This window comes from Strix aluco, chromosome 4 (assembly GCF_031877795.1).
Source record: "Strix aluco isolate bStrAlu1 chromosome 4, bStrAlu1.hap1, whole genome shotgun sequence".
Taxonomy (NCBI): Eukaryota; Metazoa; Chordata; class Aves; order Strigiformes; family Strigidae; genus Strix; species Strix aluco.
Genome location: NC_133934.1, coordinates 106744307 through 106887116, shown reverse-complemented (window position 1 = coordinate 106887116; position 142810 = coordinate 106744307). Strand labels below are relative to the sequence as shown.

Below are 142810 nucleotides of genomic sequence, written 5' to 3'. Positions count from 1 at the left end.
GCAATCGTAATTTCCACATGAGAAGCTGATGGTTGAAGAAGCTATTTTCTTTCATAGATAAAATGAAAGTACCCACATCAAAATAAGAAAGGCAGGGTTTTCCTTTTCCATGAGTTCTTCATGCATTAGAGAAATGTCCTCTGTTCTCAAGAAAGGAAACAAAAGTTAATATTTATTTTGAAAACTGGAACACATTTTGCGGTAGGAATAAAAGATAGTACAGGACTGGTTTGCTCCAACCCTTGATTTACAGAGCAGTCCAAGGAGCTTATTGCTTTCACTCTCTGAAGGGGGTCGAGCAGGTGCAGGTTGCAATGCTGTGGTGGTGAATAGATGGGTCCTTAGCTGAGGCCCTAGACTGACTTCTGGAGGATCTCACTCCTCCAGACAGAGAGAAGTGCTGTGGCACATTGCCAGGCTATGTGAACCCATCGAAGGTAAAGGGACTTGACTCTATGCCTGTGTGTGACTGATTCGCAACATCTCCAGAAAAAATCAAGCCCCTTTAGTGAGAGTCATTGGGCTGCTCTAATTTACATCAGAGAACCCAGCACCCTGTGACTGGTGACACCAAAGGTGGTTTAAGGCCACCTCTGTCCTTGGACTTAATACATACATAGAGTATAGCAAAGGCTAAGGGTCTGTCTCTCTCTGTGATAAATATCCACTTTTATGGGACTGTGGCCATGAGTCCAATTTAACATTATAAAATAATTTTCTGTGACAATTCAGATCCCAACTCCATCACTCTCATCTTTCTCTCTATCATCTGATATATTTTAGTGTTTGGTCTTATGCCTAATATGGAGAGATTGCAATGAACTGGATGAGGCATTTAATAAAAGAGATGTCTGGAAAGTGAGAAGGTTTTTATCTCTGAAAAAGTCTTCCAGTGATTGGTTGAAACATCCTATTTCAAAATGGGTTTGCCATAGAAGGGCTACATTTGTGTGATTTGTCCTCAACAGAAATTAGAGCCTCTCAGTATTTTTATGCGGCTGAATGATGATTTTTGAGTTATTCATTATAGACTTCTGAACCACTCAGGAGTCCATGAGGTCTTTATGAACCATATAAAAGGATGCAGACTCACTAGCAGAACAGTGAAAGTCCCAGGAGGAAAGAGATTTGTAACTAAACTGAGATGGACAGAAAGAGATGGAGAAGGTAAACTTCAGAAGGGCTGGAATAAAAGCAAATTCTTTAACAGCCTAACAACGATCTAGACTCCTGCAAGTCAGGAGCAAAGCAGGCTATACTGACGATGTTTAGAAGAAAGCACAGGACTATCCTGCAAAATTTTATTTCATATCTAGTTTGGCAGCAGGAGAAAGATAGAAGGTTTGTTTTCTAGGGCTTTCTCAAAACAGTGACCCTAAAAGAAACATGCCCGCTATCTTCAGAGGACCCACTCATGTTATTGACATGCAGGATACGCTCCAAAAGAAGAGTCATTTGCTCAAAATAGTCTGTTTACAATCAGCAGGGCATACAAGTCAAAGTGAAAGAGAGCAAAATCACTATTTCCGAGAAGCTACAAACCAAAGAATTTAAAGAAGATGCACAGACAGAAGTTGTACATACTGTAAATGCCTAGGCCTCTTAATAAACACCTTGGGATTCCCAGACTGGTTAGGAAAACATTGCTCGCTCTTACAAAGAGACAGTTAGATAAATGCCACCTGCTGATTGCAAAACTGGCTAAAACTTAGTGGGATCCATGCGTTTTACAAGATCCAGCTTATTTTCCTACCTGGGAGCAAAGTCTGATAGAGCTGCATATTAAATGGAGTGGGACAGAGCCAAAGTTGGCTAAATAATGGAAATGTATTTGTGAATATTTATTCAGTGAAAATATTGCCAAAATTCACAATATTATTGATAATGAATTATTTAATCGGCTCCAGACAAAACTCCAACAAAATCCCTGGCTGTACTGTTCTGCCAACAAGTATTATGCATGCATAGCACTCCCTCCGCAGTGACTGCAGAAATGTGCTCTGATTGCCAGACTCCAAGAAAGGATTCGACTCTGCTGCTATCAGCTGAGTCAAAGTTTCACAGTACTGATAGAGCTTCTCAGTCAGTGATGGACTGAGTCAGGCCCGTGGGCAGAGCTTGGGACAGAGATACACCACATCAGTATGCCCATACAGAAGCCCCATGTACAAATAAATGGGTGCATTTGGGATATCTGTTAGCACGTGGCAGTGTTTCTCCCTCCACATAGATGTGTGCTCTGTAGAAGCGTGCATGGGCTTATGCAGCTGTGGTGCAGTGAGGGGACATACATGTTTTTGGCAGCTGCGCGTTGGGGTAGACGTGTGTGTGCTGTGTGGGTTGTCCTACCTGTGCGTTTTGGGGCACTGTTCTCCATGAACTGTCTGGGGAAAAAGGAATTCCACAGGGCCCTGTCTTTTGTCTCTTCCTCTACTTTCTCTGTCTCTCATTTTCGGGTAACCTTTTCCACAACGAGGTCCTTATGTTGCCAGCGTGTGGGACGCCTGTTGCACGACTGTGTAGAACTCCACGTTGCTGCCTGGAGTGGCTGCAGGTGTCTGTCCTCCTGCCTGCGGCATCAGCCCAGGGATGTCTGTGCCTCTTCCCGTGTCATCTGCAGTTCACTGGCAGCAGTTGCTCACTTTCGCCAGAGGACTCTCACGCCCAGATCTTGCTGTTTAAGCAGAGGGCAGAGGCAGTGTTCAGTGAGAAAGTCCTGCATATTTCTGGCAGGTTTAGGGACATTTGTTCCAGGCAGCGCCTAGTTTGTTGAGCTCGCTTGTCTTTATCCCACGAAACACACATAATTCAGGTCAGCCCTTTCCTCTCTGCCCTGGCCTGCTCAAGCACATGCTGTTTCCAGATCGGGTCACACGTTCCCCTCTCTTTCCTACCACTGTTGAGCCTGTTCTTTCCATTAGGGTTTAATAAGAGGCCCACCAGCCATGGCAATCCCAGCCCTCCAGTCACTGCTGCAGCCAAGGTCAAGCCCGGGGCAGGAATTGTCCACAAATACAGACACTGGAGTGAAGGGAAGGAAAGAACAATAAGAGCCATTTACTTCCCAATGCACTTGAGTGCTTGAGAGAAACTGTCCTCCCAGATTGCTGAGTCAGCAGCGGCTGACAAATTAGTCAACAGGATGACTGGGCCTCAGCTCCTGGCAATTAGCATCGACAAAGCTTTGTGTGTGCCTGTGTGTTTTCCCATTAGCTGTGGCTTGCGCGCCTGTGGAGGGAGGAGGGACTGGGGAAGGAAATAGCTTGCTTTGACTTCGCAAACACATGGAATTTGCATTCCCAAGGTCGCACAGCAGTCATTCGGCTTCCTGTTTCAGCATCTTTGCAGGCTGTAGCCGTTATGAATAAAGTATGCTGAGAGAGAGTGTCTTAGGAGGGAGGTGCATCAACACAGCTGGAGGAAGGGTGAGCCCTGAATTGCAGTAGCAGAGGCACTTTAGATTGGGAGGGGTGTAGTTTAAGCAACCAGTGTGGCTAACAAAACCAGGTATTGTCAGGGTAGAGGAGTGTTGGCAATGGCCAGACAGAGGAGTTTACTGGTGAGAATGGTATTGCTAATACTAAAATTCAGTATTGTAATAAGAAGGGTGTCACAGATCCAGAGTGAGAGTCTTTGGCAGAGCTCAGAGTGATGAAATGATAGATGGAGACAGAGGGGGATAAGGACTGGAATAAAAGAGGATTCTGTAGGTCAGGAGTTCAGTGTCTTGTCAAAGCGATTTGGGAAGCCAGGGGCTAAAAGGTGGAGCTGCAGGTCAGGATTAATCTGAACCTAAGAGCTCAGTTCTGTCACCGTTTGGCAGAGGTCACTGCCTCCAAAGCAGGCTGCAGGGGTCATGGCCCATGCTGTGAACAATGACATTTCCTGGATTCAGCTCTAGTGGAACTACAAACACACTTTGTTGTTAAAATCCCATGCATCTCCTCTTGCCTTCCCATCTTCGAGGCCAGGTCACCAGTGCTCTCAGACAGGGTGTGAGTTGAAAGTCCGCAGAGGACCCTGGAAGAGAGGTCAAGTACAGTTGCTGTTTTAGCCTCACCTTCATCCACTGCATATCCATCTCCCTGATAAGTCAGACACTACCATATTATCATCCTCATTCACGATGAGCTGGTCAGTCTGATTTATCTAAAGTTCAGTGGTGCCCCCTGCTCTGAAAGGCCTAGCTGTGACCCGTGAAGGTTTAGTGGGCTTTGTTCTGGGTGCTCGGAGACCCGTCTCTGCTTACAGGCTTTCACAAAAGTTAAGCTCAACTAAGAGCCGCAGAAGAGTTCAAGCTATCAGTCCTGTTTGCAAGGGTGGGGGTGAGAGACATGGTCTTTGTATCCAGGGCACCACAACACGCTCCTTTGCTGAGCCTAACTGGAATCCCTGGACTTCAAATCCTGCTACTGAGAGCCTAGCAACAAGTGAATGTATCTACTTAAGCTTTTAAGGAACGAGTAGGTTAATGGAGGTGAAAGTAGGTCAGAATGTTTTATTTTCTGAGTTAGTTGGATTTCTTTCTAGGAACTGTAATGCTCTGCTTGTAAGTCGTCTTTGTGTCCAGAGACTAGCAGCGCCATAGCCATTTACACTCCTTTATGCCACACTAAACTTGAGACAGTTCATTCCCCTTCTGTTGACGGACAAGCTGCCTCACACTATCTCACGCTTACCAAAGGAGAGGAGCGTGCACTGAGGTGCTTTTTGTGGAGCAGCTGACACCCAGCAGCTTGCTGTTCCCACAGTGACCTCTCCTCATCTTCGCCCCTTGTGATTTTCTGCTTGGTTGTAGGCTGATTTAGGGCAGATTTTTCCTGATCTCTTAGCTACCAAACAGTGTTTTCTGAAAATACCAGCTGGCATCTATCTGCATCATTAGGTGTCTAAATAGCTTTTGAATCTGGGCGTCTCTTCCTCCATGCTTCAATTCTTCGTCTAATAAAAGGGTCTAACTGTAGTTTGGGTTTGGGTCAGGGTTATATGCCTGCATGTGAATATGGCTGTGGAGGAGCTGTGGCCATCCAGGTGCTCCTGTGCTCCTGCTGAGGAACGTGACTGGGGCCTTCCTTCTGCCCCTTCTGACATGGCAGTGATTAGACAGCACTGTGGTTATGCCTGACTATTGCTGCTGTGCCTGAGTTTCAAAACTTTAACCTGTGAATTTTGCCATCCTGTCAGCCTACAAGGAGTAAATCCATTTAATCCAGGACTCAAACCACTACAGATGCAAGGAAATAGTGAGTCCTGAATTGCTTGGCTTTAAACTTCTGCAATACCGAGAAAATTCAGAGAGGCCTTGCTGCTGTGGTCTTACACCTTGCAGAAAAAAACAAGGCTGTCTAACCCATGTAACACACATAATTTATCAGATATGGATCCCATAAGGAACTGTGGACAAAGATCAGTTGAATTCTCTCTCTGTTCACTCATTTAACCTTCCTAGTGAATATCGTAAAGTGGATTATCACTTCATTACAAGTGATAAAGTTCAGGACAGTTTCACTGCAAATGCAGGCCCTTGGTTTTAGTTCCATCATTTTGCAGCACTTACCTCTGTTCTCTTTCAGTAACAAATCTCAGTGATTCCCTTGTCTGACGGCAGGATGAAACAGGAGGAGAAAGTGGCCAGACCATGTGCTTGTGGGACATGCCACTATTCGAATTCTTGGTTCACCTTTTCTCAGGGTTATGCTTTGGATCTAGCTGCCAGAGCCAATTCCACCTTTGGGAGAGAAGTATCCAATCTGTTTTTGAGTGATACCAGCAATACGGCTTCATCTCACTGTTCTGAGCTGGTCATGCATTCCCATCAGAAATAGAAGAAGTGACATACCCTATGATAACTGTTGTTCTTTGAGATATTATACTTCACATGGGCCTTGTGACTGCATTGACACAACTGCAAGCTAACGCAGCCGTCAGACTATGAGGGAACAGAAAGTTTTAGCTGCTCTGCTTTTTCTCCCCTACTTCAGAGTACCAGAATGACACGGTTCACGCATGGCCATGCCGAACACAGTTGTTTAAAAAATCCAGACTTGTTCTTATGAAGTAGATGTGCAACTGCAGCATCTGAAAGAACACCTGAAGGAGCACCTCATCAGGTATCATAAGGAAAATATGTGAAGTTCAAGGTGCCCAGGTGTCACAGGGAGGACCCAAGGGTGTCTAAAATACTGTAACTTTGAGAGTTAGCTTCCTCTGTCTAGTCATATTTTATTCCAAATGAGCTATGCTTTGTACAGCAAACTAGGGGTGGATACAGTGCTGGGGTGCAGAAGTATTTTAGTAACCCCGAGTTATGACAGATTGTTACTAGCTGTAATTCCCATTTATTTCCTGAGGCACACTCCTAAAAGCAGGTACTTTCAGGAAACTGCTGCAAATAACACTCTTCCTGTCTGGCTGATACCCACTGCTCTTTAAAGTGGGTATTTTTCTGATGGAAGGCACTCAGTTAATTTTGGAGTCTAAAAGGTACATGCAGGACAGGGCAAGTTTCTTTAACATGGCCCTGACATTATTCCTCCTGCCCTTCTGGAAGTAATGTGACTGAGGAATGCAATGGCCTCTTTTCTGAGCTGGCAAGCAGTGCCATTTGTAGTGTTGATACTTGTCCCAGTGGGACTCAGGCTGAGATTTTTCCATCCTTCCCTTGCCCAGTTCATTTTGTCCAGAGTGCCAAAAAGCTGTCAAATGGCATTTTTGCAACTATCAATCTGGACTGGGCTGGACCTGGTGACATGAAGGTGAAAGGATCTGGAGTCTGTTTTCCTGTCCTGCTAAGCTAGCCAATATCTCCTTGTGCTTATTCAGGGTGTTAGTTCTGATAATATCAGTATGAATATTTTGCTGCCATTTAGCTAACAGCTACGTTTCCCATTGCAAACTCCCGTAAAGAGAAATAAAGGAAAAAGAACGGCTGTGACAGGAGACAAAGGCAGAATTCAGTGGCTGGTTTAAGGTGTGCTTGTGCCATAGCCCGATCCGACGTAACGTTGTTCAACCGCATTGAGCAAATATCCCTGAAAAGATGTTTTTACAAATTGAATCGTTGAGATTATAATTTCACCATTTCTCTACAGCTGTTCTTCGGTCTCAGATGCAGAGCAGATCCAACTCAAAAAGAATGAAAGGACTATAGTATCTCAATAAGAAGCAGTTAACCCCCCCTAATATCAATGGTAAAAATAATTAAGTCTTTCTACTTCTCTAGTGTGTTCCATCTGAGGGTCTCAAAGCATTTTACAAGCATTAATTAATTAAACTTTTCATCTCCTCCCTGAGGCTTTTTCTGTGCTGGAGGTGGTTCAGTCCAGTTTGGTAGATGTGGCTGTGGAAATCACAGCTGATTCTCAAACCAGCGGTTAAAAACTGCCTCCAGAAATCTTCAGTTCTTACAACTGCTGCCCTTTCATCCCACAACTGTGCTTCCCAGTCTTAGTTTGGTGGATGATTTCTCTTCCTCTGGCCCATGCAGGCTCAGATCTGCAGGTCCCATCTCCTAGCTCTGCCCTGTCCCGGGTGGGTGATGCCACTGGCACAGTGCCCAGGAGCTACATTGACCCTCCACTAGCCCCAGAATTACTGAAGTGTTTAAGTAGCCTAAAGCCACTTTTGGGTTCTATAACCTTCCCTCCCAGTTAGACCATGGGATCTGGACTAGAAAGAAATGAAAAGAGAAGGGATAAGGGTCACTAACTGCAAATATTTGAGAAGTATAATTTGAAATACAGCACGTGTTTACGAATAAAGTGTAGAAATTGCTTATCCCATTGCTGAAATCCAGTCATTCTTAGGGCTGAACATGACAGTTACTTAACAGTACAGATCAGCACTTGCATTGTCTTTTAAGGAAGGGAAGAATCAGATTATATCCAGCTGAAACTGGAGAGGAAGTGGGAGAAGGTAGAAATTAACTACCCAAACTGGGAGGTAGTCATTGGGATTCAGTTCCCATCCTAAAGGAAATATATCAGAGAATCTGTAATAATAATTAATATGTTGTATTATTTGACTTTTTAAAAAACAGTGATAATAAAAATAGTAAAAGTAATAAATAAACAACTATGCTAAGTATGCAGCAAGCCTTGGGGCTTTTGTTGGCGAGAGAAACTGTTGAAATACTTTTGCACTGGTATTTATGTAACATCTTTTGTCTTGGGGATCCCAAACTATATCACCAACTGCAGCATTGAAAAGCTTGTGAACAAGGCAAGCCATATGTTGTTTTGTTGACAATATCATTTTGGAAATCATCTGTAGCATTTCTAATTAGAAGTATGTAGTGTAAAGTATTTGATTTCATTAATTTGAGTTCAATACAGTGCATTCCTCACCTAGAAACCAAAGCAACTGGCACATTATAAATATGCTGGCATATAGAATAGTTAAATGAATTAATAATTTAATAATGTGTACTGCTAACTGTGTGTCATTGGTTTCGTTCCGAGCAATCGAAGTGCTTTACAAAGGCTGGTGGTAATAAAGAATGATTCTTTCAGTTAATTAGGAATGTATACTTTGTTTCTGAGATACACACTTATCCATTCATTGAACTCTACAGCTTCCTTGTGCTTAGTGCATTTTACTGCCTGCATTTTACAGGTAAAGTAATAGAAGGGATACATTAAACCCGACACAGTCAGTGGCAAGGCAGGAACAAATTCAAGTCTCTTGATCCTCTCTCTCAACATTGAAAACATTGTTCTTCTCTCAGTTTCACTGAGCAAGGAACACAGGACTAGAAGAAAGGCTTTTCTAGGATGACCTTCTGGGTCATCCTCTCCTGTCTCCTGCCATCAGGGGCAACACGTCCTTTCGTGGCTTTTGTGACTGTGACAAAGAAAGAATGAGTCACACTTCTCTGCTGGGCACCAGACTGCGCATTGATACAGTTCAGGTTGCCTTTCTGAAAAAAGGCAAGGGTGGTGTCTTAATGGAGTTTGCAGTGGGAAAAGGCTGGTCTGGTTTGTGCTCTGGGATTAGAGGAGAATGGCAGCCTTCCAGTTTCAGGTGCTGGGAATTGAAAATAAAGTTGCTGCTGAGTAGGGTTTTTCTCACAGACTTGGCTTCAGCTCTGCACTTCCCCAGCCATGTCAAACAGTACTTTCTTAAGGCTAGAAGACTCTCTTTAAAACACAAGAGAAATTAAATTCAGGAAGCATCTTGTAAGAGCATCCTGCAGACTACCTTTTAAACTGGTGCCTGAGTTTAGTTAGGTTGGTCACAGGATTGGAAGGTAGGATTAGAAGATCATTCCATTCATCCTCTTATTCCCAGCAGGATAGCATTCCTGGCCACTGTTAGCTGAACTGTTCCTGAGGCTTTTTGATGAGAGACTCCACATCCTTCTCTTGGGTCCTCTCTAGGCCTGTTCACCGTATTGTGAAGCTTATCATCTCCCTTGCCATGATTATGGGGCCATTTTGCCCCTTCTCCATGCTCTGTACAATCTAGCCCTGCCTGAAGAGGTGTACTAGATGGGTTGTTTGTCCGTAAGTCCCTGCATGTATTTGGTCCAATTTCCCTCACTTTTACTCATATCAGTGGATGTGCACAGGCATCAGCGCGGCCATTAGGGAGGAGTCCAGGGAACACAGCGGGAATGTCCTTGCTCTGAGAGCTGGGAAGTCTCATCTTGTGTGAACTTCCTGTGCAAAAACTGTTTTCCTCCATGACTGTACAGTGCTCAGCAGGCTGACAACACACGGGAAGTAGCCAATTCTGTAGCCAATTTTATTCTTTCTCATTTTACTGTCAAGGGGAGGGGAATTCACAAAAATTGTGAGGATCTCACCCACTTCCCCTCCTCATTGCAGAGCTGCTGATCTATTTTCATTTCGTAATATAAATAGTTACAGAAACAAAGCTCCCCAAATGTTAAAGTGAATCCTAGCATGTAGCACCATACATGGGAAATCTATGTAATAATGCTTCCCATCACTATTGGCTCCATCCTCCCCACCTTTGGTTCCTATCTTCAGCTCTCTCTACAAGGTTTCAGAGCATGAGAGGAGCAGCAGTTAGACGGCAGGGACAGAGAATAAGATGGTGTAGAAGATAGCAGGAGGGATGGGAAAGTAGGTGAGTGACAGCAGAAGGGTCACAGGAACACTGCTGAAGCTGGGAAAAGCATATGCAATCACAAAAGCACTCTTCTATGGAATCTGGATCAGAATTCATTTTATCTGCATGCTGACATTTCTCGCCTGTCAGCTTACAGCTGTGAAATTCGCTGGCAAGGTGTGTATCACTGTCTTTAGTAGTACATGCAGTTGAAAAAACATCAAACCTTCTAATGGTACTAAATTCCTTGCCCATAAACTCAGGCTATAGGAAGACTGGAGAGGGAAAATAGACATTGAAATCTGAGTTTGGTTCAATTCACCGGGCTGGAAGGAAGGTTGATGATGTCCTTGTTTGCTGAACACTTCATGATGCCTATACTGAATAGGCAGGGGTCTGAGGCAAGGGAAAGGAGAGTAGAGGACTGTATTGCTGCACATGCATTTCTTGCCTCTTTATTTTTATTTTTGAGTGCTGGCTTCTGCAATCTCTACACTGTTTAAATTAGTAGTACTACTGTCATTTCTCCAGCCACGTTAGAAACACCTGCCTCTGCTTTGTGTTTCTTACTCCTTCTTAATGCTCACGCAAGCTGGTGAGACTGTTACTCACACAAGTCATGGGTTAGGCCAATCAAAATATATCAAGCCTTTATCTTTCTTTTTATTTCCTTAGTTAGATCTTACCAAACGCCAGATGTTCAAGTCATGGTGCCTTGTAATCATTGCTTCATCCCTATATGCCATTCCGAATCAGACCTGGATGGATCCCCGAAGGGGTGACAGAGCTCACTGCTACTGTGTTCAAAGCGGAAGATGTCGAGAGCTGTGTCTGTCTGTTGGGTCTAAGGAGAATTTCCTATCTGAATATACTTGACTGAAATAGGCTGGAGGGGATAATCTGGCACTAACCTCTCCTTCTCCCACCCCACCCTGGTTGAAGAGTCGATGGGAACTAATAGGTCTTTTCCTGACTAACATCTCTAATTCACAAAACTTTCTGTGGCTGACATGGTGCCAGGAGGCAGAGGGGTTATTTTGGGGCAGATTCCTTTTCATTTGTTTTGTTTTCCTCTTTCTATAGCAGTGTGGCAATCCCCAGTCCTGGCAGCAGGGATGCCCTGAGGGAAGGGAGAGGAGCTGCTGCTGAAGACAGAGAGAATTCTTCATGGCTGCTTGTCCTCTGACTGTGGCATCAGCTGGGGACTGGGGGAGGAGAAGTGCCTCAGGCTCATTCAGAGTTGACCCATGGTTATTTTTAGCTCCTTAATGCTCTTTCCAAGCACACCCCCACCCCACCCCCATCCGGAGCTTATTTCTCTCCTCTTGGCAAATGACACTTTGTGAGCTACTCAGTCACAGGTTAGAAAGCACTGAAAAAAGTCAAAGGGCAGGCAACTGAGGTACTCCTCCGAGAGAGGCACTTGAAAGGTCAGGAAATGCCTGGGCTGTGGGTAGAAGCACCTCCTAGCCTAGCTCTGCTTATTAAGCAGGCTTGCCAGCCCATGCGGACAGGGCGATGGGACTCAGATCTGACACAGCATGTGAAGGAGGCAGAGGATGTAGGAGGAGAGGGTAAAGGAAGAGTAGGAAAAGAGATGGGGAGATAGGATAAGGAGACTTGTGGTATACAAAGGGGACTAAGTGAGGTGAAGGAGGATGTGCACTGTTGGAGCATGATTGAGAAAAAGAGGAAATGGGAATGGAGAGGAATTTTACTTCCCTCAGATTGAAAGCCTGGAGGATCTCTGGCTAAAGGACCCTAGGCTTCCTCTTCCCCTGGGGAGTCCCTACACATCAAAGCCAGGTCCACATCCTACAGGTCTTGGGAGAAGGCATGTAGGCAGCTCCACTTACTTTCCCATCGGATGGGGTTGCCAGTGAAGGGTGATCAGCTGGCCAACAGGAGGGTGCTGTGTCCTGGAGAAAGACGGGTCTTAGTCTTTATGGAGAGAATGGAGACAGCCACCGTGGAGAGGCTTTTCCTGTGCCTTGCAGAGCTCCTAGCAACCCACCCTGGCTCATGGCTGGTAAAGCATCAGGTGAGGTCTGAAGCTAGGCCTAAATCCTAGCACTTTGGTCAAAGCAGGATCTAAAACTCACCTGCACCTGGTGCCAGTAGAAAGTGATGCAGCTGTCACCCAGGCAATAAATAACGTACTAACTCCTGAGGTGCTTGGCTGTGGAGGACCTGAGCATGGGGCACTCCAAGGGCTCATAGCATCTCTGCCTGCATGTGCCAGTGTGTCTGTCCATCTGTTGATGGTTTTGGCCCTTAACATGTATAGGATTTGAGCTTTCCAAACAACACAGGATTTCTCTTCACCATGCCCCGCGGAGCCCGGTTGCAGTGCACTCTCCTTCTCTTCCCACAGAGCTGGGGAATGGCTCCTGCAAGAGGCAGGGCAAGCCTTTCCCCATCCTGGTCCTGTGGTAGGATGAACAAGCTGCTCCCTTTCCCTTCTCTCTGTGGGGACCTGGAAAGGAGCAGCAGGTTGGCTCCATTGGCTACTGTAGCTGGGTGCAGTGTCACGCTGATGCCAGGGCAGAAATAACCTGCTCAAAATAACATGGCTCCCCCCCCTGTAGCCTGCTCGATACAGTAGCTTCGTCTTAGTTTTCCAAAGTCCCAGCTGTGTGTGCTTGTCTCAGGCAGGGGAAGCGGGTTGCCTGGATACAGTCCCTTTGATGAACAGTGCAGTCCTCCTGGAAATCAGGCTGTAGTCCCTCCCCTTCCCCAGCATCACTGCTCAGCATGAAAGATGGATTTGGATCCCTGGAGGGCTTCTGAATGCCAAAAAGGGATGGGGGGAAAGACAGAGCATCACAAATGTCACCATTGCCCCCTCACCCCAAAGGAACAGCCAGGTGCAGGGATCGCAAAGACAGGCAGGGCCAGGAAACTATTCCACCCATTGCTGGAGGCCAGCATGAAGCTGGTCCCAACCTGATAAAAGAGGATCCGACACCTGAACTGAGCCAAGAAGCCACTCAGAAATGTGCATCACAAGCAACAAAAATTAGGACTAATTGATAAAGTCCAGCAAGGGCAAGCCTAAGTGAGTTTACGCAGCCATCAGGATAATCATCGCTCTGAAAATGAAATTGCACAGAATGGGGCAGGGTTGGGAGGGGATAAGACAATTCCCATTCCTCTTCGTGTGTGAAGGGATAAAACAATTCCCATTCCTCTTGGTGTGTCTTGCTTCACAGTTTCGCAATTACACAGCTTCCTTGGCACCAGACAGCTTCCTTTGGCTGATGCTACTAGAAAAATTGGCTAACGTGGAAAAACATCGTGATGTGCTTACAGGTGTCTAAACTATAAAGACCACAAGGAGATGTTCACATTGTTTCAAAAGGCTTTAACCAGGAAGAATATGAGAAAGATGAAAGAGCATACACTATCAATACCAGAAAAAATATTAAAATCAGTCTTTTTTGCTTTATTCCCTAATGTTCTCAATGCAAAAAGCCACACCTACTCCATTTCTAGATAACAAGTACATATACTGAAAATCCTTACAAAGGATAATTTCTCAGCAACATTACAAAGCCTCCACAAAACAAAATTCTGTAATTGAAAACTACTGTCTATATTACTGAAAGCATTCTCGTACTTAAGCCAACTGTCTTCAATGGTGTGTCTCCACCTTCCCCATAAGCCTCTGATGTGGGCCAATTTTAGAGAAAAAGTAACAGAATAATTGCACTAAACTGGATGGTTCCAGCAGGAGAGATCCTGCTCCAGAAGTCCAGTAAAGTAGGTGGCTTTTGTAGCAGACCCTAAAATACAACAGATGAAATGTAAAATACAAATATATTTCAGGACCAGAAAGAGAAAAAAGTCTCCCAGCTAAGACTCTTTTATAGGCGTTGCCCTGCCAAGGAGCACTCAGCCCCGTAAAGGCAGGGCATCATCGGAACTGCCTCTGCTGGCTACGGTGCTGCAGGATCTCGGTGGGAGGTAGGTATCTCTCAGTTACACAGGTCTCACTCAGGGCTCTATCATACCAAACAAACATTTCACATTCTGCAAGAAAAGCAATAGCCACCTACTGCAGTTTGGCAAGCACTGGCAGTTCCCAGTGAGAAAGTCTATTTAGCTGGCAGTCATCTGCATTCTGCAGTAGTTTCAGTTTCTTGGTGCATTTAGAGTACATCCCCTGATGCTGTGCTTTAGAGCGCATTCAGCATGACGTAATTCATAGATGACAGTAGGGATTTCTGCTCTGAGTGGAATAGTTGCAACCTTTTAGCCTCATTAAGATAGAAAAATGCAGTCTTGGACACTGGCACGTATGGTAATCTAAAATCATCCTCGGCTTTGATAGCTTCCTGTGGGGCAAACCAATGTGCCAGTGAAGACAGGCCCCAGCAATTAAAGAGACTCATGCCAGCCCTGTCATTCTTCATGATTGCTTCCTTCAACCTATCATCAGCACCTCAGTCATCTCTTGATGTAAAGTTGGAGAGTTACAGTCAGGCAACTGTGGGTTAAGCCGTTCAGCTGCATCACATGCAAGTAGAAAAAGACTAACCACAAAGCTGGGATTCATCCCTGTATACAGAATGCCACAAGTCATGCCTTCTTGCTGGCCCTTCTATTAATCCCATATGAATATCAAGTAATGAAAGTAGCAAGACAGAACTGCACAGCACCCAGCAAGTGAAAAGCCCTGGAGCAATTGCCACTAATATCATTCAGATGCTGCTAAAATAGGTGTGGAAGCTTCTCAGGGCAAACGTCCTGAGGGCAGGGCAGGGCAGAGAAAATAGAAGATAGTACAGATCTCTGGCAGGGGCAAAGAGGATACACAGATGGGGGGTTTCTTTCTTTAATCTCAGAAATTAGGATTAATCAGTGCGTAACAGGACAATATTGATGGGATTTTTTAACAATGATGGCTCCTCTGCTCCATTTTCTTCTGCATCAGACACACTGAAATCAAGAGACCAGGTAGAGATGTCATTGAGAATTGGGGTCTGACTGAGGAGAGAAGGAAAAAGGGAGAGAGAAGTCTAATCCCAGGTTCTTTTTTTACATTTTTTTTTCTCATTCCCATTTCAAAGACAGAGAAAAAGAGAAAGACATATAGAGAAAGAGAGCGTGAATCATTTAACATGAATTTTGCCTGAATGAGGACTGACATAAGTGTGTGAAACAGGAAGGAAATGTATGAATAATGCAGAGCAAGGCTCCTTGCAGACAGAAGACTGTTATTGTGTCCCTGTTCACAGCTTCTGAAAGCACAATCAAATAGATATGGGAAGAGTGCAAAAAGCCTGCATGGTCATCTCATGTTGAAAAGGTGTTAAAATACATTGTGGATCACAAAATAACACCTCTCAATCACTGCACCGAATTCACTCATCTGCTCACACCAAGACAAAGAAGAGGAGTTGGTGTTGCTTTAAATTAGAAGTGAGTGGAATTATTTCTGTGCAGGTTAGGCTTGGTCTAAGCTCTGCCCAAGCTGCAGTGGCTGCTGTGGTAGACAAAGGCAGAAACACAGGGGGAGGACATACCCTAAGCAGCTCTGCCATGCAGCCTTGACCATGCATGCCTGGGAGGAGGGTTTGTAGAACTACAGAAGACAGACTTTTTTATGACAGTGACCCCTGAAAGAATTAATACCTGCCCTTCTGCTTATTTACAGTTGGTGCATGCAAGAAGCTGAACTAATTTCTTATTCCTTTTATGGGAGAAAGTATGGCTAGAACTAGCACACTCTCCCAGGATGCTTGGGACAGCTGGTTTCCATTTGTGGTCCTGCCACTGGCTGGTTTTGGCCAAGCATCATTATTTTTGTGCCACTGATGAAGCACTTTGAAATCTTCTAACAAAAAGCAGCATGTAAGAGCTGGATATTAATTCTGATTATTCTAAGAAGCCCATCATCATACCGTGTGGTCTCTTGCATTCTGTAATTAAGGCACACTTCTGCCCTAAGGAGGGTATTCTATTCCTTCCCTTGCTTTATACCACTTCTGGATGGAATTTGCAATAATTTCTGAGGTAGCCTGTTGGATCCACTCCACATGTCTGGTCCTTTTCCAAATCACAGTCCATGAGTTCATCTGAGTAGTGATGGAAGACTCTGGCTGTATTGTATGCCTCAAGAATTCAGTAGCAGCAGAACTCACACAGTCATACATAGCTGCTGAAGATTTCTCAGAAAGCTTTAAGAAAAAAGGCTGACATACTGAATGACTCTTTCTCAAATTTATTGCTATATTAGACTAGCAAGAGATATAATACAACATTACATGGGTTTATGGAGGTGAGTGGAGAATGTTCATATTTTTTGGCAATATAGAGACGCTTACCTGGAGGTCTAAGGAAGGGCATCTTAAAGATTAAGACTTCAGGGAGAAATAGAAGGAAGGTGGGGGCGAAGTCAAGACACTAGGGCATAAAGCAAGGCAGATTCAGAAACACTGATGTTAAATTTTGGATCAAAAAGCAGCAAAGAGAGAAGAGGCAGGGTCTTTGAGGACAAGAGTGTAGGAGACATGAGAGCCTTGGAAGAGAAGGAAATTCTTTGCAATAGAAATACTCTTTGCGTGCAAATAGGAATTTTCACATTCAGCCTGTCTACCTAGCTAACCCAGTATCATATAAAAGGGCAGACTGTGAAAAGCCCTATTGCACAGAGACACACAGAGTTTTAAGTACAGCACTACAAGAAGCCAGGGTGGAGAAGCAGTGATGCTGATGCAATGCAGTGATGAAAATAAACGTGCCTGCTACTTCAGGGATAGAAAAGGCACATTCCACCTTCTGCCTCCTAGAAATCAGCTGCAGCCTTTCATCTGCCAAAAGAAGCAGTGGGCCTCAGTCAAAACCAGTCTGCTTCTGGCTCCTCACCTCATGCTTTCCCATTTCCCCTTGGTGCCCAGCAAAAAGGAGAGGCCAGCAGGGATTTTCATGTTTTCAATACACTGTATTTCTGTGGTGATATGAAAGTGCCCTCTATTTGCTTTTTATCTTTCACCTTGAAATGGGAGTTGCAGGTGCTTGTATGCCGTGTAGCTATTGCACATAATGAAAAGTGACAGAGCAGTTCAATCTCTGGGGTCCTTTCAGTCCATAGGCTCCCTGCTGAGAAACCCAGCAAGGTGGGCACTTGGGTTGATTTTTTTGCCTAAGTTGTTCTGACATATCTCTTCCAAGAATTGTACTGATGCCCCCTAACTCATATCATGCAACCCTCTGGCTGCATCAGCTAGCGTTTACTTCTGGTCACTGATTATCTGAGCTCCTATCAAATCAGTAGCCTAAATATGAAAGGCTTCATGCTGTGGTGTCCACAGCACTGCAAACAGTCCTGGGGAGGTAGATGTTAATAGGTGATTAGAGGACAGGTTGCACCCTTTTCAGCTGGGCTTTGAGCTCTTTTGAGGGAGGATGATATGAAGGATGGTGATTAGTGTCTTTTGGAGACAAAGACAACAAGCTTTAGGCCTGAATTAGCAGCTCTAAAATGCAGTCAGATCAGCTATTTCTGCAGACTGTGTGATGCTGCAAAGAGAAATCATGCCAATAGTAGACCTGGTGTAGAAGTTGCTTGGTATCTCATGCCATCTTCCCCTTTCTTCACAGCAATATACCCACTATCCCTGCTTCACTGCTCAAAGGAGCTGTAAAGAAGCACTTCCTTCTCAGACATTCAGATATGCTGCCATAACGTTGTGGTCCTGGAATATATCACACCCTTTTCTCTACTCCTACAATTAATTTACAGTTCATATTAGCTCCCTATAAAGCACGATGAGGAACAGTGAATCCAGCTTTTGTAAATGAGGGAGAACACCACCAAATCTACCTCTGCATAAATGAAGAAATATCTTGAGACCATCTCCTGTAAAGGAAGATGTGTTACACTGAATCCAGGCTTCCACACACTGAAATATAAAGTCAAATTGAATCTGTGCCTCTCATAAATGGGAAAGCACAGACAGACTTCTGAGTCAGGAAGGTCTACCATGCAGGCCCCATAATCCCTATGTATTGAAACTGCCCCTGTCTTTCCAAATCTAATGTTGAGCTGAACTGCATGGATCCCTGTGCGAGCTGGTAATCATATGGTGCCCAAGCCTTATATATATGAAGGCCATGCTGAATCATCTCCACATACATGGAGAGCCATATTCTGTCAATTTGCTCTAAAAGCAGATGAAACTTATTCAGTACAACCTACCACCCACTTTAATGAAGGTTGAGATATTGATCTCCCCAGTAAATCAAGGTGAGATCTATAGATCCCTCCCAATAAATGATGGTGGCTGTATTGATTCTCTCCTTCCCACCCCCCATAAGTGAAAGCAAGACATATTAGTTCCTCCCCATTAAATGAAAGCGAGCTGTATTGAGGCCACCCCCATAAATAAAGGGTGGGCCATGCTGACTTAGACCTTAACCACATAAATGGAGGTGAAATGTATTGATTCCATCTTCTGTAATTGAAGGAGCGCTGTATTATGGTCCTCCTTCCAACATAAATGATGGCAAAGCATATTGATTCCATCATCCTTGAAGTTAAAGGTGAATTTTGTTGAATATTCCCAAAATAAGGAAGGAAAGCCACACAGAACTTAGCATCTTATCCAGAAATTTATTTTGATCTGTTATTTACACATTGAGGCTTTTGTTGCATTTGGATGGCAGAGGTGTGTTACTGCTTAAAAGCTCTAGGCATAAAATTAAGTGATAAGGCATCATGGTTTCAGCAAGGGGATGTGATGGCTAAGGAAGGCCTCCTGAGGTCCAGTCCTTGTGTTCATATAGACCACTTGCATTTAGGCAGTTTTCCTGGCTTTTACATGTCTCATCTACCTAGTAAGGGTAATGATCTTCCTCTGACATTAGGTGGTAGAATAGATTTGTTCATGACTGTCTACAATGTTGTGTTGGCTAATGGGACCAAGTAAGTCCTGGAGATAGCAATGGAAGTGGATGGAGCATTACAGAGCAAAACGGTTAAAAAAATAATGTGTGCTGTATATGCGCTGTGCCTTAAGACAGGCTAGGGCTGTACACTGCAGATAAATAATTAGCAGCAGCTGCCTGGAGCCTGTGGTGATTTTTGGTCTTAAACTATTCCTGCTCCTTCCTACTCCTTTCACCTAACAGCACTGGTTTTAAATGGTCTTTGCTGATGAGAAAGATGCCAAAGGTACGTCACCTCAAAGCCATGCACTAGTTCAGGAATTCAGTCTTTTGGACCGTGACTGTTGCAAGCAAGGCAGCTGGGCCAGTGCCCATCTGCAAAGCGAAACATTCAGATTCAGCTGCACCCCTCCAGGAGATCATGTTCAGCCCAGCAGCCTGACAAAACCCAGGACAGTGCAGGGACAGCTGTTGGTGGTATAAAAGAGAGGTGCCAACTCCTTGCTTCCCCAAGGAAATATACTCATGTTCCCCATAGTACTCCATTGCACAGTCGTTGTCTTTTGTTACCTGTTACGAACATCATAATCCTTGGGGAAGCTATGGAAGACAAGAGGACAGAACCAGCAAAGCCTCGCAGAGAGGCCTGTCTTTTCTCCTGATTTGTCCCAGCAGTAGCAACAAGATTGAAAAAAGAAAAACAAACAAAAAGACAAAGAACAAAGTGAAGTCAGGCACATGTAAATGACATGAGGAAGTCAAGAACAGAGCCCTTAAACATCCCCCACAATAAATCATATCATTGTTACTTTTTTGCCCAATGTCACAGAAAAGAAACACACCTCTGGTACCGTGTCTTGTGATGAGCAGGCAGAGTTACGGTGTCTTGTGGTCCTGCATGCTATATGGGGGGGTACGCATTCAGAGAGGGGGATATGAGATGGACAATTAAAGGAAAACACGATTATTCTGTGAATGTGTGGCAGCATACATCTAAGAGGGACCCAGGCATCTTACATTGGCCATATCCTAGGATACAATCATGAGTAGAGCAAGCTTTGATCTTTTCTTTAGGATGAAATACCGAGGTGTATTTTGCCATGTCTTTCTTAACACATAATAATTTATTGTAAGATCTTACCGAAAACAAGATGTGATGGCTTTTACATGAATTAGCTGTTCCTGGTAAATCTTGTGTTCTTCCCGTGTGGGTATTTCTAAGCATACTGCTTTGCCCAGAACAGACTTTGAAAATGCCAGTCAAATGCCAGTCCCCCCTAAGCCCATGAATGGGAAAGCTCAATTTCTTTGCAATTCTCTCATATCACCAGCTGTCTAAAACCCTCTCCGAGAGGATTTAGATTGGATTTTGTGCTGATTTTATACAGTTGTCTTATGTCTTTCCCATGAATGGTGAAAGAGATTTGTTCCATACAGCATTGGGGATGCAAATATCATTCCTGTTTCACTGCATCATTTGAAAGGAGGACCAGACAGTTGCCATGGCAACAGCACATCTGAGCCAGCTGTAGTTGTCATGGAAACAGGAACGATGGGAGCCAGGAAAAATACTCCCAGAGGACAAACCATTTTAGAACACACACAAAAATTCCCTTAAAGTAAGATAAAATCTTGCTTTGAAATTCTAGGGCCTCAAAAACAAGGGGTAAACCAGAGGAGAATGCAAACACCCTCTCATGATCCCGGTGCTCTCCTTTTTTACATTTTTGAGAGACAAGGGAGAGGTCATTGGAAGTGATCCAGTGATTGCTAGAAAGGAGGTGAAAGTAAACTCCACCATACCTTTGGCCCAGTCTGCTGACCCTGTGGGAATGTGAATGCTCTGCATTGACAACTCTGCGCCATGGAGGCACAGATCAGTACTCCAGTCAGGTATTCCTCTTGTTCGCAGAAGGCTCTCCTTCTATAAAGCTAACCATTCTCCATAAAAGTGCTTTCAAATAATGAGATTGTATCTTTGGAGACTCTTTAGTCCCTGCAAGAGGCATAGTTCTTATCATTAAATAGGGGGCAAGATGCACTGTTTGGGATGTCCAAGGCTTAAGTCTGGGAATCTCAAGCAACGGCTGGATGCCTGGCAGCACTGTGATCTGTGCTCTTGGCCTTCAGGGATGGGCCAGTCCGTTTGACGGGTACTAAAGAGAGGAATCCACAGCATCCTACATCTCATCAGGGTAACTCTTTTTTTAGCTTTAATGTTACAGTTAATCAGAGAGAATGATTAAAATAAGAAATGAATGATGCTGTAGAAGAAAGGCAAACAGCTTCAGCATCCACACAGAGATGCGTGGATTTAGGGTCGCCTGAGAATGTAACAGGGCAAATACAAGGGCTGAGACTGGGAGTGGGAGAAGAGAGCAGATGGAGGGAGAAGCTGATGGGAACAGATGGAGTAATAGGGGAAGGTGAGGCAGGACAGCCTCAAATTGGGAAATGATAGGGAAGAGGGAGGGTGCTGGTGCTGAGTGTGTATGGTAAAATGAAAAGCAGTGAGAAGGGCAGCAGGAGAGTAGGTGAAGCCTGAGTCAGAGCACAAAGATGGAAGCAGGCAGAGAGGGGAGCAGGATGGCAGACCACAGGTTATGAGGGTGGGTAGGCTGGGGGCAACACAGTTGACACAGCAGTATGGGACAGGACAGGAAGGGAGATGAAGCCTGGCCGAGTAAGTACAGGGGCAAGGAAAGGCAAAGAGAAGTAGGAGGTGTGGAGGCCAGATAGGGCACAAGATGGTTTGTAGGGTAACACACTTTCTGTTGTTGTTTGTAATATTGCCATACTTCAGCAGATTTCCCTGGCTTTTCTAGAATCACTGCATGTGTAAATACTTTTGTTAGCTGGTTCACTCATCACACTGTGGAGAGGGCTACTTAATCCAATGTAGTGATGTACCTAAATTTTCCAAGTATTTCTTTCCTTGCTCTGTATCAACAGCTAATGTTATAAAATCTTTCCCTGCTTTCAAGGTGCAGACATCCATTATTTTCTTACTGAAAGCAGATTTAGAAGAGCAGTTCAGCATCTCAGGTGCCTTTGAATTGTCACTGTATTTTCTGCCTTCTCATTTTGTGATCACAGTTCCTGCCCTTTTGTTTCAGTCTCACTCCTTTCTTTCTGTCTATAAAAAAGGGAAATGGATGCTGCAGTCTGCACACACCTGTAATTTCTGTTGAAGCTGAAGGAATCTGCATGCATGTAACTAACAGGACTGGAGGACTTGGCTAAGGATTCCTGTTTAAAGGAATAATAAACTGCTCACGTTTACTGAGAAGGAGAAAGAAAAAAGTCTTTATTCAAAATGTAAATCTCTTCCTGCTGAGGAAGGAACCCAAAAGTCAGCCTTCAGGATATAAATATTTATGCCTTTTGCATAAACAGCAGATGTAACATTTCCAATTAACTGTCGATCTTTCCATTTCTCTGGCTGCTGCTGCTTTCTCTCACAATATCGGAATGAACAGTCCGCTTGATTTGCCTGAGCTCAGATCTGTCACAAATTTCCACAGTCAGTAAGATGAAATTGTTCCTGAAAATGTTTATTTATCAGAGCCTAACAATTTCCCTGTATTTTTATTCCATGTATTCAATGCAAGATGAATTCTGTTCTGCTGAAAGATGTGAGAGTCACAGCCCAGATAAGAGGACAACAGAGAAGGAGCAGCAGCAGGCATAGGTGAGGGTGTGCACTCAGCCATTGCAGCACACTTCAGCCCAGCCCTAGAAGAAGCCCTCATGACATGAGAGATGCCAGTCTCTGACCCATTTGGCCCCTGGCCTTTCTACCAAGGCTGTCAGCCTGGGGCTGGGCAGCAGAGTGTAAGAGGTTTTATGATGTAGCCACCTGTTCACGAGGAACCGTCTCCATCACTTCTGCAGTGTCAGCCTTCTCAGGTGCCTGACATTCAATCCTGCTAATGGCAGCCTCCCACTTCCACAACTTCTTTCTCTCCGGGAGAAAGTGTGAACTGTGCAAGCAAGAAAGTGAACCCTGCTAGAGCTGGTAAACATCAGTTTTCATTGGCATTGTGCCTACAACACAGAAGATTTTGCTGGAGCACTGGGAGGAGGGTAAGAACAAAAATCAACAGCAGAGAAGCAGTAGTAGGTAAAAAACAAGCCAGAAGGCAGGTGCAAGGGGAAGGAAAAGCAGTTGTCTAGTGATATGTCAGAAAGTGGGGATCCCTCTGTTCCCTTCTGCGGAGGATGCTTTTGTGTATTCTGTGCTGTCCTGTCCAGCAATACCATGAAGTTTAGCTCAGCATCTCTTCGTTCCCTGGGAATCCAACAATTGGTTGGGCACTGCTTCAAACTGAGAGCTGCTGTTCAGCTGATCCAGCTTTCACTGAGGGCTCAGGTGAAGAGCTCTTGGCCTTCCTGCTTACAGGGAAAGCACTGGCCTGGGAGCCGCGCAGCTCATCTGGGACAGGGCTTTGTGCTGCTCCCTGGGTTGGTGCGGGAGGTCAGCCTTGCTCTTTACCTTTCTCAGGAGCTGCATCCCGATGGCTGGCAGCTCTGGCAGGTGCTGTTGCTATGGGAACTGGCTCTGCTTTAAAACCATCCATGTGGCAGTGCAGGGATGGAGGCATCTGCAATCCTGACTGCTTAGGGGTGCACCCTCCTCACACACTTCTGCTACCTGCCACCTGCTTTTGTCCAGGTTCCTGGCACTTTGAGCTGCATTTTTGCCCCTTCCCCAGGCTCTTCATCTGCCACATCTTCCCTGGCTCTGGATTCTTGCTGGTGTGAACAGCTAGCCTCTCACATAGCATGAGAAATCATCAAACGCTAACCCAGAAAAAAGGGTCTAAATTCACAAGTAACTGAAAGTTTAATTGCTTAATAAGTACAATTTTCGCTTTGTTCTGTGCTGTGCCCAAAAGGCATATGTAGTAGTTCTTGTCTATATTCAAGTATAGTTTTGACTCAAGCATCTGTGACCTGTGATCACATTATCAGTACTGTAAAACCCCAAATAATCACCAACCTTTGCTTCAGGTGAGCTAACTGAAGTGCATTTTGACTACAAGTAGAAGCTAACTTTGCTTGACTCACTTATTGCAAATCCTTGCACGTGTAGGATTCCATCAGCAGTGGAGCAGGTGTACTAACACAGCTGAAGTTACTACCGGCTGCGTGCTACCTTCCTCTTCTTCATTATCCACATCTCTGTTTGATCAGTTACACCTAAAAGAACCTAAGGTAGCATCAGCAAAATGTCCAGGCTTTGCTTTCTCACTAGGAACAGGAGTCAGGGTAGCACCAGTGTTGACTGGCTCCTCTGTCATGCCCTGTCCTTGCTGGGACTCACACTGTTCCTCCTGCCTGGGGAGCTGCACAGGCATGAGGCAGCCCTACCAACTTTCTTCAAGTGGATCAATGTGGATTAACAATTTAGAATGGAGCAATCTCGAAAGGAGACTGAAAGTCAGTTTTCTTAAACCACAAGCATTTATTTCTTTTTTTGATTCAGCCCCCTTGACTGTGGCTGACTGTCTGGTATTTCTCTTGAGTTTTCACTGCTAGCTGAAGAGGCTCTCTGGTTTAATGGCATTCATTAATCATACAACAATGCATCTCTGCAGAACCAGAGCTTCGAATTCAAGTTACATTACTGATGGGCGTTGGCCCAGCTTCTCAGGTTGAGGGTGTTCTAAGGTCAAATCAGATACTTCAGGCTCTGTGCACATTTTGGGTGTAATGTAGGACACCCAGAATTTAGGGCAGCTGCTTGTTCAGGCACAGGAACAGACTTTCAGCTGAAGGTGCTGAGTGCTCCAGGTCATGAGTCACTCTTGGGGCTGAGGCAAAGGGAATTAAGCCACTGTCACACTTCCCAGATTTGAAAGGGATCTGAGAGCTGCAATGACTCTCCCAAGAATTGTCCTGATCTTTATCAGTTATAGCAGATCTTCACAAAGCCCAGGATCTCAGTCTCACATGCCCACTGGCTGCTCTTCTAAAAGGGGATGATCTTCCTATACACAGTTTGTGTTTTCCCTAGAAGAGTTTGTCAGGTTGTTACCAAGGCATCCAGTTTTTCCAGTGCTAAAGGATGCAAAGTCAGTATTGTTTTCTTTCACGTGCCTTGTGGATGCTGTGATGACCTGCAGGCACACTCAGAAGCAACCTTCCAGTCTATCCTCCCCCTCCTAGCTGGACACAAAAGCAATTGCAGAGCCTGTGGCTAGAGTCTGTAGGAACACACTAACAATGGCCTTCAAGGGTTTCCTTAATCACCTTTCCCTAGCTCTTCTGTTGCCAAGATGTTATTCAAAGGAAAATGTCAAGGCCTGATCCCAGTCCACAGACCGCCAGTCAGATAACTCAGTGCTAGACACTCCCAGATTTGCTTTATGATCCTTGTTTCAAGGCCTTGGGTAAGCATTATGGTATGCACCATAGAACGGCAACACTGATACCTTTCATCTAGTGTGGGACTGCAGTTGTTTTTCTCACTTCTTAGGATGCAGGATCCCTTTTTGTTATCATAATCCTGTGCTTTACCATTGACAGAGCTTGACTTACCCCTGCTGCTCTTGCTTTGGGGAGGAGTCAGTTCCCTGTCAGGAAGGCTCCTGCGCAAATTCCTAGAAAGTGGCATTTTACTAAGTGACCAGAATTTTGACACTGTCTTCAAGGCCCCCGATACAGCTGTGAAAGTGCACTAGTGCAGAAGCAGGTGAGATATGCCCTTTCACAGTTCCCATGTAGCCTCAGAGAGACCCTTAAGGAAGGTCCCTTCCGAGAAAGACATAGGGTGTTTGTCCATTACATCATTCCCCTTGCACATATGCTCACAGATCATTTGGATTACCTCATTCTTCTCAGAATTTAGACTATGTTTCAGTAGCCAGGCCCTTGAATTTGCACATTAAGCAGCAAGACTCACTGAGCTGATTCTCTGGAGCCCCACTGATGTGATGTGTATGAGATCCATTCTGCCTTTCTCATGTCTTCCACATACCCCGTTACTTTCCCCATCTGTGTCAGGCATAACGGTTCAGCAAATAGATATGCTTCTTGTTGGCAGGTAGTCCAGGCATTTAGCTTGATAGCAACATTGAATATTATATGTCCTTTTATTTATTTTTCCTGAGTGCAAATTTGACTACAGGCTGTTCCATTGTCTATTTAATATTTTGTCCAACCTTCTGGCTTCCTTCTAGAGAGGAGGCAGCCTGCAGGTGCTGCAAACACTTTTTGTTCCTTTATGACTAGAAGAAACTACTCTATTCCTCTAAGGCTTTTAGTCTGACTTGATTCTGGCTCGCCCACCTTCCTGCTTTCTCTGGAGAACTGGCAGGTGAATATTTTTAATAATTTACTTTAGAACAGTTCTATCATCCTGCTATTTATTTCTGCTATAAATTATGCCCAGAGGTTAGGAGGCTCTTATCTTCCCACTCACAAAGGAACCGAAGGAAAATATTCTGCAGGGCACAGAGGCATCTTTGGGTGGTTTGTAAATATTTCCAGAGGCAGATATACTGGGGCGTGAAAAAGCTGTAGTCCCTACCTTGTTAGTATTGCCTGATATAACCTGCATCTTCTAGGTTATGCAACAGGGAGCAGTTGTGCTCACACAGCCCCCTCTTCCTACTGTGATTTACATCCAGTGTCTGCGAGATACACCTGCTAGTGCTTCAAAGCATGAAAAGGAAATAATAAAAAAAGGCCTTGAGAGATGATAGCTTACTCCTCACACAGTGGTTTGACTCATTAAAATCAGTGGAGCGATTTTCAGTGACTTCTCTGGGATTTGGATCAGACCCTAAAAGCACAAGCCCCAAGAGCTGGACTGCAGCCAACTAACTTAAGAGAAGCAGAATTCCAAGCAAATGAGTTTTCATTTTTAATTCAGAAGCTAAATAAAATTGAACTGGAGTGCATTTGGATGGGATAGCTCCAAGAAAAATCCAGGGAACTGAAGGAAGTGATACTTCTGGTGTGTTTGCCTCTTCTTAGCCATACCCTAAGGGGCTAGTTGCTCCACAAAGCAGTATCAATTATCCAGCAATGGACGCTCCTGCTCTTATTATTACTATATGCCTAAATGCTCATTGTGGACCAGGACTCCAGCAAGCTGGACAATGGACAAGTATAGAGCAAACAGATGGTCCTCGCCTCCCAGAGCATCTCGGAGTCTAGATTTACCATTTTATGCTCAGAGTTTGCTGATGGGTGTTGCACCACACAGAGTGGCATTGTTTTGTCCCTGTTGAAGTCAATTAGGTTCTTAGCACCCCAGGGAGGTGATAGGGAGATTTCTGCTGCTTGCTTTGATAGAAGATATAAAACATAAGTCCTGGTTTTGCCACCCAAATTCCACTATGTTTTGTTGGAAAATGCCTGCAGAAGCTTATTCAGCATGAGGGTGAACTTGGTTGTGTCATACAGGCTTGTTTACAAAATGCAGCATCTCCTGCCAGAAGGTCAAACTGGTACCCTGCGCCAGCGCTCCCTGCCCAGGTCTAAACAGAAATGGAGAATTAGCCTACACCATCTCAGTGCTTCATAAGTATGTGCTTTCCTCAGAAAAATCTCTTTTTCTGCATCTTCCTCTTCTTTTTTTCTCAGCATGCCCTGATTTCCTGCCCTTTCCTCTGCTACCTCTTTTTTTTCTGTCTTTTCTGATAGCATCACCTGGTCACCCTCTGTGGGTAACTCCTCTGGAGAACAGCAGACTTACAAAAATAACAGTTGTAAATCTCTCCCTGTAATTCAGTTGGTTTGTGAGGTGCAAAAATAGACTTAACTATTGAATATTTGGGGGAGCTACTGTGCTCCTTGCGTTCAGATGAGCTATACTTATGTACCTCTGGACCCAGCCAGAAAAGGAAGCTCTAGAAATCCCATAAGAAAAGGTTGTCCTTGTTTTCAGCTTCCCCCATCAAAACCTCTGCCAGTGTGAGATAAAAAACCCAGTTGTGACCAAAGAAAGGAGAGGGAAAGCAACTCAGAAACTTGAGGGCAGTCCTGGCTCTGCTCCAGCAGCTGGTGCTCATCTTTGACAGGTACAGGGAGAAATCGGACTGAAGAGGGGATCTCAAGCAAGCAAACAAACAAATCAACTAAATGAACAAACTGGGTGATAAAGTAGAGCTGAGAATCAGTAGCTAACGAACACATCTCTGTCGCTGCACTGCTTTCTCCTGGGTGGAAGGGGAGTCAATTACCCACCTTCCAACAAGCTATTGATCAAGCTGCTGCCATGTATTGAATCGGAGCCCTGTCCGCCCTGCGTGTGGCTCTTTGATTTTCTCTCCCTCTGTAGCAGCACGTGGATGGAAGCCAGATGAGCCAGCACAGGACTATCGATCAATCTGCCTCCCTTCTCCTCCTCCTCTTCTTCACCCCAGTCACCATGACAACCACAGCTGCTGCAGCAGCAGCAGCACTGTTTACCTGGACCATTTATTTTCCTTTTCAATATCTTTCCCTTCCCCCCGCTGCTCTCACCTTGGCATGATATTGGCAAAGCACTCAGCAGTTGTAGAAGGGATGAGTTTTTATGACTCTGAGGAGGACAATGCAGTTCTTGACTCTACTTTATCACCCAGTTTGTTCATTTAGTTGATTTGTTTGTGAGGAATCATTGCCTATAAACAACAGATAGCTCAGTCAGCAACTAGGTCATGCTCCAGTCATGGAGGAGGACCTGTCATTCCAAAATACAGGTCTCCTTCATACGGTTTAAGTGTGCCTGTAGTAAGACCCACATTTTCTTCTTATATATTGCCCTAGAGTGGCAACAGAGAACTTATTCCAGGTATCCATCATTTACCAGCTGTTAATCTCACATGACCCGTGGGACAGTATAACATAAGCATTGGGTGCACTAGACTTTCTTTCAGGTCTTCAGCTGCCCTTGTAACTTCTGTTGAGGGCACTGTGTCCAAGGGGGGCCAGCTGCTGTGGAAGGAGCAGTGGAGCAGGCCCGGTGTCACCTCCCAGTATGTTCACAATGGCTTCCAGCTGCATATGCTGAGCAGTCCAGTTCCCAGCTCTGCCTGGTTCTACAGCGCTTTCCATCATCCCTGCAATCTGCCCAAATGCTAGCACAGTCTTCTCCCATCTCTTTCTTCGTACTGCTTCCACTGCCTGAAATTGCCTTCCCATTCCTCGGCAGGATGACAGTCATGCTACAAAGACCAAACAGGAGATAAATGAACAATGTTTAAAGAGTAGCCCATTTCCCCCCTTCTGAATGTTTTATTTGTTGTGCCGAATCATCCATCTGCAGTTTCTCAGTGCAGGATTCTTTCCTGAAATGTAAGACAAAGAGGCTTTGTGCAGGGATATGGAATATAAGATCTACAAATAAAAGGTATCTCTTAAAATATAATACAGGTGTCCACCTTGTCTCAAAGGTCTTCCTGGCTTCCTTTTAATTGAAATTCTTCACCCAAGTCTCACATTCCTGATTCTCTCCACAGTAAAGTCATCAAACCCTTCCAGAAGACTCCTAGTTTTCCTTATAATTCAATGTGATTGATACAGGATGTAAAAAGATCACTTGATGTTATCAAGTACAGATTATCCCTTCTTGAAGCAGAAAGCTCCAAGATAAACTGTGGAATTTGCTACTGCATGGTATTAGAGAAGCAAATGCTATATTTTGAAGAGGAAACAGACGAAAGTTTCAACTCCCAATGCTGTAAGGCACAGGAGGACTGGGGTCAGTGACTCCTGCTTCATCCTTCTATTTTGCCTATTCTAGAATAGTGCTATGCTGGGAGTATTAACAGAGCTGTCATCCCTTCCTCTGAACAGTTTGGCAAGTCTCACTCCATCAGATACATTACCAAGCTCAATTAGCCAGGAGTGTCTATACAGACCCGAGATTGGCTGGGAGATGGATTCGTTCAGAACAAGCAAGCCTTGGACAGACTCTGCAAAATGACACTGGGGTTGGGGGTCCAACCACCATAACATGTGAGGCCCTGGCCTCGCTGGGGCACAATTAATTCAGAGCACCATGAGAAAGAAGGATATGTTTGGCTGGCTGGAGTAGTGGTCTGATGTGACATGGCAGGAAGCATGATATTAATGCAAATTGTTAGTACTTATTAACTAATTAAATTGTTGTTATGCCCATAAGGCGCTTAACACTTTCCAGGCACAGAAGAGAGCGCAGTCCCTGCCCTCAGGAGTAGAAGATCTAAAAAGGCAAGCACAGAGGAATGGTGAAAGAAAAACAATTAACGTAGAAAGGGGTGTAATGAGAAGCAGCACATGGTTTTGCAGTTACAATGTATGTCTGATTTTGCAAAGAAAGCTTTACGTGATCACAAGATTTTGGCAGGGGGAGCATGTATGACATGTCTGTCAGATGCATGTATAATTTTTGATGCATTGGTCAACTGAAAGCAAATTGAATGGGTGAGGAGCTGGCTCAGATATACTTAATTTCATTAAAATCAAAAGCCCAGAGAAGAGAAGACCCTTTTCTTGGGCTCAGAAGAACGTTGCAATAGAAGTTCATATTTTTTCAGACTTCAGAAAATTTGCGTGGGCTGCACCTCTTAAAAACACCCAGTTAGAGGAAGTTTTAACTGGTGCTTAGAGTCGATCAAAGACAAACCTGTAGGAAATCAGATTACCTTAGTTGCAGAGAGCTGACCTGGGTAGCGATGCAGCTGCAAAAGGTGGAGCAAAAAGAGGTACGTATTGGAGAGATAGCATGAAAGAGTGTGAGGAGACTGGCAGGGCTGGCAAGAGCTCACATTGTTAGTGGAGGAGACAGGGAGAAACATACTGGAAAAGATGGATGAGCAGTTTTGTACAGGTGACTTCCATTATAACAAGTTCCTTAAACAGTGCTAAGTAGGAAGTAGTGGATAAATGCAAGACAGGAACAAGACAATACAGTGTGCTGCAGAGATGACCTTTGTAGCTCCATTTGCCGTGTACTGCAGGGAAGAGAGGTGCACATCAGACCTGGGATGTGAATGTTATAGTAATAAAGATGAGAGATGCAGAGCCCTTGATATGATGGCTATAGGAGAAAGATCTTGTGAATAGTGAGTGTGAAGAAAAAATAAAGTCTGTCCGCAGATGGGATGGATAGAATAAGAAAGAGTAAGGAATTGTAACATTTAAGCTACACAGGGGCTGGCTGCGGAGTCTGTTAGAAGGAAAAAGAGAGCAACGAAGAGCAAGTGTAAAGGACGATTAGGATTTCATTTTTATCCAGAATCTTAATTAATGGCAAGATGTGCAAGAGGGAGCATGCATTCATGATACCAAATGACAGTCTGACCCAGCCAAGCCCGTCTATTCCACAAAGCATTAGAGTTTCAGTAAACACTGAAGCGTTGCTCTGTTGTTTCATCAGACACGCCGCTCTGGTGTGTATCATATGATATGGCAGCCGTTCAGCCAGGCGGGGAGCAGCACAGCCTATAATTTCCTGGTCATATGTAACTGGGTGGGGAAGCGCCTGATCCTGAGGGTGAGTAATGCTGGAACCGCACCATGTGGCACCCTGCTCTTCGCTGTTCGAGGCATCGGGAGGTGTTGCTCTTGCTATTCCGGCAGACATCGCCCAGGGCATCTGAATGTTCTGACGCTCCCATACACACACAGCACCCTCCTGTAACCCGTTTCCCTGCGCCCCAAGGTCACTTTCCCGCGTTCCCGGGGGTTCCCGCTCGGCAGGCTGCGGGCCCGGGCGGGGCACACACCCGCCTCCCGTGGCAGGAGGGTCCCAGCCTCCCTCCCCGCCGCCTGAACCCACGCACCGACTTCGGTGTCGGCATTGCCTCGGGAGTAGCTCCGGGCTATTTTCGGGGGGAGAGGGGGGAGGCCGGCCCACCCCGGGCAGCTCCTTTTGCCGCCGCGGGGGCCCCGCCGCGCTCCTCCCCGCCGCGTCCCGCCTCCGGCCGGGCCCCCGCGGCCGCCCGCCCCGCCTGTCCGCAGCGGGGATTGGGGGGGCCGCCGGGCTCCCCGCCGGGCCGGCCCGCACCAGCCGGCTCCGGCCCTCCCGGAAACCACGCCGGGCCAGGGTTGGTTTGTTGGGGGGGTTTTGTGGTGTGTTTTTTTGGTTTTTGTTTTTTTTTTTTTTTTTTTTTTCCTGCCCCGAGACATTTTCCTACGTGTACTTTTCTCCTGCCGAGCTGATTTACGAGCTGGGTTTGGCGAGGGCCGGGGCTGCTGGCCCCAGCTCGGGGGCGGGGGCGCGGGGGAGAGGGGCTCCCGCTGGGCTCCCCAGCCGGGGAAACGCACGTCTCCCCTCGCCGACATGAGCTGTAATTTCCGGCAGACATTTGAGGTCCCCGACATCTGCCGAAGGCGCGGCAGCCTCCCCGCACCCCCCCCCCCGCCGCACGGCGCGGAGAGGCGGCCATCGCCGGGGAGCGGGCGGCCCCTCCTGCCTCCTCCCGAGTCATTTATGTTTTACTCATTTCCTGCTCCCAGTAACGAGGCCAGCGATGCCGGGGTGGCGGCGGTGCTGCTGAGAAGGCAGATTGTTACACTCACACACATGGATGTTTTTGTTTCAGGGTGAATTTTTAGTGCTCGTGAAAGGGAGGGACTAAGCAGAGCTCACTGGAGCCTGGCACAGGACCAGCAAGCTTCCCGGCAGCCCTTTGCCAAAAAAATCCAGACACGCAGTTCTCCCCCCCCCCCCGCCCTGGTTCCTGCGGCCCCTCCTTGCCCGCTCTCTCCCCCCTCGGCTCCTCAGGGGCCTCACTCCCGGCCGCGGTACTGCCCTTGTACCCTGCAGCCCCTCTGCCCATCCAGGCTGCAGCCCCCTCGCAGTCCCCTCGCCATCCCCTTGCTGTCCCCTCGCTGCCCAGCGCAAGGTTCCTCCTGCCATGCGCAGCCACGCTGTAGTCCTGACCCGTCACTCCTTAATCCCAGTCTCTCTTCTCACTTGTCTGTGGAATTACTGCAGGAGGGTGGGGAGACTCTTGTGATATAAACATATTATCCTTGGAGGCGAAAACAACTTGAGGCCAAACAGATTCATTGCACTAGTGATTTAAACTAGGTGAAATGTCGACAGTTACTCAACATCACATTCCCAAACTCGTTACATAAACAAACCTTCTAGTGATGTTTTGTATAGGCTCCAGCCAGCCCCAACCCCACCGATCTGCTTCACTCCCTACGACACGGCAGGGACGTGGGTCTCCTGGCTTGCGACAATCTTCCCCTGCACATCCGCCATGGCTGAACTCTGCCATTTGTCTCCTTTGTTATAACATACTAACAGGATTCTGTGGGTTTTGTTCAGTTTTGTTTTGCTTTTTAAAATTTGTCGTTAAAAAAGAGAACAAAAACTTTTTTGGCTGCAGCTATCAGCTCATTTTTGGTTGCTTTCTAATGCCAAGGCCAGCAGGATCCAGGAATTCATCTACTGGTGCCAGCAAGAAAGCACTGACCCAAACAAGGGAGCCAGAACTTGGACTGCAGTCCTTGCCAGGGATCAGCAAGAGGCCAGAGAGACCATGCTGCTGAGTCATCACCGCTCCAGCTGCTACAAGCCTTTTCTGGGGACGCGGCTGTTGCTAAGATTCCTGGGAGCTGACTGATTGCTCCTTCTATAGTCATGTAACACACACGTACACGTCAAAGGAGCAAGGCAGAGCAGCTGGGGCCAGCTCGGAGCGAGAACACAGCCTGCTGGCCATGAGCAGCCTGGCTTGGCTGTGTGCTGGTGCAGGACCTGCTGCTCTACGTGGCTCTGGGCTCCTTTTGCAGGGCTAAAGCTACCTTGCTCCCAGGGAGCTTCTCCTGTCACCTGCTCATGGAGGCGTTTCAAAAGGCGAACGCTCCGGGCAGTGGTTCTGTACAAAGTTTTCTTTCTGTTTGTACTTGCATGTTTCACCATGCTTGCTTTAGACCAGAGAGCCAGAGACTTTAAGAGGTAGGAACATGCTTAAGATCTGTGCATTGCATTCCTTGTAGGGCCAGTGTTGGGTCATTCCCTTCATACAGTAAATAAATATGTTCAATCGGCAGGCAAATAAAGTGAGCACTTTGCAGTTCTGAGGCCCAGAACTGAAATTAATGACATTTCTTATTAAGCTCTGTCAAGTTTGAGAGTATTCTGCAGCCTCACACACAGGGAGGGAACGCTTTGTCATGTGCATCCTGCATTTTCCTTCACCCAATTTAATCTTTTTAATCTTTTTATTCTCTTGCCTTTTATCTGCCTCAGCTACTTGCCTCCCCCAGGTGCTGCAGTTACCCTTGTTTCCTACTCCACATTTGACACTCAACAGACTAGATGTAGTCGGGCTTTTAGATCTCTCCGCTCACATCTAGGTTGTTAGAGCCTTAGGGCCTGTCTTCTCTCTCTGACATTAGACACATCACTGATTCCAAAGGAATAACTAATCATACTAACATTTAATAATAAAACTAATAATTCCAGAACCCAGTCTCCCTGCTCCTCTTTATCGAGTGAGTGTCTGTTGAGGTGCCAAGCTCAGAATTACAAATTGTCAGATGAGGTTTCAGAGCACTTGAGTTTTGCAGGCACTTTTTTCCAGTAGCACCTCAGAGTCCCAACCATGGACCAAGACCACTGTATACCGTAATATGAAAAAGGGTCTTTGCTCCAAAGCATGAACAGTCTAAGAGAGGAGACAAGCGATTGGCAGAGATAGACAGGGGAGGCCCAGCAGGCAGTGAGTTTGTTTTGACCAGCATGGCAGGAGGTGGTCTTCACAAACAAGCAAACCAACTGAATTTTAGGGCAGATTCAGGTCGAGAAGAAGGGATTCTCTGAGATCCTCAACTCAATAGCTCCTTTTTGCAGGAGAGAATAGGCACCTGTGGTCATTTCCCAAAAGGAGCTTTAAGTATTGCATCAGGTCAGTAGCACGTTCAGATCCACTTCTGGCCAAATCAGAACAGAAATAGTCTCTTGGCATATGAAATCTGTTTATGTAGACAAATGTACGTATAGCCAAATGGGTAAATTTATCTGTTAAGTGTTTTGAGAAAGCTGTTAAGAAATCTTATGCATACCAATATAGAAATAAGTAAATTCTAAATTGCTCGAAGTGGATGTGGGCAATCTCCATCACACCAAATGTAAGAAAAGCCTGAGGGACACAGTGATAGTGCTAGTGAAAAAGTGCTTGGACACATCACTGGAAGAAGCCACTCTGTACGGACTGTAAAGGGACAGATTAAATGGGATCAGATGTGATTTTGCTAACTTTAATTTATACAGTGTTTTAGGTATTGTAGAAAACAGAGGGGGAAAAAGCACTACAGACACTAAGTTTCTAATTACTTGCATATGCAGATTTGGAAGCTGCATTTGGCTTGTATTAAGGCATTATAGTGCTCTGACAGGATGCCTGCATGGATGGTGAAAGCCATGTATGGTGAGGCTCATCCCCTCCACTCCATGTAGCTAGAGGCATGATATCCTTAAAAAATTCTGCAGTTACGATGTCTGAATCTTGCTTTTTTGTTAACCGGGAGTGTTTTTATGCCCCTAGAGTGACTTGCTTTTCATAGTACAGGGAACTTTGTTGTGTATTGCTTGGGGAAGCTCACCATCAACAAAACTATGAAGAAAGTACATCCTGAACTAAAGATGCTAGACAACATCCCCCATTCTCCAATTTAGGGCATTTTGATATCATGAGACCCCTTAGATGTGTTGTAAAACATCAGTCACCACTTGTATTTCAGACCCATGTCTGCTATGGCTGGGACATCCGGTGAAGGATGCCTGGGAGCAGCTTAGGCTGCAGCTGACAGGAAATGTTAACACTGCCTTTGAAGAAGAGGTCAAGCTCTGCTCCGCTCTGAGCTGTACTGTTGTTCAGCCAGTCCTACCGATACCATCTCTGGAGCAGTCAGATCTTCAAAGCTACTACTTGGTGTCAAACCTCCCATATTCAAACAAGGTAGTAGAGTGGCCCTAGAGTTGCTGCCTGTGCACCTATCCATCACTGAAATCTTGTACAGTCCTCAGCAGAGGTTCAAGCTTGGTTGTGGGATGGAGGGTGCTGGCAGCACAGACAAACGACCTTCAAACCAACACATAGGGAGGGGACTTCCATCTTCATTCTTCTGGGTCTGCCTGCAGTGCTTGCTACAGTTAGCTTCACAGAAAAACTTTCTTACCCCAGACACTGGTGATATTTAGAGAGCCTGTGAAACAGATCCTTTCTTTTTGTAAGAATGTTTGTTCACATGAGATAGTCATGGATAGCTGCTTCCTCTGCCTTCAAAGAAGTCATGTGGAGAGCCCCAGAAGGCTTCAGCCTTCCCCCCCAATACTTTCTACATCAATTCTAGGTCTTGACATTTATTTTCAAGGCCTTCTGTGAAACTATCCAAGAATATCTTAGAAAAGCCCCTTTCTTTGCATGTTGATAGTACTGTTCCTCTGAACCCTGGGATAATGAAAGACAAGGCGTTCTCTACAGCAAGGTCATGGCTTTACAGATCCCTCTGCTTGAAGATATAAATCTCCTTTCTCTGGCTTTACTGAAGACAGATCTGAAAACAGCAAAGAAAAAACAAGAAGGTGAAAGAAAAAAGAGATAAAAAGAAAGCTATAAGTGAAAAGAGCTAAAGCAGTGAGAGGGAGGGAGTGAGGAAAGAAACAGCTTGAAAATGACAATTAAATCAGTTATAATGAAGAAAAAGATTTTACCTTTCCTGGGACATGGGAAAGAAAATCAGCCCACTGGGATGCTATGCATTGCTCAGCTCTCAGATACTCTAGAGGGAGAGTTTATGAGCACATGGAGAAAGGAATTCCACACAGTACAGAGATGCTTATATAGGTGATGTCCCAGTTTATACAGCTTAGGCCAGTCTACCTCTGTGCAGACTTTCAGTCGAATGTATAACCAAAATAAAGTCCTGTGCTACAGGGTTCCCAGCTGTTTGCTAATGTGGATACAGGAGCATTTGACTTGATGGCAGCAAGGATCCATGTGGCATCTCACTCCAAATCACAAGATTTTATGTCATCTAATTCTTAGCCTTTCTCATGTTTCCATCCTGCAGCTTTAAAATTACATTTCCTCCAGTGCACTGTAGTGATACACTCTTTCCAAGGTCATGGCACAGCTTTCAGTGTACCTATACTAAATATCTACAGGTACTGGGCAGATCTGAGGGCCACTGTGAGATTATATTAATGGCAGAGTAAGGGGTCTGGCATGGGGATAGACATTTCTACTCCCATGCGCATCCTTATGAAGGTCCACAAACCTTTAGTCCAAGAGACTTAATAGGATTGTAATAGGATTGTAATTCTTGGAAGTGTCATGGCACTGCTTTAGTGTCAGTGTCATAAAGGTTTTAAAAAGGGTAGTTAATCATTAATTGGTTCGTGATACTAGAACACACTATCGATTAAAATTAAAACATAAAAATCTAAATAAAACACACATACCCACTAGCATTTCACAGTGCCGATCATTACATTAATGGTAGCTCAGTGGCTGCTACATTCCCTTGTCCAGCCTTCTGACACAGTGCAAGCCTGACTGTGCTGTTTGTAAGCGCTTCAGCCTTACCAATGGACAAAATACTCTTCCAGATTCTCTTTGCATAAACTATTAGCAGTTTTTATTTCACCTATGGTAGGACCATCTGTTTTTATTTTTGCTGTACTAGATTATAATCCACCTAAAACTTCTTTCCCTCTTCCATCCACTCGCAAAATCGTGGTGCATCCCCATTCCTCAGCAAGGATTCAATTGCAGAATGCTTTGGTGAATTTTAATGTTAGCAAGATCTAGTTTTACAGACCACATTGCACTACATTTAGAGAGATACCTGAAACTAAACCTTAACTGTTGTTCTGAAATAAATGAGCAAAAGATGTTTCTGAAGGCATAGCAACACATAGGGCTCAGTAATACACAACAGGGCTCTAAGTGGAGCGTGAGATACTGGTTGATCACAGCATCACTGTTGAACAGACTACTTAATCACTTGCTCAGCATTAATACATGTATGGAGAGGTTAAAAAGAATTAATAGAGGGCAGGGAAGCACCGAGCTTAAAAAGGGGCAAAAGCAGACTTTGACATTGTAAGCGAGTCAGCTAGATTCAATATCTGAAAGAACACCAGAATAAATTATCAAATAATCAATTCATAAGCACCTAGAGGATATCAGGGTAATCTAGGACAACCTGGGTTCATTTGTTAAGAACAAATAATGTCAAAGCAATTTAAATCTCTTTTTGACAGGGTAACTTCCTAACAGTGAATGGCAAAATAATAGGTATTTATGTCTGGATTTCAGTAAGGATTTCAACAATGTCTTGTCTGACCTTCACCTAAGCATACAGCAGAAATGTGCTGTAAATTAAATCATCATGAAATAGGAGCACAATTTTGTGGAGGTACAGTTTTAAGGAAGAGTTTTCAGTAAGTAGTTTGCTGTCGAATGGGTGGCTAGCATTTTAAAAGGAGCCTCCATACAGGTCTGTGCTGGTCCTAGTCAAAGATCAGAATTTGTATTGTTCTGGTTAATGGAGAAATGGCTAAAACCTGATTCAGTAAAGGCAAGTGGCATCTTTTTCTTTGAGTCAGCATAGATTAGACAGAGCTCTGCGAGCACTTGTTAAGATATACTGCCTTAGAACAAGAGCGATCTCTGAGACCCCTTTCAGTCCTTACACGTCTTTACTTTCTATTAACTATTTGACTGAAACGAGACTTTTTTGCTTGATGTTTGTATTAAATGAAAATATTGCAAGGCTGTTTTCATTTCAATAGCCCTATATAACTTTTCTTATAACCTCAGAGTAAGGGGCACATAAACAGGTTAAGCTGAGATTGTCGATTTGTCTCTTAAAATGTCAAAGCCTCTCTCCTGGCTTGACCAGAGGGTAACTCATGCTTTTGTATGCATGTGGGCCAGGATGGAGCCTATGCAGGCTTCCAAACTCCTGAGCTGCCTGCTTCTGTGCAGCTATTGTGGTGAGATTTATGCCACAAGCTTTGCCTTTCCAACTCTGTGTCTCTAGCCCAAGAAAATGTTTAATAAATTGTATATATGAACTGATTTTAGTATGCAAATGTATCATCTCTGGAAGAGGAATATATTTTTGTCTTTGGCACTAGATTTTTAATCTTATCTTTGTGTATAGCACAAGCATAAGACGGGAGTTTGGGCAGCTGAAAGGAAGATGGGTCAAGAAGTTTTCAGAGGTAAAAAGATTAAGTACATGTGAACCAGCAGCTATCAAGTTTTCTGCCACAGCCAGTCTTAGGGATGAAAGGCTGTCTCCTTGATGTGTGTCCCAGATTCTCACTGGCGAAACCTGTAGCCACACACTTACATTTTGAGTGTCATGTGTCACACAGAGAGTGGAGACTAAACTGAAGTATGTGTGACAGCAACAGCAATAATAACTAAAAAAAACCCAGCCCATATCAAATCCCAGAATCAGAATGATGCAAAGATTAATTCATTTCAAAGGGCTGCGTGATGTCTGACTTGGGGTCATTTCAAATCAGCAGTCACAGCTGTCATAGTCAGGTTCTATAAAACATAAAAAGAACAAAAGAAATCCCTGCATGTGCGCACATGCACTTCATGTCACACACTCATCAGGTATTCAGAGAAGAAAGAGGGTTACATACATATATGCAAATATTCTCCCCTGGACACAAGTAAAGAACTATTAACAGCCTTAATCCCCGCCGCCCCCCTCCCCCCGCCCCCCCCCCGAGTTACTTTCAAACATTTGATGCATTTCCATACAGCAATTTTCTTATTTTCCCTCCTCGATAGCCTCCCTGTGACTCCATGGCTGCGGCTCTCACTGTGTTATCCTCCCAGTGAATAAGGGCACAAATCCTGGCTGTGGAGAAGCCACAAGTCAGAGGCTTTGCAGTTCTGCCAGCTTCTTCCCCAGACAAATTGTGCACAGTCATGGGCACGCAGGGCCTGGTTCTAGCACAGATGCTTCAAGTAGATGGGAACTGTGCTTTTTGCTACTGAAATAGCTGTTGATTTATTAAAGTATGAAAAATCCATATCTCAGATAACTATGATCAATATTTGTGATCTCACATGAGGCTCCTAAATTCACGTTTACACCTCTTGACAAAGATGTTGTCTTTGGCATGGGATAGGGCTACAAGAGCCTAAGATAAGGGACATTATATACTTACTCCAGAGGCTCCTATTAAAAGATTCAGAAAAAATTACTTTGTAAAAATTCTCTCTTGCTACTGAACACAAGTTGTTCTGATTGACTTTACTGATGGACATAATTGCCTCCTCTGATAAGCCAGTGTAGGTAAAGGAGTGAGCTGGGTGTTGCTCTGCTTTGCATCTCCATCACATCCATGGCAGCTGGGTTATGACAGTGGTTCAGGATAGGCAGGGCTTAAATCAGGCTATAGAGGGGTTGTGCAGTGAAGCCCAAGGAGGGAGAGGGGATCAGTCTGTTTTCTGACCGTGTTGTGTTCTCCTGAACTCAGTACTCCTCTATTTTGAATCCTTGTTCAACTTGGTGTGAGAATACCCACCTCCCAGCCCTCTTCCTATGTCATTTAACACTAACTGTCCCACAAGTGACCAGCTGAAGAACATAAAGATCACAGAGGTCATTTTGTGCTGGGTATAGCTCAAACCATAGATCCTCACCAGGTGTTTCTGGAATCAGTCACGTAAGAGATGATCCAGGGCTGAGTAGGAACATATTTTTAAGCTCTCTCTTGAGTTAGCTCAGACAGCAGAAATTCTCCTGCATCCTAGACAACTGACCTCACTGTTAAACTTTTTTTGTTTATCTAAATATGCCTTGTGCCTGATTCAAACGACCAAATATTGATGTGCCTTTTTCTTAGAAATTATACAGTGAAGTACTGTCAGAACTCTTTCCTATATATCCACTTAGAGACTGTAAACAAGCTACCTTAAATAAACAGATTAAGCATCCCAGTCTGTCATAGAGGGATATGTTTTACAGTTCTCATATTATTCCTGTATCTTGCTTCAGAACCCTTCCCAGCTGATCAGCATCCTTTCTTCAGATGTGTGTATTTGGTTTCCTCTCATCATCTCTAAATATTTTTCCAGGTCCCTGCAGTCCTGGAGACACTCCCATTTTGGAAGCTCTTGTGCTGGATATATGACTTTGCACTTGACTGTAGTCAGACACATGTTGTTCGGATAAGTCCATCTTATGAAGCTCTCCAGATGGATCTTTATAACTACCATGTCCCATCATTATTTATTTCTCTGCCAATTCTTCTGTCACACAAATGGATTATCTATTTTTCTTTTAGTTAATTGATAGAGATATTGAGTGGTTTTGCGCCCAAAACGAATTTCTTAGGTGCTTAGTAGAATAACTTACATATAATGATGATTCCCCATTTACACTTTTTTATGATATATCAGTTGAGTAGGAATTGAATTTGTTTAATAAGGGCAACATTGATTTGTGTAATGCTATTTTTTATCAAATGCCAGAAACGACAAAGTCAGCTGCCTTACAGAAACCTAAATATGTTATATCAGTACTAGTTACTTTATCAACCAAATTTGTAAATGCATCAAAAACAACATTAAGGTTTTAGGTGGGACAAGGTATTCCATACTGTCACATTGTTTGGTATCAATCATGCCACCTTCTTTTTATACTTCACTGACTACTTCCCAGTTTCACAGAACTTATGCCAGGCTAAGCAGCCCAGAAGCCACACAGCACGCTATTTAGCTTTGTAAATATTTGCACACATCAGGTTATTTTCTCCAGTGTGCTAGAATTGTCTTGGTATTCTGAAGTTTAATAAACAGAAATGAAAATTAAAGATTCAGGGTGGCATATACCTCGCCTAACATTAGCTTTCTAAACCCTAGGACCTTGTGTAAATTAGTCACCAAGGCGTCTTCCATAGTCTGTGCAAAGAGGGCAATTTGCCTGTTTATTAGGTATATTTCTGAGTAGGTGAGATGAAATGCTTTGGGGTGCCGTTCTGTTTCTTTGACTATGAAATGCGTGAGGTGAGCAGTTTATTTCATCTTTTGGGTAGCTGGTCAGTTGAGATGCTTGCCAACCTCAGAAAGTTCCTCATTCCTTCTTTTAATAGTCTCGTTCCCAGACATACATAATAATTTTTACTCATATGACCTAACCATGTGGGCTCTAAATACTTCCTTAGCTAGGCATCCAGCTTTTCATTTTTATCCCATAAATTTTCACAGATGATACACTGATAGTCTTCATTACATACCTCTGCTGAGATATTTTGGCAGGCAAGGCAACTGATTACTTAGGGACAGAGCCTGCAGCCTTTGCCTGAAGGAGGGAGATTATATGGCTCTTCATTTGGGACTATTCATACAAAGAACAGCTGCAGACTTGTGGTCTGTACACATTGCATGGCATAGGCCAACATGCAGTTCCTACATCGTTACCATTGGTGGCATCAGGAAGTTAAAGGAGACACAGTGAAAATTATTCCAGTACAGTATAAAGCCAAAGGTAAAGGAATAAAGAATGGTTACAAAAAAGTTCAGGTTTCATGGATTGCTATGTCAAAAAAAAAGACATGTCCTTTTATCTGGATTTAAATTTCCCTGTGTTAACCGAATCCAGTAGCAATGGATTTAATAAATATAAACAGTTTTTACAGTTTTCCAAACTTATATAACAGTATAAGCAATGTCCTACTGGGTCAGACTAATAGTCCACCCAGCTTAGTTTTCTGCTTCCAGCAGTGCCAACTGGAGACTGTATTTAGGGAAATCACATGAGTATTTGATAAAAAGAGGTATTATACAAATCAGCGTTGCCCTTATTAACCAAATCTGGTTCCCTGTGGACCACCTTGGGGAGGAAACTTCTGAGGCAGTTGCCATCCTACTTGCTGTTGGGATATCTCCTTGTGGACATTTTGGAAAGCATGGGACAATCTCTTTGTGTGCAGTTGTTCTTCAAGCTGTTGTCCCTGGAGCCATGAGACTCTGTGCTTTCAAGATTTGTTACATGGACACATCCTCATGAGAGCAGAGAAAAGATGGAAGAATTGACCACTTAATAGTTTCAGAAATCAGATGTAGAAAATGTTAATATTTGAAAATGTCTCGTTATTTTAGTCCTTGACTTTTGGTGTACGAATGCTTAGCACTGGCTAGTGGCTATGGTTAGTCCCTCAGTGCCTCCACTTCCTAACGTTAAAATGCAGAGAGTGACATCTGCCTCCTTCATGGGATACTGTCATTATAAATATTTTAAAGATTATGAGATGTTCAGATACTGAGGAGTAGGCTCTATCCAACAATCTGACCTAGAGATACATAAGATAAAGAGATTTCCAAGAAGTGGATGGAATCTCTTCTTAAAGGGGAAAAAAATCACCATTGGGAAATCAGCATTGGGAAAATGAGCAAAATATGACCTTGACCATTACAAAATAAGAATGTGCAGACATCAGAAGAAAGATTAAAAGGAAGCATTAAGCAGGACGTTTTCACAGATGTGGTTATAAGGGAATCACATGGGAGTGGGAGAATTCTGCCCAGAGCTGGAAGACCCACTGTGGACAGTCATGTCTCTTCTGTTTTCAAATTCCAGTGTCACCATTGATTGGCCGTGTGTCTCTGAGTAAGTCATAGCATGCATGAGGCACCATCCTCTCTGTTGGTGACAGCGGGATAACAGGGGCCCTGACAGGGAGATGTGAGATAGAGATGGGGAGATTACATTAATTAATGTCTGAAGCATTCTAAACTCTTCTTGGGGATATGCTAGAGGAAGATCAAAAATACCACCATGTGTTAGTCATAACATTGACTAGAAAAATTTTGAAGAACATGGACTCTTTGTTGTTATTTTAAAATTCTAATGGATGTTGTCATGGATGGAAGACAGAGAAGTGACACAGGGACAGTTGTTCTGGTGCAGTGGCATATGACCCGTCTGATTCCTGCAGAGTTCACTATTGGTGAGAGGTATCTGGTATCCTTTTCCATAAAGCAGGGACAGAAACAACTGTCATCTCCACCTGTGCCTCAGACCAGTCCTGGAGCCACCTGAGGATGAATAGTTTATTCAACCTTGGACCGCTCCTTTGAGAGGAAGAAGTGCCAGGTGTGAGTGGCTTTTGGAAGGTGGGAACTACACTGAGAACAGATAGTGCATTTCCCCCGGTCAGCAGGGAGACATTGCCCGTGGTCTCTGCCCTCTTGGGCAACGTTAGAACGGGCAACACGTGCTGGAAAGTGTGGCAAGGACATGGCAGAGCACCTGCACTCTCCAGAGATCAACCAGCTTTTTTCCAGGTGGAGATCTGTTCTTCCCTCCCTGCTTTGAATAACCTAAAGATGCCTTCAGCTGCTGCATTTCAAGAGACAAACCATGGATATCTGGCACCTGTATGAAACATCTCATTGAATTAAAAGAACCAGAGTGCATCATAAAGACCTTTAAGCAAACCTGCTTATTGCCAGATAATTCAGAGGCTGCCCTGGTGGTAGCCAGCAGTTGTTGGTCTGGATTCCTAGCAGCTTTCCTCTACCTGTGACACTATCTCTTTGTCCCCTCCATTCCCATTGCAGCCATCTCACGTTTAATATTTAAACTCTGCTTTCCTTCTGCAGAGCCCATTCTTTTCTTCTCTGTTTGCACACTGGCTAACACAGTGGGGTATTGGTCCATGACCAGGGCTACTGGGTACTATGCTAATGATTATAATGGCAGTAATTAATAATGCTTTGTTCTTTGATCTCTGGGCTTGCCGAGGCAGTCAAGGCAGTCAGGCAGTCGGCTGCTGCAATTGTTCTCTGCCCTAGGGCTGAATGTGTAGTCAGGTTGCTTTTTTGGCTATCTGGCGTTTTGATCTCAGTGCCCCCTCCTATATGCTGACCTGCCTTCAGACTGGCAGACTGGAGTCTCCTAAAATGGTTTTGAGGGCAGTTGGCCAGGTTGCCTTTGGATCCGCTCCTTCCACTAGGGATACCCTGCTCTACTGCTAGTGGTACCTTTCTCAGTGCTCACAGCCGCTCCCAAATAAGGTGTTCAGATTTCTCTGCTGTGCTGCTGCCCTGTCATGATACAGCAGTATTTTTTACACTGCTAAATATATGGATTACTGACGGGTCACTTGTTACGTCCAAGTCCTTATATCCATACACAGCTTCTGTTGGTTGACTGGGGATTTCAAGAGGAGAAATTAGAAGCAATAAATATCTCTGAATGACTAGCCTGAACATCTCAGGTGATCCAAGGAGGAAATCTGAGAGAATAAAATGGTATGGATTTGTGTTTCATGTCACAAATCATACGTGCTTGTGCATTTTTTGGGGGATGCACTACCAGGGAAAGTTGTATGTGCAGTCCTGGAAATGCCAGTGGAGATTGCATGAGTTCCCTGTGCAGCCTTGAGGGACAGAGGGAGATTCCCCAGATCCTGAGCAAATGGCTCCTCCAGAGCAACTGCTTCTCCACTTAGTGCTTAAATTCCCCTAATAACAGAAGTGATAAAAATACTATCCACAGCAAGAATGTGTGGATTATTTGCCTTTCCCTCCCTCTTTTTTTACTTTTTAAAAAAACATTCTAAGGCCATTACTGGTCCCTCAGCAATTGAAGAGGCTCCCTCCTAACTATCCTGCTAGGTAGCTGAACTGTGTCCTGCTGATAGCAGCTATGCTGCCAGGGTCTGAGTGGAGTCGTTGGGACAAGCCAGCTGAAAATAATGTAGATATCTGAGGTCCTAGAGAGAGGCTAGAGATAGGTGTGGCCTCTTCCCCCCAGCAAGACCTCTAACACTTTCTCCAGAAGTGGAGTGGTGCCATCAGCTTGGAAGGTTTCTGCAGCTGTGATACCGTTTAGATCCCCATATATCAGCATGCCACCAGGAGACAGAGTGTCAGGAGGTAGAGTCTGGAAAAATGGGAACTGAAACCCACTTGCCTTTATTCCAGACTCTGTCAAAATCGTTGCCAAGCCACCCAGAACAGCCTGAATACTGCACAGGTCTAACATCTAAAGAGGAAACTAAACTAGTGAGTCACTCCAGGAGGGTTGGACTAAGGCAGCAAAGTTGGAAACTTCATCCTTTCATCAAAACCACAAGAGACCAGGGGATGGCCTGGACTGGCAGGATTAGAAATACAAAGGTGTTAGGGAACATGGCAAGAGACCTAATCCAGCTTTTGGTGACTTGCCTGAACAAACAGCTATGACAGAGAGCTGAGAAATGTGATATTTGTGCTTGTGTGAGAACCAGCCCAATGGAATGGTTATTATCATCTGCTGAATTGGACAGAGCATGGTGGAAAGTCAGGATGGATCTCTTCTAGCTGGAGAATGTGACCTATCAAAAAATGATAGATTGTTTCTCAGGACTTGCTGAGTTTTCCAGGCTATTCAACGTCACTTCAGCTGCAGTAGTGGAGAGGACAAAAACACTTTTGCAGCAAAACCCGTCTGTTCACTTTGGAGATCCAGAGCGGGTCATATCTGACACAAGGCTTCAATTTTCTTGTGAGGTCTTTTGAGGCATTTGCAAGCACCTTGTTACATCCAGGTCCCATTTTACTAGGGGAAAATGTTTCCTGCAGTGAAGACAATCAAAGATTTCCTTTCTGAATTCTCATACTCCCATCCCCTCCTCTTGGCAAAGCAACCAATACCTCTAGCAACGGATTCAGCCTTGCAGATGAACTGTGGGAAGAGAGCTGAGGCCCAAACATCTCACCCTGCCAGATCCTTGCTGGCTGTACTCCTTAAGTCTACAAAAGAAGGAAGATCAACATAAACCATCTGAAAAGCAGAACTTGGAACAGTCAGCTTCTTCTGAATACTAAACTCCTGAGATCTTCTTTTCCAAACAAGATGGGGTAGTGCAGGGAGGAGCCAGAAACCTTCGGTTCCATTTTATTAGCACGTTAGCAAGAATCACCCATTAGCTCATTCTCATCTTGCTGCTTCACTTAATGGATTTCAGATACACTCTGATGTCTACCCTGAGACTAATGCTGACCCCTTCTGATCCCGAGCCTGTCCTCCAGATCCTCTCCTTGCAGCTAGGAAAAGAGAGGTGTCTTCCTGAAAGCTTGGAAGAATTGAAGGATCCAAGTGCATTTAAATGCTGGTAGGCAAATATTGTTAAAGGGCAGAATAAACCCTGATGCAGGGTTACACCATTGTGTGTAGAGCTGTTCCTTCTTGTGCTGTATTGATGTTTCATTCCCATTTTCTTTTGTTTAATGAAAGGTTCACAGTCCTTCCCTTTTCATAAAGGGACTGCAGTATTTATTACGAACGTTCAGACTCCCTGCTCAGGGGACAGTTAATGAGCACGTAGTAAACAAGTAAGAGCCTGTGTAAACAAAAAAATAGCGATAATTCTTTATTCACCTCGACCACAATGTTCTGAGTCTCTGAAATCTTGGCAACCCCCAAACTCAGAGTTCCTCCCTCCACTGGGATGAGACATTAGCTAGTGTATCAAGCAATTACATAGGGTATTTTTTTCTGCAGAGCTGTGACATCATGCCTGGCAGCTCCCCAAGGCACCAGATCCAATTACCTGAGTCACCAGCAAAGGGAAATTGCCAAGGGGCTGTCACTGAATTCAGCTCTGGTGAATGCAAGAGCAGAAAAAGCCAAGTGAAATGGCTGACAGCAGACAGGGGGAGGGAGAGGGGAGGAAAGGAGCAGCAGCAGCAGTTCATCATCAGAGAGATGGAAAGAGAAATGGATAAGGAAAGGACAAAAGCAATCTGGGAAGAAGCAGCTAAGAAAGAGCCGTAGGGGAAACTCTGTAAGGGGAATTTCCAAGTATTCCCCCTGTCCCACATAAGAGATGACTGGAGCCACTAGACTGACACAGGTCAAATGCTTTTGGAGGGGGTTTTTTCATATGTAATTTAAATATTAATCTTCACTGTCAGTGGAACTGATGCCCTTTTCTTTTGTGACCCCATCTGGAACCTCCTTTTCTAATTTGCTGCATTTTCCAGCTTTCTGCTAAAACGGTTTTCAAGGACTGAGAAACGGACCTCCTCAGTGCTCGCTGTTCCCTGCCCTGGGTTATGTTCCCTTTGCAGCTGCAATATCTTCCTTGCCTGGAGGAGTTTGCAAGGAGTACAAGGTTCCTCTGAACCTGGCACGTTGGAGCCTTGTTTTCATAACCAGGCCTCTTGAGACTTCTGTTAATTACTTCACCAGAATCCTTATATATAGCAGCAAAATGAAATTCCCCCAACACAGGGAAGAAATATAGACCTCCGTTGCCTAAGGAGTCAGCACTGAAGTGGTGACTTTAACACGCACAAAAGTACACCAGCTGATATCAAAACCCTGACAAATATGTTCCTTATACCGATCACATTTGCAAAACGGGATGTACTCATAGGGAGAATTTCACCTGAGTGCGGCATAACCAGCTACAGTCACAGGAGGAGGTTTTATGTGCTGGGCACGGGCAGCGCACACACAGAGAATTAGACAGAAACACAAGCACATGCAGATACACCAAGTAAGATGAAGAAAGAGAGTCCATAAACCACAGAACTACGCACTGCTCACAAGCGCAGATTGAAGTACTGTGCACACACAAAAGCTATTAAGATGTAGATGCAGCCTCATTAATCTGGGCTGTTTTACAAACCTTATTCCCTAGCTTTCATAGGGGATTTAGGTGATAAATGAGGCCATTTTGAAATCTGGCAAAATGCCGCCTTCCTCAGAGCATACTACAGAATAAAATTCTTATATAATGTGTAAAGCACAAGGGGGAGGGGGCATCTCCAGGAAGAAACACATGTCTGGGCGTGTGTTTGCATGTAAACTATTAGCTTTATCTCCACTGCAGCGCGTTTGTGCAAGTATTCTGTGTGTCTGTGTGTGTGGGTATGGATGTACTGCTGAGGCTATGTGAACTGATTTGTGCATCAAATAGGAAGAGAAGGGACCTTTGAACGTGGATCTCATACCTGCCCCCGTCCCCAGGTTGGAAAACTTGCAACAGCTGACCTTCAGGGTCTGCTACAAATGTTATGGGTTAAGCTGGAATAAGGGCCTTAATTTATCATGAGTGAGTTGGGGAGTTGTCTAGCAATAAAGATATCCTGTCAGCGTCATGACCTTTGCTTTGTGTTTGTGATCTTCTACTACTGGTACCCCAGGGGTTTAGAAGAAATGAAGGATACAAGCAGATATATGGGTATGTGTATGATATGACTGTATGATATGACTGTCTTGTTCATTAATTGTGGAGCCATGTCTAAAAATATTTACATATATATTTTCCTTTCCCCTCCTACATTAATTTCAGAGTTATGGACGCTCAGGAATTTAGCGATTAGTCTTTATCAAGATTGCCTCTGGCAGTGCAGACCCTCAAGCAGCTTTGAACAGGTGCCACTGACAGAATCTTCCGTGAGTGATGCTTCACCTCCTGTAGACTTACACCTTTCTCCCTAAATTGCACAGTAGCCCATGTCATCTCTACATCTTTACAACACCCCATTTGGGTAGGAAACTGCATATATGCAAGTTGCCTGTGTGCTGACTGGGCACCAGTACAGGCAGGCTGACTGGTACCAGTGTACTACAGTTAGATTCTGCCCTCCCTTGCCCTCTGTGGAGACACTAATTTGGGTTGCAGTACTTTATCCAGCCATTCATTTTCATGAAACTTACTGCATGAGATTTTTCTTGGGATTTAATTGCCTGAGAATTCTGCGAATTGCACTGCAACTCATCACTGCTAAAAAGGTAACAAAGGAGAAAGGTGTGTAGGCAGCACACTCACATAAGCTTTCTTTCCTTGAAGGTAGTCTGAAGAGGAATATTTATTTCTCTCACCAAGTAGAATTTACCCTGACTAAGACTGAAGTTAGGCAAGATTCAGACCTATAATGTTATAAGTAATTTACTTATAACACCAGCAGTTTTTGAGTCTGATATCTCCCTGCAGGGAAAAAAAACCAGACAGCTTTATCCTATTGGAAAACTACTGCCAAAGAATTATGGTGGGGAAAAGAGTTATTTCTTTAAGATTACCTCCCCCCACTCCAGTTTCAGATAATTTCTATGTCTGAAATAACTGACCTATGTAATACCATAGTCTGTCTTTCACCAGTTTTCTCTGGGCATACTCTCCTACTGCATTTGTGGAGTGTATTTGCAGGAGGCACACCCAAGCTATCTTTCCTGGGGTTAATTCAGGTTAACCCACTGCTGCTGGAGAAATGTGATCCATAGGTAGCTGCCTCAACAATTACCCGATTTCCAGGAATTCCCTCTGCCTCTGCAGCAACCCGTCCTGCTGTGCTTCCCTTGTCCTTCTCCCCATGTGCCCTAGGTTAAAATTAGGCCTCTTGCATTTCTCTCAGGCAGAAATGTGTTCGCCTGCAACTGTGGTTTCAGTGCTGCAGCTGCCAGGGCAGAAGGCAGAGCATGGTGGTAGGCCGAGCCCATCGGGCACGCCGAGGCCAGTCATCCAGCCCGGCGTGCGCCATCTTCCACACACAGAGCAACTGTGCAATGCCTGCGCTCGCCGTCTGTGCGTGCACGGAGCAAGGGCTCAGGGCACGTACTTCCCATCTGTGCGTCCCTGGAGTGAGCGCGCAGGCACACGCCTTCCACCTGCCTGTGGGTAAAGTGGCTGCTTGCTTGGGACCGCCTGGCATCGGGCACGCTGTCAGAGCTGTGGTGGGAAGGGGGCTGCTCCCAGGCAAATGGCCTCATTCCTCTATTTTCACTTGTGCAAAATTTCTGGGTGGAGAAACACGTTGAGGAGCAGCCCCAAAGGTAGTGCAAGTGCACAGATCTGTGATATGTTTATATGCGCTGTTTACAGGACGGACTTAGTCCCTGGGTGTATCAACAGCCCGGTTCCGGGAAGGACTGCAATACAGTCCAGAGATCCTACAGCCCCTCTAATGGCCTGGCTTGGGTGCTGGGAGCAGTCTGGCTGCACCAGCACTGAGTTCGACTCACAAGGATTTGCTGTGCTTGCTTTATCATGTATAGGTTTGGTTTTGTTTTGAAGCAGACTGTTGATCACATGTCTCTTCATTTGAATTCAGTGTCCCCAGTGTAATGGCATCTGGATCCTGAATAGGTCCTTGAGGTGTCGCTACTGCAACAATAATGCCAATAATGATAATAACAGCAAGGGGAGGATCACCAGTGCAGCACAAACTACTTGCTTCTAGCCTTCAGATGGATCAATACTCTGACCTTCAAAGTCAAGGCATATTTATCTACTGAAGATCTTTTTAATACTTACTTGAAATTTTAATGTGTTTTTATACTGCCCCTCTGCAACTTCAGCAATTTGGTTTGTGGTACCAGGGTATCTGTGTGTCTCGGCAGGTAGAAGCATTCAAAATAGCCTCTGTAAAAGGTTTCAGAAAGCTTCACACTCTTTCTAAAATGGCTTCTCTGTAGACATATATCTTAGAAGGAATAATGGCAATAGGTGGTTAGAGGTTTATCTGCAGTGACCTGAATGATTCATTGACAACAGGGGTGTGTGTGAGCAGGTGCTGCGGGTGCAGCTCAGCCTGCCTGTGAGCCTGCCATCGACCAGGGAGCGCTCCGCTGTCCCCCTGTGCCCAAACCCCACTTGCAAAAGCCTCAGAGTGTGACTGTTCAAGCCTTCTTTATCCTCCCTGGCCCAGGTGTCAGCCAGGCTGGTAGGTGTCACGTAAGCAGAAACTCGTCTGGGATGCATCTTGGGCAGCTGGACTGAGCTTCAGCTGGCTGTGATGACGTGTCATGATCTGTATCCCCTGGGGTTCCTGCTCTGCAGAGGACGCTGGTCTCTCTCCTCTGTCTGCTACTTCAGCTCGAACAGCTTTAGAGACTCGCACTTTACATTTTGGAGACAGGCACTGCAGTCCCGAGGGGGAGACAAAATGGCTGCTGTGGATATTTGCATATATCCCTATTTATACGTGGTGTTTTAGGCGTGGATAATGAACAGTGCAATGCAACCTGTATGTGCATAAATGGAGCCCGCGTTCAGCTTCAGCGCGCACAGCAGCATGCACTCAGCCCTTTCTTTACAATAGTGCAGGTCTCCGGCTCTGGCTGGCGTGCAGCGTATTCCAGCGAGGAGTGAGATTTCACAGCTGAACCCCCTGAGGTGGCCCTATTCTCCTGCCTCCTGTTGTTGCACAAGAAGGGATGAGGTGTCTAACCGAGACTTTAGCTCTCATGTTGCTGGTGGGGGAGTGGAAACAGCAGCAGCGTGATTTCTAATGAAATGTACCCCATGACCTGTTCTATCCAAAGCAGGAAGCCATTCCCCAGGGGCCTCTTCCCATCCCTGTGTCCCTGGGCTAGCAGGGGGAGGTCATTGTGGTACACTTGGAACCCCCAAAGTGGCTGGATTTTCCACACTGCATACACAGCCTGCTTCCTCCTTTTAGAGGATGCAAAACATGTGCCAGGGGCTGGGTCTGCAGCGTTCCCAAGAAGACAGCATACATGGCTGCATGTGTGGTGGGGGCAGTGAGGGGATGGGGAGGGAGCAGAGGATAGAGAAGAATCCCCTTTCTGCCATGCAAAATCTGTCCTGCTTCCTCCTCCCTCCCTGTTCTCCCCGCTTCCTTCATATTTTGGTATCTCCACATCTGTGCAGAATTTCAGGCACTTGGGGCTCCCAGGAGATAGCGTCATTTTTGTGCTAAAGATGCTTATTGAATTTGACAAACGATGATTTATGACAGGGCAACCCGCATGGGGCGCGGTGAGGAGTCTCAGCGCCTCGTCATGGACCGGGAATCTGTTTCATTCCCATCTCAGCTCCTCGCCTGCCTCTCATTGGAGCTCAGAGCAGATCAGACTCGACAGATGCTGGAAATGTATTGCTTAGCCGAGAGAGAGAGAGAGAGAGTGAGTGAGAGAGAGACCACGACAGAAACAAAGAAAGCAGAGAGAGGAGCTGATCTCCCAGTGTCTCTCCCTTTAACCCATGACAACACCTCCAAGATCTTGTAGAACACTCAATAAATAAATCAGCTTTAACTGCCCTGATAGCCTGGGTTTGAATCCAACCTCACTGAATTTTCTTCATGTCATGACAGTCCAAATTCAGTTTTCAGGCCCCGTTTGCTGTCCTCTGGGCCAGCTGAGGGCTGGACCTTCTGGATGCAGCTTACCCAGATCTGCAGCAGTCTCTCCTTGCTACTGTCTCCTCTGGCCATTTCACTTCCACTGTGCACCTTTGTGCTCCAGCAACCTCACTGTTCTGGTCCTGGAGCCCACACACAGCTCTGCCTCTGCACTTCAGGCCTTGCTGCAGATGCAGAGAAAGTTGAGCCAGGCCAGGTATGGCAGGACTCGGAAACTGAGACTTTGTGCTGCACCATGCAACTATGGCATGCTGCTTCCAGAACTGGTTCAGATCTCTGAGTGGCTTTGCGACTTCTGCAAATTCCAGAGCTCAACCTGATAAACCTGCCCTGAGCAGACTCAGAGGGGTTGTTTCAGGACCACGCTGCTGGAGCTGCGAGGGCTGGGAACTACAGCGCAAAGACACCTGAGAGATTTCACAAATCCTGCTGGATACAGCAGGGCCTGTGAAGCCTGGCTTAGCACCAACCTGGCCAGACCTGGGCTTCCTTAGAGCCAAGCAGGTGTCTTTCCACTGTGCTCTGAGCACGGTGAAGCGCTCTTAGTTCAAGCATATAGATGCAGAAAGGCAGCTTGTATCTGGCATTGTGCCCAAGCCAATAAACCCTCCCAAACCCAGAGTGCTGGGAAGTGCAATGTGGAGACACTTCAGTGGTCCTGTTGGGAAGCAGCCCAGGTCCAGCAGGGTTGATGCAGAGCCAGAGCTAATAATCCCCGCTGGACTCAGGCTGAGCTTGTACAGAATGGCTGGGTGTCCCTGCATCGCATTTCCAGCACATCCTGTGGGCCCCACATTAACAGGGCTTTCCGCTGTCTGAGGTATATCCCAGCCCCCTTATCTTGGGTCATGGAAACTTGACAGTAATGTCTTGGGGAGAGACGCTGCATGCACCAATCCTCTCGGTGACAGAAGCGTGTGAGAGGCAGGAGGGTGGGAAGCTCTGGAGGGAGACACTCCTCTGCTGGCAGGGACCTCAGTGTGGTGAGGGGGAGGCTGGGCAGCACATGGCTGCTCCAGATGGAAGCCATTAGCTGGGAATGTCTGTGATGTGGTCTGGAGCAGTGTAAACAAGAGCCATGAATTATCCAGCACCTTGTAAGCAGGGCTGGAAAGGATCCCCTGCCATCCTCTCCTTCCCTCCCTCTTTTTCTATCTCCCTCCTTCCTTTCACCTCCTCTCCCTTGATTCCCCATATTGCTGTAGATGTTTCTTTATTTCCATGTGTGGTTAAATAAGGCTGTGCTTTCTTCAGTCCTCCTGCTTTTAATTCATGCCACTATTCCTGAGAGAAGGGGGAGGGCTAGAGCTGGAGAGGGGCCAAAGTCTCATGTACCACCTCTGAGCTAAATCAGCCCTTGGGTGAGTGAACATAGCTCACTGGCTTGCTGGTTACATCCACCTCCCCATACACTCCTGCCAGCAGCAATGCCCTCCCAGTAGCCCTGCCAGTGACTCTGACTGGTCCTTTTGCCTCTGTTATTGTCCAGTGGGCTGACTCCTGAGGAAAGGGAACATCATCAGTCTGCTGAAGGTCTAAACCGACTCAATATTCTGTCAGAGTCTAAAACACAGCTTACAACAGCACTAGTGAAGTATCCTGTCTTCTTCAGTCTCCAGAGTAGTGTCTTTCAGGCTATCTGAATACAAAGATCAGTGGAAAGGGTTAAGGAGAGAGTGGTTGGGCAGAAATGTCCTTTACCTGGCGGGTTCTGGTGAAGTGACTAAGCTGACCATACTGGATGCTCCTCCCTATTAACTTCTTTTTCTCCAGACAGCAAAATCAAACCACAGATTTATGTTTATACATCTCAGTGATCCCAACTAGAAGCTCTAGAAACTATAAATACTAGGATCTCTTCACTCACTATTGAAATGTAGCTATTTCTGGCAAGGAAGAAGGAAGTTATTTAACAGAGCATAGCAACGCTATGCAACATTTGAAGTAGCAAGATGCTGCATCCAACCATCTATGATATGGAAAATTTACGAAGCAAAATGAAATTGGTCAAATTAGAATACTAATTAACACCACAGTTCTCCAGCAGATCCATGCGTTATTTCAGGGCCAGGAAAGGAATTTCAGTTCTGAAAACAAGATGAGTCTTTTAGCTATACCACATGCCCAACACAGCACTGGTTTGTGGGATCACTCCTCACCACCTGCTGAGCTCTCAGCGCCCCATCCTGTAGTATCTATTTACCTTGGACTCCTCTGAGAAGGTGTCATCCAGTCAGACACCTCTGCGTCTGAGCCCTGATGGGAACACTCTCCTGAGTTAGATAGCTTCAGAGCAAATGTCATGAGTGTCTGCATTTCTAATTCTGCAATAGCAAATTATGAGTTTGTTCCCTTTTAGCCAGCCAAATGCAGAGTATCTCCATGTGGGGAAGATCTCCAATGCTTCTGAATAAAGGCGTTGTAACCCCCCCCAGTCTCTGCTGTTGGGGTGGATGTCATCTCTCCAGGACGATGGATAGGGCATGGTGGGCCTCCTGCAGCGACACACGTTCCAGGAAGCTACGCAGCTTGGTGGCAAAATGGCTTTTGACGGAATCTAATATGGATGGCAGTACCTCAGAAAGCAGATGTCAGGAGGAATAAGCCCCGGCCAGCTGGACTGCTGCATGATTTAGACAGCAGCCTAATGTCTGTTCCTTACCACCTCCAGGAGGGTGTCTCTGCTAATAGGGCTTCTTCCTGTCAACAGCCATTCTCAGTTTCTTGAACAGTAATGAAGCAAAACTGCTTTGGGGAGAAAAATGTAGCCAAGAGTGGGCAACACTCCAGACCTTTCCCAGGGTTCTTGTGAGCACATCCAGAAGGTCACATCTACATCTATGGCATGGGACAACCCACACCATGATTCTTCTAGCAATCCCATGGCCTAATCCTTATTAGTGGGGTTACTCTGTACACTTTGTGGATCCCTGTCCTACTGCCACTGCAGAGCCAAAGAGTCTGAGTAATGTCGTCACAATTCAAGTGATTTCTGTGAGTTTGATTAAGATGCACCATTTTACGCCAGGAATGAAAGTGGCCTGTTTATTAGATGTGGACTGTAAAATGGTCTGGCTAATCTCTGATCACTAGCAGTATCTGCCTGGGAAAGGAGTGGTGGTCTGATATGGTTAATACAGTATACACTTAAAACAGAAGTTTCAGGTTTTAGGGATCACTCCCCTGGTTCAAGGAAATTTCTTTCACTGTATACTGCAATGTACTAGTGGCCAGATGGATTACCTGCTATTCTCACCGTCCCTCTGAGGTTTCATCAGGTGGACACTGTTAAGACTGGTCTTCATAAACAGATATTCCCAGTCGATCTGGTAACCCTGTGCTCATGTTTTCAGAGATTTTAAGGACAGAACAGATCATCTACTCTGGCTTTTTACATAATGCAAGCCCTGATTTTAATTCAGCTGGGGCACACCCTATTCATTTTCACTTTCAAAGATAATAAGGATAAAGTATGTCTTTGCACAGTCCTCATATTTAGAGCTGGAGAAGCCCTAATTGGTCTCATTTCATGTGTCTCCTGGGGACCGACAGAGGATCATTTCCTTTACCAAGTGCAGATATAAGTTCTAAATGATTCAAAAGATGGAGTTTCCACTGCTTTCCTGGCAAAGAAAATCTCCTTCTGCAAAAAGATCTTGCTTAGTTTCTCCAGTGTGCCTAGTAGTATCTCTATAAATACAATAATTCAAACCTCTGAAAATGTTTTCATCTCAAAAGAGGCTACTGGCTTGCTTTGTGCACTGCCTCCCAGGGGTTTGTACAGCTTTTGCCTGCCTCCAAATTCATGTTAGTCTCACTTTGACATTTCTTTTCAGGTGTAAAATCCCCAGGTCCTTGGATCCACCACTTTCTAATTTTCTTGGCCACCTCGAGAAAGTCCTGCCTGTCATCCAAGCTGAACCCTCTGCTTTAGAGCACACCCAGCAGTGAGGAGCTTGCACAAGTACCAGGCCTTGGGCGTCTCCACAGCCAGGAAGCTGCTGCCGCCCACTGGGTACATCAGTGCCAGAGATACTGTCTCCATAGCAACGCAGGGCTTTTTGTTTTTCTGATGAACAGTTTCAAAGAATAGAAAAGCACATCTGGAGTTGCCGTATCAGCTGCCCCCCGCCTCCCCAGCCTGCCAGAGTCAACAGGAGACAATACCTCAGTTTTAGCAGGCTTAGAGCTGAACATCCCAGGAGACAGAATGAGAGTGAGGTGTCCAGGAGAGACAAGTGTGTATTATTGATATTGGGGTGTGTTATTGATTTAAGGGTGGGTTTGGGTTGGTTACCTTACCACTGTCATATGAGAGGCTTTACATGGGAATAGCTCAACCACACCAGCCTGCTATGTGTTCTCTACCTGCTACATGTGTTGCTGAACATTTGAGTAGGACTAATTTTTGTATCCCTCATTTGTAAAGACAGAGTTTCTAAGTGCTCCTAGTTCAACTGCACATGTCTTAGAGGGTAGAAAATGATCATCCTAATGTGTTTTGTTCAGCACTTTAAATAGGTTCTTTAGATATTTCATTATTTTAATTTTCTTTGTCTAGTGCTAGCAGCAAGTGCATTGCTGCTGTTGTCCACTGTGCAAGAAAGCCTCTTTTTGCAGCACTTAATGGCTTAATGGGGTATCAGTCAGGAAAGCTGTTACTGCCATGGGACCATACATAGCCCCTTCTGGACTGTACGTGGTTTTTTTTTAACTTTTTTGACTCCTTATGGATCATTCTTCAGGTAATTTTTCCTCTGTTCTCAGAATGGAGAGCAGATGATCCTGTTCCTTCCCTGCCCCACTCCAGCTTCTGTTGCATACAGCAGTTTTAGCAGACAATTTAAAAAAGAGGTGATGCTGGCTGGCTGTGTCCGGCACAGGAAGAGGCAGAAGAATCAGGCTCCTTGCCATCAACCTCTAACTTCAGCAGGCGGGATGTGGGAAAAAGCAAAGCCCAACCCCAGCCAAATAAAGCTGGCCTGCAAAAGACCTTCATTCCTGAGGAATTTTTGAATTAAATACTGGCTACAGCCAGCCAGATTCCACTGAAAATGACTATGTCAACTGGTTTTAAATAACAGTCTTTCATGTATATGTTTTTTATGTTGCTTCCCATTGTCTGTTGATTTCCCCGTAGACACTGGGAAATTAAATCTTTTGTTCAACACATTTTTGTTCCTTCTTACTTGGCAAACATGGTTTTTTGAGTCTGACTGGAAACAAGATGGCTGGCTATGCGTTGCTTGCTGTCTGCTCCCTGAATGGCCGGTGGGAGGAGGTGACAGCTGCCTTTGTGCAGCCGACAAAATCAGTGCCTGCCTTGGGTTTTCTGGATGCCTACGACTCATTCCTGTAGCAGTCCCGGTTACTCTTCCTATTATTTCACTAGTACTGGAGTCCCGCTGTACTCCTTATGGAACAAGCCAGTCCTGACTACACTGGGCTTCTTTTGTAAATAGGCAATTCATTTCCAAACCTTCTCCTAAAAGTGCCAGCTCCAGTGTGCAACAGTAGCCACAGATTGCAGAATTATTTTTGTAACTTACCTACCTCCAGCGTGGGGCCAGGAAATGAGGATTAGTCCCTCCTGGGGTCACAGTGCCCTTATTACATTGTATTAGAAGAAGTCCGATTTCTTTGGAAAAATAATAGAACAACTAAAGCCACCTGAATCCCTCTGTCTGTAAGAAAGTCTGACAGAGACTTGGAAAAGGCAGCTACGGTATTCCTTAAAATTACTGAAAGCAAATGGTAATGAGGAGCAGCTGGAAAGAATGAAATCTTCCACATGGCTATATGTGCCATCCATATTGGCCCAGATTGTATGTCTAAAGCCTGAAAATAAAGGCAGATCCCTTACAAGCACCCTTGTGTTCCATACTATTGCTACACTGTGGATTTATTTTTCATAGCACCCAGAAGTGCCATGAGAAAGCACACAAGGCTGCCTGCCCACAGGACGAGTCTCTTGCTCTTGATGTTACTGCAGCACCTAAGAACTGGTGGCTCTCCTGCTGCCAGAGTAGACTTCTTCTCAGGATCAGTAGTACATGACACTGTTATTAAAACATTTCTGTAATACTGTAGGTCTGGAACACGGTTCGCACTGCTTTCATATATAATATTAGGTGAGCATAATGTCCCTCTGGCTTTTGACTGGCAAAGATAAAATAATCTTCTATAGCCCAGCATTGTATGGAAAGATCTTCAGGGCAAATCTGAAGCCTCCCCTTAAACCAGAATAGCTTCTGGCTTGACCTGGGCCTCCTTTGCCTGGAGAAAGCGCCTCAGTTATGATCTGCCATCTGATCTGCTGATTCATTTCAGCATCTTGGATTTAAGTGAGCAGGTAAGGAGGAAGAGCAAGGGATGGTTGACTGCATGACTTCTAGTGCCGTAATCTGGCAGAAGTGCGCTTTTCTAATGGTTTCTAATCTTTGAACTTCTGGGTTTTTTTTCCAAAACTGCTTGATACCTAAACTGTTCCCTAGGGTGTGGAGTAAAGTCATCTGTAGCTACTATATCATACCTGGAGAGGGATACAAACCTAGGAATGTAATTTGTTTGACTTTGTCTCACTTGCTATGCTAAGAGCTAAGTATTTGCTAAATACATAGGAAGTAAACCAAAACATAGTGGGTTCACTGTTGTTAAATCATTAGAGTTGGTACCTAATTCATGGAGACACCACAGCAAAAGGTGAGCTGAGAAACAGTTTGAAGGAAGACAGGTTCATGGTATCCTCCTCATAGCAAGAAAGAAGCATATTGATACTTGCCAGAAGGATACAAACTGGGAATCAAGAGCTGTTCAGAGGAGTGACTGGACAATACAATAAAACCAAACCTTCCTCATGGGATGAGAGGGTAGCTAGTCGTTCAAATCCAAAAGCAGTTTCTGTTTCTGCCAGGAACTAAGTATATGTCTTATATTCAGTTATGTCTTTGAGTACATAGTCTGGGCTCTGGGGAGGAGGAGGGAGATCATGGTTATGATCATTAGATTGTTTTTGCTTTACAGTGTAGTCAGGGTGGCATTAGCTGGTCATATTTGGTGTTTGTCATTTCTTTTTAACATCCTGACATGTAGGAGAGATCCAGGCAGCAGCTGCTGAGCATAGAGGAGTCGGCGCCAGGGGAGAGCAAGGGCTAGTGTCTCCCTGGGGACAGAGTGCAGGGAGCTGCAGGGAACCCTGTGGGGTGACAGGGCCAGGTCTGCCCCCAGCGGGGGCATCAGGCACCTCCCTGGGGATGGGGACAGACCAAGGCTGGGCTGCAATGTCAGCTCCCTCGTGGGGAGTTGGAGACCATCATTCTATGGTGTCACTGATGCAGGGACTGGTGCCACTGAGGGGACTGAAATGGAATCCTGGGCCATGGGCAGGGTGAGGGGAGCCCCATATGAGGGTATTGGGGCCCCGGCAGTCAGGATTAAAACACCATAAGCTGTTTAAAAACAGCATCAGAAACCTCATGCCATTTTTCTGGTTTGGGGTTGCCGAGTGGCTGGGGCTGGATCTGGACTCCCTGAGCATGCTCCTGCTCTTCCTTTCATCTGAGTGAGCTTGGTCTGAGTTAGTTAAGTACATTTAAGTTTTTTATGCACCAGTTTTGTGTGACTTCTTTGTCAATCCAGAAGGAATTAGGCCTCTTATAAGTGATTTTCATTTGTAAATAAGATGTGCTCCTGGCACCCTTCCTGTAGGGAGAGCTACTGGTGATGTCTTTGTAGCACCAAGCAGTATCATACAGAGATGCTCAAAATTAGATAGGAGAGGTAATTTTGGTCAGGAAAGAAATGTAGCCATGTTAAGTGCATACATTTAAAAAAGAGAGTAAGGAGCCCAGTGAGAGAGCTACGCTAATGGGACTGCGTTGCTTTGGGTACTAGGGTTGACTTGGACATCTCTTAACTGCACTATATGCTGGACACCCCTTAGAGGCTTCAGTTTATGCTTCTAGCTGCATACATCCCTCAGGTGCTTTAAAAGTGCTTCTGACGCAGAAGAAATATTCCCTACTGAGTCACCCCTTTCACTTCCACAGTGCCACAGCTCTGGCCTTGTGTGGGAACACTGGGGACTGACACAGACTCTTCAGCAGCAGCACCCCAATGAATCATTCCTACAGAAACAGACAGAAATTCTGTGTGTGACATTTGCAGAGCTTCCAAAGATGTAGCTCTAACTATATTCAGCCCAGGCCGTGCACATATCTGTGAGGTTTCCACTGTCTTCTGCCCAGGGTGCCATGTGTGTGAAATTGTTCAGACTCCTGTTTTGACTAGAGGAGGCCTAGCCAGTTGCAAACTAAAAATAGCCAATATATAACTGTCAGCATTAAAACATAAAAAAATTAACTCCTAGTAAAAGAATGTAAAAAATGGAGCGTGTCAGTAAAATATTTTGGCATTTCATTGGTATAAATACCCAGACTCCCTAAGCTCTTTCAATGCATAATCTAGATTTACTGCCTTTTCGAGATGGCTGAAGTGGTAGATTCTTTAAAGCTTGACATGACTGACCATAAGCATGAATTGTACAAATCCAGAGTTACAATTTTACGGCCTGTTTGAACACTTTTAACTGTGTTCTTTAGAGATTTATTGAGGTTCTCTATGTTTGAAGTGTTTTTGTGAAGAAAATTAGAATGTCAGTTAAAAATGTGAAAGTGACCAATAAATTCTCTTCAGTTTTGGGAGGTCAAAGGAAAAAACCTGTTGGTTTGCATCTCAAATAAAAGCCCCCCTCAAAGGAAAATATTTTTTTTCCCTCATCTTCTCCCCTATTTTTTAGAATTGATTCAACTTGATGAAGGTTACCAGGCCAAGAACTTTAGACCCAGAGGATGAAAAATGTCCAAGCTTCACACAGCCAGGAAAACACAAGTAGTGACAGGATAAGCTTCCCCTGTGTGCTGTTCCCCAGCCAACATGTTGGTGCTTTCATTCATGCAGTTCTCAGCTTCCTAGACTACTGCATAAAGTTAGCTAGTAATTGGATGGAGACCCTGTACCTCATTTCAAAAGAACGTATACCAGCCGTCACCTTTCAGCATCAAGAAGACCTGAACTGGTGACTTAAACAGAAGCCACACCTACATCCTTCTAGTGCAAGGAACCATATTTCAGACTTGACTCAGCTCATCACCTCCCACCCTCATTGCCTCAGATTCCCGCTGAGACTGACTGCAGAATGATGAAAATAGCAAGACAAGGCATTTCGCGTTATATTTCTGATCTGTAAGGAAAAGCAAAGAATGAGAAATGTCAGGAGTAAAGCCAGCCTTAAGAGATATCCTCTTCTCAGACAAAAGAGATTTGGAAGCACAACCATCTTCATTTTAATGCCTTTCTGAATAAAACTTCTGAATCTCTTGATGCATGGACCACCACTAATGTGATCAAATCATACTTAGACTGTCTGTGGTTTTCTAAAGCACCTATCGCTGCCACAGCTAGGTGACAGATTACAAGAATTAGAAGAGACATCGCTGCAGTTCCATTTATACCATATTCTCTGTCCTCCCTAAGGCATTTTAAGATGGATTCTCTGGTCTCTGCTAAATTTGCTTTGCACTGGTTATGGAGCATAGAGAGAACTCAAACAGGCAGGAGATTCCCAGAGGAAAATTCCCTCAATACAAGGGAGATCTGTGCCAGTTGTATAGCTGTCTCTTCTCTGCTGGCTGTCCCTCTGCTCTCAGCAGGAACAGGATAAAACAAAGTGCTATATTACAACAGATCTTTCTCTGGTATAAGGTCCATTATCTTGTTTGTGCTGGTGGTGTAAACTGGAGTATGTGATTTATTGTTATAGCTTCCAGTCGGATAAGGCGGCTAAGATTTGGACATCTGCCTCTCCAGCATGCCTTAGTCAAGGGTCAAGGTCTCTCTTACTCTGTTTTGCAGGCTAGCCACAGGGAAAGACACCCAACTGTCTGTTTGGCAAATGACTTCACAGAGAAGGATTACTTGCATGCAGGGACACCATGTATTGGTCTTAGCCTGAGGTCAGGCTGAGCTGCTACTCCACTGGAGAACATGACAAGATGTTCTCATAACTGAAGGTTTTCTGGCTCATGGGATCTTTTTGCCTCAGAGGATGGCAAAACAGAACTATGAGCTTCCCAACCTCAACCTGCTCACAGGAAAACCAATCATTATTTCTTTTCTTCTTTTCTCTTGCCTACGTTTTCACACAAACTAATCACAGACTTTTTACTGACTGTGGTTGATCATCTCCTCCTGCCCCCACAAACCTCTCTAAACCAAGCCAGCCAGCCTAGTCATTGGAGACGGGTTAGTTTCAGGTTCCAGGTTTACCTGGATTGATAATCTGCCTGCTATGCAATGAAGGTGCAGTTTAAATTTCTCAGGTTTTATTAGTCTTCCAGTTCTTTCCCACCTTGCTCCTACTGCGCCCTGCAGCTGGTTAGCCAAAACTCATCCTGTACTTACTGCAGCCCAGAGGACCTCAGGGCATTCCTTCTGGGCGTCTCAAGTCCAACTCCTTGCTTGCACAGCCAGCTATGTCGTACAATCAGTTGAGTAAATGTGTCTAACTGCCTCTTAAAACCAGCTTGGTTTTTGGCCTTACTAAACCCATTGGGAGGCCTTCACAGAGTGTCAATGCTCTCAGCATTAGAAACCTGACAATCCCTAGCCTAAATGTATGCATGGCTAGTTTATACCCATTTGTTCTTGTGCCAGCATTGTCCTTTATCTTTAAATAGCTCTTTCCTCCTCCCCATGTGTTCACCCCCTGAAGTATTTATTTATAGATTGCAATTAAATCCCCCTTTGCTAGGCTAAACAAGCCAGGCTCCTTACTTAATTAAGCTCTGGTGAATGATGCAAGGCCAAGCATTGTGGATGCCCAAAATCTGCCTCAGTCAGGTCTACATTAACAGATTTTCAGAAGCCAAAAAGGACACACCTAATTTTTACCGGCGCTGATTCTAACTGCCCTCTGACTTAATGGGAAGCATCTTAGTTCAAGCTTCAGTCAAGTCTTCACTAGCCAGTCCTCCACTTTATCTTTAAGGTAAGGCAGATGTGGACTGCTTTTGATGCACCCTGTTCCATCCTGCTTGACATATCCAAGTGGCTGGGTAATCCATTCTACATTAATCACATCAGGGTTTATTTTTAAAGTAGAATTAAGAAGTGAAAAATACGTGAATGTCAGTTGCTTGCTTGTTCAAAATATGGTCAGACAGAAACAGGAAATGTGTGAGGCAACGGTCCTGCATCAGCTCTGGGAGATGGGCTGGAGGAGTTAACAGGGCTTTTCCATCTCTAGCCTGTAGGACTGCTGTAATTCATCATTTCTATAGTACCATAAATTAGATGGTACTTTGCAAGCACAGAGGCAGTTCTTGCTTCCCTGAAGTCTGTAGCAGGACTCCCAGGATGGGGTGCTTGGCTGAGGCACGCTCTTCCCCAGAAAGGCTTCCACTGTGAATACTATGCCTACAGGACTATGTGACAATACTGCCCCATTGTCCCATTTGGAGTGGGAGTAAAAAAGCTGGGGAAGGCAGAGGGCTTTTTTCCCCAACTCCCCCGTATCACAGCTGGACTTCTCGTCTCTCCACGGCCTGTTTTAGCATTGCCCGGATGGAGAATAGGCTTCTTGGGGCTTTGATGCAGTCTGGCTGTCCTCCAGCAATATCCACAGTACTCCCTCCCCTCCCATATGCTCTCCATTAACATCCTCCTGTCTGCTGAATAAGGAAAGAATAACTCTCCCAGCCCCAGCCAGAGCCCCTGAGCCAGGGGAGTTCATCAGTCAGACTGGTTTCTCCTGAACCCAGAATAGGCCTCGTTAATGGGCCAGGAGGGGATTTTATTTTGCCTTTCAGCTAGTGGCTACCCTGAGCCAGGAGTAGAGTCAAGTTACTGTGTCCGGGAATCTCAGCTATTCCAAGAGTAGGAGCAAGTGAGCTGCTGACTCAGGAGATTTCCTAGTATTTTCAAGCAGGGCTTGGTCCTGTCAGAGCAAACTAAACTGTTGGTCTTGCTTTCTTCTAGCCCCAGGACAGGGATTAACGAAAGTCACATCAGACTGGAACAGGCTGGGGAATGGAACTGGAGCAGGACTGTGGTTCACACCCTTTCCTGGCATGGACGCAGGGCTTTGCAAAGACTCATATTAGTCCTTCACCCTTTTTTTACTCCTCTCCTTGGAGGACTGTTTAGTATAGTATAGACATCCACAAGCTATGAGGCAGCTCAGATTTATTTGCACCATTTTCTAAAAGGGAAGATAAAATCAGAGGGAGAAACAGACTTATGAGGCAAAATGTTTCATTGCAAATCAGTGTCAAAAGGGAGACTGGTTCAGAAATCCCTCCCTCCCTGCACCCTGCTGTGACCCAGAGACCACCTTGTTTCTGTTTTGTGCAGGGATGCAGGAGGATCCCTCCTGTGTAGCCAAATCTTCCTTTGGGCTTCCCAGAGCCTGGAACTGAGTCCCAGCCTGTGTCTGGGACAAGCAATTAGAAGTCATGCTGAGTTCAGGATTCTTGTCCTCATTTCATGTCTGCCTACATGCTCTTATCTCTTCAAAAGGAACCAATTTCTAGAGGTTAGCTGAGAAGATGAGGCTACTAAAGCGGTCCCCTGCACTCACCCCTCGTGAAGCAGCGCATACTCCTTTGCACAGAGTGAAGTCACTGGAGAGCATATGTTCGCACGTTTGCACCCCTCCACCTCCCAGCAACACTGTGACTCCAGCCGGCCTATTATAACGCGTCTCCTCTCAACCCCTCCAAAGTTCTGTCAGCAGAGTGAGCCTCAGCTCTCTTCTTCCACATCGTGTTAGTCCTTTCTTCTTTGCTGCCTTTCTCTGTGGGCTGTTTTCTCTTGCTGTCCTATCCCCTTCCTCCAACTCACTTCAGCAATGAATAACCAGCCTAGTATGTAACAGGCCATTGGGTACAAGCTGATATGCATAAAACAGAAGGTTTCTATCTGCCTGCAGCTATTGGCATGTCTATCCCAGCCACATCCCCTAAGACTAGGATCTGGGAAAAGACAGGTAAGAGCTTCTCTTACTTTCCTTCAGTCTTGAAGATACAAAGGTCCCCAATTTGAACAGCTAGGGAGCTCTTGGACTGTGGCCCAAATGCTACCTGTCTCTGCAGTGTGGCCAGATGGGTAGGATGCCTCTTAGCTAGCATCTCACAGAGATTTCCCTGTGTAAGGAGAATTTTCAGCTACCTTTTTGAAGGACTTAATATCCCTTCAGATATGCCCAACATTACAATGGTGACAAGCTACAGACTAAGGCTCTGGCCCACTTACCTTTGGCATGCTGCTTGCTTTAGATCAGGAGCTGTGTAGAGGTCCACAGATGGTGCCTGGGAGTTGTGATCGGTACAGGGAAGCAGACAGGGAGGAAGACCATGCCCTGGGATATTTTCTTTTCTGGAAAACTGACAAGTGCTGATTTTTCTCCATCACTTCTTAACACACCATTTGGATTAGGATGGGAGTCTCATCTACAGAGTTTGTCCATTAAACAATGACCCCAAGAAATCTAGGTGTCTTCCTCCAAAAATCTTTGAATCAGAGGGGACTGAACTGTTTCATTTCAGCTAACCAGGGCATGAATTAAGTATGTGTAACTGGAATAGATTAAAAACAAACTGCAGAGAGCAATGCCTGTAGGAATAGATTTCATTTGGCCTGCTTGCTACCTGTGAGACAGGGATCCCTGTAAAAAAGGCAGGACAAACATGCTCTGATAAATATGACCAGGTGAAACAACTTATTATTCATTCTGTCATCTAGTTCAGTGAGTCACATGTGGTATCTCTAGAAAGTTGGTAACACCCCAGAAGTCACTAACTTAATACATGTTTAACTGAGGTCTTGTCTCATATTTAATAGCAACTCCAACTGGGCTTGCATGACAATCTAGAGAAGGGTGGGGAATGCCAACATGGGCCTGAAAAGAGCTCTAATAACCCTTTAGTGTCCGATGCCTAAGAAAAAGCAGAGCATTTGTAATTGTAGCCAAGGCTTATTTGCAAAAAGTGATAGAAATGTGATAAGTCACCCTGCTACAGTTGACTAAAAAGCAGGAAAGCACGCTGAGGGCAAAAGATGGACACAGATGGTGGGCATGCCCTGAGTAGGATAGCTCCCATCTGAGGGCCACATTCAAAAGATGCTGTGAGCTCCAAATGTCCAGCTTCAGAGACAATGACTGTCTTGAGGGTGTCTGGATAAACACAGCTAAGCTATCAGGATGCTTTAAATCCTCAGAGGGAGGGAACCCAAATGCTGCAGTGTTGCAGGCAGCCAGAATAGCATGTGCTGTGTGATGTGAAATATTTAAGCACACATGGGCTTTGTGGCATTTCCTGCCTATCTGCAAAGTATCAGTGTGGTGACTTGTAGTGCCAGGAGCTGGATTAAGGAGAGGTGTTCCCTGGTGGGCATAACCTAGCTGCTGTTCTACATGGGGGCACGTGGCTGAAAGGCATGACTTGGCTATGGGGAAACCCTGAAATGTCACACTGTCCCTTCCAAAAAAAAAAAAAGTATCCACCCCATCTCTGTCTTCCAGAGAGTCCTGCTCCTCCTCCTTCACTAGCTCTGCACCTGAGGAAACAGAAATCTCCAAGTTCCCCAGCTTGCCCCAGCTGTACAGAGCAGTGGCAGTGACAGGGGAGTACAGCATGTAAGGGCTATAACTGTGGCCACAGATTGCCCTTTCCTCTCGATGACTTCTCCCCCATGTGCAGAGGTGACTCCTGGTGAGGCAGTCATCCAGCTGCTTCAGGTGATGCACATGTGCCCACTTGACTCTCTCCTGGAAAACCTCAGGCCTTCCTTAAGGGTTGCTCACACCCATCCATATACATACACATGTAAACAGCGTGATACCACATTAACACAATTGAGACCTATGATAATGGCAATGAAACATGAAAGCTTCTCCCCTCATCCTTGTTTTTCTGGTTTGAAAGAGCAGGGTGTGAGTCCCTGAGTGGATGAGAGAGGGGTAGGTGCTCCTTCTGACAACTTAGCAGCCTTGCTCCAGCACTGCTTGGCCCAGCGCTTGGCAAGGCAGGTACTCTGCAACTGCTTGTGTGCAACTCAAGAGCTTCAGGTCACTTATGACCTGAGGTGGCATTTAGTGTTGCTAGTGTTACTTTCTTACACAAAACAAACAAAAGTTCCTGCTGCACCAGCACAGTCACCTGCTGTGGTTTACCCAGGGGAACAGGAGTGGATAGCAATGGCCTGGCTGATGCAAGAGAACACTCCGTGCTGCTCCATGTCTTTTGGGGATTAGGGACATTCAAAATCTTTCACAGTGCACATTAGCCAGTTTTCATCTCTACACCCCACACTAAACATAGGAACTGTCTACCTGACAGCCTTGTGGAAGGAGGTAAATTGGAGTGCTTATAGGTGTGTGACTTGAAGTGCACAGGAGGGACATGCAGATGTCCCTTCCCTTCCAGGCCAACTGGAAGTGTGGGTGGAAGGGGCTGGGAGTGGGGAAGGGGAATTATCCACTGAAAATGACCAGGATCTGTAAGGGAACAAAGCAGTGCCCCAAGCTTTTGCAAATGGCTTCCTCCACTCTGAACACCAGGAGCATGCGAAGGAAAAGGAGGTAAATGCCATTTGGAGAAGAGTCGAGATTTTTTTGCCTTGTTGCAGGCAGGACCAGCTGCGTTCCAAACCCGTGACTGCAGCAGCCATGACCCCTCTGAAGGGAAATCTGAGCCTGCAAGCAGTTGTGCTGGGGAGGGCCACGCTCTCACGTTTCACTGTTTTGTTTTGGAGTCTCTGATAAGTAGTGGGCTTGCTTTTTTCCTTCCTTTCTTTTCTTTCTTTCTCGCTCTTTTTTTTTTTTTTTTTTTTTTTTTTCTTCTCTGAACGTATTTCCACAGCCTGAAGGAAGGAATTTAAAAAAAAAAAAAAAAAAAAGCTTCTGGAATGGGAACAAATATGTTTCAAATTACAGAAAGGATGTGAAAGGTTCAAGAATTTGAGCCCTGACTCCGCCTGTGTCTGTCTCCACCCCCCCAGAGAGCAGCTCGCATTGTGGCTTTTCCACCGCGCTGCACAATAATGTGGCAGCGGGACCAGACCGCCCGGCGATCCCGGGGAGGCCGGGGCGGGAGAGGTGCCCTTTGGCGGGGGCAGCCTTGCAGAGGTCAGGCCGTGCCTGCCAGCCTGGGCCGCCCGCACCCCCCCGCCTCACCAGCCCCGTGCCTGGCTGGATTTTCAAGGGTTTCAACAAACCTTGTCTCAGCGCGCAGTTTGTTTTGAGCTTGGGTTTTTTTTTTGTGTGTGTGTGTGTGTCTCCTAGGGTGTGTATGTATGTCTGTGTGTGTGCAGGACTTTTTCCTTCCAGTGGTTAAGCTCCATCCCAGGAATGTGCTGCGGCCCCACTTCTGAGAGCGGAGCGCCCTCTGCTAGGTGGAGAGGGAGGAAAAGCAGGCAAAGGTGCAGCTCCAGGATGGAGAAGCAGGTTTCTTGCTCCTGCTGCTGAGGTGTAGGTTCTCATCAGACACTGGCACACTGAGAGAAGCCAGTGCACGGTGCATGGACACATCAGTGCCCTCACGGTGACCCAAGGGGAGGGCTGGTAGCTGTGCTGTAAGTCGTACAACGGCGGTAAGCCGCTGATTCTACCTGCCCTGCTTGGACTTCTCAGCACACGTACCCAGTGTAATTGGCTCCCATACCAGCTCCACAAAGATGGGGTAGGGAGAAGCTGCTGGCAAAGAGGATTGAAATGGCTTGACCTTCCCTTATGGGGATTGGATCTGGTCTCAGTCCCTTATGGAAGACCTTCTCCATCATATGACCACTTTATCCTATGTCCCCAAATGCAAACATAGACCATCAGGGAATGCACATACTCAGTTTCCTGGAAGGAGGATCCTGTGAATAAGGTTATATGGCAGGACACATGATCAGATACCTCCTTTCCATGAGGCTGTGAAAGCTAGCATATTTGTCCCTTGAGACATGCACAGCAAATAGCATGTCAGTGGAGGAACTAAGGTTCTCATGAGGTGTCTGGAACAGAGAAGGCTACCAGAGCAATCTGTCCAGCCTGTGGCAAGTGTCTGGTTGCCATCTCAGCAGCCTGCAAGAAAGAGGGTGGCAAGGAATGAACTATGGGTTGATTGCATTCTTCTGGTGGGCCAAATTCAGTCCTTTGGCTGGGCTCTCTGGATTAAGAAACTATGGAATAGCTTCGGTATTGTTGACAGATAAGGAGTTACCCACATAAGAAGTAAAGAACAACTATAACATACATTTTCAAGAATGGAGATGTCCACTATGATCTTGATCTTTTCCAGTGTCTTGTAAAAACCATTAGCATCAGTCAGCTGACCAGAATCCACTGCCTCATGCTGAAAAAATAAATTTTGTCCTTGCAAACTTTCACTCCATCATCTCTTCAGATTCTATATCATTACTGTGACAGATCCAGGTGAGGTTTTACTCAGTGAATGAATGGACAGGGGACTTAAGCATCTCAGTTGGACTGCGTACATGGTGCATGGGATACTCCCAGTCCCATGAGGCTTGATTTTGTGCACGGCTGCAGAATGCCCCTTTGCATAAGGTGTATGTACACTGATATATACTGAACACCTTTTGATATACACTGAACACCTTTTGATATACTCATTATATGGATGGGAGGCCACTGGAACAAAGAACAATTGATGCAAGTTTAAAAGATGAAAACTAATATCAGTGTACCCACTTCGGCAGCCCATGAGATTTCTCCTTTGAAAGTAAAGCCAAAAACCTTTAGGCCAGTTCAGCTAGACAGATCAAAGATCTTCAATGTGAACAAGCTGAGATAGTTTGGCATGTAGTGTTAGTCTTTATACTTACTCTGAGATTTCCAGAGATTCTGACTAGTGATGTCCTTTTTAATGCAGTGTTATGTTGTCCTAAGTGTTGTGGTGGCTCCTAGGAAATCAGTCTGAATTGGGTCTCATTCTGCTGGATGAGATCCACAACAAAAAGATCATTTCCCCTGCAAGAGATCCAAAGGTTCATCTAAACTAGCTAACACATTAAATACTCTGGTGTGTATGCTGTGTTTTGAAAACATGTTACTTAAACAGTGTTATTTTCTTTCTAATATTGAAGAGATCTGAGAATGTCACTCGGCTGTGTCACTCTCACAAGTCACTGAAGATACAGAGATTATGTTTAGCCAGCTTTATGCACTGTCTAATTTTGTGCTGGCAGGCTGAATTCCTGAGGTATGTTAGATGAGTCTCAGAGCTGCCTTAATTTATGCTGGCCAAACCATTTCCTTCTGCACCATTTCACAGGTGCAGGATCAGCAGAGCAATTCATGTTGCACTCCCCGACCGCCCTTACTCAGTATCTACCACAGTTTATCCCTGAATTCCCAGCAAGGGGATGAATGCTGCCACCAAGCTTAAAAAAGCTTTATTGATCTGAGAGTGCTCAGAGAGACTCTGCAACAATACAAACTGCAACTACATCCCTCCACCACATTGCTTGCATGTGAATTTGGAGAACTAAAATTTTCACTAGCACTCCCAGTTTTATGCTAGTATTTTAATTGCATCTGGCCACATAGTAGGACAGAAGGCTGCATCTAGTTCTTTCCCAGAGATCTAATCTCTTTTGATTTTGTGTTTGGCAAAGTAGATAATTTTTATTTATCAAGCCCTTCTGGAATAGAAATTTGGGCTCAAACTCTTCAGCTGAAAGAAACCATCCAATCTCCTTGTAGGTTCTTCGTGGTGTAAAGGTACAATCTAGCTGCCACATCATTGTTGAGTCTGGAGTTTAAGTGGACACTCAAGTAAATAAAAGCCACACCTGCCTCAGGCCAGTACCCATCTCTATTTGATTATGTTGTTTTCTTACAGAAGATTTTTGATGGCTGTAGCTAATCTAGAATCTTAAGGGTGATAATTGGACAAATCAGTTTAGTTGGGCAGCCGATTCTGTGCAAACCTAAGCCGAATAGTAATGTGTGACTAATACACAACAGCACTCTGCATGAGATAAAGAAGCATGTGTAACATATGCAACACAAACTAAGACACTGTGGGAAGAAAAGACAAAGATACTTAACGGTATGTATGTGCTACTCCTCCAATCCAAAGTGCAGGAGTCTTCATCTCAAAGTGCATCCTTTTCTGCAGAACACAGTGCTGTAGGGACAGTGAAGCATGACCTTCATTCTCTGCCATCAGGTACCCCAGGATCCCATTGTTCTCTCTTCCACAGTTTCCAGTCTGGAAACAAGTGGAAAACTTCTCACCCCTGATCCAGCTTAAGTGACCATAGAGCATCTGCCTGCTGATAAGCCAAGAGGCTCATTTTTGAGGAAAATCTGGGATGGTGTAAGTCTTGTTCTCTGTCAGGTAACAGTAGTTGCCAGGCATGCCAAAAAAAAACCCCCTACTCTCTTTTTGTGCAAATATAAAATCATTAAGTGTTCCCAGCTCTCTGGCCTTAATTCTCAGACTGCACATGTTGGTATTTACACTGTATGCCTCTTAGGCTAAAAAAAGACTCAAAAAAGGATTTCTTGGGGCTGAGGCGAGAGGCATAGATACTTTACACTAGCATAGCCAGTGAATGGTGAACACTTGGTCAACAGACTTGGAGCCACTGAAGAACATCCTAGCAGATGACCTGTTTTAAACAGCCACCTCCTCCAGAAATGATGAGTAACTACACTCAGGTCCGTGGATCACGTGCAGTAACTTTAGTGGATCCAAGAGGTACTAAAACTGTCCTGCAGTGGTGATACCTCTCTGTACACATCACAAATGCGGGCCAGCAAGCAATGTCAGAGTTGTCACATGGGTAGGGACCAATTGACAGGTTTCTCCAGTCCCTCAACTGCTGATGCGGGGAGCCCAGGCCAAACGCACCACATCCACTGCTCGCCACCCCACCAGCCCCTGGAGCAGGGTGGCAGGGGAGTGTCTTACCGCAGTGACAGTGACGCTCCTGCTGGTAGTACTTTTCAGGGAAGAAACAACAAAGTTGTTTTTGGAAGAGAAGCTGAAAGCAGGCTCCAGGCAAAGCCAGTTGGCTAGTCCTGGCGTGGCGTTGCGTGGTGTGGCATGGTGTGGTGTGGTGGGTCATGGCGTGCTGTGGCCCTGGGCCCACACGGGCAGCGCTGGCCAGCAGTAGTCTCAGGAGCTGCTGCGGGCCTTGGCTGAGCCCTGGGCTGTAGAAGCGACCTTCCCCTGCTTGGGAGCCGTGTGTTAGCAGGTCTGTCCTGGGAGTCAGCAAGTTGCGCAGTGATGGGCACGGACTGCTCCCCCACCCTCCCCGAGCCCTACTGTTCAGATGTGAGGTCTGGCAGATTTGGTGTACGCTGCTATGAAAACACACCTCGGTGCTTAGGAACAGTCAAGAAAACCTAATTACATTTTAGGCATGATTAGGAAAGGAACAGAAAACAGAAACCCCCTCAAGTGTTGTACCCCTGCAGGTGCAAACTACCCAACATCTCAAATGCTCTCTGCTCTGCTGCTCTGATTCTTCATCTCAAAACCCACATATTCAGTATGTGAAGGAGCACAATTGCAAGTAAATTCTGGAAGAGTCACAGGCATCAGAGGACACAGACCTGCTGCAGGAATGGGTTAAAGCCTCCTGAAGATCAGCAGTCATACCAATGAGCAGTCATACCAATGAGCAGTCATACCAATGCCACCATGTCAACAGTCATGCTGACCTCTGCTGAGGCACTGGAGCCACCTGAACTCTAATTCAAAGATTTTTTTCCAAGTGGGTTAGACACTTAGCAGATGGTAACTAGCTGCTTCTTTTCCTTTCCACTGAAGGCTGGCCTTCCCAAAGTGGCCAACATTTCCCAGTTCTCCAAGGTTCTTGGTGTATAGTCTATGTTGGCAGTTGCTGACATGGCAAAATGTACTTCCTGTGGATCTGCTCATCTGTACATGTTGACATTTTCTAAATTCTATTTATTTATAAATATTCACGTAGGCAAGGCTTTCATTCCTTCTTAAGAGTTGTTGAAATATATTTTTTAAAATGCTGGTTTTAAAAAAGCAGTTCAGTATCTAAGCCATTTAAAATTGTTACGGCTTCCATACTTCTAGCATATTTTTTTCCCATGGACATATTAAATAAAATTCCCATTACCCATAAGTTTTTAAGCAACATGAGACTAGTTTCTCATTAATTTAATTTTTCTCCTCTTGTAAAGGTCCCTGTGTCAGAACTGCTAAGTCTGGTAGGGTGTGTCTGCAGGACATGTGCTCTCCCTCAAAAGGGAATGGTAACAATATATGAGTGTCTTAGTTTCCCAATTCCCACTTTTTGTCTCAGTCTTTGTAAATAAATTCAGCATTGTCAGCATACAGGGTAAGACAGATTTGGTAACCAGGTCCAAAGAACTAATCTTTCCTTAACCAAAGGATCAGAGTGTATAGGGACCTGCTGTGTAGTGGAACATCAACTTTATTTCTACATTCAGTAACTTGGACTGTCAGAATCCCCAGTGTTGGGCCTCCCCAAGCCCAGGGCCACTCTGAGCTTTCTTCCAGTGTTTCTCATACAATCTTTTATTGTTTGACCTGCCTCCTTGCTTCATTTTTATGGCTCTTCCTTTTCATGCTCCTCGATTTTCCCTTCCACAGGTTTTTGTGCGAGCTTCTGTTCTTTTAAGTGACTGATTGAAAGGAAGGAGGTCAACCAGTATTAATGTAGTACACTGAACCTTCCCTGACAGGTATCTTAAAGCTGCTGAGAGGATCTTGAGGAAACAGCCCAAGGTGGGAACAGTAAGGACAGCAAAGGTCACAACTCTTCTCACTCTTGTGTACAAGGTGAATATTACCACCTCCACGCGTGCTACAGTGCTAAAATGAATTAAGAAGCCAGATAAGGAGTAGATACATCTATTTTTTCCTACACAACAACTCAGATGCATTAATGGCACCAGATGAAGTCTTTGCCAGCTATTGGGTTTCAACAGTTCCTAATCTGCTTGCTACTTAACCACAGTTCTGTGATTCGTGCCTAAAGTACATGGGAACCCCATGTAACCTCTGATTCAAGATTAACCAGTCTAAGGCCCATCTAGCATCTGAGCGTGGATGTTTTTAGTACAGCACCAATGTATGTGAAGAAGTAAAGACTGGACCTAACAAAGTAATTCACTTCTCTGAAAACATTAGGAGGCTAAGAGGGAAGAGATTTGCAAAATTGACCCATTGCTTCTAGCTTTAAAACTAGACTACAGTATATATTTAAACCCATCAGTATGTGCTGAGGGATGGGAATATTTGGGCATGATTAATAGGGCTTTCAGCTGATGAGTCACATGTCAGAACTGACTGAAAATCTAGGGGGAATTTTGGGTCCAATGACAAGCGGTTTAGCCTGCAGCGACTGACAACCTCTGAGGAGTTTGCTGCTGACTGCTCAGGCTCTCAGAACTTGGACATGATTGCTACAGGCACTAAGGAAGAAGCACTTTCAAGAGAATGAAAAGTTCTGTAGTTTGAAAGTGGGTTTCCAGGGAAAACTAGGTCTCCTAAGAAGAGGGATCTGAGGGAAGAAAAAAAACTGAGAGTCCCTGAGGATGGAAGAAAAGGTCTGAAGGCACAGATACGCTGTCTTTGCAAATCTTACCCTGGCTTCAGGGGGAGGACGGTGTAGAGCTGATGCTTCTCACACAGGCTTATGAGAATGAATGAAAATGCCATTCAGCTCTGAGATCCTTGCATTCTCAGAGCAAGTTTATCAAACAGAAATATAAGACTGACTTCTAGTTTGACTCAACAGAACTTCTAAGCATACGAGGTGTTTTTTCATCTACCTTTTACTTAGGTAGGTAACGGACTGGCCAAAAACATATGTCCCTTCACCTCTTAAGGTGAATAAGGTGATGTTTATTTGGTGTTGAGCCAAATTAAAAAAGAAGGACAAGCCAGGACAGTAAGTGGAGTCACTCACCTGGAGTCCACAACCCCAGTCTGATTCTGGTCTAGCTTGCGCACTAGTTCCCCAGTTTGGACTTGATCCAGTGGGATGTTTGGTTGCTAAGAGGAGAACACAAATGCTAGCAAACCTGGGTATTTTTAAGCAGAGAAATCATCCATATCAGACTGGGGCCTGGCCGTCTTTTAATAGGTGAGCAGATGGCCTGGTGCATGGAGAAAGGGATGGAAAAAATCCAGAGTGGTGATGGGGAGGCATTTTCACTCTTTTAGCACAAAAATAAGATTTTTTTTTGCATTATTTTGTAAAAGAGCATCATGGCTGGCAGACCATTGCTACTGATCCCAAGCACCATGGTGGTTTTGGCAGGAAGAGAACTGTCTGCTCAGTGTGTAGAGGCAATGCCTGTTTTTCACTTTCCCATAGCAGTGAAATGTAAGTATCTATCAAGATCCTGTATATCCTATACAAACAGCAGACCTCTGTGATATTCTAAAATTGATCCATTATCACTGGTGCCAACTGCAGTATTTCTTGGATGTCATAGCATTTCTGTTGGTCACATTCAGGGCTCAACTCTTGCGATTTAGCCTTTTAGCCTGAGCAGTGTCACCAGCAAGGCTGGCTGGTGGCTGTGCTGCAGCAGAGGGGTTTCTCTAGAGCAGTACCCTGCCAGAAGAGCATCCTGGCTGTGCTTTCAGAGGCACACCTGCATCATGGCTCTCCAGAAGCCTGCCACAGGGATCTTCATGTTTCCATCCCTGTCAATATTCCTAAAGAAGTCCCAGAGTCATAAGTTGTGCTCTTTCATATAGTTCTAAGAGAAGCAGAGATAAAACATGGGCATAATCATGAAACAGCCACTGATACCCGCTTCCAGCTTTCACCTTATTCTTCCATCTGTTACCCTGCCTTTACTCAGCCTGTCACTGAAATATATGAGTCCTTAACTCCTTGTGCAGCCACTCTACTGTCAGAAAAAAAATGCTTTTGTTCAGGTTAATCCCATTCTTCTCAGTTATACCTCCTTCTCCCCCTACCTTGAAACGAACTCAGTAGTAAACTTGTTTCTTCTGATAATTGCATTTGGTTATTTGGTCCTCATCCCAGAAGCCACTGCTTGGCTAGGCTGTCTAATCCAGAGACAGTCCTCTCCCCCAGATCTCTGATCATTTTAGTTGGTCTTCTCTGAATTCCCATCTGTTTGAATAAGGACACATTTGAGTACCTAATGTCTGTTAAAAACTGCAAAGCACGCTAGTGTGAGCATCACTAGCTGTGAAGCACAGCAGCACTGTTTGATGTGAGCTAACAGCCCATGCTTTTGCTTAAGTTCATCTGAATCCACATCTACAGCAGAGTCTCACCCAATTACCCGAAAATCTGCACAGCAGATAAGAAACACAGTGAAGCTGGTAGTGCAAAGTGTTATTTAGCTCAGCAATGCTCAAGTGCTTGCCTTGCCTTCCAGCAAGGAGGACAGCACCATCTGCTGCTATCCGTAGAGATTACAGACTTTGAAAAGCGATGTAATTTCTATTTAGGACTGTATTTGCTTGTCATACCATATCCTACTTTTATGAAGCCCATTAATTTTGATGCTGAAGCGCAACTGTCAGTGAGAGATTCTATGAAAGTCAGTTGTTGTGGTGGACTTTCGATGAGGATGGACACTCATTTGGATCAGACCTGAAATCAATCAATTTGTTTTACACAGCGAGCAAACATCTATTCAGATTCTTTTTTTCCCCAGTCCTCTCAGATCCCAAGGCATTAGATTCTCCTGAAAATCAAAGGATTTGCTTAGTCAGTCTGTGTGGACTGAGATATGTGAACATTGTGACAGTCTTTGTGAATATACTCTTCTGAAGGAAATTGGCTGAATTTCCCACTTGGAAGAAAGCTTACCCCTTCCAACCTCTATCCCTCCAAGTGCTTGAAGCATGTGTACTTTGTACAGGGGAGCTATGAGCCCAAATTCAATAGCTCGCCCTAATCACTTTCATGGGATTTGGATGCTGCTTGGGGATTGTGGTGATATAGCCTTTGACCTCACCATAGATGACATCTAGTTCAGGACGCATTTGACACACTGCATCCAGCAACTTGATGAAAGTTTAATTCACCAACACATTCTGGTACATAGGAGAAAGGAAAGCACAGTCAGTGTAGACACCCAAAGAACAACAAGTACTTGTTTATATTCACAATCCATCTAAAGTCAACATTAACAATTCTCTCCTAAGGGTGGTGCCTTTTCCTATCTCTGCTCTTCACTTTCAGGAATCCCATGGAGGCCCGACCCTAAATAAGTGTTCTTTCTCTTTTCCCATGTCTGAGACACGAAAGGGGCTACCAATTTATGTAGAAATTAGTTTAATTCATCAGGTAGATGTCTACACTGAAGACCTCTTACGTTAGGTGATTCAAGTGATTCATGTTCATCCCTGAGACAGTGCTAGATGGGTCTCCTCTTCATTCAGTTTAGATGTGGACTGCAAGTTGAACAGTTAATGGCCAAATTGTGCCCGAGTTCTGCAAAAATGAAAAAAAAAAAAAAAATCGTCCAAGGCCTAAAACGATTAGTATCTCCAGCAATGCAGCTTTATAGCCCAAACAAGAAAGATTCATCTATCTGGGAAGGGTTGGAGTGTCTTCAGATGAAAATAATTTTTGGTAAAGCTCTGTTTCATTGTGTAACCCTAGTGGGAAGCTCCAGTCAGCATATAAGACCTGATGTTTGTTTTTTCCTAAGAATTTCTAACGGGGTAGTGACAGCTCAGCATTTCAGAGCTCACACTGTGAGTTTTCTGGTTTAGCACTTACAGAATGGGCAGCAGCACAGTGTCCTGACTCAGGGTTTTGAGATACTAGGAAGTAAGATATCAATGCAAATATTATTAATGTCACTGTAGTTTATGAGGGCATGTAGTGATAGGACAAGGGATAATGGCTTTAAACTGAAAGAGGGTAGATTTAGATTAGATGTAAGGAAGAAATTCTTCACTGTGAGAATGTTGAGGCACTGGAACAGGTTGCCCAGCGAGGTTGTGGATGCCTCATCCCTGGAAGTGTTCAAGGCCAGGTTGGACGGGGCTTTGAGCAACCTGATCTAGTGGAAGGTGTCCCTGCCCATGGCAGGGGGGTTGGAACTAGATGGTCTTTAAGGTCCCTTCCAATCCAAACCATTCTATCATTCTATGATTCTGAATTTAAGTTATGACAAATTTGCCTTTGCCTTGACTCACCTTTTAAAAACATGATTATGATTTTGTTCATACCCATGCTGACAGGGGAATTGTTCATGTATTATGTTGGTTATATAATTAATTGCTGGAAATTTCAAGGCAGTTCAGGAAATTAATGAAAGCTTCTGTTTTCTGGCATTGCAGGAGTTTCCCAAGGCATCAAGCACCTTATATTTTCACAAAGTTTATTTATAAAGTCTCCCAGTACATTCTTATAGCTTCTTTTTAGAAGCTTAAGATCCATCTAGAACCTTATGATCTACTGTGCATTGAACCCTTGACTGTTACTACTCAAAGACAGTGAATGAATCTGGGTCTGGCTGGGTTTACCAGCCATGATTGTATGGATGCAGAGTGACTCTCTGAAGAAGCCATTCAGACATCCTTGCACTATACACATTAGCAGAGTGTCCTAGTCCTGGGAACACAGCACAGGAGAGCCCAAGCTGGCTCTGCTGGCTGCCAGCTCTCTCCAAGGCTTGCCAGCCTGGGCTTGACCCCATGAGAAAGCCAGTGGACTGCCAGTGAGGCCTCAGAAGCAGCATAGCCAAAGCACCATGTCTGACTTAACAAACCATGCTGGGGTCCGGCGGCACCTGGAGGGACCCAGCTTGTGCATTTCTGCATGTTTGTCACAGTCAGTTCACAGCCCAGAAAAACAACACAGACAGCTGAAAAGCAACAGTATTTTCTTTTCGACTGTGATGGTGAAGATGGGCATGTGCTGGCTATTTTGATTCATGACTTCTCTAAAATGTTTGATTCTCAGTATCTGCAAGTTAAAACCCTATAAAGAGTAGATTATGAAAAGAATGTGGGGAACAGTCATGCTTAGAAATGTTGTCAGAAGCAATAAACTGCTAAAAATGTGCCATTCTCTTGCTTCACCTTTGCTAGTGCTGTCAAACCCATGCAAAGGTTTCTAGATATGATCCTTATTCAAAATCCCTCTTACAGACACACTAATTATTCATTCTTTAAAAGTCAAGATAAACATTTATCGCTGGGAAAAGGGGCAGAAGAGGCTTTTGCTTAGGTCTTCTGTTAAGTTTCCTATGAAAGATTAAAATCTTTACTAATTTCTTAAAGGTTTAAGACAATGTAAGATCTTTGGAGCTGTATATTTGCCAATACTTTGAATTGAAATGCAAGACTACCTACATCACAGGTGGAATGAAGTCTGTCAGACAGATTAGATGTTTGTCTACAAGCATTTGATTGGGTTACTGAAATGTCATTGTAAATTTATGCCATTAACCATTTATCTTGTGAAATGCCAGGTAATTTAGACTTTCTGAGGGGTGAGGTGAAAAGAGCATCTGTTAACCCTAAAAAGCAGAAATTCATCGTAAGATTTATGTTGGATTAAAGATCCTTAACGTTAATTAACTCCTTGCCTCAAAATTTATTGAGTGCCTCGTTTTAAATAAATGCATTTAAATAATTTATTTAATATCTCAGAATTTAGCTAAAATACATTATTCTTTCCAAGTTCATGAATTGTTTAGGTTATTAGTAACCTATTAGTTATTAGTAATACAACTAGCAGAACCATGTATACTGTAATGAAGTCCTTTACCCTCACACAGCCCATTTTAGTTTTCCTTTGCAGAATGAGGCCTGACTCCTTGCAGACTTGGCAAATAATTCTCTTTGATATTAATTTATGCATGAAAAATTATCTGCCCTAGAGGAATGCCTGTTCTTCAGATGATCTCTGTTGAAAGCCCTTGATACTCTCAGGAAAGACCATAGATGAATATTATTTACTCTGCTTCATTTTAGTTTCTTTCTTTAATACCATAGCCATAGGACAAAGAAACATATGCAGATGTAACTTAGATACAACCCACTATGTGAGTCTCCAAAACTGTCCATGAACTTTTTTTTAGCTTGTTTCAAATGTGAACATGTTATTTATGTTCCAAGTCCTAAACCTAATCTTCATGAAAATGCTCTTTACTTTAATCATAGTACTCCCAAAGGTGGATGGAGGGTCCTGAGGCCTCTGACACCTTCTGTAACTGCTCCCATGAAGCACAAATGCATGGATGGGAGAGCCAGGAGTGGACTGATGTGTGCCCAGGTCTCTCCCCAGTGTTGATCTGTAATGCAACCCCTTCCCTCACTCAGGAGCCCAGAAGCATTTCTGGGGCTCCCATTTTAGAAGCAGCACATGTGGTTACAACAATAGGTGTCCTGCTCCTGACTCGCTACAGAGTAGCATACTAAGATTTGGCCTCTTAGATTTTTTTTTCCTTCCACACCAGTCTTTTAATGGGTTTTTGTTTGTTTGTTTGTTTTGTTTGGGGTTTTTTGTTTGTTTGTTTTTAATAAAATTGCTTTGTTTCAATGCCTTGAAGCATCCATCTTCTACTTCTCATATATATTGACAGGGTATCAAAGCACTTCACAGTATCTAGCATCTTAGGCTACCCTGGAGGCAGACAGCTCAGGGGATGAAAAGAATTCATCCTCCAGTGGGAATTTACTTCTTGTTCTTGTTCTGCTATTGCAAAATGGAAGGAAGTGCAATGAGGTGATACTACAGGCACTTCTCTCCAGAGCTAGACCAAAGCCCTAGAATTTCCACATGGCTCCTAGAAAGGCTGTCAACTAGTAGCTTTTTATTACTGGCTGTGCATAAATGAAACAAACGGCAAGTCTCAAAACAGTTTTGAAAGGGGGAAGCTCTGTGATCCACCCAGTTCCTCAAAATGTATAGTGTATGGTCCTAGAGGCTTTCCAGCACGTAAGCTCTTACTGAGATGTTGATCTCCTCCATAATGGATTTGGGGTTCTTTCTGACAGATGTGACTAGCCCAGTGGCACCTTCCATGGTCAGGGAATTATTTACCATCTGCGAAAGAAGAGACATAGATCTAGACATGGTTAGAATGAGGATTTCATGCCTGGCAGAAGGCATGCTGTAACCTCAAGGATGACCCTTTCTTCCCATTCTTCAGCAGGGCTGTAGAATAACTGTGGCCCTTTTTGATGGGTTCATCTGCTATCTCACCATCTCTTCTTATCTCTGTCCCACAAAACTCTGCAATGCAACTTCTCAGTGGAGTTGCCTTCTCAGCTTCTCTCTGTCTCCTTGTGTGGAATTCCACATATCAGGTCCCTTACGTCTGTCACACAGGTGTATGTGATGTGGATCATGTTCACTCATGTGATGGGGAAAGGCTGAGGCAATGGGCTGCATTTGAATGTGTGCTCGCTAGTAGGGTCCCTCTGCATGGGGGTATGCCCCTTGGGACATTTCCCATACTCTCAGCTCCTCTTGGCAGCACAGCAGCTAAGAGCTCAGACTGACTGGCTGCCTCTGGCCTACAAGGCTATCTGGCATTACAGGGTTGGCTTTGTCATGTGCATTTCAGTGTGTGAACATCACCTCTTCCCCACTTTGGACTTCATGTGCAGTTTCCACTCCCACCATTTGAAAGAAAACTTTCTTGGTTAACATTGGCCAGCAGAAGACGTGTCCATCTTTAAATTAAGTCCTTTCTGTTATCAGCTCCTAAGACAATCTGTGCAGCTGCACAGAGAGAGGAATTCCTTGGTCTGAGCTAGCAACCTTACCTCAAGCCAGGTTAAGAGCAAGGCAAACAGATGCATTTACTTATATCATCTAAACCAGCAGTCCCACAGACTTCTGTGGTTGCAGTGATTTACAAGGGCAGGGGTGTCCAAAGACAGGCTTACATGAACAGCTTTAAAGATGTCCCTCAATCACCATACTGCCATTTGCAGGCTCTCAGGATGGTGATGTTAGATCTAGCTGAGAATGCAGCTCATAAGCAAGTTGACTTTTCTGAGCTGAATTCCTAGAGAATGATCTTGGATTGAGAAGACATGTTAGCTCTCATGCCTAACCTCTGAAGCCAGCTTGTCTGGTCATTCAGTTTTGCCCTTTCCAGGATTATTGATCCCTGGTTTACTAGAAGGCAGTTTTGGCTTTCTTTTTTCAGGACTTGATAATACCCTACTCCTTTAGGTAGTGCTGTGGCATTGCTCTGATATGGCAATGACATTTGATTCCATCTTTGAATAAATTCTTAGCAAATCATTAACACACTGAGAAAGGCACAGTCTTGCCCACCTGCAAACTTCAGTGTGAACTTTTGCCTTAGGTTGAAATGCATATTAGGTGTACATATGTACCTTCACAACTACATTTTATGTATATATGCAGACCTGTTGAATGCCTAGGCTCTCTGCTAGACACGTTGAATGCCTAGGTTCTCACTTGACTGAGACTAGACATGACAGGTATCAACCACTTTGGGATGATAATGGGTGTGGGGTTATGCCAAGTCAGTCCCTGGGAGATTTTTTGAGGGAACAGTGCAATTTAGTTGTCCTGGAAGCAATACACGGGATAGAATTTCCTTCCGCTCTGCTCACCTTCAATCCAGAGCAATACCCATTTCCTCCAGTTCTAGCTCGGACAGCTCACCTCTGTCTTCTGTCCCACCTGACTCAGATCTTTCTACTCCCTCTGTTTATTCCTCCAGCACTGCTTGGCTTTATTTTACTGTCAAGATTTTGAGATTTCTATTGACTTCAAGGCCCCTGCAGAGCTTCTTGTCTCCCTCATTGTTGATCTGGTTGTTGCTGATGTCCAGATGAACCAGAACGTTGTTGACTTTGAGAGCTTCTCCTAGGTCCAGTGCTCCCTCGTTGCCAATGCCATTCCAAGAAAGGTTGAGTATTTTCAGTGCAGCGTTGCCCTTCAGACAGAGAAGAGGGATCTTAGCTACTGCATGTCCATCTTCTGTACCACTCTACCCTTTCTTGCCTGGCTGAGACAGGAGCATCCCTCAAGTCACATCCAGGCAGCCGAAATGAATCCAACGTCTCTGCAATGTCACCAGGGTCTCTCCACCATGTAAGTCACCCCACCTACTTGCTGCTTTAGTCTTTCTCCTGGTGCTGACATCCACGTCAGTAGGAAAAGCCTTGCTAGAACTACTGAATCCTGCTCAGACCTCAGGGATGCAAGTTCCCGATCAGTGTTTCAACCAGCTCCTGGTAATAATCACTGTGAAGGGTATCACAAAACAGGGCTTTCCTACCCTGAGACCTGTGCCCAGTGCTACTGTCCCCTTCCTCCTCAGGTGGTTCCAGCTGAGGTCCAGAGTCTCCAGTGTTGTGTTGCTGGCTAGGAGAGAGAAACAGATGTTAGCTCATGGTCTGGACACAGCTGCTGACCCACTTAGGGACTAAGATAAAGTTTGCTGGGAGTTCAGCAACAACCTTCATTGATTGCCGTAGGAGGAACCTGTACCTACAGAGTCTTTGCTGTCCACAGCACCCAAAGAACAGAGGATGGGCTGTTGATCACAATCAGAAAGGGAACACAGTTTTTTTCCTGGCTTAATCAAAGAATAATTTATGAAGGAGGAAGGTAGAGAGAGGGAGGATTTCTTATATTAATAGACACTGTTTTTCTCACTGTGAAAAATGGCTGGGTTCTCCTTGCCACATCTAAAATATCAAGACTCACTCTGTGTACATTTGATTAGCAGAAGAGAGGAATTCAGCTTCATATGGTAGCTGTGCCCAGCTGTATATGTGGCAGTGCCAATTCACATGCATAGCACACCTCATGGTGTAAGTTCTACTTAGAGCGGGGTATGTGTGAATTCATTTGTGTCTACTGCGACACTGGGAGGGATAGAACTTGCTGCCAACACTTGCTTTTCATTCTCAGAGAGAATTTCTATCCAGATTTTCCATGGATGGGAGGTTGGATGGAGGCAGATGGTGAGTTTAGCTGACTTAAAAATATTCCTTTAAGAAACAAAACAGAAAAGTAACAGATTCTGCAGTAATCTCTGTTGCTTCTGCCTCAAGTGAGCTGGAAGGAGAGAAGAGCTGTAAGACCTTTAATTTTGGAGAGGTATTTTTCTGGGCTAGGAAGGTCATAAGTTTTAGTACTGATCTCTGTGTTGCCTGTAGGCTTGTCCAAGGCAGGAGCACAGTGCTTTGTCCTCACTGCAGTTTTAACTGATCCATCTTTTAAAGGCATGGACTGTAATTAGAAAGAGATATATATCAGTGGACATACTGAACAAGGAGAAGGAAAGCATTAATTAAACTGAAGGCATTGTGTTATTGAAATACTCAAGGAACACTGGGTGCTTATAGCACATGCCTGTGGCCATTATGGTAGCAGGTGTGTTGGACATACTGTGGGAAGAAGAGCTGTGGGATACTCATGCAAGTCTTTCCCAATGCATTAATAGCACCTGAGATTACTGAAAGACTGTAACTATTTTTGTCTGCTTTCCCCCTCCAGGACTACTAGCACACTCTGGATCTCACTTAGTCTGAACAGATAAATAAGGCAGCTTAATTTTATTTCTTCCTAATCTGTTTCCCTTGCTGCTTGCTGTGCAATGGATCAAAACATTAGGGTTTGGGCTACTTAAGAAAAATTGAAATCACTCCTGACCTTTGAAATCAAAAGCTTAAAACAAATTAGATTAGATTTTAGATTTTAGTAAAATGCAATTTTCTGCTTTATACCCCCTGATGGACTTCTCTTTCAGCTCCCTTCTCTCTGACACAGACTGCTCTGTTACTGTGGTTTCACAACCTGCATTTATGTTCTGCATCACCTACGGTGATGAGGGTGAGCCTGTGGACCATGCAGGAAGCTCTAAATCTGGGCACCCCATCTTTTGTACTACTCACCAGGTCATGGGGCATTTTTGCTGGAGAAGGAAATATATGTTCACTGTGCTGACACCATCAAGACCCCAGTGCCTGTACTCCTAGCTTTGTGGGAGTAATAAATTAAGTTACCGAGCGTCTGTCCCAGGAGCTGTCCTCCCTGCTCAGAGAACTCATTGTGGCTGAGGTCCAGCTTCTTCACTTGGTAATTGCCCTGCAGAGAGAAAAATGTGTAGAGACAATGAGATCTTCCAGCCAGCTGCAACCAGATGCCATGCCAAGGCCCCCACATGCGGATGAAACAGAGATAGCAGATACACTGAAATTTTCAGTGCATGGGAGATCATCAACACGGAGATTGTGGGTCTGCATATCCCAGAACAAAGCTTTGTCAGTCATATAACATCACAGTGATTATCTTCCCAAAACAGCAAAGGCAATGAGACTTTGTGGTGTGCAAACTTCCCTCACACAGCTCATGTCTGGCCTGCAACACATCCTGCAATTCTGTTCCCGCCTGTTTCACTCCCACCATTGTACCCTGACCAAGAGCAGTTTCTGATATCAGGTCGAGGCCTTGCTTCAGGGCAGCTTCTGGTGGTGCCAAATGATGCAGAGGCTTTGAGACAGGAACTAACCAGATAATTCAAGTGTCTTATTTTTATTGAAGAATTGCAAAATGATATGAAATTGGGTTATGTATGCTTCTTGAAATTTTTTTGTCACCCAGATGTTGTTCTGTTGTTCTGTTACACAGTCCTGAAGGTTTCTCAGCCAGAGTCGCAAAGCTGTCCTGAGAAAATGTTAACACAGTCCATCCTGCTCTGTGTCCTCCCAGCCTCTTTCATTTCCCAAGTAAGCAAAAAGCACTTAGCAGAATTATGCCAGGAAATCATATGGGCATTGCCAAGTGAAATCATGCCAAGTGAGTAGCAGTTTCAAGATGAGGAGAGTCTGTTACACAGCCAGATCTGCAAATGACCTTGGATTTCAGGTAACTCACCATTAATGCCTCAGCAAAGTATGGTGCAGTGTCCTCTCCAAAGTTGTTTCCTGGGGAAGAAAATTTTGTTAACAGTGTGCTGATCTCTCCCTTGTGCTGTTCTGGGGTCTGCAGGAAGCTGTGCTTTTACATGGAACCTCCAGTTAATCACAGCCCATATCTGGCTATAAATTAGTCACCATTCCATTTGCTCCATAGAGTAGAATTACTCCAAGATGTGGGAGACACTCCAGCAATTATCTAAGTTTCTCGTAAGGGACTGGTTTTCAGAGGTGCTGGAGGTTGAGCAGGCCAAATATTTAATCACATCACTATAAATCTAGATTTCCACTGTTACTCAGGTTTCCATCAGAGACATAGCTGAGAGATTGATTTTGCCCATAATCTGACTAATATTTTCAGGATGAGAGACTGGAATGAAACACATGTTATTTCACTTCCGCTGCCATCACTCTTTGGGTGCATACAGCCCACCTGAGAGCTGAAGAGCGCGGAGGTAGGGTATGTTATCCAAAAGCAAACTGGCAATGGCTTCAGCTCCTGCTGTGTCTAAGTGGTTATTGGAGATATTCAAGAAAACAGAGGATAAGAAGGATGAGTCCAAAGAATGAATCAGCTTTATTGTCTTCTTAATGCCCAAGATATCAAGGGAATAATGCAAGATGAGCAATATGAGAAATGTCAGCCAGACAGTGATTAACATGTGCATTATAGGTGTGTTTAACCCTGCATCCATCCTAACAGGAATAAAGCCCTAGAACCATCAGTTTCACATGAGTCTTTGACTTCAGTGAACCAAGAGGCATTTGGCCAAGAATCTTTTCTTCCAGTGTAACACAGATCCCATGGCCTATCAAAATGCATTTTGTATGCCCCAGTTTCAGATTGAAAGAACATTCCTACCAGTTCATATCTGAATGTTTTTCATTATTCCCTTAATCTATTTAGAAAAGTTTCCCCATGTCATATTGGAGAATGAAAGTTCATGACCAAAACATTTTTTCTGTTGGCTATGAATTAGAAAGACTTAGTTATGGTAATTACTGTCACATCTGCTAATGAAGAGAACAGTTCCAGACTCGCTAGATTGCTATCACAAGGACACTTCTGCTTTTCAGAAGCTTGTACTTTTAAAAAGTAGAGGAGCATAAAATATCATGACTTCCAGAATGTGAATGTTTTTTCATGGGAACAATGGTTATTTTGTTAAAATTGTAATGGAATGAATTGGTTTTCTTTCAGATGATTGGACTTGGTGAGCAATAATTTTGGCTACAAACTATGTCAGATTGGGTACCAGTTCTTGAAGGGAGGAATTCTCTCGTAGCATCTCTGCTATGGGTACGGCTCCTTCTGCCAGAATGCAGTTGTCTTCCAACTCTAGGTGGGTGACGGTTGCGTTGGACTGGGAAGACACAAGGGTAAATAAAGTCATACCAAAAACTGCTGAAAAGTTAATGAAGGGGATAATTTCCTCAACAGACACTGTACATTTCCTCCAAACCTCAGAAAGCGCTGCAGGTCAGGAACGGGAGAGTGATCAGGGGACATGACAGAGCCATGGCAGTGGGAATTGGCATACAAAGAAGATTTTTTTTGGAGAGGTTTTGAGTGGGTAGGACTTTCCACTCCTTTCTGCCAGCCTGGAGACCCAGGTTCAGATGCAAGCTCCAACTCATCTTGGGCCTGTCCATTGGTGAGTGTAGCACATCCCTATGCAGAGCCCAGAGTAGGGGATACCAACCCCTGCAGCCCTGCCTCTGGCTCTGTAGGGGTTAGGAGTACTGGGGACTTGTGTTCCCATGGAAGAGCATCAGTTTGCTCTCGGGTGTAACTCCAGCAAAGGCCAGCAGTGGCCACACAAGACTTTGCTGTGCAGGGGATTAGAAACATTAGGGATGCTCAGAGCTCCTATGGGGAGGATACATGACTTTTTCTTCCACACTGTGTACTCAGTGATGGCTTCCAGGACTGAGAGAGACCTAAAATGCCGATTGTGCTTGAGAACAGTGGCCCCACTCTTACTGGCTACTCACCACCAGGGCAATAGCAATGGCTTTTACACCTCTGGGTCCTAGACCATGGTGGTTCAGGTTTCCATAAGGCTTGGCCAAGTTCTGAATAAAGTGTGAGATAGGCACCACCTCCATCAGCCTGCATGCTTCCAAGTACACGCACCCGTAATGTCTGCAAAGGCCTTCTTAGGATCTACAGAGAAAAAGGGTATTGATGAATGGTGCATTCGGTGTCCTCCCTCCTCCTTTAAATAAATTAAGTAATTTAATAAAATTAAGTAACACTATGCAACAACAGTATGGTTTTACTCTTAAAGGCTTATCGTCCCCTGGTTCTCCCCATCCCTTTATCCCAAGAGTTAATGTATCCTCCTTGCTTCTCTATTTGGCATCCAGTGACTTGCTGCAGCTTCTCACCAGTCTGCAATGTGACTAAACCTTTCTTGGTGTAATTGAGAATTCTTGACATCAGGCAAAAACATTTTCATCTTTTTTTTTTTTTCTTTTTTAAATCTTAATTGAAGCACACAGCTGATATTGCCAGCAGAGCTAGGGCAGCTCAGAACATTTTGGCTTACAACCAGCAGAAAGAATCCCAGCATTCTCATCTTGGCCATTGGGTGTTGTTGACACAGCTGCAGCGAGACATATCAGTGCAGCTGACGGCTGTATTTCCACAAAAGCCTGTCATTTGGAATTCCTTCATCAAACCCCATACTTAGAGCTCATATTTCTCCATGTTGTTATATGCATTCAATGGTCTGACCTCAAGACAAATTCCCCTCTCATCAAAGCCATTTTCCAGTTCAAGCTGAGGCCTCTAACAAAACAGTCTTTTGTTCTTGCATTCTTACGGTTTTTGATTTTCTTTCCATTTTTAACAAGTTAAAAAGTTCTCATCCTAAATTATGGACAAATTCTACTGTTACAAAAATGAGTGCAAGACTTGTTTAGCCAGCGGACTGACTTCACTAGGCAGAAGATAAGAGGAGAGCCACCAGAAAAGTCTAGGACAGTTATAGCAAACCTATGGTACGCAGACCACAATTGCTATGCAGTGTTTCATCAGGAGCAGACAAACAGGGCCTCAGTCCCATCCCTGATTTCAGCTAGCTGCTCCTGCTGCCCAGGCAGCAGGCTGGTCTGGTAGTGTTGGTTATTAAGGACTAGAGGAGAGAAGAAGGAACAAAGGAATAGCCATGGTGTATAGAAAGCAGTTGAAGGAAGATGCTTGATATCAAAGGGAGAGCTCTTAGAGGGAAATTCATTCCCCCCACCTCCTGCCTTTATCAATTTCCAGATTACTCGTGATTGTCAGGACCCTGGCAGGGTTGTCAATGCAAGCCCGGCAGACGTGTGACTCCCTGGATATGATAGACTGCCCACTGCTGTCACTGAAGCCTGAGCCCCTCTTCAACATGCTGCGGATGCACTCCTTACCCAGTCCCTCTTCATGCCCACTGCTCCCTGTGCATTGTATGTGTGTGGTGCTGGCCCTTGTGTGGGTGTGGGCTCACTCTGGGGCTGCAGATCTGCAGATTGGCTATTGCTTGGCAGCTTTTGGAAAGAGCCCTCCCCAGATTCTGCAGCCCATGTGTGAGGGACTCACAGTTCTCTTGCATTAGGTCTTCGTTCCCTCATGAGCTGCCTTTCTCCCCTTTCTCAATTTCTGAGCCCACCAAGCAAAGCAAATTTCCCCTCATCATCCCATTTCCTCGCAGACCTATAAGCCAAACCCATGCCAGTTCCTCCTAGCTCTCCTGAACTGACTCACACTTCCCCAGGCATGGGCAGGACACTGTTGGCTGACTTTGCAATCAGACTGGGAATGCTTTGTAGTACTCTTCAAGCATGGCAGAAGAGAAAGTATTTGAATGCTATTGTGTATTGGGGCTGAGTGTAACTAGACACACTGGAAGTGATACAGCTTGTCTTGCCTACAATTCATAATTTATTTTAGAGAGGAGAATTTGGAAAATTTCTTTTCAAGAGGAATAAATGCATTAAAAAATAATGAAGAGTAATTCTGCCAAAATAATTTTTGACTAATAACATAATACATATTTTTTTCCTACTCTGAATCTTCCTTTTCATTTCCTGTCACTGCTTTTACTACTTCTTCCCTTAGTCCTTATTTCCCTTTATAGCTCCAGGCTATTGACCTGTAATTTTGTACCCTTCTTGGGTGTCACTTAGCGTTGATGTGTGATGCAGAGCTTGCAGTTTGGCTGTTCATTCAGACCTATGTGAGGGAAAGACTGGCCAGCTGGCACCCACATCACCACATTTCAACCAGCTCTGCAGCTGCAGCTCCTTCATTAAGACCTTCTCCTTCTGCCAGACTTTATTTATTCAAATGATGGGTTTACTTGCATTACTTTAGTATGAGAAAGACAAAAGAAAGGGTAAAAATAGGTCTAAATCCCATGTAAAGAACTCATGAGACAAGTAAAACCAAAGATTTGGGACATTATGACAGTATCCACTGATCCTCTTTGCTTAATGGCCCTACAGTGCTGGACATGCTGATAAAAATAAACTTTCCACTCTGGGAAACAGACTGTCTATGCCATACAAAACCCATCCAGACTGTGTTATCCCCCGATAACATGGCTGTCATGTGCCCAGTACATCAGTCAGTCCTGCAGTGTGTGGACTGAGCTTTCTGAGGTAGATCCAGAAGTGGTCCCTGCACCCCTGTGGAGCTGTAGAAGTTGGCACTGATACAGATGATAATACTGCCATTCAAGCAGAAATTTGAAAAGCATTGAATCATGATTATTGGTGTTAAAACCAATGCAGTGGAAAGTGATGGGTCTGGAGACTCCTTTATCGCCCTCTCCTTTCCTCAGGTGTTGGGGCTGTAGAGGCAGCTTTCTGGTCAGCCTGCCTCATGCATGGCTTGTACCAGTCATGAACCAGGAGCTAAGAGGGCCGTTCACTCCATGGTTTGATGTGCAACTTGAGGGATGCATCCAGATAACTGCAAATCCCTTCTCTCATGTTAGGTTAACAATGCCTGTTCTTTGGGTATGTTGCTTTATGTTGTCCTCTCATTTGTGTTGTACAAATATTCAATAAATCACACTAGCAATTTATACTTTAATAGCTCTGTGGAGTAGAGAAAATGTTTCTTATCTTTTGCCTATCATTGCAACAAGGTCCTAGTTTGTGCTGCTAAACTAATGAAGTGGTCTCTCGTAGAATCACTAGTGATGGATGTAAAGGTCAGATGAAGATTTTAATAAATTGTTCTCCTCTGTCAGGATAAAATCTAATTGATATATACTAAGGAATTTCATCTGTGAAAGGAGGCTACCAAGGTTGTCCTCACTTCTTTCATTATAAATGTCTGGCATAAGAAATACATCAGAATAACAGCTCAACTGGGGCAACTCATGAAATGGAACATAGCATTTTGCAGTATGCAGACAAAATGATACTAATGTGAATGCTCAAATATAAGCATTTTTTTACATTCTGTAAGGAATCAGTTAATTCAGTGATGTGTCAAACTATATGATTATACTAACTTGGGAGTATTAAGTAGTGAAGGAATTTATGAGGAAACAGCTATGAGACGTGATTTTGTATCTAAGCAAAGTATTTAGGATTTAGTATGTCATTTATTGAAAAATTGAGACATTGGGTTTATTGTGGTTTGGAAAAAACTGTGTGTGCCTTAGCTTGGTCATCTAGTCAAGGGTATAAAATCTTTATTTCCTATTTTAAGTCATGCCACTGTGGATATCAAAAGACTTCTAGAGAGATTATAAACAAGTATGTTAGATATTTGTGAAAAAAAAACCAAACAATTTTTTCTTCATCCTAATATAAATAATTTAGACCAAGAAAAAAGCAAAACAACCAGACGTTTTGACAACATTTTGCATCTGGAATGGGGTAGGATTAACAATTATACCATTCTCCTCACTGCTACTGTCAGTCAAATTCAGCCAGCATTTTACCTGCAATTATTTAATCCAATATATAAGGGAAAATGGTGACCAACTATTAACTGACCAGGTATTTCCTAGTGATAATATTTTTAAAGTTAATGCTGTCAAAACCCCATGAGAAATACTCATTTTAATATAATTGTTTGGGCTTGATAGCAAATAATTAATTTTGTCAGATCCCACTTAAGGAGTGAAAGTTTTAAGAGTTCATAGCCAAGAACAGAAACCTTGTTTGCAGAAAAGTTATCTAAAAGGGGCTAATCTCAAAAAAGCAATAAATTATTATTGCTGGATCAGAAAAATCCCCAAAGCTACCTTTACAGAAAAATAAGAAAGGATATTTAGACAAATGTAATTGTGAAACAATGGAAAATATCTGATATCTATTAGAGCAACCATTAGGGTAAGCCTTCCCACCAGTGATTGGCCTGCTGCAACAGCCATCCCTCTCGGGTGTTGGTGATTTTCCTTTGGCCATTTCTGACTATTTCTGAAGTGAGTTTGCTAGGAACTAAACAGCACACCTGTTCTTCTCAGACTCATTCTCCATGTCATCATTAGCGAGCGGTGGGTTCATTTGCTTTTTTCTTTGTAAATGAGAAGTTTACAGCCACCTCCTAGACCCTGTAAGTTCCTCACACCTACACAGAAAAAGCACAGCCTCTTGGCTATGATTAAAACATCTTGAGGAGGAATGGTGCCACATGTGAGATCTGTATTCTTGATTTATACTGCTTATGAACAAGAGAATCCCATTTCCTGCTTGCAGGGACTGGCCGGGTGTCATGAGAAAGCCCACTGCGAAGCCTGTGGCTGCCCTGTCCTGCCACCATCACCCTTCTGTGACTTCACCTGCACCTTCTGACTCCAAGGGGTGACATTCACTGCTGGAAACTCTGTTGCTCTGGGATCCCTTCAGCTCCCGATAACCGAGAAGAGAACAGCTGCAGTTTTGGCTGTGAACCTCCCCCCCCCAGATGTATCAGAGAGTCATGCCAGGCTGCTGGTAAGAGTTCTCCTCTCCTTTGAGTTCATATTCCAGTTTGTACAATTTCATGAGAAAGCCAGACTGCGGCAGTTATCATCTTAAAGGATATGAGGATAGAAGGAGCATATTCGCCTTATAAGTCTCGATCAGATTCAGACTTCCTACTGCCAAATTCCCGGTACGCTCAGTAATAAAGTGTGGCTTGTAAGCATGTCAGCACTTAATGGGCCCTCGAATCAAGTACTCATTCATCCCACCAACAACTGTTGGTGCCAAAATTGGTTCGGTGCCTATTATTTTACATCATTTATACCAAGGACTTTGTGACCTTTCCTAAGGAGCTAAAACCAAAACTGTAACAGAAGAGGCTTTCTGATAAAGGTTGAGCAGAACTAAAACATACGCTTAGAAATCTTTCCATTATGGGCGATGGTCAGTGAACATAATCTCTTGTACAGATTTTGAAGTTTATGTAGCCTACACAGTGTAATATGGGCTATATAGAGAGGAAGAAAAAGTCCATTTCCCCAAGAATAGGGTATTTTTAGAGGTTTTATTCCCCTAGGTTCTACATAAACCTCTCAAGTAGTCCAGTCATTAGAGACCATGGTAGGGTTGTGTTTGGATATAGAACAAAATGCCGCAAAAGCCAGCGGAAGGTTTGACCCTGAAGCAGATGACCATTGTCAGCTTTGATTTTATTGCCAAAGTTTGTAAATATTATTTCTAGTGTAGGCCAAACAACTGTGGCTGTCCGGATACTTGCTTGTTTGTGGCACCAGTTAACATTCTTCTCTGATTTCAGTCTCATTATCCTGATGTGGGTTGGGTCTGAAGAGACTTTCTTAGATCTTTCCTTTTAAAGAACAGCCTTGTTTTAAATGCCCCAGTCACCAGCCCTTAATGTTGCAGATCCTTCCTCTGGAGAACACCGTCCATTTTCTGATGGTTTCCAGAGGTTTCCAGAGGTTTGCTTACTGCAGCAGGAGATGTGAGACCACATCCAGTTCTGTGCTTTGCCAGGGACATCTGTGGGATTTGATACAAGCCATTGCGTGTATGGTCCGTGATGTTTTATAACTGGGGATTTGAAAATGAGACTGGTGGGATTATTATTTATATACATTATAACATCAGCTCAGATCCTAGCCATGGACACCCATTGTGCTAATCACCATACACAAACAGGGTAAGAGACAGGTTGTACCTCAAAAAGTGTTTCATCTAAGTGTAATGAAACAAAGAAATTAACTCAACAGTCAGAATCCAATAGAACTGTTAAGCAGTATTCTTTTATCGGCAGTGCTGGGGTCGCCCTGGGGATTCTCCACCATAAGGGCTCCCAAGAATTAGCAAGGGACATCAGTTTACAGACACACAAATCATACATATTCGTTAGATTTCCTAGAAAGGGGTGTCTTATGATAATAAATTCCCAGAATTCATTTGCATAATCCGAGCATGCATAGTGAAAATAGGGTGAGGGTCGTCCATGGTCGGGGGAGGAAGTAAGCAGTCTTCTTCACAGTGTTCGCTAGTTGACTCTCTTTCCAGCGCATGCGCTGTGAAGTAAAGTCCAGGTGTCTCCTAAGTCAGCAAAATCAGTTTCCCTATAATAGGGTCTCTGTGTCTGTTAGAGCCCCCTTATCTCATTATAGGAGTTGCCCAAGTGTCCACTGAAGGCCTTGAGTCTGCTATCAGTGATTTACGTAGGGAGCCTAACGAGTGTTTCAATCTTACCTAAACGGACAAAGGGACCTAAGGAAACCGTTGAGGAGTCAGGAGTCCTTGAGAAACAAATGAAGCAAAACACAAGCAAAGCTTTGAAGCAAATGAAGCAAAGCACAAGCAAAGCTTTCATACATCACAGATCAGTTTAGCCTTAATAATTGTTAGAAATTCATTTGTTTGAGCCCTTTCATTCCCTTTCAGTAACCCAGGAGACAGCAGCTGGTCACCATTGAAGGAGCAGTTTGGCAGCACTCGTCAGCACAAAAGGCAGGCATGACATGAGTCTTGAGTCCATTACAAGTGCCCATCTTAAAGAGAGTTTGGAAGAAGGCTACCAAGATGACACATTTGTGTATTTGGTGTAAAAAGCCATAGTGGTGCTCAGTTTGATCTATTTGCATTTAGATATTGTATACATTTAAATGTGGAACAAAGCAAAACATTAGAAATGTAGACTTCAACCGGGATTTCTCTTTTCATATGAAACTGTCTGGTTTCAACATGTGGCGGGTCTCAACTTGCAAAGGCCACAGTGTGCTCACAGCCGTGTGAGGGAGTGATTTGGCATAGCTGTGGTGACCTGTGAGCAGCACACTGAGGGAAGCACGCTCTCGTGCTGGTATTTCACCCACCCTCAATGGCATTTATCCACATAGAGCTTGTGTGCTGCAAACCCTTGACTATCATCAACTGTGCTTGCAAAGCCTGTGTAATTATTAACTTATCTGGAGCACATGGGAATTTATTTGCTTGGTGGCTTTCCAGGGCAAAAAATCGAGGAAATTTTCCTTTCTCTTCACTTTTCTGGAGAACGAGTGACGGGGTGTGAAAACTTTTGTTCGAAAACACAAATTTGAGGGTGGCGAGGCCAGGAAGCCGCCGTCACCCTGCTGAGGGTCACAACTGCTGACCCCCGGGCACAGCCGTGCTGCCGGGCCCCGCCGCACAGAGACCGTCCCCCGGCTGCGCCCCTGCCCCACAGCGGGGCGGGCACGGCCCCACCCCGGCCCGGCCCGGCCCGGCCCGGCCCACCGGCCGGCCGCGGCCTCCGGGGAGCGGGCGGCCCCGGAGCAGCGCAGGAGGCCCAGGCCCAGGCGCAGGCCCGGGGCAGCCTCCAGTCCCTGCGGCGCGGCGGCCCGACGCGGTGAGTGCCTGCGCGGCGCCGGGGCTTAGGCCGAGGCCGCGCCGTAAGGTCGTTGCTGAGGCGGGGCCGGCGCGGTGCGTCGCCTCGCTGGGGCCGGGCCGGGGGCGGTGGAGGCCGAGCTGCGCCGCGCCGCGCCGGGCGGTATGATCGGCACCGTGCTCTGCTACGTGCTGCTGCCGGCGGCGCGGCTCCTCCGGGCCCTCCGAGGTAACCCGGCCCCGAGCGGGCGGGCGGGCGGCGGCGGGAGCCGGGAGAGCCGGCGGCGGGGGCCCTCGCCTCCCCCCGCCCTGGCCTGAGGGGGATGCGGCCGGAGGGGCCTCGGCGGCTGGGAGCCAGGGTCGTGCCGGCTGCCCCGTAGCTCACCGGGTGCCTCGCCCTGGGCAGCAGGAGAGGCGGGCGGGTGGGGGCCCTGGGGCAGCTGCCCGAGGTGGCGCGGGCACTTGTGCCGGGCCGGGGCTGCGCGCCCCCGGGGCAGCTGAGGGGCTGGGTTTTTGGAGGGAACAGTCGCTGACTGTTGTGCTGCAGTGGCAGACTGCAGTCTGCGTGGGGCCTGAGCCTCCTGGCCCAGACCTGCGCTGCAGGTTTGGGGACGTCTGTGGATATGGGCCGCTCTGAGGTCTGTGGCTTTCCAGGGACCTGTGCGTGGCTCATGAATGAACTCCTGCTTTGCGTACATCAATATTTCACTTAGTTTCCTAGATCCTGCTGCTACTTCAGAGTCCCTGGTGACTGTGTTGATATAAATCCACCCTCCTGCCTGAACCTGTCCCCAGGCCTGTAGCAGCCACTGGCACGCTGTGGTTGTAGCGAGCAGCTAGCTGACTCCTCTCAAACTCAGCTCCCATCCTGTAGTAACGTGCTCTTGTAACAGCTATGCCTGGCTAGTGGTGTGTGAATATTAACTCGGTGCATTGGTATTTCTGATGTTCATGAGCTTAATTACAAAACTACAGAGAGGAGTATGGTTCTTAAAGCTCCATTTCTGACACATACAGGAAGCTTTGACATGGAGGATACAGTAAAAGCATACATGGGTATTGCTGACTCCTGTATGTTATTGCTCTGGCTGACTGACTGTCACAGGGATACATTAGAGTAAAAGTGATTTGTAGACAACAGAAATTGCTAGTCAACAGAAGGGACTAATGTCTGCAGAATTCATAGCAAAATGTAAATGCCATCATCTCTTATATAGATACAAGTGAAGAGACTCCCTGTCTTTCTGCTTTACCACACCAATATTAGAATATTCAAGTGTTACATCAACAACAGGGATTTTTAAATTTTTTGACCAGAGATGTCAGTCATTAGGTGATCTGTAATTCTTACCAAGACTGCTGTGCATAAATGCCCTCTAATAAGGCTTTTAACTGCATATGTTGGTCCCTCTGTGTCTTTATTTTTCATCTCTTAATAACAACAGTTTTATCTTCCATAACACATTCTTGTGATATGTTTGATCCTCTTAGCTGAACTCTACTTTCTTAATCCCTGGAAAGAAACTTGCTCCAAGTGCTAATCTACAGGAGCTTGGCTTCTTAGCCTGTAGACCCCATCAGCTAAGTTCTATAGACTGTGCCTTTACATTTGTTGCTGAGAGTTGATAATTTCCACAAGCCTTTTAGCTTGGCTGTGACGCTGTATAAGTTAGAATTGCATTCCTTAGAGTTGGTAAAGCCATTGCCATCCTGTACAGTTTCAGTGACTTTGTCTAACGTAACTAGAATTGGACTGTGGCCTAGTGTTGAGGGGAAGGCAGATTAAGTTATTCAGACTGTAACTGTTTTTCTTCAGAGAAGTCGTTTGGTTTGCTATACTGAATGGTTGTATTGCACAGTTTCAGCAAATGCATAGGAAAAAGAAAAAGTGAGGATTTCCATCTGTCTTATGTTGGTTTTGTTTGCTTTTAAATGGCAGATGCTTTCTTTACCTGTCGAAAGAATGTGCTTCTGGCGAAGAGCACGTCCACCCAGATAGAAGGCGTCTTTGCTGCGACCAGAGGAAGGTCGGTCCCAGAAGAGCAAGAAGCCCTTCTTCAGCAGTGGCTGGAGGAAGGAGCAGGGAATTTGCCAGCCAGTGAGAGTGTTCCAGCAGTGGGGAAAGTATCAGTTACCCTCACTAGTGACTGGTTAGAAGGTTCAGAGCTATTGATGACTAGCCTCAGTGACCTGAATTCAGCTCCAGAAGTCACCCAGTGTGCTGGTCAGCAGCTCACAGAGCTACATGCCTTGGCTTCTGCAGAACCGCAAGATCATGCAGTGACTGAACTGGCAAAATTAGCACCAGAGGAAACAGTGGCTGTAGCAGGCAGTGCCCCTTGGGCAGCTGTGGTGCCACAGTCAGATCACCAGATAGCTGGCTGTGCTGCTATCGGTGTAGAAGTGCAGAATGAAGACCCAGCTGTGCTGGCCTGGAGTTTAGCACGTGACGCAGAGACAGTGCCAACGGAACCCCCAGCCTGGCCCATTCAGGATACGATACAATTTAGTCCTCTTCTGACAGACGTACCCTACCATGGTCAGTAGTAACAGCTCTGAATCTAATGTTCATTTTGGTATTTGCATTTGTAGTGATTGTGGTCAGGTTATTGTGTCTGGGCTTGCTGTCAGTAAGACATTGATTGTATCTGTCCATGCAGAATTGACAGGATCTGGTAGTGAAAACTAAAGTGAGTTTTTGCTGAGGGAGGGCTGGTCACAGGTAGTAGTCTCTGTGCTATTAGACCATCTGGTCTGAACATCAATAAATGTTTATTTCCCAGGAACTGTTCCCAAGTACTGGCTTTATAATATAAAAAGCACCCAAAAGCTGGCTGAGTGTTTCAGTATGCTTGACTGGTCCTCTGTTGTGTCAACCCCATTGACAACTATCCAAAGGCATCCAAAAAGAGCACCAGAAAACCAGAGTGGGTGAGGATTTGCTCAGAGGCTACAACACTCTGGCTTAGAGAATGAGAATGGCTATTTTCTGGGTCCCAGTGGGTCAAAAGTATCAGCAGGGTACCCAGCATGACTGTAACTTGACTTTTTGTCTCTTACATATAGAGATTTTATGGAGAGACTGGGAAGATCTTTCTGTCCAGCCCTGTGTGCTAGAGCAGGTCTCAAAAAACACTTCTCTTTTTGAATTTCGAGTCATGTCTTACAACATCCTTGCCCAGGACCTGGTGGAGCAGGGCCTTGATCTCTACCTACACTGTCATCCAGACATCCTGAACTGGAACTACCGCTATCCAAACCTTTTGCAGGAGATCCAGCACTGGGATCCTGATGTGAGTATGACTGAGCCCTTCGCACGTCAGTGTCACCAGAATTTGAATTCCTTGTTTGACCTAAGAGCGTTAATTTAACAAAAAAAAAAAAAAGAAAAAAAAAAAAGAGAACATGAGGGAGGAGTTCTAGGAAGATACTACCTGCTTGGTAACTGAACACTGATTCCTCTGAGGGTGTTTGAGGCCTTGTTCATATATTTTTTTGGTGTCTGTCTTGCTTTGATTGTGTTACTGTAGAAACTAGTCATACTTTGATAGGAGGGCTTAACTTCTTTAAACAGCAGAAGTAGAGGAAGAAGAGATGATGTGTGTTTGGGGAGGAAAGGACCAGGTTTACAAGGCAGCACAGAAGGGGAAGCCTGCATAGAAGAGGACTTCATGACTTTTTCTATTCTTTGAGTCCTCTTTGTGTGATGAAGGATCTTCTGCCTCGTCACTGGAAAACTGAATGATAAGCTATTGTGACCCAGAAGGTTATTGCTCTCTATCTGGAAAGTACAAGACAGAGTTGCAGTGATGACCTTTCTGGTTGCAGGGTTGGTATGTGAGTGCATTTTTCCACTTTCTTCCTTCCCCAAAACAAGGTAACTAGCAAATACTGGTGGAGCGAGTGAGGTCTCTGCCTTCCTTCCAGGTTCTGTGTCTCCAGGAGGTGCAAGAGAACCATTACTGGGAGCAGCTGGAACCGATGTTCAAGGAGATGGGTATGTCCTGCTTTTGTGGGTCTGTACCTCCAGCTCATGGGACTGGCCAAGCAGTGCTTCCTGCTTAACATCTTCAAAGCATGTGGTCTCAAGAGAGCTCATCCTGTTTGTCACATGGCTGCTGGCCCTACTTCTGAACTGTCTGCCTAGGCTTTCACCCTTTCTTTTGTAATTGATCTTTCTCATAGTTGACAGATCAGTGTAATAAAAGTGAGAGGGTCCTAGAAGGACAAGGAGAGAGAAAATATCCTCAATGATAAATGATAAACTGTGATTATTGGAACAGAATTGGGTATAATGCCATATCCAGATGTAGTAGGAATCTCATCTGCTACACAAACTTGCTGAACTCCCCAGCTGATGGGGGGAGCCTGAGATAGTGACTGGATAAACCTTTTAATAGGTGATGGCTTCTTTTCAGGCTTTGTGTGCTTCTATAAACGGAGAACTGGGACGAAGACAGATGGCTGTGCAGTATGCTATAAGCACAGCAGGTTCCAGCTGATCAGCTTCAGTCCCATAGAATATTTCCGGCCTGGCCTGGATGTCCTCAATCGGGATAATGTGGGCTTGGTGCTGCTGCTGCAGCCTCTGCTCCCGGAGGGCCTAGATCTGAAGGCAGTCAGTCCTTTGTGTGTGGCCAACACTCATGTGTTGTTCAATCCCCGGCGGGGAGATATCAAACTGGCCCAGATGGCCTTGCTCCTAGCAGAGATCGACAAGATTGCAAAAACTACTAAAGGCGGCTACTATCCTGTCATCTTGTGTGGAGACCTGAACTCTGTACCTGATTCCCCACTCTACAAATTCATCCGGAACGGTGAACTTTCCTACCATGGGATGCCAGCCTGGAAGGTAGGTGTCAGCCAGAAATGGGATTGGGTAGCTCATTATTGCATGATGCTAGAGAAGTGCATGGCTGTGTCCTTCCTCTCATGAGGAAATAGTCTGAATATTGAATTCAGTTATTCAGCAGTCTTCCCCAATGCCTCTAGCACTGGTGGGGAAGGAAGCGGACAAATGTGTGCGTGTTGTTTCCACCACTGCTTTTTTGGTTTCTCTTGAGGCAAACCAGTGATAATAGATCACTTAATGTCAGGTCCTGGTTCTTCCTTGAGATGGGATTTTTGTGCCTGTGTGACTGGAAGTGTAGGGGAGTACAACTCCACCAAGATTTGCTGAAATGTTACACGAATGTTTGATCTGAAAACAGTTTGAAATGGGCACCTATGGTAGAGTCTCTTGTGGTTACCTGTTACTGTGTATCCATGATCAACAGCATCATTGGCTTTCAAGCTGAATCATCAGTTCAGTAATACATGCCTGCAAAGTATCTTGTCAGGGGACTTTTAGCTAATTGTATCTGTCTCCCACAGCTGAAGGTTTATTATATTTGCACGATATTCTGAATAGTTTAGTTTGTGCCTTTCTGTGAGAGCATTTTCCTGTCTTGCTCTTGCAAGTGTATGTACGTATATTGTAGCTTGCAGAAGTTCTGCTCTGTGTTGCTGATGTTTCCTCTCCTGTTTCTGGCCTCCTTGCAGGTGTCTGGTCAGGAAGACTTTTCCCAGCAGTTATATTCACGGAAACTGCTGGCTCCGCTGTGGCCGAGCTCACTGGGTGTAACGGACAGCTGCCAGTATGTCACTCTGTGCCAGCCAAAGAAACCTGGTGAGCTCCAGTGTGCACTGAGAACATGAGTCTGCTGAGGATGGACAGTTTGTGGGCCTTGCTGTCTCTCTGAGTAGCTTGGGTGTGTGTTGCATGAGGCACTAAGCAAAGATTCTCTTCTATCCATTTCCTTGGTATATGAATTGAATTTAATTTTTCTGGAGTCTATTGCTGTAGCCCAATTTCTGCCATTTTCTTTCTGTAGTCAGGAGCTGAATGTTCCCCTACCATTGCTCTACATATCTCTTTCATATTCCCAGACTTATGCTTTTGTACAGTTGTAAACCATGTTCAGCAGCCACAGCTTTCAGCTGCAGGTGTTTGTGGGAGCGGTTTTAGGTGGTATTTGCACACCACTATTAGGAAATAATTCCTCAGAGCCCAGTTGCAATCATGACTGTTCTCTGCTGTCCTTAGAGAGGGTTAAAAAAAAGGAGCCCACACTAAATAGCTTTTGTTGGAATTTTGAATGTAGAACTTGTATTCAGCCTGATCTCCAGAATTGTTTTTTCTTTTATGGCAAACATTTCCTTGAGTTGAACACTAACTGATCTGCTTAAAGGTCCCTTGAACTTGTGGTGTCTCAGAGGTGACATTCTTAATTTGTTTTGTCAAGATGTTGGTCGTGACTGTTGCATTAGCTAAAGAGATAGCAATAACTGTGCTCTGTTCTACATTTATGTGTCTGTTCTGTTCTACATTTAGGTTATTATTAAGTGATTCCTGTTCTCATGGTACCAGAGTGCTTGGGCACAAAAACCTCTCTCAAACTAAAGAGCTCTAAGAGGTCTAAAGGTCTAAAGACCTTTAGATGGAGATGCAGATGTTATCTGTAGATGTGACTTTGTTGCAATTATTTTTTTCTTTTAACTTGTATGTTTCTCTGCAGGCAGACACAAGTACAGCCGGGACTTCCTGCTCCAGTTTCAATTTTGTGATGTTGCCTGTGAACGACCACTGCAGCTGGTCCTGTTGGAAGGTGTGACAGATGCTAAACCAGGTATTAATGGGAGATTTTTCAGCTTGTGACTCTCCTAGCTCGATTTTGATGAAAATGTGAGGTGGAGGTAATGCTTGGTGAGAAAAGGGGAAGGCAGAAGGCTGCCTTCCGTGGCTGTGTGATTACTGATGGATTCTGTGAGAGCTCAGAGGAATACAGTCTTACCACCCTCGTACACACTGACAGTGTTCCTTGAGATGCACTGAGATTCAGCCTCTCTTGGAGGCTGTTTCATATAAAGTGAAATTATGTATGTATATATACACTTCTTTTCTGCTTCAGGATTTTTGGTGAGAGAGAACAAACCTGAAGACTAATGTCACAATGGCCACAACATATACGTCTCCAGATGCTGGTACCTAGTAGACACTGCCTCACCTCTGGGTGTTGTAGCATGGCTGATTCTGCTCTCTCCATTTCTGTTCTGCCTTTCTAGACACTGTTTGAGAAAGCTGTAGGCGAAGGCAGATGAACTTTCTTTGAGAACAAAGGTTGAAGTATCCTGAGCTTTGATAATATTAAATGCTTTAAGGACAGTCCGTAGCAGTACAGAATATGATTTCTCAGTTGTTTGCACTGATCTGTTCTTAGGATGTTCCTGGGGTTCCCTTTGAATATTTTTCTTTAAGGTACCTGTGACTGGAAGCTATCTGCTCTTCTTGGGCAAAAGATTCATTTGGTCTCAGGAGAACCTTGTCAGACTTGGGATGAGCAGCCTGTTCCAGGATCTGTGTAGGTCTGGCTGGAATCTCTTTGCTCCTTTGCAGACCGCCCTGCACACTGGCCCAAGCCTGCTGCCATGGTGAAAGACCCTGATCCCCAGCCATTTGTCCCAAGGTAACTTGGTACACCTTCCATGGCCCCACTCTTCAAGCCCGGTCTTAGTTTTCCTGAGCACTGAAAATCTGGCTGAAGTAAAGGCTGAAATAAATGTGAGGGTGGAAGAGAGTAAGGAGGGCTATCTTGGAAGAGCCAGATCCACCCAGGATTGTCTCAGCAGCTGGGTGCTGTTCTGTCAGCATTGTGTTGGTGAGGTTGGAAATGAAGAGCATAGACAGGACTGGGTATTGGAGACCCAGGAAGTTCATAGTCCACTTTGTCTTCAATGTAAGTGGAGTGAATAATTCTGAAAGACTGTCCTTTATGTGTTCACAAAGTAGAAATAGTTTGGACAGTTGCATCAGCAAGGGGACATCCAACTTCAGCTGTGACTGCAGTACTGAACACTGCATCATTCTCTTTCCTTCCTTGGTAAATGGTGGCTGTTCATGTGCAGGTCCTCAGGCGTTATCCAGCATGGCCTCAACCTGACCTCTGTCTACAGCCACTTCCTGCCACAGAGGGGACGCCCGGAGGTCACAACGATGCCTATGGGGCTTGGAGCCACTGTAGATTATATCTTCTACTCCGCGGAGCCTGTGGAGAATGGAAACAGGGGGGGTGAGTGTGGCAGTGTAGGGCTTATCCCTGTGACATTGGGAGAGGGCTGTGGGGCATGCCAGAATGCAGCTTGGTGTTGGGCAGTGCATTTTGTTAAGCTGGGCTGGATCTACAGGGTGTGACTTTGACTGAAATGATGCACGAAGTGGAAGCTGCGTTTGCTCAGGTATCATGAGAAGACACTGTTTACCTTTGCTGTGGAAAAACTGAAGGTGTTTCGCTTAGGTTCATGTAGGCTTTTGAGGAAGCTAGAACAGAATGGATTCTGTTCTTTTGTATAACTATCTTGTGCTCCTGATAACAGGTAGTGCTGGGTCCTAAGTTCAAGGCTTGGACTTCTGGTCTGACTGATACCACACACTGGCCTTAGAAGGTGGTGACTCTGGTTACCTTACAATGGCACCACCTCTCTACTGCCTGAAACAGGAGTTATGCTGCATGTAAATGCATCCAGGAACTGTCTCTGAGCTGGTTTGGATTCTGTCAGAATCAACTTTGGTGAGGAGGTTAGGAATGAAGAGATGAATTCCTCCTCAGGGGAGAATCTGAAGCTATTGCTAGTACTTAGTACCATGAAAGGAGCTTCTCGTGTAAGCAGCTGCCTGGTGAATTTAGTGTGTACTTGTTTCCTGTGCCTGCAAGTATATGAAACCATTGAACAGCAGTATTATAGGATGCTCACTGCTTTTACATCTAGGCTCAAAGGTGGATGCAGTGTTTGTGCAGGCTGTCTTCATTCATCAGGGGAAGAATAGAAAAGCATCAACAAGCATCCTCCTGTGAGTTTATAGGGTTAATCTACAGCACCAGTCTCTGGCTGATGTTTCTTTCTGTTTTCTTTGTCAGGTCGAAGGCTGTATCAGGATGGAGCCCTGAAGCTGCTTGGCCGCCTTTCCCTTCTCTCTGAAGATGTCCTGTTGCTGGCAAATGGCTTACCAAATCCTTTTTGTTCATCTGATCATCTCTGCCTGCTGGCTAGCTTTGGCTTGGAGATCTCCAGCCTTAGAGAGGGTTAGTGTTGGTTCCCTTTCCCTAAAGAAAAGCTGTTCTGAATACAGCAGTTGAGGCTCTGGATTGCACAACCTGCTTGCAAGAAAACTCTTTTCCTTTTCATGCCCTAAAAGTCCCTTTCTCCTCTCACACCCTCACAAAAAGCAGGGATGGGAGAGTTGGAGTGCTTTGTGCATTGGTATTTTGTGGGTCTCTGCAAACCTGAGCTGTGTTCCCAGTAGGCTTCCAGTTGCATTCAGGCATTAACATCTCTTAAGGGATCCTTGTTCCGCTGCTTTGTTTAGCAGATGTTTTAGTGCTGCAGGAACCAACATAACTCCTGTGTTTATTTGTCCCTGTGTGAGATCTTCAAGGAGCTGGGAAAGAGAGGGACAACACTCCCTACTTCTGCTTAGTTAATTGCTACTGAGGAGCAGGGGATGTATACACCGGTATTCTTTCACACCAAAACAATGGTTCTTTTAATTTCTCAGTGATAGTTTATGAAGTGTGGTCCTTCCAGGAGTAGTTGTCATGTTGCCTTTGAGAGTGTTGGCTCTGCTAACTGCTTGGAAATGGCTTTTACTTAATAATGTGTAAGGGCTGCCTTGCTGGCAGAAGGGTTTGTGTAGTTGAACCGTATCTACAAGAAGCTGCCTGCTGTGATTAATGGACTAGGGAATGGCATTGCCAGGAATAGAGCCAGGGGTTCTAAGAGCCATCTGCAGGAGCTCTAGAACTGCAGCAAAAGCCTAGAGGTCTTTGGGAAGGCTCCCTTCCTTTCTAGCAGTCTCAGAATGGTACCTAGTTTGGCACTTGTAGGAAAAATATTTACGATCCTCCCGGTGAATATCAGGTGGAAAAAATCATCCTGTGAGGCATGGCAATGCCAGGAGCCTGTAGCTCTGGGAGGTCCCAAAAGAGAGATGAAAATGGAAGGCATGTGAGAGGCAGCAGAGCCATCAGATGGAAGAGCTGATACTTGTCACTTGTCCTACTCTTTCTCTGTGCCCTCCTGATTCCATTCAGCCTGCCAGGTGTCAGATAGCCAACCTGTAGCATCCTCCTGTGCCAGACAGAAGTTTTTGCAACTGTCTGCTGGAGCCAACCATGTTTAGGTAGGTAGAACCTGTAGGACTGACTCCTGTCTCTTGACAGGTGTTGGGAGGGAGGACAAGGCTGTGTAACTTGGAGCCAGATTGTCAGTCGTTTGTACCCAGTGTACTTTGTCAGCAGTGGCTTGGCCAGTACAAAACCAATAGAACTGTACCTGTTCCTAGGGCAGATTCACCAGTTCAGCTTGACATTTGGTGCTCAGTTTTTCCATGAGAAATTAGAGCAGTATTGGTAGAAACATTACCAATCTTCTGTTCATAAATGGGGCAGGGAATGATCTCACCTCAGGTTTTTGTGGGAAGGTACGGGGAGACTTGAAATATTCTTCTTTCTTCCTGGATTCTATTGGGAGACTTTAATATTTTTAATGTTACTTTCTTACTGAAAAATAAAATTTTTATAATCTAAGAAAAAAACACAAAGCAACTGCAGCACCTTGTGCTCTTGGCAGCTGAACCCTATGAGGACTTGCTCAACAAGGCTTTGAGGGCTGGGATGTGAAAGAGGAGAGGACAAATTAGCTACACAAGATAGTAGTAATGAAGATTGAAGAGAGGGATGAAGCGGGCCTCGCTGTTGTCTCCCAGCACACCCTCAGATACCAGAGGTGGTTTATTTGGCATCGGACTTGTTTTGCAAAATGGTTTTCATTCAGGAACCCTTCCCCTCCTCCCAAAGAAAGCAAGTACTGCTCATCTTTTTACAGCTCACTTCTGTAAACTGTACAGAAACAAGGGGTGTGTGGGGGGATTGTGTTCTGTGCCCATATGATTGTGTAAGGACTGTATATTCCCTTCTTGCCCCTGCCAGATGTTGTGGTATTTGCCTGGTGATGTGCGGCTGGCTTTTGCTACCTAAGTTGGAATAACATGTAGGAGTCTGTATAAGTGAACAGCAATCTGAGGGTGAATAAGTCTGTGGCTTTGTTTGCCCTTAGTTTCACAGGTGATGTTTCTGGTGTGGCACTGGTGTTTGTACATGGGGAGCTGTGTATTTTTATGGCTCTGTTTATCTGACAGTTGCACTGATTTCTGCAAGTACTCTTTGATTTTGCAATTGGTTGTATTTGTAAAGGGGGGGAGGAAAAAGGAAAATTGGTGAACTGAGAGCTTTGTTTTCTGTCAGGCTTGAAAAGAGGTTGCCAGAAAGCAGCCTGGTTGCAGATAACTCCCACCAGCTGGTAACATTGTAGTAGAAAACTTGGAAGACACTAAAGGTTTGAAAACAACCAACCAAAAGCAAGACAAAAAAAATGCTGTGACACAGTGTTGGTATTCACATCTTTGGCTATCTGCTTCAGTTGTAACTGCTGGCTAGGTCTGATGGTCAGTTGATGAGGGGTGCGTGTGCTTGTGTAAAAGCAGCCCTCCTGCCCCACTTACTGAGACCCACGAGGTGTGCACCGAGGCACAGGAGCAGTGCTTCAACATCAGAATTGCTTCTTCCATTTTATTTAAACCAAAGACTTAACTTTTGGGTAACTTGTATGAAGGCATCTCTCAGGGAGGTTTTAAGGTTTCAGCTGTACTTTGTTGGAAAATCTAATGTTCCACAGGTCAAGCTAATGCTTTCTTTTTTGATACATGAAATAGTATGGTATGAACTTGGAATGGTTAAGTTGTTGAACACAGGATATGGAGTCACGTGCTGAGAAACCCCAGGACAATGCTGCAAGTCTTCTGATTCTTCTTTCTGAAGGTTAGAAAGCTCCCAGAGGGACCTGCAGCTCCCAAAGCCCTGGCTCACACATACTTCCTTGGGCATTTGTAGGTGAAACTATTGCAGAAATGCAAGACCATTGCTAGTGACTGCATGCAGACACACAGAGGTAGAGTTGAAGAGTTGATTGCTGTGATTGTTTTGACCATGGTCCCTGAAGCTGTGGTACAGACTCGTAAAGAGTTGTCCTGTTTCAGGAAAGAAAAAAAATCCTGTTTTCTAGAGCAATTTGGAGTTAACATCAAATGGATCTGGAGACCTGTTAATGCCTCTGATTGTGAGGGACTATAGAAGATTGGAGATGGGGTGGGTGGAGAGTCCCTACCTCTAAAATAGCAACTAGTATATAGTTGTAGGGAGAAAAGAGTATGTTCTGTGGTTCTTTAAGAATAGCACACAGGGATACAATAAGAGGCTGTGGTAATGAGCAACTTGTGGTGGGACACAGAACTAAGATTCCAGATGTAGCTCTTAACACTATTTCCTGACCTAAGTTGCCATTAGCACAGCTTTCTGATGAATTACAGAGGGGTCTGTAAATGGTTATGAAAGTGGAACAATGGGAATAGCTGCTATATTCAGAGAGGGAAGGTATCACAGAGGTAGGATTATCTACATCAACTTAGTAGTGATGTAGAGCTCAGGGAGACTGATACTTAGAGGAAGGGGTGTGAGTGTCCACTGGCAGTTTGTTTACATATCCTGTTATCAGTCTCCTAAGCTGAAGAAACATGCAGCTGTAGAGGCAAACACATATTGACAAAAGTATCTTTGCTAGACAACAGCTTAGATTGCACCACAGCTGCTAGTCTGTATTTAGTTATGGTATTTAGATAGAAGTTGGACTTCCTTCACTTTCTCAGTTTTAAGCTCATCACTTCAGGAGGATGCCCTTTATAATCAGTTTTCTCAATTACAGGGGATGGGAGGAGTGGTAAACAATATAATTGCACTGGTTTCTTAATAAATGAAACTTGGCTGCTGCTTGAAGTCGTCTTTCTCCATGCCTGTTCCTTATGAAGTATCTCTCCAGCAGCTGTTTTCCCACGACTACCATAACCAGTTAGCTTTCTGAGTTACTGATGTTTATTTTTTTCTGCAGCTGTATTTCTTCAGTTAAAAGCTATGGGTGGAATTCTTTAGGGCCAAGTCTTATTATAAACTCAACATTTAAATAGTGTCAAGCCATAAGATAGTGGGTTCCCTCACCCCTGAAGAGTTAAGTGGGAGGGATGAGAGCTCTGAAACCAACACTTAGATGGGAATAACTCTTGTTACGTACAACAAAAAAAAGTTTATCATTAGTGCCCTGTATGCCACCTGCTTTGTGAAGCACAGAACTCTGAAATTGACCGTAGTTCCTCTTCTCTGAGGAGTCTCTTAGAAGCTGTAAAAACAGTTTAGCATCTCAGAGAGAATCTTTTAAGAGTGGATCAAGGTATGTGTTGCACTCCTAATGATAGTTGTGAGTGGTGTTGGCAAACAGTCCGCAAAGCAGGGTGCAATTTCTTCTCCCATTGCCACCACTTCACTAACGAACATTTATTGGATGTACTGTTAGGAATTTGCAGACATATCCATGGTTCATCCAAATGCAGATGAAGCCTTTTGTGGCTCATCTGAAGGAGGAACACACAAGCCTTAGTGGGATACCCTCTCCTTTCAGTAGGCTTCCTGTAGGGCAAGTTAATTGAATTGCTGGCTATGACCTGCTCCTTCCCAAACTGTAGCTGCCTGGCCTGTGGTGCTTTCCATAGCGCTGTCACACTGAAATGTGCAAGCTGCATGATCTCTGCCATTGAATGTACTGCATTGTGTTTCAAAGTATGATACCGAGTTTCTATAGAGAACTCACCTGCTGTAATGATAACCAAGATGAGTGATTTAACAGCAGGCTTCACGCCTCAAGCTCCTTCCTTTTGGCAGCTGTACAAGTTTGGTTTCTCCCGTCAAGGCGAGCTGTCCTCTTAGCTTCCACTGAAAATGTCATTCTAGTCTTGAAGCTCTTCTTCCTTTTGTTTATTTAAAAGTTTATTTATTATTTCAGACCTAGGCTGCACATTCTTGTGCTCTAAGGGAATAGGAATGCTGTATAGTAGAGCTGGAAAATTTTTTCTAACTTTGGTTAGACAAGCAGCTGTTTTCAAGGTGCTGAGGTGGCAAATGGGAGAAGGACTAGACTGGACACTGGCATATGCTACACTAAAAGATGCATTTGTTCCATCCAGTCTTTCCTGTTATACTCAAAGAAGACTTGACTTCAAGCCTTAGCAATGTTACTTAGTTTTTTAGTCCTTCCTTTCTGGATGGAAAGCTGCCTACAGCAGTCTTAAGTTTATTCAGTTATTGGCCGCTTTCAGGAGCTGCTCCTGAACTGGGGGTAGATGAATGCAGAAGTTAGTTATGCTAAAGCTATTCCTTTTCCTCCCCCAGTGTGAGGTTGAGGTAGGATGACAGTCACTCTTTACCAAAATAAAAATATAATCCAGGCTTGCTGTCCACAGCGTGTCATACGCCTTTGCCTTCCATAATCCTGCAGTCTGTGCATGAATGATGCTCTTAAGGCTCAGTCTCACTCTCTCATGAATGGATTTCTGTATGCTTTTAGGCATCTGAGCGCCTTAAGTTTTGTGGTCTTCAGCTTCTCAGTGTAGTAGCTGACTGGGTTTCTTTTTCCAATTTTTTTTAAAATTACTACTTGCTAAGTTGTGTATCCTTTCCACAATAAAGGCTTTTCTCTAAGGTCCAAGTAGTGTAATCTGTAACTGACTTAAACACCTATAGCTGCTGGAACTATCAGTAACAGGGAGGAAAGCCTGATTGAAGAGGGAGCAGAAAGTTTTATTTTTAATGTCAGCTGTGGCCAAGTCACTGTTTTGCCCTTCTCACTCTATTGTCTAGCAGTCACCTTGACCTATCTATAGGGGGGTTAGGAGTGACCTGATTTTTAGTAAAATCTAAGACATGGGGCAGAGGATATTTTCAAGCAAGCATCTGAAGTAGAGGTTTACAGAAGTCACAGCATTTTAGTCTTTTTTTTTTTTTTTCCCTAATACTATTAATCTTTTCAGTATTTAATAGTGGAGCAAGAAGCCTTCAACTGCTGCTGAAGTCTACTGTCAAGTCCTGGGCTTGAGCACAGGCCATGCAGGCATATGAAGTGGCTACTTTCTTCTTTTGTGTCTTCATACCATCTACTAGGTGCTGTGCAATTACTTCCCCTCAGGGCAGAAGTTGTTCATATAATTAACTTAGCTAAGAGGGGCTATTGTATGTACCATTCTCTTTGGAGTAACAGGTTAGGGGATATTTATTCCTTTCCTCTACACACTGTGGGCTTGCCTACATCCTGGCCCTGGTCCCAGCTATTACTCATTTCCCTAGAGAGAAGGGGTATGTTATGCCTGAAAGATGATAGTCTGAATAAAGTTGGATCCCCCTTGCTGGAGAAATGCACTGAATCTTGCAGCTGACTGTCCTTTATTAACCCAGCATTTGTCTTGAGAAGTCCTGGTGAGCTCGTTAGTCTGGAAGGCCACTAAACTACAGACCTTAAGCAGAATTGCTTTTCAAGCCAGGAAGGGAGACTGGACCATATGTTGTAGAGCAGTCCAAGCAGAGGCTCGTGTTAACCCTTACAGTATTGTTTCAAAACTGAAATTTCTGTTGCTGCATCCACTGATTTTTTTTTTTTTTTTCCATTCAGCCTGACGGCAGTTCAAGAGGCAAAGATGAGTTTCAGCCTTTGCTACACAGCCACATACATACTTCTTACTCTCTGGCAACTGCCTCTGTGTGTACAGACATATACTCACCTGTTCAGATGATTGAAGGAGAATGAGGGTTCTTCCATGTCCATAGTGTTGCAAGTACAGGGCATCTATACCTCATCTGTCTGATACCATCACTCAAGGCTGTGCCTTTCACTTAGCTGACTGACATTGGGGAAGTTTAAATTGGAAAGAAAGACAGTACAGCCATCTTGTTTTCTCTGCACAAGCTGAGAGCAGTACAGAGGGAATTTTATTGTCTAAGTGTCAAAGGAAGCAGGAAGAAGTATCAACATGAGGGCTATGGGAGGTGCAGTAAGAACTAAATCTAAATACAAGTTCTGTGTTGGCTACGTAAGAACACAGAACCACACTGATTAATTACAAAAAGACACACGTGATATTGTTCTTAAAGAAAGAAACCTTCCATTTCTTAGTTCAGAGCTGTACCAGTGATAAAGATGTAAATGGTTTTGGAGCACCCTAACAGTGCTAGAGTAGAATACTGATGTGCATGGAAGGGGACCACTCTGGTCCTGCTAGCACCATCTCAACCCTGACCTGGAGGAAAACTCTGCTTTGCAGAGATTATGGGGGATTTAGTAGCCTTCTTGGCCTAAGCTGAGTTGCTCTTGAGCAGACGGGGCCAGGGCACCACTGAAGGGGAGTGGTTGTGACACATGTAAACACCTGCTCAGAAAACAGACAAAAATATTAAATTCCCTAAGGAGTTCAGCTTGGCTGTAGAGGGACTGTCTCCACCTTGCTCTGGCAGAGCAAACACCAAGCCAGAATAGCACTTGCTTTCTTAGGTTAAGTTATAAATCCATAATGCAGGTCTTAATGTTGACAGGACAACAGTGCAAGACCACTGGAATATGCGGTGTTACTTCAGACAGACGTGCACACACTGTACGCATGGGACAGGGCACCTCCTGCTTATATCTAGGGCCTGATCATCAGGACCACTTGAAATACTTCACTTAGAAGGAGCAAGTGGCTAAAGCAACCACCTGAAGTGATTAGCCAAAGCCACTGGAGAAAGGTCAAGCCCATCAACTCCAGACTCTTGCCCTTTGGCAACAGAGCATTCTTCTGTACATTATGGTTTCTTGAACTCTGCAATTTTAAGGATAAGTCATGTCCATACACCACCACATGTGAACCTACCTTAAGAAGCAGGCACCTGATTAAGGCTTTCACCTGAAATACTTTTAGAAAAATTCTTCACATTAAGCAGATCTGATAACAGCAATACAGCTACTGCATAAACAGAAATTTGTTTCAGCCACAGTTCTGGACTAATTTATTCTGGTAGATCCAAGCATACTGTGTACTGACCCATACATACAGTGGCACACAGGTAAAATAGTTAACTGAAAAAAAGCCACTCCACTCCCAGCTAAAACACTTGCTTACATACTTTAAGTTCCTAAAGACTCATTTAGCTTATTGTATCAGAGTTTAAAAAAAGGCTAGTGTGTCATGGACTGATGGACACCCAACTCCACTCTTTAGTATATGAAGTTTGTATCAGAATGACACTGTAGCAGAAGGTTTTGCTAATCCATTAAAAAAAATTGCAGTTGGCCACAGACTTGCCTACATAAAAGTGTAAAGAGGAACTCTTATTTCGAGGTTTGCATTACATTTGAAATAGTTTTGCTAGTAGTAGGTCAGCATTTGTTCCAAATCTTTCAAAACTCACCTAGACTTCACATAGAACATAGGCAGTGTCTATCCATTACTAGAGTACTTATGCAGTTCCCTTCCACAGAGTTCAGAAGGACTTGTACTGCAGAATAGACATCAGGTGACACCTATTGAACAGTGAAATTTACACCCCAGAGCTACATGAGCGATCATATTAACGTTTAACATTAAATAATTAATAGGACTCCTCAAGATCCATCGTTTTTGTTCTGCAGGCCCTAAGGGGTATGAGTTACAGTCCAGTTCCTTATTTTCATTCCTTCTCTGTAGCTCTGAAGACCACAGAAGTGCAAAAGACTCATCTCCAGCCTTTTCTTCCTTATGGTTAAAGGAAGACAGGGCAGGTGGATAAGGGAGGAAAGAACTGGAAGTGTAAAAGTTTGTCTTTCATTGTTCCTTCAGGTTTCTTACAGCATAAAACTGGATTGCACTAATCTCGCTGTCACAGGGGGCTGCTATGCTGTCTTGTTAGCAAGAAAGCTAAACTTTTGTCTTGAAGTGACTCATCTTGTTACAAAGATGGGGAGCAAGTGCAAGAAGGGGAGAACTATTTGGTCATTTTCCAGTTTTCTGCACCATCTGCTAAACTAGAGATACAGAAACAGTAAGGGGCAGAAATTCTACCACCCAGAGAAACATAGTAGGCTTGAAATAGTAACCTAATAGAGGGCTCATGTCTGCTCCTGTGTCTATCTTGAGAAGTCATCAACATTAGATACATAATAATATTATGTATCTATTAATTCTATAAAAAATCTATAGTATTAATAAGAATTAAATGCCTCCTAATGTACATAATTGTGCAACTAAATCTTGAAAGAGCATATTCTTGGCTGGCTACAGCTGAGGATTAAGAGACCTTGAACTCTATCTGTCATTCATTTCTTAAACATCCACTTCCTTTGGTTTTCTAAGCTATTGGCCTCAGTCACATCCTGCAGGAAAGTGCTTAATTACCAGGTCAAACAAAGCATTTTGTTTTAAGCCATTCTGTGCTGGTGATCTAACACTGCTGAACGTCTCTTTTGCCCTGCTTTCAAGAAAGCATCATTAGCTTGCAGCTGACCCCTCACTTGCCCCATCTGTTTTGAAGTCTTCCTCCCCCCAACACACTTCCCATCCTTTCCATCAAGTCTGTCCAGTTATTGAATGTGCTCTGTATAAAGCTACTAATTATTCTCAAGAGCTTTCCAGTTACTCTGAATTAACTAAAAAAAAAAGTCACGGTGAGAATGCATCCTAGTTTTATCTAAGGGGCTTTTATAATTTTTTTCTGGATTTCATCCACTTTAATAAAACCCGACATTCTGTCTCCCTTGCTGACTGCTGCTTGTATTTATCCTATGATTTACAGTGGCACCTGAACTTTTAGTCTGCTGCAAAGCAAACATTATGCAAAGGCAGTTTGTGGCTTCCAAGTGACCTGTGGTATTGACAGGTAACTGTGGTACCTTTACAGCTAACATCATCAATAGCATCCAGATGTTAATTATGTTAATTTACAGCCACACAAAATTGACCAGAGGACACATTCAGATGGGTGCTTGGCTTGCTACTGCTGTCTATTTCAAATTGTTGCATGTAGCTGGAGTGCAAAGGAAGGGACAGGTGTTGCACTGAACTGAGAAAACTGGCATCCTCTTCTGGATTAACCTTATCTTGGATCAGGAGCAAGTTCAGTGACCTCACCATGGACTGTCCTCCTGGTCATACAGCATAGCAGAAAAGTACAGACTACAAAGAGAGCTCTGAAGGACAGACTGCAGCGGTATGGATATAGCGCCTTGCAGGTTACATCACAGTTAAGGATGTACAGTTAGGAACCTGTAAGGCCTGAGTTCAGTCGCTTGTGGGTGGTGCTTCCAGGATTAACACTGCTTCAACTCGACAAAAGAGCTGATTTGTTTGGGGGTAAGAATCCCTTCTCTGCTACCAAAATAACACTGCTTATATGAGGGTGTGGCACAACAATACAGCAACATAAATTCTGGTAGAGCTAAGCTCCATCATGTTTCTAACAAGTTCACAAAAAAGAGTAAACCCAGTTCTAACAAAAATATGTAGTATTTCAGAAAGTTTAGCTCCTTTGTCAGTGCTGTGATAAAACAAGATTCAGTTTCTCTCAAGGATACTCCCACTCCCAACCCTCAGTTTTTGCATGGCCTAGATCTGTGCATCCAGAAGACTTCAAGGCCATGCTATTCTGACTTCTGGCAACCCCACTGTTTCCAGGCCCTAGGTCTCAGAGAGAGGTCTGACAACACTTCAGATTTCTGACAAGCGTTACACTGCTTAATCAGTAGCATAACACTCCCCTGAAAAGAAGTGTAGAAAGAGTCAAGGCTTTAGGGGACAGAAAGGCCCAGCCCAGCGCTTTGGGGAATGCTAGCATAAGTGGTGCTGTCAAATACTGCAGCTATTCGAAAAGCCAGAAAACAAGCACAGCTCTAGGACTGGGGTGGGGAACTACTTTCAGGAGGCTCCAGACTGAGCTGTCAGGAAAGCTGTTGCAACTTCCTTGAGCAGGGCTTCCCACCAGCAGGTGTCTGTAACTCTAGCACTAACACCACAGTGAGGGAAGGAGCAAGACCCTTGTGGAAAGGAAAATTGCTTGTAAAACCTGTTCACATCATTAAATCCTTCTTTAACTATTTACTCTTCAAATTGTACCTCAGTGACTGAAGTGCCTTCTGAAAGCTTTCACAGTAGCACTCACTAGAAGTTAATAGAGAGAAGGCTGATGAAGAGATGACTCTAAGTTCAGGCTTCCCACCAGCCCCTGCCTGCCCCCACCTCCACTGCTGGGACGATTGAGGTCTCTGTGCCTGTTTTCATGTGGCAATGGCATAGGCATATCCTGACCCACTCGACCACAAAAGGACTTAGAGCAACAGCTCACCAGCATTGCAGTGGGTAAAGAGGACTATCATCCCACTGTCTACCCCCTAAGAAACAATGAAATGCTTTGAAATAGGTAGGACTAAACACACAAGATGTGGTTTCTCCAATGAGTGGCCTTTGTATGATTGATAAATCAGGAGGCTGAGCAAATTCAGCCCTGTCTCTCACAGAAGCAATGCTGAACAAAGTGTTCATAATGACAAAATTGAGTTTTTGCACAAGATGTGGGTGCCATCCCATTCCAGCAGCACTTCTTCCTCAGCCCTGCAGGCCTTGCATGGGCTGAAGCCTTCTGTGCAGACAGGGAAGAAGTACTGTCAACAAGATGCTTCATCTACTTGCTGCTAACACAAAAAAAATTGATAGCAGGTCTGCTGACCCCACTCACTTCATATTCTTCCTGCAGCAAACTCCCACCAACGTACAGATCTTTTTAAATTTTTTTTAAAAAATACTTGTTTCAGTGAATTAAGATGGACACCTTTCCCAGAAACAGGCAGGTGAATCCTCTGGGACCCATGGGATCCAGCTCTGGGACTGGCCCACTAGGAAGTACCTGGAAGATCAGCACTCTGTTCCGCTCCTGCTCCCCTGTCCCCTTTGTCAGAATCACTGCAGGTGGATCCAGGTCCCAATTGTGGCCAGAAAGAAGTCTGTGGAGCCAGGCACACAAGGTACAGCTCTCTTCACACCCGGATCTGGTACCCATTGAGGTCTGGCATGGCTTTGGAATCGGCAGGCTTTTTCTCACCAGATGGCCTGTGAGCAAAGAGGGTAAGAACTAGTCAGGAACTGTTTTTTCACTCAGGAGGGGCTGTACATAGAGATGGCAGCAAAGGAAAAGGTACAGGAAAGCTTCAGACTTATCCTACACATCCTACACTATTGTGGGCAGGATTATTCTGCAACCTCCAGAAACTCTCCCAGTGATCTCCACAGAAGTGAATGCAGGTTAGGAGGAGTAAGAAGTCCATACTGGTACCCCAGATCAGTTTCAGGAAAACAATATCACTAACAGCAGTGTAATTTTTGGAATCTGTTTGGGGCACAGATCTGGGAGACACCAGCACTTGGACCCCTGTGTAAGGTTAAATACCAGCTACCAAGATCACTGTCTGAGCTGCCTTCCTCCTCCCTGCCAAAACAAAACAAACCCCAGCTGTCCCCCTACTCCCCCAGCAATGATAAACTCACAAAGACACAGACTAGGAAAGAATACTACTGCAGGTGAGAGAAGTATCCCCTGTTATAAAGAACCCCAGTAAGACATCAGAAGGATCCAAGACCAGACAGCAAGATGGGAGTCCATGAGTAAACCAGAGATGGTCTAGATAGGTCTCCTGCTCAGCAACCCTACTCACCGTCGGTCCCCACGGCTATTGCGCCGATGGGGGCTGGCCTGACCTCTTTGTGGGGAGGAGACATCTTTCTTTCTGTCCTTGGTGGGAGATGGTGGCCCAGTTCCTTTGCCAATCTGCCAGAAAAATTAAAGTAAGAGCAACATGAGCAGAAAAGAAGTATGAGTAGTAACCAGAAAACACAAAGCCTAACCATGATTAATTATATGGGAGTAAAAGACAAAAAGGCAAGGCAAGTGCATCAAAAATGCAAAAGCCAGAAAAACAAGCTACAGTGATAGCTATGGCTCCAAGGACTGTATACAGTCCAAGCTCATCACAACTGCAGTACTGCACGAGCATCCATTAGGGGACCAGCCTGTACACAAAGGAAAAGAGCCCCCAGCCTCCAATTCACCCTCTAGTCCACCACCACCTAGGACAGGCTCCTGCCACTTCATTCCCCCAGCACACCATCAGCCAGGCAAGACAGCAGATGCAGCAGTGAACAACTACTCCATCCTTCCTAATTACCTTCAGCCTCATATCACGGGCATGTCTCTCAAGTTCTTTGCGGAAGTCTTCCCGGGTTAACTTGTCTAGATCCAGGATGGAGTGCTTCCACTCAATCTGCTCCACACTGTGTGGGTCATGGGACACACAGTGGCCCAGCTTCACCTTTTTGAGAGTGTGCCAGCAGCGGCGATATGCCTCCTCAAAGTCAAAGATGAGTTCGCTCAGTGTGCGGAAGACGGGTGCTTTGTACATGAGCTCCTCACGTCGGCTGATGCCCAGTGCCCCATAGCGGCCTCCAAAGTTCACCCCCAGCACAATGTGTCGGAAGTAGTTCCCTGAGAAGTGGGTTTTGAAGCTGATGGGGAAACGGTCCAGCGTGGTCATGTTGTTGGTGAGGTAACTGACAGCAGACACTATTCAGGAAACAACCAGTGATACCATTTTCTTGACAAGATCCTTCCTGCTCCAAACCCTCCCAGCCTGCTCAGGAGATTCACCACTGATTCAGGCATCCCATAGGCAAGATTTTTCTCCAGGTCAAGAGTCTAGCTCATTGCAAGCTGCCCTACTTTATTCTGGGTCATGGGGAAACCAGACTTGGCCTCTTCAATAAGACAGTCAACAAAGGTAAGTTAATTTTGAAGCAGTTTTGTGATGCAGAAGTTGCAATGTTAACACGTCAAGTGTGCTGTATTCCATAGTGCCCAAACTGTTAACACTGTAGCATTATTCCTCACTTTGTTTTACTAGCTACTATTTCACACACAAAACTGAGGAACCTTCAGGACAAAATACTCATCAGACCGCCCTTCTGAACTTGCCATCTCTGCTCCTCCAGCTGGCTTTGCCAATGTGCATCAAGAATCTATAGCCTGAGTGACATAGTCTAAGCCTGGAAGATAGCTAGGAAAGATGTGTACTTAAAGACAACACGTGTCTAGAATTTAAAGGTATTGCCTAAGCTGGCAGGCGGTGTTAGTCATAATAGTAAAGTGACACACACCATGATTAGAAGTTGGGGAGGATCCCTAACTTACTTTAATGTAGAACACATGCAGCCAACATTGCAGTAAGGGAGCAGTGTTACCCACAAAGGACTTCCTGACCTAACTCTAGCTATATTTTGCCCCTCTTTAGATGTTCCTTAGAGCCTTCTTTTATCTTTTACTCACTTGTAGAGTTATCCAGAGCAGCACCACCCTACTTAGGAAGGAGGAGCAAGAACTAGTTCTAGTATTTCAGAGAATTGCTTGAATTTGGATTTTATTGGTGGGGTTTTATTGGTGGGAGAACTGGGGAGGGAAAACAGAGGGATATGGGGCTTGGTGACAATATTATCAGCAGCCTCAAAGCATCACAAGAGAGCAGAGGAGAAAACACAAGGATGGGCAGACATGCACAATTCCAAGAGGAAAGGATACATTCCCAGGATCACAGCTTCCAGGCATTTTATTGGCAGGGCCTCTTTGGTCATTTCTTTGGCCAGGTCCATCAGCCTGCAGAGTGGGACAAGGGAAAGACAAGGACAGTTAGAGGGCTTGTGCTATGCAAGACAGCCAGTTCAGCCCTTCTGCACTATATAGGTAAGGTAGGTTTCAGGAGAGAAGGTGACCCACTGAGGACACAGAACAGAAGAAAATATCTTCTTTAGGAAGATATTAAATCCAAACCAGGACTCTACCACGTGCTATCACTGCTTACAAGGAAATCCCTTCAGTGAGTTACCACAAAGCTGCCTACTAGGCCAATCTCTGTTCTCAGGGAGACCACAGCACTTGGCTCAGGGAGTTCTGGATGGACACCAGTGTGACCAAAAGCAGAAGCCTCAAAGGACCAGGAGTCAGCAATGTTTGCCTCACAAGGTTCAAGGACAGTGAAGCCCTCTTCTGTGGCATCAAGCCTACTCTCCGTTCAGCAAATACTGTGGAGGAAACATTGCACTGATTACAACACAGGATATTTGGAGTCATGTAAGTCTATGGACTAGACCAATAAGAAGCCAGTCTTGGGAGACTCTCAATATGCTGGCAAGAGAGTCAATGAACATCAGGTGCTTTTCTCCAGGAACTTATGGGGCACAGCTCTTCCCAAAATCTGCAGTCAGAAGAATCCCCCTTCTCCTTCAAAGTATGAGACACCAAAAGCTCAGTGAGCCTATATTTTGCAAAGGTACTCACAGGAGCTATGAAGTTAGACCTGTAAAGATACTTGGCTTTTACAAAGCTTGTTTAGGGCAGGACCTAATTCCAGAATCCACCAGGAGTTCATATTCCAATTGGAAGAAGGCAGAATGTGCACATCTTTGAAATACATTATTTTACTGGATTTACTGATTCGTGACAACAAAACCTACTCTTGTCCTTGAGAAAGGCCAGATGCAGCTCTGCCCAGCCATGCCCAGGCAACAGACAATAAAGTCACCTTAAGTAAGATGAAGCTGCAGTACTGAAAGACCTGAGTACCACACAGACCTTGGCCAGGGGACGGAAGAAAAAGCCGTGGGTATAGCAAGGCCCCAACATCTTAAAGCAAGGATTCAATGCTGTAGGAGCTGCCAGCACTTACCCAGTCAGAGGTCTGCTCTTCTTAATCTCAAAGAATTGTGTCCCAGTGTGATTGTACCTGGAGGCAAGAAGTTAAGGGCTTGGCAGCTTGGAAAGTAGTTTGAAGAAGAACTTTCATGTTACTTACAATTCTCACAGCAAAGTCATGATCCCACAAATCACGATCCCAGCAACGCAAGAAAATCCCCACCTCCCTCTCCTGCCTTTCTTCTGTTTATAATCCCACCTTACTTACACTGTATTTCCTTCTTGTTAATTTTTCTCCTCCCCACACACAGGTTTCCAGTCCATTTTCCAAAGGTCCATGCTGACAGCACATGCTCTTCTCAGCTTTCCAGTTACCAGGGCAAAACAAAGTTTGATAGATCTGTGCCTGCTCTGGTCTGCACAGAATGCACGGAGCACTGAAACATTCATGGTACCTTATTCTAAGACTGACCGGGACTCATTCCCGAGCACAACCACCTTAGAAGGGTGAGAGGTGCCAAAAGGTCTGCATTCTTACCTTGTTTTAGGGCTGAAGCCAGAGCTAGCTCTGTATCTCTTCAGTGAGATTAGACTGCTTGCATGGCATGTACCTGCTGTCCAGCACAACAGGGATGGAGAAATCTCATTCCCAGGACACAGTCACACAGGAAGCTCTTGATATAAAGAGGCAGGATACCACAGCTGCACAAAAACAGGGTGGCTGACTGTCCCTTAGGCAGCTACAGAGAAGAGTATTCAAGTAGGATGACCTGAGAGGCAGTTTTCTCACCACCACAGCTCACCCATGCCTTAACAGTGAGGTGACACAGTTTGTAGTCCATCTGAGAGCCAGCTGTCAGGATCTCAGATATGCATGTTTTTAATGAAATGGCACTGTAAAGCCACTGATCTAGAAAGGTTGGTAGTGGGGAAAGGCCCTTGACAACATGCCCTTTTGTTACATGGAGTGAACAAGATCAGAAGGTAACTTGGGCAGAAAATAAAAGAAACAGAGCAGCATAACAAACCAACATCCCAAGTCCAGCTTCCTGTTTTCAGGGAGCAAGTTTCTGTTCCCTTCCAGCTACAACAGAATGATCTTTTGTATTCTTCACAGGGAAAGAGCGTCCCCTTGCTCCCTCTTCCTTGGTTATCACACCAGGGACTAAAGTCACAGTAAAGGATACTGAAGCTCCCTGATATAGCGCTGTACAGCTTCCAGGCGCTCAGGGATGGGGGTGGACGGCTGGAACGCAGGCACACTTGGTATGGGAATCTGAAATGAGGAGCAGAACATAAAGCACTGCTTGAAAACCTCTCCAGCTTCTTGCTGAACTCAGTAGCACATAGCTACAGGGAGCATGTTCCTCTGAAACCAGCACCTTTTTGCTTCCCAAAGTGACCACACCAGGAATATTTCTCTGTTCCCACACCGACAACTGGGAAGAGATTCAGACCACAGAGCTGCAAGAGAAACTGTGTGAAAGGGTCCTGCATTTAGGCATCATTACATTGGAAGAATTAGATAAAATTAACTGACAAGGCAAGATGCAAGACAGAAAAGCTATCACCCGAGGGAGCTTGGCCTCATTTGAGTATGCAACTGGAAGGCACAAAACAAAAATAAGAGAAGGAAAGAGGCAAAAATGGAGAATGAGTTTCCCCAAAACTACCGAAGCATGGAACAGTCCTGTAAGAAAGGGTGTGAAGGTTCCTCGCTGCCTCCTGGAATTTCAGGTGAGTTGGCACTGACTAGGATATAGGCTTGACAGCATCATGACTGCCCCCCCTCCAGTGTCTGCTGTCCCATTCTGAGGCCTCGGCCTTACAGGTCCAGTCAGATTTTCCTCACCATTTGTTCCATGGGGGATAACTGCAGCCTTGTCAGCAGCTGAGAAAACGTGTCTAGGGAAAGAGAAGGGTCCTGTCCACAGGACAAATGTAATGGAGAAGACACAAATTAGTGTGACTGACAGGCTTGGAGAAACAGCCCAGCATTCTCCCTCTGAAGAATAGCTCATGCCTCACACACACCCCTCTGGTACCAGACTGCAGCTTTTCACAGCAGTTTGGTTTTTAGCATTTCAGTTCTTCCTCAGACTTCCCCCAGAGCTGGGCTATCCCCAGCTAAGAAAGAGTGAGTCAGAACCAGATCTTCCCTTGGGCCTTCCACTCCGCTGTGCACAACTGCCTCTGCTGGCCATGGTTTTGTAGCCAGCAATGCTGCTTTGGCACTCATCACCCTCCATGTGTATTTCTGTGGCCACTCATTTCCATACCTCCTCCTTCTGCCCTGGGTTGGCACAAGTGACTGGTGAACCAAGTCAGGCACCTGAACCAGCTGAAAGCTGAGCCAGCAAGCATGGGTAGTTTTCAGTCAGATCAGTTCCCTGTCCTGGTTTGCCACATGGTTGCACTCTGCTTGTGCCCACACAGCACAGGGGCCAGAGACTGCTTAACCTTGAGAGATGGGCTGTTGGTGCCTCTGGAAACCATAATCTGTAAATGTTTCTCAGTCTAGCTCCAAACACTATCAGCAAGTAAACACTGAGCTAAACAAGTCTCTATCCATTTTTTCTCCCATGTTTTGATCTTTCTTTTCTTTTTGAAAACTAACTACCACCATTTGGCCACTGGTACCCATTTTTCTACCACCTCTTGGAGGTGCCAGTTGCCATGTCCAGTGCCTCATTTCTGTACCCTGCATGGAACAAGCAGAGACACGGGCTGGCTCACTTGCAGGAGATGGCACAGGAATGGCAGGAGCAGATGTGAAACTGGGTTTGTTCAGCCACAGCAGGAGCAGGGAAGGCTCCAGAGAGTGGCACAGGGATGGAGCCGTCTCTGGAACCGCACAAGCTGAGTCAGTTTGGATGCTGTGAGCTGACACACTGAGTCACAGGAAATCATTTTCAGGCAGAAACAATGAAAGAGGTAACAACCAGGACAGGCTGACTATTTAACTTTGTTTCATTTCTTCAGAATAGAGACTTGCATGCTTTTTGAGTGGAGACAGACGATTAAGTGCATGCTGACAGCACAGGTTAATGATTCTGGGTAGTTACTCCTCCCTTTACTAGTACAGACCCCCAGATCCCCTTATCCTCAAAGGACTGTGCAACACTGAGACAGTGTAATGGCACCCAGTTCAGCAGGGGACTAGTTAATGCAAAGAGCCTCCTGCACCTCAAGTGATTAAACTGATGAAAGTACAGCATGCTCTCTCTCTCTCAGATCTGGGCCTGCAGCCCAGACTGGGCTACAGTTTCTTTTGCATCAGGTCTATAGCATTTTAATGGGGCAATAGAAGTAGGAGGAGAGGAAAAAGGTCTCCATCCCTCAGTCCCACACTGACAGCATAGGAGACCCTCATGCTTTGTTCTTACCCAGCATCATCCACTACACATCTCAGAAAGGCTATAAATACTAGGCAGTCTTCACAATCCTCCAGAAAGCAGAGAAGAATTTATTTGTGACAGAAAAGATAGGAAATCAGATCTATTCTGCTTTCCCTTTAGTTATTCTGAAAGCTGGAGAGAGATCTAGGAAGAGAGCCCAGATTTCCCAGAGCACATACCTCTGCCAGGCTTAACAGACTGAACATGTCCTTGGTCCCTCATCACTTGTGGAGGGGTTGCATCACCCCACTCCTAGATTCATGTACCCCAGCAGGCTGGCTACATGCATGGGATTGGGACTCTGCTTTTAGAAAGGGGATCCTGAGAACAACAGAGATTTTCAGGTACTGAGTGGGCCATGCTGTGCGTGACACAAGGCAGATGGGAGTGAGGCACAGACAAAGCTCCACTGTTACCCGTATCACAGAAGTGCTTTCTGGCCAGCCTAGTTTAGCAACAGTTTGGTTTATGGTGCTTATATGTATCCAAGCACCTCCCTAATCTTTCTTTTGCAAGCAACATGGGAGCAATACCAATGCCAATTGTTAGCCTGTCTGAAGAAACTGGATTTTTCTCCCTCTCTCTCTTTATATGAGCCCATTAGATGCAACTCTTCCTGTCTTTGCCCTCGTAACCACCTCATTTAAAATCCATCATTTCTTAATGAGGCAAGCACACATCACTTTGTATTTCCAGTGTGCACCCATCTGATGGTCCCAGCAGCTTCAAACAAAGTAATACCCCACCCTGTTGCTAGAAAGGAAACAGCCTACGAGAGGGTGGCACTCTGAAGCCTAGCATGCATGGCCAATCAACTATGTCCTGCCACCCTGGCATGGCTCACTCAGTGCCCACTCACCCCAAATCTACTGGAAGGAAATGGAGGCCAGAGAAGATATCTGAGCATTAGCACCCCAGTGAAAGACACTGCCCCTGCAGCTGATCTGTGAACATATTTATAAAGTCTTATTCACTGCCTCCCTGCAGTCATCGTTTTACGGTATTAAGTTTAGTTTATGGACAACTCTTTTGAGAGTTATTTCCCCCAACACAGGCCAAAAATTTCAGAGTAGGCAAGCCAGTGTCCAATTCCCAACACCTAAGAAGGCCTATTCATCCTCCAGCACATGGAGAGTACCTGGCTTTTCAAAGAGCTAGCCCTGCAGGGTATACTCATTGCCCTAATTCTCATCTGTTGCATCAGCCATTTGAAGAAACATGATGGTGTGGAGACGGATGGTGATATAAGCAGCCCTCAGAGATGAAAACACATTCCTAAAGGGGAAAAGGAGCTACGGAAACAGAGCCCATCCATCCGTGCTCCTTCCTGCATTCCAGCATCCTCTCAGCTGTATGCCTGGTGAGTTTGGGAATGGGATCTCAGATTGCAGATGACAGAATAGAGTTTATAGATCTGGTTCCCAGGGGTGCTAGCAGACACCAAAAAAAAGAATGGATAGCCCAATTTCACCTGTTATTGCAAGAGCTCATACCACGTGTGTCCCCTAACTGTAACCCTCTGGCACCAAGACTATAAAGTGAGAACAGTGGAAGTACTTCACATTAAGACCAAACCCAGAGACTGAACAACTGTATTTCCCTCCCTTCATGCACTGGACTCTTGTTTAACTTCTTCCTTCCATTTCCCTCACCTCTCCTGCCCAAATCAGGCCCTTTTGGTCAGGAACTTAAGTAGTGTGTGTTCTGATTGATCTGAAACATGTTTTCAGCCTTCACCCAGGCTTGGGACAAAGTCAGAAAAGAGGAAGGAAATCTTTAAAGGAAGGAAAAGTCTAACGGGGTTAGAATAGGGACTGTAATCAGGATTCAAGATTTGTTCTGGTTGCTGCCACAGATGCCTGTAACTCTTCACTGCACAAAGGATGTTACATCACATGCTCCTCCAGAGTTCGTCGTGGAAACCAGTACAGATTGCCTGTGCACTATACAATAGCATGTTCTTGCATACTTCAAATTAACCTTCCCAAGGAGGTAAGTCCTTGCTAAAAAAGTCTGAGCAGAAAAAACTTCATCTTTTTGTATGTGAATTTCTTCTGTTGGCGTGATGGGAATACTCTCATAACCCCCCAGTGGAGTGACACACCAAATGTTTGCTATGTCTTTTGTTCACAGGATGCCAATGAACGGGGGAGATTTTCCTCCGGCTGAGGTGCAGCACAGATAGCAACAATCACAAGAATTCACATGGAAGTATTTCAGTATGGCACAGGGACACAAGGTTAAGTGAAACGATCACGGGTTCCTCTTTTCATAGAGTTCTCTGCATCAAGGCCAGGAACGCACTTGTAAATCACATCTGACACTACACCAGCAACAAGCTCTGTAAGCGTTCGCTAACTCCTCTTACAACTCTTTTGCATCAAGAGTCTCTTTTCTGACAGACATGGTTCTGTGCAAGAATGTCTTTTTCTGGGGAGGCTGTACCCAAATCTAATTTCTCCTGGTTCAGAGCCTCACCCCTGCCTGTCTCACTTGCGCTCCCACCTCAAGTATTCGGACTCTTCTAAATCCGACCCTCCTCATCTTTTCATCGTTTATCCAGTCTTCCTCTTTAGGGCAATCCCTCTCCCTCCCAGGGGGCTCGCACATTAGCCATCTGAAGCCTGTTTTCCAGCAAGGCCTCAGAAGAAGAGGGTGCTGCCGGCGCCCCAGGGCCGGGCAGAGCCCCGCAGAACCCTCCCGCACTCCGAGCCAGAGCGTGGCTCTGCTTCCCGCAGGAGCGGCGCAGGGGCCCTTTTCCCAGGGGCTGGCCCCCGAGCTGGGGCGAGCGGACGCTCCCAGCAGGTCGCCACCGTTTCCCCCCTTCCCTTCTGCGCCCCGTGGGGGTCGGCCCGGCCCCTCCCGCCGCGCCGCACCAGCCCCGGGCGGGGGGGGGGGGTAAGTCCTCACCTTGGGCAGGTCGGCGGCGCCCCGGATCCTCTGCGCCACCCGCTCCCCCTCGGGGTGGATCCTGCCCACATGCCGCCACATCCGCTCCCAGGTGGGCTCGTCCACGGGCAGCCCGCCGCGGTTGACGAAGAAGGGGACGCCGCCGTCGCGGAGATCCTCCTCGCCCTCCTCCTCCTGCTGCTCCTCGTCCCGCGGCGCCGCCGCCGCCTCGCCGGACGGGGGGTGCCTGGCGGCGGCCGCGGCCCCGCCGCCCCCCGGCATCGGCATCGCCGCCGCCCACGCTCAACGCCCGCCGCCCGCCGCCGGGCCGCCGGGGGCCGCGCCCCGCATGGCCGGCGCACCGGGCACGGGGCGTCCCGCCCCCGCCTCGCCCCCCGGAGAGATCAAGGCGGAGGGCTCTGGGGGGAGCAAGCCGGGCAGGGCGGCGCCGGGTGCCGCATCAGGCCGCCGCGGCGGCGGGGGGGGGGAAGGCGGCGCCGGCGGCCCAACCGCCCGCGGCAGTGACGGCGGGCACCGCGCGGGGCGGGCCTGCCGCCGGGGCGCCCCCGCCGCGCCGCCTCCCGTGCGCTCCGCGGGGCGGGGGGCCGGGCGGGGACAGCCGCCTCCCCGGCCGATGCTGCATGCGGGGTAACAAAGCCCCCGCGCGGGGCGGGGCGGGGCGGCGCGGGGCCGGGCTGGGCCGGGCGCCGCACCCCTCCGCTCCGCGCTGGGCCGAGCTGCGCGGGGTCTCGCAGGCCGTGGGTGGCGGCGGGCACCCACCGCCGTCCCGGAGCTGGCCGGCCGCTGGCGGGGGCCGGGGCGTGCGGCTGCCCGCGGGCGATAGGAGCGGGAGGCGGCTGCGGCCGCGCGATAAGGGGGGCGGGGCGGGGCCACGCCACGAAGCGACCGTTTAACGGTCGCCGCGAGGGGCAGCTCGCGGTCTGCGCTGGGGAGTTGGGGAGTGAGGGAGAAGGGGGAGCGGGGCGGGGGGGCCCGGGGAGGTGGCGCCGCTGGAAGTGGGGGCAGGTTTCCATGGGGAGGTTGCGTTGAGGAACAGGAGAGCTGGGATAAAATTGCCAGGTAGGAAGCAGTGAGCGACGGAGAAGGTATTTGGGGTGCTCCTGACTTACCAAGTGGCACGAGGGGATCGTGAAGGATGGACTTTCCCCAGGTGGGAACGGCATTGCTGATCTCGGGGAGGGGCCCAGCAGGACTCTTCTGCCTGGAAAGAGACAAAATCCACCTTTGTTGTAAGGTCTGGAGATGCACCACAAGTGACATACCGGGTGTGTTGCTCTGGCTTTGTGGTCTGGTTCTCTATCTCAGCCCTGCTGTGGTGCTGCAAAGCGCGCAGCTGCGATGTGAGGTTCTCCCCACGGTGCAGGAGGTGTGGAAGCCTGTTCTCCACTGGGTTCCCGGCACGATGGTTGCATCCTCATCCATAAGAGCAGGCTGTGTTTTGCCATGGACAGGACTGCTGCCTGTTTTCTTGCCACCCTGTAACATTAATCCATTTTGAAAGCACTAGTATAAGATAAAAATGTTCTGTAACTCAAGCACTGAGTAAAAGAAATGTGTACAAAGTAACAGGTCAGCTGTGGAGGAACCTTCTGAAGGGCATCTCAAATGCTGGCATTTAGCACTCCAAGCACTCCAAAGGGCTATACATCCTGGGGCTGGCTGCCATGGGATTTGATGGGTCCTGAGAACTGGGTATAACCTTTACAGAGTCTGGCAGAGGATTTCAGAGAGAAATGCCACATCTCTGGTAATGCCCTGTGGGCAGTTGTTCACATTTCTGAGAGCAAAATACTTGAACACAGCATCTCTGTTGAACTCAACATTGCCCAAATAGATGAAAGGTTGTTTCTTTTCAGGAAAAATAAGCTAAATGCATATCCCTGCTTCTTCCTTCAGCCTTCCAAACAAATCACCAGCATTGCTGCATGCAACCTGCTTTGGCTTCTGTGATAAAGTTAAGCATATGCTTCTTCACTGAGTAAGGATTTTCTATTGAATGGGGGACCTTGAGCAGCGCTGATTTATCGCTTCAACAAGGTTTCTAGTGTTTTTATGGTTGTCCTTGTCCTTTGCCTGTGAGCAAGTAGAGATTGGTAGAAGTTGACTCCTTTTATATATAAAGAGACAGCAAAGCCTGTGGCAGCAATCATTCTACAGCCCCGGAGTGGACACGCTTCGTAAGAATAGTTCATACCCCCCATGTCCTCAGTCCCTTCTTCCCCAGTGGCCACTCAACTTTGGTTGAGTGTCAGGTATATTTCCCGTAGCAGCACTGGGGAAAGGATGGTGTGCAAAGGCTTTAAATGCTGCTTTTAGAGCTGTATTGCCTCCCCTGTCTGAAACTGAGCACAGCTACCCGTCGAAGCGAGGATGCTGGTTTCAATTTTGAGCTCCAGCACTCATTCATGGCTGGTAATTCTCATTGCCTTCTATACCTCAGCTTTTCTACCTGTAAGGGGGAAATGCTAATACCCCTGACTTGTAGCCAGAGATTTTGTAAAGATTAGTTGGTGGTTTTGGCATGTTAAGAATTATTCCTAAAAATGAAAATAATGTGTTATAGTAGAAATGAAATACAATCCTTGTATCTTTAATGCCTTAAAATATATTCTCAAGTCTCAGTTGGAGAAAATGTAGCTGGTGATCACCATCAGGCCTCAAAATAAGGCTTGTCAGGGGATTTTTGTTTCAGTTTATACTAGTTAATTATTAGGCAATGTCCCTCCTTTCTGGCCATCACTTTAAGTAATTTGGCAGCAGCAGGGAATCAGTATTTTAAGGCAATAGCATAGCACTACACTTTGTTTAGGTGGGAAAGAACAGAGCATGGCCATGCCGAGTGAGCCAGTCCCTGCGGTGGGGACTGAACATAACTGAGGTGACAGCAGAGGACAGAGACTTCGCTGCCTCTTCTGCACAGCTAGTGTTTCCTTGTCTGCAAGTGTTGTTACCTGTGGCACAGGCTGTGTAATGGATGTTAAACACTGCCTCTGATTTCTGGCAGCAGATTATTGTGTCTAGGATGCCAAGGGACCAGAAGACCAATTTTTTTTTTTTTTTAATAGCAATATAAATCTTTTATTTACCTATGCTTTGTAGAGGAAGACTTTGCAGACACTGTGTGAATCACACCTGAGAATGGCTTAAACAGGTGAAGGTTTGTTAAGACAGAGTTAAGATTTGCTGTTAGTGAAAGAATGAATAACTTTGATAAAGGATTGAAATCAAGTCAGAACTTCTTTGAATAGGGAAGTTATTTCATAAGGTGTAAAATATCTGATAAAATTAAGCAAGTGGTGTAGAAAGCACTTGAAAAATAAATTCTCTCCTCTGCTCTTCTGGGTGAGCTGGGAGTTTTGTCTCTGTTGGAGGGGATCCAAAATTTGTTTCTGTAAACATGGATAATGAGTGATAGTGTTGACTTTCTGTTTTGTAATGTCTTGTACATTTTGATTAGTATTTCATTTTTTAATTTCTGCCAATCATTTGTTACTATGCTGTCATTTTGGTTTAAAAAAAAAATCTACAAAAGCACCAGTCTGTTCTTTAAGCAATGTCTTTGTGAACTTGCATAGGAGCAATTAAAACACTTACCAGAGATTTATACTTCTTGACAGCAATTTTAGGCCACTATTTCCATAGTTTCATTAACATACATTTTCTTAGTGTGAACTGGAACCCTTCATTTAAGATCTCAGTGGTCTTAAAGGTCTTTTCCAACCTAAATGAGTCTATGGTTCTAGATAACACTAAATGTTGCTTTGAGCATGGGATTGTGCTGTCTTTATCCATCTTGGCCTAACTCTTTGTGATCTAAGCTTCTCTGTGCCACTAACTTCCTTTTTTGTAACTGTTTTGGAGTGGGTTCCCTTTTCTGTATTCCTGAAAGAGCTAGTCAACCTCATGTGACAAATCAGCATCTTTCTGAATCTATTTCCCAGAGTTTATTTAGCTCCAAAGTGGTTATCAAAACCCACTGAATTTGCTTCAGTGTTTTTTACTTATTAATTCTATTTAATTCTCTGTGTGTTTGGAGTGCTTCTTTAAAAGGCAGCTGTAGTTTGTCTAAACTAAATTTCAGAACTTTGCAATTGAGTCATCCAGTGCCTCTGTATCACATTGGATAGCTTGCAACATACTTTGTGAGGGCCCTTCTCCTGAGAGCTGTATTCCTGTGTATCACAGGGTTCCTTTGCACCTGTAGGAAATCTGTAGGAAACTTCCTGCAGATTCGCATATTTTCATCCAGGCTTTACTCTACTGGTGGCAGTTATGAGAGGAGTTGAGGAGCTGAGGGCAGGAAGCAAAGTTTGCAGTAGCCTGACTGTGCTTGGGCCCTGCCGTATCTAGCCGAGTCCCACTGCAGAGAGGAATGGGCTGGGAGGGATGTCATGGTGGAGTCCAGGATGGCCTTGACCTGACGGGTTAGCAGAGCTGCTGTGTTCAGTGAAGGGTTGGGGAGGAAACCTGTATAGCTTTTAGCTGCAAATTCTCTATGACGTGAGATAATTTGGATTCACAGTACTTATGTTCGATGAACGTATTTCCATGAACCTTGATTTTGTGTGAAATAAGTGGGGAAGCTGAATTTGTTAACTCCAGAAGAAGAGAAGCCTGAGAGGGTACAGTCTTTAAATATACCTGAATAAAGTAATGTCTTACTCTTCTAGGGTATATAGGACAAGAAGTAATACATGTTTAAAATGTAATGAGAAAGATTCAGGTTATACATTAGAAAAAACTTTCCATAAAAACAGTGAAAGACTGGAAGAAATGGCCTCAGCAAAATACGGAGTTGGTATCATTGAAAAGTTTCAAGCATTGTTCATCAGCCATCAGTCATGAATTATTACAGTTGAACCCAATAATCTTAAGGGTCTTTTCCAACCTAACTGATTTTATAATTCTCTGATTTAGTTAGAGTTGATCCTGCTTTTGGGAGGAGGGGGAATGTTAAAATCCCTTAAAGCCCTTTCTTCTGTGCTTGAAAATCAGTGGCCTAATGTATTGACCACTGAAGGTGGGGAGAGCTTTTGATGATTTGAAAAGCTCTCTTGGTGAAGTAAGCTCAACTTGCTTCCATTAATGACCCTTGCTCATGCAGCCTCTTGACTTCCAGTTATGAGAGAAATACTATATATCAGGGTGGAAGATCAGAGCAGACTGGCTCAATGGAAGTTTTCTTCCTAATATCTTTTTTACACATTATGTAAACTACTTTTTTTAAAGTGTTTGGTGTTGCTTTCAGTTAAAGATAGAGGGTTGAAACTCAGGTTTTAAGTGGTGTTTTTTGTTTCTGTGGTGTTTCCTTACTGTGCTTAGTTTTTTCCAGTTGACAACTGTACTGCCTTTAGCCTGTTCATACAAATGTCTTTATGTGCGATGAAATTCTCTGCTGTGCAGGAAACCCTGATGAGATCAGTATACTACTGAGCAGTATGCATATGCTTCAGTAGATCTTTGCCCAGAGCAGGAATTCTACCTTTGCCCCTAATTCTGCTCTTGCCTTGGTTCTAATCAGGACTATCTCTGAAGATAACAGCAAAGCTTCTGTTATTTGATTGGAAAGCCGATGTAACCTTTAGTCTGTGTGGGAGATTGACAGGCATAGCAGTTCCAGAAGAGCCCTATTCTGCGGGCAGCTAAGAATTGCTTCATCAGAGACTGATATAGTGAGTCCACACATTTTCCTGTTTAGGTACAGTCATACTGATTACTTTTCCTGCGTAGGTCAGATCTAGGAGAGCAGAGATTAGATCCGATCAAGTTATCAAATGTCAGCAAATATTTGTGAAACTTTTGCATTTATCTTCCTTTATCATTGTCCTGTGGAGTTGTCACATAACCCAGCACATTGTGGCATGGCATTCTCCGTCCTGTCTGTCACATGGTTGATAAACCAGCCATTCATCATCCAACACGTGGAGATTCACACACTGGGACTCAAGAAGGCTGAAAGGTTAGGACTTGCTGGAACGAAGAGAGGACTATAGATGGTGATTGAAACTTTACAACTGGACTGTTTTATTTGGAGTTTCTAATTTGTCCTTAATAATAACAACTCTTCTTGATGAAAGGAACTTGCAGAGGGCTTGGGTGTGGAGTTTCAGGGTTGGGAAAGGAAGCACACAGCCCATCATCTTGCGTGCTTTGTGCCACCCCAGCTTAGAGGCAGGGTGTGAGACCAAAAGCTAGAGTTTTGGGTTGTGTGCAGAACTGGCATCTGAAGATTTATTCATCCAAATAGGAAACACAAAAAGCACCATGATACCTGGGTGACAAGTGAAAGATCTGTAAGTAGAAATGCTTTCCAAAGTTCAGCTATCTCTTTCAGACAAAGACCATAGACTGATATGGTTTCACATCAAACTTCAGTGAAAGGAAGTTGAACAGCTAACAGGTATAAAGTATTCTACTTAGCTGGGAAGGAAAAGGGACTTTGTTTTCAGAAGAGAGTGGAAAACTCCAGTTTTAGGAGTCACGAGTTACAGAGCTTTCTTCTGTATGAGTGCTGAACAGACATAGCTCAGTTAAACTTGAAGTTACACTAGCAAAAAAATTGTTGAACATAAATTGAAAATAAGTACTCCTGATTTTGAAGTTCATTATCTTCTCCAGTGAGCTTTTGGATAAAGCTGTAAGGTTCTTTTGTAATAAAATTCTTAATTTCCTTTCTGTCTATCTGATATTTTTTCTAGAGCTGGAGAGGAAACAGGCTCCTATCCCGTAAAACCTCTTTCCTGTTCTACACTGGTACAGAACAGACATTTCTGGAAGACTTAACAGGAACCAGAATATGAATACACCAACATGTAGAGTATTTATTTAGGTTTTTGGAAGAACTGCTTTCAAATGCCAACAATGCTTTATGTGAAATAAATAGAAATTTAAACATACATTTCTTGCATCCAAACAGGTGTGCTGACCTTGGGCTATAATGTGAATCTTTCTTATATGGGTCAGAGTGAGCATTCAATTACACGTAGAAAAGACGCTACTCCCAGGTCAGGTCAGGCCAGGCCAGAAGTTATATGGAGTCTTAGGTCCAATTCCCTGTGCCAAGTCTCTCCGTGCATGCAGTTTGAACTTAAGTCTGTCTTATCATTGACTCTGCAACCGTCAGTACATTCTGGAATTGGCACCTCTCCCTTTTGGTTTGATCAGAAAATCCTCCTTGAACCAAAGTAACCTTTCTTAGCAGAAATTTATTTTTCTTCAAGAAATATCAATAAACTGGCATTTTGCAAGAGCAAAGGTATTTCCCTAAGAAATTTTAAAATTATTTTCTCAGTCAAATTGGTCCTGAGCAGTTTTCTGTTCACAGCTTGGTCCTTAGTGTTTCCAGTTTTAACTTTGTCATTTAGCAGTAATAGATTTTTTTTTTTCTGAGGCCTGAGATGAAGTTATTGCAGCAAAGAAACTTTCAGGTGCTGCGTGGGTTTTAGAGATCTGTGTTGCATTCCCTGCTCTCTGGTACTCTGTTCTGTGAATGCTTCCCCAGTTTTCTTGTTTGTATGCCTGCAGCAACCTTGCAAAACATGAAAGTGCTACTCTTCTCATTCTGCAAATGGAGAAATGAGATAGAGAACTTAAGTGTGTGCTTTTACTGTAGGTGGAAAGACACCTGAGCAAGCTGTGTGATCACTGACCTTGAGCAGTACGCTTAGCCGAGTGAGCCAGTTAACTGGTTTAGAACCGCTTCTGTGCAATGGTACCTGAACATACCAGCGCTGACTCTTGTTCATACTGGCATAGCAGTGCTGTGCCACGTGCGGTTCCTGGCTTGGGAACCCGCAGCTCAGAGTGCTCTGCTTAGTTCTCTGCTGTGGGATGTAAACTTGTCCTGAATGACTTGTTCAAGACCACACAGGAAGACACTGGCAGAGCAGGGACATAATGTGAGTTTTCTCCCAAGCAGCAAGCCAACCTTCTTTAATTTTGTTTCTAGGCTACATAAATTTTAAGTGAACAAAAATTCTGTGCATCTGGAAAGAGCTGTTCAATATTTTTTGGAAAGTGGGTTAATTCCTATAACAAGATGGGTTTTGGAGACTGGAGAGAATTAGTTGGAATGGGATTAGTTATGCTAAGGAAACAGTTTGTTTTTCACACAGTGATCACACTTGCATCTTGCTTTTCTTTTTTGAAGTTAGAGTAGGAACTCATCGATCTGCCCTATTACATGATAGACTGAAAGGAATTGTTATCCATTGAGGAAGGTATTAGAATGATATTAATGAAAAGTTTCATTAAAAAATGGGTTTATCTCTATTAAGAAATGGTACATTCTTTTTGTCAGTGTTATTCTCCTGGTTCTTGATTCTGCCCCTCCCTGCACCACCCCCGTTACTAATTCATAGTCTTATTGTGCCAAATTTATTAACTAACAACAACGTGAAGATGGTGTTACTTTGAAGATGTGTTATTTTTCTGTGCTCTCTGCAGCGTGGAAGCATTTTCTTGTTTGCACAATGCATTGATCAGTAGTGTTCTATCCCACCTTTGAAAAGCACAGGAAGTGTGAGTAAATGGGAGTGTTAGCGGGTGCAGTGTGTTCCTGGTGCCAAAATCCTGCCTTTTGCCTTAGCAGTACCATCAACACTAAATGTAGAGAATAGCTGAAAAAATCCAAAGGCAATTTTTTAAATTGAGTTCCATTAAACTTTCTCATGAGAGGGGAACAATTCTCTAACTGAAAAGTGTAAAAGCTTTCGGAGAGAACAAAACTTTTTGAAAGTATTGTAGGAGTCTTTAACCAAGTAATAAGTGATAGAACAAGAGGTAATGGCCTCAAGTTGCGCCAGGGATAATGTTGGGTTGATGGTTGGACTGGATGATCTTCAAGGTCTTTTCCAACCTAGACAATTCTGTGATTCTGTGTGAGTCAGCAGCATTTCCTTCTCCAGACTGAGCCTCTACAAATTCTTGAATTAAACACTGCATAGGAAAAGGACCAGAGAGGGTGCACTGGTGTCCTAGTTTGCACTTCACTTGAGTTCAGGAGTGTTTGTGCACTTCCTCTTTGATAAAAAATACTGAGTTTTGAAGACCTAAATTTAACCAGGTTGATGCAGAGCCACAGAATTAACCATTCAAGCTGGAGATGCTCAGGGAAGGTGATTTATAAGTGGGACCTTTATTCTTGGCTTCTTTATAGAATCACAGAATCATCTAAGTTGGAAAAGACCTTGAAGATCACCTAGTCCAACCATTAACCTAACATTGACAGTTCTCAACTACACCATATCCCTCAGCGCTATGTCAACCCAACTCCTAAATACCTCCAGGGATGGGGACTCCACCACCTCCCTGGGCAGCCCATTCCAATGCCTAACAACTCGTTCTGTAAAGAAATGCTTCCTAATATCCAGTCTAAACCTTCCCTGGCGCAACTTGAGACCATTACCTCTTGTCCTATCGCTTGTTACTTGGTTAAAGAGGCTCATCCCCAGCTCTCTGCAACCTCCTTTCAGGTAGTTGTAGAGGGTGATGAGGTCTCCCCTCAGCCTCCTCTTCTCCTCTGTTTTTATTTTACCAATGTCTCAGTCTTTCCTCTTTGCTTCCTTCTCGTATATGTCTCCTTGCTTAGAGGAAAACTGGCACATTGGGATGCCAAGCAAGGACCAGAGAACAATGCACAGGAAGTACTCTGAAGAGAATCCCAGCCAAATTATGACAAATCCAGCCCTATCCTTAAAGAATTTTACAGTGCAGTTCTTCACTATTACCCTGGTTTGCTGAACCCTGCTAGTCTCCTAATAATGATACTTTTGCATTCACTAACACATGACATTTTCTCATAGGTATCATATTGAATGTACCTGATGCCTCTGTATGAAGTGCCATCTATTCATACAGAGGAGAGAATTTGTTACTGTAGATTTTGGAGGTAGGGGTGGGTTTACATGGAAGTTAAGGTGTAGTACAAAGAGCTGATTTTTTTTTAGCTGGCTGTGGACTATAAAGATAAGTTTTCCAAGGGAATATTTTATAAGGAATATGCTGCAGGGCTCAAGGCTCACACTCTGCGAGTATAATGGACTCTGTAGAGGCTTCAGGGGTGTTGCTTTCCACCCAAGTTGTTCACTTGGTTAGTGTTTGAAATTGAAACTAATTGGACAGTTAATAATTCTGGACCTATAAATATGGAGATAATATTTTTCACCCTCTCCAACTGGAAGTGGTGCTGAATCTCAGCCTCAGCTCCAAAACACCTTGACCTGTAAGTGTTTGAAAGGTAGATTTTTTTACTTCAGGCTTACAGAGAGGCAGTGTTTGTGAAAGCTTTGTGCCATATTTGATCATTTGTCTGTTTCTCCGTAGAGTGATTATTTACCGTTTTTCACCGGGTAAAAGTGTTACAGAGGTCGTAGGCATGAGTACAAAATGGGAGGAGTGACATCTAGTGGTTGATAATGAGAATGTGCATAATTAAATTTTTCTCCCTCAGGAGAGAAAAGTAACGCAATTCCTAATAAATGGCCTGGGATTCACTTAGAATTTATAAAACTTGAAATATAGAGACGTTTTCTGTGTGCTGTCAGCCTCTGGTGAGCAGTGACTTTCTTGCTTGGTGACGGATGCCAAGGAGTGAGTTTGATGTCTGATACCAAGGCCTGGTTACTCTCAACATGTTCTAATGTCTTCTGTTTTCCATTTCGTTGTTTGTTTGGTTGGTTTTAAGAATATTTTTACATGGCTATCCCTTTCCCACAACCAGGGTGACTTTAGTATCCTATGGTTTTATGATTTTATTTTTTGTTTTAGGGCATTAGAGGGAGGTCATCTCATGAATAGCTCAGTTGTGAGGAAAAATTATTTGAAAAGAAACTGATCCAGCAAAGATCAACCATTTTCTTATGTTGAGAACCTAACTTTCTCATTTATTGCTCTCAGTGTTAGAAGACTTGACACTGTTCACTGTTCACTTCCACTGGGAAGGATCTAGTCCTGGACTGGACTTCCATCATCCAGTCCAGGTCTCTGCTGGCTCAGGCAAACTTGTTGAATGGATTCTATCTAAGGGTACAGAGTGGGTTACACCTATATGATGCCTGGTGGAGGAAATGGCTGGTTTTAATAGGTTCTTTCCTGTTGTCATTTCCAAGGACTTGTTTTCTAGGCTACTGAACCAGTGTAACTAATCTTGTTACTTGTCCATAAGTAATTACTTGTCCATAAGTAATGGACAAATTCCAGCCGTCCAGTTCCCATTGAAGCAGGAGCTAGATAAAATCTCTATTGCTCCAGGGCAGTGCTTGGCTTCTTGTGTTATACAATGCTATGATTTCAGGTTAGATTTGGAACACTAAGAAATGAGCAAGTGTAGGGTCATATTTTTAGATCTCAGTAATGAAAAATGTGCCTTCCCACTGGCCTGGCAGTCTTCAGAGAGAATGGAAACAGACATTTCCTCAGACTTGAGAAAGGAGTGAGCTCCACTGAAATTAGATCAATCTCTCTCTTATCTGGCTTTCTGGGAAGTCACAAGCGTATTCAGAAATCCCCTCGCCCATCCATTATAGTATGAAGCTGGGTAAGTTGTTGGGTCAAGTTTGGACTAGCAGCCACTGCAGTTGAGCCAGTAATTAAAGTAATATGGCAAACTCTGTGCTCCAGAAGGCTTTTAGGGTGTGTAGTATATAAATACCTATGTAGCTATAGAAAATTCTGGGAATAGAGGTGGCATTTAATACTTAGGAGGAGCAGTAGCTGTGTCAATCTGTCAGGTCTCATGGGTCTTTGAGCCCTTGGATACATTCAGACAACTTTGCTCAGCTTTGTTTCCTTTCAGTTCTTCAGGGGTGCAGAAACAGAGAGAGGAAGATAAAGGGGTGTGTGGCACATGTGCTGTGTGTGTTAGTAACATATCCGTCACAGCTGTGGGGTCTGAAAGGAGAAGGAAGGAAACAGGTGAAATGTGTTATGCTTAGAGGAAGTCAGCATGTGTTTGAATGATAGCAAATGACAGGTTTTTCCTTTAAAACTCTGTGCTCTCATACTGTGAGAAAGGGACAGGCTTGTCATTGTTAGATACCTCCTTTATGAAGCTATAAGCTGGGCTTGTTTTGATGCAAGTTTTGTGGAGAAGTCCATACTACAACAGGGACAAAGCCCAGTGCCATCATTGAGTTCCTCTGGAGCAGGGAGTGTTACAGACAGGAGCTGTACATAAGGGAGACCAGCAAAAGAATTTTTCCAAAACTTCAGTAGTTACAGGTACTGGGATATGACAGAAACCATTTTGAATTTAGCTTCAATGCTCTAACAGGTAGCAGAACTTCTTCAAAGCATGTGCCTGTTGCATTATAACTTCTACATGTATTTTTCAAGTATGGTATGTGATATGACAGCAATTACAGGTGAAGCCACACCAGCTTCTTCTCCTGCAGTGAGTCAGGACTCTTAGGCCTACGATGTCAGTGACCTGTCTCCAGCCATGGCTTCATGCATAATAGCAGAAGAAATTCTGTACTGTGTCAAATCTATGGCCCACCCAGACTAGTATTTCTGCCTTGGATAGTAACAGCAGGCGATACTATATGGGGTTAGGACATGATCCTGATCATTTCATGTTGTGCATTCCCCTCATTCTTTTCCAGCATCCAGTCACTGGATCATTAGGAGGTACACTTGTGCCCGTTCCCTTACCTGTTTTGGATCTGCTGTCCATAAATTAATCCTCTTTGCATAGCCTGCTCTTTTTGTCTAGCCTGCTCATGTTATCAGTCTCCTCAGTCCCATGTGAGCAGAAATTCACTACGTGCTGTGTTTGTAAAGGAAAGTTACTGCTTTTGTCTGTTTTAAACCTATCTTGCACATAGTTTGATCAAGTGTCCATACTTGTAGTATTGCAAGGTTTGGTGAGTAATAGTCTGGCTCTCACTCTGTCCACTGCCTTCCTGATTTTGTAATTCTTTGTTGTATCCCCCTCAGCCTGCATGTCTCCAAATTGAGGAGAGAAATCTCTCCCCATAATGCAGCTGCTCCATCCCCTAAATTCCTGTTGTGCAATTCATGTGCTTGCATGAAACACAAGTGCTGAAATGTGCATACAAATCAGTCTCTCACTAGCTGCATTTCCCAGCTGTCTGTCACAAGGCAGAGTTGGCTGCCCAATTAAAGCAGCCAGAGCTATTTTTTTGAGCACCTTCCATTTGACCTTTTTTTAAAGCTGTAGCAAGCAGATTCCAAGAACACTTGTGGGTTGAACTGCAGCAGCTTTCTGTGTTTGTGGAGGGAGACTGGCCAATTCACAGCCATCCCTATGGACGTCTTGGCCTGAAACCAGCTGTTACAAAGGGCCAGATTCTCACTAGTTGCATGTGGAGTTTCTGGTCATTTGAATTACGGTGCTGGCCAGTCATCCATATGTACTTTTGGTGGTGGTTCTTGCCTGTCTCAGTCCTGAATGTGTAGAGTTGTTTTTCCATTTCTTGGTAGTTAGAACCCTTGCTGCATGTGACAGGATATCTCACCATGGTGGAAATGTGGCCAGCTGCAGGGCAGATACAGGTAGCAGCCACACTTGGAGGCACTTGCACTGATTTTGGCCAGGATACTGGTGCCTTCCATCTTGAGAAGTGGACCGTTAGAGGGAGCTGATGCTGCAGGCAGCATCTATCAGCTCGCTGGTTTCTAAAAAGTGTGGAGGTTACTTTCAGGTGGCGTGGTTGTGATAAAACTGGTTTTTATATGTTACCATTCTTGACTTCTGGCAGCTTATTATAGATTAAGTTGTCTTGGTTTATTGAAAATAATCCAGATATTGTTTTTAATCATCAATTGATGAGTGAGTTTTTTCACAGATGACTGAGTAACTCTTCAGGGGACCCATGTTGAGCAAAGATCCTTTTCTCAGTTTTAAGTCCTGTAACTGATTTGACTGGATAGTGAAGGGAAGGCTGAAATGTTTAATTTTATTATATTCATAAGAATTAAAGGGTGTAAAAGAAAGGATAACTAAGACTCACACTTGCTCTAACTAAGCATGTATGACTATATAGTCTGGTAAGCAGAAGACTGCAAACAAAATTGCCATATTTTTTCCTCTTTTAGAAAAGTAAAGATTTAAAAAATGGAATGAGAGCAAGTGTTGCTTCCAGATATTAACAAAAATCACTGAATGTGTCCATCTGAACTTATTGCTGATTTCACCGTATTCATGTGGGAATAGTGTGAGCTTACAACAGTTTTGTGTTGCAGTGATCCTAATTGTGTAAGGTATGGGGCACATTTTCTCTTGCGGGTTCTGTATACATAGTGCTATGAAACCTGCAGGACACTGAATACATTCTGTGTCATCCTGTCTCTTAATAAGAATAATACTCCCTAGAGTCGATCTTCCACATCTCCAGCTGCTGCATTTTCACTGCCAAGAATGTAACCTCATTCATCCTTAGCACCAAGTGGCGTCCTGGAAACTTCATAGATCAAACTAAGCAATGACTACATACTAGAAAAAACTCTCACAGACAACTAGTGAAGAACAAACACATACACGATTGGTTCATCCCTGATCTCTCATCTCTTGTTCTCAAAACCCTTTCTGCAGACAATCTTAGGAACTAAAATTGTCACCTAAAATGGTCACCATAAACCGTGGACTCAGCAAAGATACTGTTTTTATAGTCAATGATAATCTTCCTTCCCACAAACTCTGTTTCACGCTAGCAATTATGTATCTCTTTTCCCTTAACAGAAGCACACAACCTTCCCCCTTCATAGGTACCAGGTGCTTTTTCTCTTGAATGCTTTACCAATGCCTAGTTAATAAATGCAGAGTTCTTGTTCTCAATATGTACTCAGCTGTACTCAGAAAGGATTGCTGTTCTTAAGGCTTTTTTTTTTTTTTTTTTTTTTTTTTTTCCCCAGCTATCGTGTTTGGTCTAATAAAAACTACTTCACTGGTCTACAAACTCATTTTAGAATAATTTGCAGCTTCAGCAATGCTAATGCTGGAAAGAAAAAAAGTGACTCGGGGCAACTGCTCCCTCTGCTGTATAATCCTGCCAGAAGCTCTGCAC

The 142810-nt window shown here is 44.9% G+C and overlaps 3 protein-coding genes and 2 long non-coding RNA genes across 8 annotated transcripts; 3 read left to right on the top strand and 2 right to left on the bottom strand.

Annotated features, from left to right (window-relative positions):
- Nucleotides 1–74675: 74675 nt before the first annotated feature.
- Nucleotides 74676–93538, bottom strand: LRRC74A (leucine rich repeat containing 74A; the record flags this gene model as incomplete). Its single annotated transcript, XM_074821301.1, is given in 17 exon segments — nucleotides 74676–74751; nucleotides 76041–76126; nucleotides 76735–76842; nucleotides 78017–78160; nucleotides 82038–82133; nucleotides 83815–84009; nucleotides 84355–84440; nucleotides 86090–86171; nucleotides 86961–87010; nucleotides 87435–87536; nucleotides 88263–88365; nucleotides 88997–89136; nucleotides 89139–89168; nucleotides 89554–89610; nucleotides 90281–90442; nucleotides 91622–91713; nucleotides 93459–93538. Coding segments are annotated over 17 exon segments (1689 nt in total), but the record flags the coding sequence as incomplete, so codon positions are not given.
- A 3185-nt stretch (nucleotides 93539–96723) lies between these two features.
- On the top strand, nucleotides 96724–113173 carry ANGEL1 (angel homolog 1). Of its 4 annotated transcripts, none has more exons than XM_074824802.1 (11): nucleotides 96724–96797; nucleotides 98715–99314; nucleotides 99842–100068; nucleotides 100703–100772; nucleotides 101194–101627; nucleotides 102317–102443; nucleotides 103333–103443; nucleotides 104211–104280; nucleotides 104720–104883; nucleotides 105730–105894; nucleotides 111780–112165. In XM_074824802.1, exons 2-11 carry the CDS (start codon nucleotides 98948–98950, stop codon nucleotides 111842–111844), a joined length of 1800 nt encoding a protein of 599 aa, XP_074680903.1. In that variant the 5' UTR covers nucleotides 96724–96797; nucleotides 98715–98947; the 3' UTR covers nucleotides 111845–112165. The 4 variants fall into 4 exon arrangements, with proteins under 4 accessions (XP_074680903.1, XP_074680902.1, XP_074680901.1 ...); XM_074824801.1 differs by lacking the exons at nucleotides 96724–96797; nucleotides 111780–112165 and adding exons at nucleotides 96834–97004; nucleotides 112415–113173; XM_074824800.1 differs by lacking the exon at nucleotides 96724–96797 and adding an exon at nucleotides 96834–97004.
- A 2348-nt stretch (nucleotides 113174–115521) lies between these two features.
- VASH1 (vasohibin 1) lies at nucleotides 115522–128056 on the bottom strand. The gene is made up of 7 exons (XM_074824804.1): nucleotides 127785–128056; nucleotides 122664–122752; nucleotides 121511–121567; nucleotides 120367–120441; nucleotides 118964–119345; nucleotides 118454–118566; nucleotides 115522–117851 (listed from the first exon to the last, which is right to left on the bottom strand). The coding sequence occupies exons 1-7, from the start codon at nucleotides 128049–128051 to the stop codon at nucleotides 117779–117781; spliced, it is 1056 nt and encodes a 351-aa protein (XP_074680905.1). The 5' UTR covers nucleotides 128052–128056; the 3' UTR covers nucleotides 115522–117778.
- LOC141923498 (uncharacterized) lies at nucleotides 122866–127403 on the top strand. The gene is made up of 2 exons (XR_012623310.1): nucleotides 122866–123213; nucleotides 126079–127403. It is a non-coding gene; the product is annotated as an uncharacterized LOC141923498 (long non-coding RNA).
- Nucleotides 128057–134039: 5983 nt separating the features above from the next.
- LOC141923494 (uncharacterized) lies at nucleotides 134040–134679 on the top strand. Its single transcript, XR_012623309.1, has 2 exons — nucleotides 134040–134077; nucleotides 134483–134679. It is a non-coding gene; the product is annotated as an uncharacterized LOC141923494 (long non-coding RNA).
- The last annotated feature ends 8131 nt before the right edge of the window (nucleotides 134680–142810 follow it).

Excerpts from the sequence above, each read along its gene's own strand:
- ANGEL1 (XM_074824800.1), top strand. The coding sequence starts at position 96,941 with ATGATCGGCACCGTGCTCTGCTACGTGCTGCTGCCGGCGGCGCGGCTC. Across the intron at positions 97,005-98,714 it reads GCTCCTCCGGGCCCTCCGAG|ATGCTTTCTTTACCTGTCGA; the intron begins GTAACCCGGCCC and ends TTTAAATGGCAG. Across the intron at positions 100,773-101,193 it reads ACCGATGTTCAAGGAGATGG|GCTTTGTGTGCTTCTATAAA; the intron begins GTATGTCCTGCT and ends GCTTCTTTTCAG.
- VASH1 (XM_074824804.1), bottom strand. The coding sequence starts at position 128,051 with ATGCCGATGCCGGGGGGCGGCGGGGCCGCGGCCGCCGCCAGGCACCCC. Across the intron at positions 118,567-118,963 it reads CCCGTGATATGAGGCTGAAG|ATTGGCAAAGGAACTGGGCC; the intron begins GTAATTAGGAAG and ends TTTTTCTGGCAG. Across the intron at positions 117,852-118,453 it reads AATAGCCGTGGGGACCGACG|GCCATCTGGTGAGAAAAAGC; the intron begins GTGAGTAGGGTT and ends CTTTGCTCACAG.